This window comes from Heloderma suspectum, chromosome 2 (genome assembly GCF_057233095.1).
Source record: "Heloderma suspectum isolate Gila_16-S chromosome 2, 16-S_ref, whole genome shotgun sequence".
NCBI classification, from domain to species: Eukaryota; Metazoa; Chordata; class Lepidosauria; order Squamata; family Helodermatidae; genus Heloderma; species Heloderma suspectum.
Window position 1 is genome coordinate 266,398,433 of NC_139459.1, and position 144,179 is coordinate 266,542,611.

A 144,179-nucleotide genomic window follows, 5' to 3' on the forward strand; every position below is an offset into this window, starting at 1 on the left:
CTTCTCCTCTGCCACAGTGCTTCCAGAAAGTCAAGGGATGTCTACAATTGCAACATCGTTCAGTGACATTTCATTTTGGTTGTCCCTTGTTGTACCAGTACCATGGCCCACTTCATACATTATTCTGGCCAGGCAGGGAGCTTTGTGTGAAGTAGTACCCATGTTTTTGCACTGATTTTAAACCACACCAGCCAACATCTCTGAAAGAGAAAGGTGCTTTGCCAAGACAACTGGGCAGAATGGGATCCACTCAGCTTCCATTCTCAGTACAGCCAAACTACTCCAGTAATAAATGTAGTAAGTAAGCCTGACTTGATGCACTTTTGGGACGCAGTGTATTTCTACCTTTGGGATTGTGGGATCACTGCTTACCAAATCTGCACTTCTGCACCTGAATATACACTATCTCAGGAGATGGGGCATGTTTTGAGATGGAATTGTGAAGAAGCTGGAGTTGTGCAAGGTTATCAACAGCTTCCTCCATCTCCTCCAAAAAAGGAAATGAGTTGAAGAAATTAGCAAGGTGAAGTGGTGCAGGAAAGTATTTGCTCAAAATTAGCTTACAAATCAAAAGTTATTTTAGAAAAGGGAAAGGAAAAGAGGACACTTATTGGAAAAAAGGACTTCATGTAACACTACTGCAGATTAACAGCTGGATGATGTATTATTTTTTGTATAAAACTTCAGGAAGAAAAACAAAGCAGGAATAATCAAAGATTTTTAAAAATGAGATAAGGTGCAGACAGCACCAGCTCGTTGAACAGTAACAAATCATTTTTAAAAAATGTTGGCATAGTTATATTGTCTGTAAATATTTTCCCAGCTTTTACCAAATGTCATGGAGTACATTTGCCACCTACAGGAAGCCAGTGTCAAAAGTCTCCATTGAGCAACCTTGCTCTCTGAATGGAAATTCAACAGCCACCATGTCTTATTTAGGATCACCAGCTCTCTGGGACAGTCCTAGAAGTCAGGTGTCCCTTTAACATTCCCTGGAAACCACATCAGGGCAAAGAAAATATTTCCTCTGCTGTAGATGTACATGGTTTAAGTACCCAGAATGATTTAACTCATTTTGAGAGATCACATGGTTAAGAATAGGTATAAGGAATGGTGCTGCTTATTTTAGCTGAGTTTGCATTTTGGATTGGTGCAAAACCTGCAGCAATGGCAAGAAGTAATGAAAATAATCATCTGTAAAAAATGTGATCTGAGAAAGTATTCCCCTTTTGCAGAGACATTATAGTAGTATTTTACAAATCAAAGGAAACCAGCTTGATTCTCCAGTCCCTCCTTATTTCTTTACCAATTTAATAATCACTTTAGGGTTCACTGGCTTCTAAACTTCATACTGTTGTTAAATGGCCTGCTTATTTCAGGGAGCTGGTGATGCAGGGGGGGGGGGCTTTAAATGCCAGAACTGGCCAACTTCCATAAAACGCTTAATTGCACTTCTATCTGTGCAGAACCTGTGGACCCTTGGAAGACTGGACAAGGCTGCTCATTTATTACAAATAAAGTCCACTGTGCTCTGGAATACACAGCAACAACAAATATAAAACTCTGCACTACTCTACTTCCCTCACTTAATAAAAACAACACAAACAGAAAAGGAAAGACAAAGACTAAAAACTGTATACACATACATCTCATAAGCATTTCAAAACATAACACAGTAATGTGACAATATTCCTCTTGTATACTCTGGCTACATAGCAGTAGTGGCTGGCTGGAGAAAGGTGCATATATCTGAGCTGATACCATTGCTACAGCAGTAGATTAAAATGTTATAGAAAAGAAAAACAATACCCCAGAGATTAGGCTAAACTTGCCAAAAAATAAAACTGGATTTGAGACATTCCAAAGTTTAGCATGTTTCAGTCATGATGTAAGGATTTGATTTCGACTCACCTCTAGCCAAGATTTTAAATAATGTAAAATAAAACCAAGCAAGCCAAAATGACAGTGATGTAAATACAAATAAGAAGGAATGGTCGCCCTTGGGTGAAAAATCATTGGCCAAATTATGGCCACAGAAGGGGTCTTTGGGCAACCATCTCCTCCTCTCCCCGACTCTAGTCTTGCCAGTATCAGGGTCTAACCTGCACAGTTCAGGTTTCTTCCATTAGTATGGAAATTTTATCCACTAGAACCCCTAGGACCTGGTGTCATCTGGCAACTGGGGCTAGGGATGTAAGGATTTTGTTAAATCTGTTCCGTGGACTATCTGGCGTCTTTTGTTCCATCATCTGCTCATTGATGGAATTGGATTTATTTTAAGGGATGTGCTAGAATTTTGTTCCTGTTTGCAAATGAGCACTTGTGCAAGGGCACACTTGCACAAATCCCCCCCCCCGACTTGGAAAAGCAGCCTGACTTGGAAAAAGCCATTCTGCTGTGGAATCTGCAGGTCGGGTTATAGAAATCCACAGTCATTTGAATCCGGTGTGGATTTCTCCAACATCCCTAGCTGGGAGTCTACATGTCAGAATTAATGGCAGCATAGCATTTGAAAAGCCGCAGTGCTCAAGCATTTTGGGGACAGTGACTGGAATGTCCAGTGACTGTTGCATTTCCTGTCTGCTTTCTTAGTCACAAATGTGCCAGCATTTGAGTTTTGACTGAGGAGGAGTTTGGAGAAGCAGCTGGAAAAGGACCCTCTATGGAAAATGTTAACTTCTATCCTTGGACAACTTCAAATATTTGGGACCATGATCCACTAGCCGTGGGAACAGCTACTAGCGCAGCCTGGGAGGGTGGTGTGTGTGTGTGTGTACTTTGGCGGAGTCACCTCGCTGCACCACTGACCCTAGCTGGAGTCAGTTTCTCTTGCAGCACTGCCGAGCCTTAGCTGCACCACCTCACTCAGATGTGAAACTGAAAAATTATTCAGCTCAGTGGAGCAGAAGGCAAATCAGGTTGTTCATTCTTGCCAAGGAAGCTCAAGTGCAGTGGAGCATATCTGCCTAGTTACAGATATAGCATATATATATATATATATATATATATATATATATATATATGCGCGCTGTGTTATATTTCAGGTTGCACCAAAATTCCATCACAGAATGTAGGAAGACAATTAATACCAGGTCAGCTTTATACCAAATCCATCTAGCCCAGTCCTGATTGCTATGACTGGTAGCAGCTTTTCAGGATTTCAGCAGAGACCTTATCCAGGACCTCAACTGATGCCAGCGATTGAATCTGTGACCTTCTGTATGCTAACCCACTGCTTTACCATGGAGTCACGAGTCTCTGACCATGAGACAGTATTAAGCCCATCAGGATAAAATGTTCTAATCAGCCTGGGATAAATGTGCAATAGGAGTTCAGATTAACTAGAGAAACTCTCCAGGTGGAAAGGTAGCAGGCTAAAAACATATTACCATAATATGGGCAATGTTTAGGGATATAGGAACATGGTGTAGTTAGTTACTATGATGCAAGGCGCTCAAAAAGCATGGTGCAGTGGTCTTACCCCCTTGCCCAAGAGATCTTATGATATTGCTGCCTGAAAGCTGAAGGACTGTAGGTAATTTCTATAGGCAACACAGCCAGTTAGGTGAGTGACTAGCTAGGAAAACAATTGCTATTCACAGTGTAACTTCAAAGGCTGATTGCAAAGGAGGTGTCTTACAGACTGGAAATCAACCCTGCACTGGCCATGATTTATAGGAGATCCTTTCTGACTACTGTAATACTGTTCCTTTTAAGCGGCATGTTCTTTTGAAAACATTCCCAGTCTCTATTGCTATTCTTAATCAAAATGTATAAAGAAATATTGGCAATGGCTCAAAAAAAGAGCAAATGCAATGCTGGGAGTAGGGTGGTGGTGGTGGTAGGTGCAGATGCCTAATAGAAAAGGGGGTGGACAGTAAATGGATTGAAAAACACACTGGTGTGGAGGAGAACAATTTTCATCAGGACTGCGTGGGAGATGGGGAAGAATTATCTTCCTCCTCATGTTCCCATTCCCGATTTCCCCACCCATGTAACAATTCCTTTTTTAAAACAACAACACAGGTACATGAAATGTAGTGGCACATTTCACATAGCGTTAGAGCCTCAGGCAGGCGTTTGCCTGCAATGTGAAAGGGCTAATCTGGGGAGGGGAAAGAGGCCCAACACGCAAGCCCCACCCCTAATGTGCTTGCCCCAGACACATGTGCCAATGGAATGTCCTGCTGTTGCCACAGCAGAGTTGTTAGCTGTCAGCCTCCGTTTGCGCTGTATGCCCTTGCGCAATAAAGATGCCCCATTAGGTCTAGCTTAGACAAGTGCAGATGCTTGATATCTCTGAGTACCTTTAATCCGTGGTGCCTGTAATATTGTAGCATCATTCTTGTGGTGCTGGCCCTATAGCAAAAGCACTGGAGAACCCAGGAAAAGAAGAGCAGAATCAAACTCAAATGCCAGGACTTGCTCTTCCGTTGGTCATCATCATAATACTGCTCTGAATGGAGAATCCATTCATCTGAATGGAGAATCCATCATCATAATACTGCTCTGAATGGAGAATGGAGAATCCATTCAGTGTTTCAAAACTGGCTGAAATTGTGGGCAGATCACTTCTCTATGGCTCATTAGTCAGCTTTTACAAAATGCCCAGGGTCCATCTGACCACCCATCCATCCCTCATCCACACTTTCAGGACAGGTTTTAAAAGGTGTGATTTGATAATGAACAGCTATTGATCTCAAAAATAAACTTGCAAAAATACAAAGTGAAACAGGTGAAGGTACTCCCCAAGGGAAGCCCTGGAGAGTTTGTCTTTTGCTTGATACAATGCAGGCAAGTTTTACTGTGGGGAGAAGAGGCTACTTTTACCCATACATTTCTCCCTGTCCTGCAATAAGGTGGTGCAGCTGGTAAACGAAGGGTGAGATTCCACACACAGCCTCATGATATTCTAGGTTAGCAGAGGGGAACATGAACGGAGAAGGAAGACTGCATTAGGTGATGGGATGAAAGTAGCCCCAGTTAAGAAGTGTGGGGAGCCACATAAACAACCATGTGACTCGGACTTCAACGGAGTTGGTTTTGTCTGCAATCTTACTGGTGGGTATAGATGTACTCTTGGCCGTAGAAAAGTCTCTTCCATGTTACAATTCCTAGGTTCTGCTTTGAGCTGAAGAGGAAGGAAGGGCAAGCTGCAATGGCACTGTAGGGCTGAAGGAGAGGGATGTACTAGTTTTCATTGGAATAGCCCAGCACTGCCACACGTGCCCGCAGGTCCCCCCTCCACACACACACGCACACACACACAGCTCTAGGACCCCTGGCAGTCTGTCTTTAGTTCTGGTGCTCCTTGTTCTTCCTGCTGAGAGGCTAGTGGACCGTCACAGGATATGGTAGATGAAGTGTTTGCTTCATTCAGTGTAGAACTAACAGATAGAAAGGGAAAGAGAAAGAGAGTTAAGTTTCAGCTCTTAGCAGGAGTCAATTCATGAGAGACATAGCTGACTGCCACGCGCAATGAGAAGAGCCGCCATTTTGATCTCTGAAACAAGTTCTGCTTAAAAAGCCTGCCATAACTTCCTGAGAAGCTCGAGAAAGTCACATCCCTGTCTCCACAGTGAAGTAAATGTATATAAAACACTAGCTGACGTCTTTGAAGAGCTATTTCATGAATATATTCCTGAGGTAAAAAAAGAGGAGGTTCCCAAAGCTGTGGCCATTCCTCGTCAGATTCACTTTAGTTCCCTGTCATATTGCATATTCACTGGACTTTTCTGCTCTTCATCATTTCACATGCCTATGGGGTATGCAAAGTATGTTTTCAGATATCACAAAGATTGGCATTTGGGACTGAATAATGTCATAGTGGGAGAAAGAATGAAGGAGATGCCAACCTTGCCCGACTGCTGGAGGCCTCCTGAAGGTTGTCATTGATGCCTTCTGGTTTAGGGTCAGGCAAAGGAATGATATAATCATTGTCCAGTCCAGTCTGCTCCACAGCTGTATAGAGGACAGAGCTCGAACTGGCACTATCATCAGCAGTGGACCTGGAGTTGTAGAGCCCTGCATTCCTGGGCCTTGTGCGGACAACAGCAGGGTGATCGCTTTTCAAGAATTCCTCATTGACCTGTTGATACTTCTGCTCTCATATAAGGCAAATAGAACAGAGAGGGATTGTGAGTGCATCAAGGCTAAATGTAACATTCCTGCACATGGCATGAGCCCTCTCAGTCTTACACAGGGACAAGATCTTGGTAGTTTAGTAAATATTATGATACTGAATTGTTATTGGTTCTGTTGATCTTGAATGGTGTTATAACCTTTAATAGATTAAAGTTGCAATCCTAAATAGAACTAAGGTCTACTGAAAATCAATGGGACGTATTTCCAAGGAGATATATACAACTGGGGTTTAAGAAGTAACATTACTTCTTATTATAACTACTATTATAACTTATAACTACTTATTATAACTACTATTATTAGTTCATTGAATAATAAAAACAACAACATATAACAACCAAATGCAGGCTATAAAGCTGTAATCCTATATCCATTTCCATAGATATAAGCATAATTGAAATCAATGGGACTTACTTCTGAGTAGGGATGTATAGGATTCACTGTCAGTTTTAAAACACAACCTAGCATGCAGAATGTAAAGATAGACAGACTGTTTTCAAGTGTTTTCACCTGTTTTAGGATGTAAGCCAATGTAAGCCATTTTTTTTGACATGCAGCTACAGTTTGTTACCATTGGTGTTACCAGCTTCAGATCAAACGTGAATGAAAAGAGAAAAGGTTCTTTGTATGTAGTGTGCCTCTCAAAATTTGAGGGACTTTTTGAGGAAAAACAGTTAAATTTAGATGTTTGTCTAATAAAGCAAGATTTAAACTGGGGCTACAATGCCGTTCTTAGTTCCAGTCTGATTCATTCAGTTGGTAGCCATTGCTTCCATCTCAACGTTTTCCCTTTCCTTCTTAATTTTTATCATATTATTTGATGATCATGAGCAGACTGACTGGCTATTTGAGGTCCCAACACAACTTAATAGTCTCTGTGTATTTGTATAGGGCTAGTTTGTAAATTCCAAGTTTTATCTTTAAAAGCAATTTTGTTTCTTTATGTTAGAAATTTTAATGCTGCCCTTCAGCCATAAAAATGAAAAGAAAGAATCACAATAAAAACCACAGCAGCAGCTAAAATTAATTTTGTTAAAATTCAAAGCCTAGAAGAATAAACATCTTCACCTGGGGACCAAAAGACGACAATGTGGGAGCCCAGTAAGTGTCCCTGGACATGGGATTTTAATAAGCAGAGTGCCACCACTAAGAAGATCCTATGACCAATTCCCACCTGCCTTCAGATTGCTCCAGAGATGACTTCAATGCACAGGGAGGCTTATATGGGAACAGGGAAGGCATTTACTTCACAGATTTGCAGAGAGGCATTACACTTTTAATACTGTTCCTAGTGTCTAGCATGGCCATTGGTCAGGGATGATGGGAATTGAAGTCCAAAACATCAAGCTGGGGAAGGCTGGTCTAACAATTTGTACTTGCTGGTTTAATCTAACAAAGCAGGAAAATAAGACCCCATTTACAGGTTATAATTATGGCATGATTTTTGCCAAGGAGATAAACTGCTTGGGTGTTGAACCCCGATATTAGCTGCTTGTGTAAAGTGGCAAAGGTTTATGGAAAAATTTGAAGGGATTCTAACAGCATGCCTTTGGTGTAGTGCTAAGCACCTCACAGCTGCACCTTCTTGAAAGCATAAGTCAATGAAGAAAGCTTGATCTAGGTCTGGAATTGCATACCAGGACAGTGATGGATGGTCCCGCTTTCCCTAAGTAATGACCCAATATCCCATGAATCTGGAGGTAATCAAACTCTCAGACCTATGTCCCTCCCATCTGTTGCACACACCCACAGTTATTAATGAGGGGAGGCTGGTGTCTCCAATTTCAGTGGAGCACAGATATTCCATTCTGGGTTTTACTCAAAATCAGCCAGAAGTCTAAAGGAGCTCTCCAAGGTGCTAGACCCATTTTGGGGATAGGGGTCCAGCACCATTAGACTTCTGGCTGGTTGCAACTAAAACCCAGAATGGAATCTCCGTTCCACCAAAACTGGGGCCATCAGCCTCCCCTGTTGTTAACTCTACTTGGTTTTGGAAGAGGGACATTCTCCTGTACCAGCCTCCCTCAGCCTGGTGCCCTCCAGATATGTTGGACTTCCACTTCCATCATTCCCAGCAAGCATGGCCAATCCAACACACCTGGAAAGCTCCAGGTTGGGTAAGGCTTCTCCTTTCTCCTCTCAGGCTGCCCAGCAATGTCTTACCTTCTTATAGCTGTCTTCTAGCAGATTCCCCATGAGTACCACCAACTGAGAGAAAGAAGGTCGGATCTCAAATTTCTCCTCCCAGCATTTTTGCATGATTTCATAGCTGGAAAGACATGAAAGGGGAAAAGGCTGGGTTGGGAAATGCTGCACTGGGAGAAAGGATCGCCCTTTCCAGTGTGAGAAAGTCAGACATAATCTGTTAATACTCACATATCACTGGACGCATGGGTAGGCTTGGACATCCGATAGCCATGTTTAATGGCATTGTAGAATTGCTCGTTCATAGGCAGTTCAGGATATGGAGTCCCACCTAGGAATAAAAAAAAAGGAGATCAAGCAAAAAGGGTAGTGGGGAAACTTCCTTGTACTTCATGTGAATGCCACCACGGCCACCCATTTTCTGTTCCAATCTCTTTCTCATTTCCAGTATAGCAGTGGCAATGGTAAATGGCTATTGTTGGCGGCCCCTCCCAGTCTGAGAAACAGAAGACTCAGAACTGAGTCTGAAAATACTGCGATGAAAATACTTACATTGGGGAAGAAACGAAAGGGGAATTTTTCTTCATCTAGATTATTCATGTCGACTGTTTTCTTTTTTTTCTTTATGTAGATTATTAACAGGGAGAGAGGCTTTCTTCATGCAGATTATGGAGTGCCACACACATTGCTTTCATTTGTACATAGGACATCTGAAAAGTAGGATCTATTCAAAGAAGGCTGGATGATGTTGACCCATGCTACTTACCGAGGGTGAATATTTCCCAGAGAAGGATCCCAAAGGACCACACATCACTCAAGGTAGTGTAGAGGTTGTTGAAGATGCTCTCAGGTGCCATCCATTTCAAAGGCAAGAAGGTCTGTGAGGAAAAGACACAGTAGCAGCATTTTTCAGGTGATCTGCCATGAATTGTCATCTCTTTGGCAACAACGAACTTCTTCCCTGTGACTTATGGAATCTAGTTTGTAGCATGGGAAGAGGTGCCAGGAATCCTAATCAGGGAGGCAATTTCCATCTATGAACATAAATTGTAACTTGTTCAACATGAAAGCAAAATGTAATTCAGTCAACATTGAAGTGAGCTGAAACTTCCCCAGGACCTTCCTGGTCCTGTCGTCATTCCCACCAGCCTAGGTCATCTAATATAGGGAATAGAAGTTACTAAATTCTGACCTGGAAGAGGGCCCTTTATCAAACTTAAATAAGAAGGTAGTTCTGTTTCCTAGGGGTGGGAAGCTTTTTTTTTTCTGTTGAGGGCTGCATTCCCTCGGGGGTAATCTGTCGAGGGCTGATTTCCCTCAGGGATAATCTGTTGGGGGCTGCATCCTGGTGGTATGCGGGGCTGAAGCCAGTGGTGGGCGGGAGCAGAGCCCAAAATGGACAGGACACCCCCTGTTTTCTCTCCCTCCTTCTTCCTCCTTGCCCAGTGGGCTGCCAAGGAAGGAACAGATGACTCTTGCCAGAGGTCTGGACTATCACTTTTAGAAGACTTTGAAATTAGGCCAAGAGCTGTATGAAATTAGGCTGAAGGCCACAGGCTGCCAACCTCTGACCTACCCCATAGATTTGGGATTTAAGGCTTTGCTTGAATGTTATTAAATGAGCAGCCCTCTCCTGCCAGGGGTGTGTTACCAAATGTCCTCATTCACATGTCTACGCAAACTTGCATGTCTACACGTGTACCCAACAATCCCGGAAACATAGGGATCTTTTGCAGAAGCGCCTTACATGGTGTGTTGGCAAAACAGGGAAGCTAGCTCCAGAAGCTGACAGCTGAAGCACAGAAGCTTTACTTTACCATGAATGTTTACAGAAAGAAAATGCTTGATTAGTACACGAACCCCCTACCGTTGGACCAGGCCAGCAGACTATTCCTAATAACAGCGACAGAGCGAGAAGAGACTGAGGCAGGGAGAGACGGTTCGCCAAATAAGGAGTAGGGAGGGCGCTGGGGAAATGGCGAGGCAGGGCATGGAGGGCTCTGTGCAGCAGCGGGACTTTGAGTATTAGTGACAAAGTGTGGGCCATGTGAGGGGCAGGATGAATAGATTTAGAGGGATTTCAGGAAGAAGGGGAGAAAAAAAAGTCTCAGCGGGTATCTTTACCGTGTTTCAGGGGAGCAAAAAGGACTGTACTGGTTGGTCACAATCACTTGGAAACCCCCCATGGGCTGCGCTGTGGGCCCTACCCCAGGGGTACAGCTAGGTAATTTTAGACTCTGGATTGATCTTAACCCCCCCATTTAAACAGCCATGTGTATTACTTCACAGAATCATAGAGTTAAGCCATTGAGTACAACCCCCTGCTCATTGCAGGAATCCAGTTTAAAGCATCCCTGACACACAAGTAACATTTCTCATCTCCCCTCCCAGCCACCATTCCACACTTTACAATTGCTTTTACATTCCTGATATGTAGGAACAACAATGAATCTGTTTGCCATCCCTGATTTAAAAGATAAATACTCCAGGTACGTGCAGTTTTACATTTTTAAACGCACTAAAATCCTAGCACTGTCAGGACTATAGGCATAAAATGGAGTTTGCTTCTGCTGCCCTCGTTACCTGCCGCTCTCTCCGTGGCCATTTGAGGGTCTTCTGGGCTGTGGAACCCTGACTTTGGCCCTCAGGTCCAGCCCCAGCTGCACCAGTGCCTCCCTACAACGTTGCACCGCTCCTTGGCCCACCCTCTGACAGCCACACGCTGAGCATGGATGTCTGACCAAGGGAAGGTTGCACACAAGGACCTCTATGCATGTAGGCTTCCCTGCCAGCTCCCCACACAGAGGTCTGCGTGTGTAGGATTCCCCTGCTCAGACGTCCATGCTCAATGTTTGGACATTGGGAGGTGGGGCCAGACTGAGGCCCATGCAATGTCAGGGGTGGGGCCAGCAACATCCCATCACTGCCCCTTCCATGCATGGAACCCTCATTGTGTGCATAGTACATGAAAGGGGTTCGTAAGATTCTAATAATCCAAGCGCACTATTTAGAAACACTTCCTTAGTCTGTACTGGAATGAATAAGACAGACACGGTATCTGATAGAAAAGACCAAGTCTGATGAGCATCGGAGCCCTGAAAAGAGGCTATCCTCTCTTGCTATCCTCATTTCCTGTGTTTGTCTCCCCAGGCCCCAGCTCACACTTATGTGTGGCACATGAAACCAGCGTGGTTCTGGTTTTCTCTCTAGCAGTTTGTGTGCTGCTTCCCTACCGCCATCCCTCTGCACCCTTTGCGTAACCAGCCTCAAAAAATAATTGCCAGGAAGGGTTGCGAAGGGCCAGAGGGTTTCATTTCCCATTTATCAGGGTGAGTGACTGGTAAGGGAGATTCAGAGACGTGGGTTCTATTCCCAGCCCTGCACAATGACTCACCTTGGCTAGAAAGCCTCAGCTTGTGCATATGCACCATTGGTTCAAGAGAGAATAATCAACCTGGGGCTTTAGCGGTAGAGCAGGGGTCCCCACCCTTTTGGGGCTGGTGGGCACGTTGGGCAATCTGAGGGAGTGTCATGGGTCCTCTTACAAAGTGGTTGCCATGGTGGCACTTGCCCATTCATGAAATGGTTGCCACGGTGAGCATGACTGGTCACAAAACACTCATATAGTACAGAGCGCTTTGAGTCTCACGTATAAGGGAATTTTGTATTTGTGCAAGATATCATCTGAAGAGATGATATAAATTCTCAAAGGCTGGAATATCAAAGAGGGGAAAACACAGTTGCCTACCTGTAACTGTTTCAGTGGGCATTCTGTGGAACCCCACATAAAGGAATGTGCCCATGTAGATACAGTCAGGATGTTCTAGAAAGTTCTGGACAATTAGGAGCACTCTTCCACTGCCCCGTCCACAGTACAATAGCATTCCGTACCTGGGCTGAGAAGGCAGAAACCAGCACCTTCTTGCTCCATTCCATCCATTAACTGTCACAGAGAGCATGGCCTAAGGACATCCTCTGTAAAGTCAGCTAATGACTCTTGCACAGTCACCTACTGTGGGGATAGAGGGCGGGCTGTATACAGAATACCCAAAGAACAACAGTACTGGTAAGCAAGTCTGCTTTCTTCTTCTTTGTAGGTTCTGTACAGTCCTGCTTATCAGACAATAGAGGATTCACTGGCGAGGAAGTGTGAGTAGGAGATGATCAGGTGAAGGAACATTGGGAACAGCTCAGCCACACTTCACGTCTCCCAGTGCTTGCAGGTCTAATGCGTCATGCTTAATGATGGCTGAAGGATGACTGTGTTGCTGTTTTGCAGAAACATCTTTAGTGTAAACTGTAGGTACAGCCATAGACCTGATGTAGCATGGAGTCAGCAGACCAGGGCACTACTTATTCTGGGGGTTATATTTTTATTTATTTTAATTTTATTTAAAAATCACTTTTATATGACATACACACACACATGCACATAATGGGACCTGCAGAGTTATTTAGTCCTTCTAAATAATAACAAGAGGATGTGTGTCTATCACCACCATAGCACCAAGACCATGAAACCTAGACACCCGAAACTTGGCATGTATACCAAGGGAACCAAGGGGCATGCACCTTGGGATTATTTGGTTGTTAAAACACATAAGATGCAATCCTATGCTAAAGTGTGTTAGGTGCAATCGATAGGATTGTTCCCTCAATGATCAGAAGCCCCCGAACTCGGAGACTTCTGATCATCCAGTGCAGGGCAGGAGGAGCGGCAGAGGCAACTGTCTCCTCCCCATCCTACTGCCTTGCATATTTCACCAGATGGGAAGAAGACCAGAGTGTGAGAAACAAAGCTTGGTGAGACCAGCATGGGCCTATTAGGATGCAAAGAGTCCTGCTGTCTAGTATATTTCAGATGACTCATGGAATTAGAACGAACAGAGGAAATGCATAAGCTATTGTGAAGGCGTCTGCTATTGACCTCAGGTCACTGAGGGCTCTGATGCAGGTATAAATGTAGCAAAACCAATGCGGGCCCTATGCTGTGAGAGAGATCAGGGACCCTGAACTAACAGACTTCTACAGTGGGCATCCTAGCTAAGAGTAGATGCACAGAGATTGGAACGGCATGCCAGCCACTGCAGAGCTGAGCCTCTAAAGGGCAGAGTCGGAGAAGGAAGGTGGAGGCCAGAGCAGTTTTGATTAGGGAGAGGTGAGCGAGTGACATTCAAGATTGCCAGGATTCTCCGAGCATCATCTTGTTGCTCGGCTTGTGCCTGGTCCCCATTTGTGCTTGCAATCACTGTTCGCTCTGTGCAAATGGGAAATGCACACAGAGCAGCAACTGAATGGGAGATTTGTGTAAATCTCCCCAAATTTGTGAAATCTCCATGAAAGCAGGGCTGATTCAGTCTACTGAGGAAACCTGTGCAAATTAGGAAATTTGCACAAATTGAACTGGGAATCGGGAACATGATGGAGGTGAACACGTGTTTGATGATTTGTGAATATTTTCAGCTGACATGCCGGCACCCGAGGCTTCAAATGGGCCGTGCTTACATGTTTTGCAAGCAAAAATTCTCGTACATCTCTAGTTTCAACTGTCAGGGTAAAGGAACTGAGGAATCCTTAACTGGAGAGGATGCATCCACAGCCTTGCATTTAGAACTAGGAAGAGGATTCTGGTGCACAGATTCAACGGATGGAAAGCGAGGATGCTGAGTTGGCCAGTCACCTCCTTCATGCACCTCTCATCATCCCAGTTGGGAGGCACTCAGCCAGACAGGGAACAAAAATGCAGGAATGAAGGAGCTCCTGCAACTGCCTGGCTGAGTGCATGGCTTCCCTTCCCAATTGGAATCCCCTTGTTATCTCTGAACTGTAGAGAGGCAGTGTGGTGTAGTGGGTGGAGTATTAGACTGGGACTCAGGAGATCTGGGCTCTAGTCCCTACTCAGGCCATGAAGCTCCCTGGGTGACCTTGGGCCAGTCACTGACTCTCAGCCTAACCTACCTCACAGCGTTGTTGTTGTGAGGATAAAATGGAGAGGAGGACCATGTAAACCACCTTGGGTTCCTTGCAAAAAGAAAAATGTTGGTTATGTAAATGTAATAATAAGTAACAATAACCAGAGATAACAAGGGGATTGCTCCTCATGCCGTTCGTCTTCCCATTTGGGACCTAGCTTCCAAATTCCAGGTATAAAGCTTTAAGCATTTCTCACTCTGTCTCTCTTCCTGTGTAGGCAAAGATATACAAAGAGGCCTGGGAACCTTGCTACTCACATTGCCTTTGGAGATGTAATTTGAATCCCGCATGATGTCTCTAGCTAGGCCAAAGTCACAGATCTTCACCAGCTTCCCTTCACAGATCAGTACATTTCTTGCAGCCAGGTCTCGGTGAACGCACTGTGGGACAGGAAAAAAACATGCCGTGTATAACAATGTAACATGCCATTGTGCATTTGCGTCAGCGTTTCCCCCTCAAAGTCTGACTGTATTCTACAGCATGCTTCTTCAGAGCAAAGCCTCAAAAGAAGTCTGTGTGAAGCTGTAATTGAGTGCGCAGAGGCTTTGTTCAGACCATGGCTTTACAGAGACTTGGAGGCGCTACTGCAGAATTGCTATTGCCTGTATTCACACATTCATTTTTTTCTCTCCTGTCATGCTGTAGCCTTCACTTTTGCAGAGTGTTGTAATGCTTCAGGCTATACCCTACAAAAGCTGAAACAAGACCCTAGATGTGCAATCAGCAACGGCTGCAGGAGACATGCATACGTTTTACTTTTAAAATGACTACCACAGTGATCTATTGCTCAAAGCAGGTTTGGTTTAGAGCTGGTTTAAAATTGCGTGAAAAATGTGCATATCCACACCCACAAATATGAAGTCCTTTTCAAAGAGGGACGAAAAGTGGAGGGCCATCATTCAAGAACTTTTTGTAACATGCCCTTTATTAAAAGCAAAGGTAGGCAATGTTTTTGGGCCTGTGGGCATATCTGGCTATTTGCAAAACTGTTGTGGGCACCAACACAAAATGACTGCCATAGGAGGCGTAACTAGTCACAAAGAACAAATAACCTGCCTGAACAACTGCATACAAGACAGTGGTGGGGTCTGAGCCACAACATACAAAACAATTCCTCTGAACCCACAGTTTTCAGTCCCTTTTCCTTTCCCCCCTTCTTTTTCTTGGCTGGATGTGCTGCAGAGGAAAGCACTGGCCTACAGCCACCTGCTGTCTTCATTTCAGAATGTCACTGAGCCCCATGCTTAGAGATGTTCCCAGCTGCCAGTAAGAACATGGTTAATTAAAAAAAGTGGGAGGGTCAGACACCTTGGTGAGGGCCAAGAAAGGTGTCTGGGGACACATTGGCAGCTGCGGGTATGACATTACCTACCCCTGGACTAGACCATGCTTGAGATCTAGGCTAGACAATTTTCACCACTCCTTTGCCTTGCTTGGTACACGGGGCAAGCAGTTGCAATTAGGAATCAGGGAACAGGAAAACAGGGGAAATGAGCTCCCTCACATGTCATGCCATGGAAACATGTTATGGCCAAGGTTCCAAAGAAATGAGCAGCGTACACAGCCTGGGAATCTAACATTATGGAATTATCTCCATGTTATCTCGAGCCTCTGTGCTTTTTGGAGCTTCTGAGTTCACTGCTGGACAGAACTTTTCTTGAGGGATCACACCTTTCTTGCACAGAATCCTCTGGCCATTTCACTTGTTCTCTTCTTTTATGTATGTCCACTTCCTAATAAGAGACATTCAGCCTTAAGCTAGAACTTCTTTCCAACAATATGTTTATTCTGCAGTGCTTATAACCACCTGCGGTGTCTGTATTGGACACATAGTCAGAACAACTGTACCTTGTGGAAGGCATCCTGGAAAACAACCACAGGCCTCCCATGTGGTAACTCCTAGTGGTGACTTTGTCTGCTCAAATGTTTACCGCTTTTACCATGTTTCCTTTCCCCACAGTTATTAGCATCTGTGAAAGGATGTCTCAACAATGATCAAGAATGACACGGCATCACTGCAATACCACTGGGGGATTTACTGCGCCCAAAGTTGGCCCTGTGACATGGCAATTGGATTAGTTTGTGGCGACAAATACTGTTTTGCAACTCTGCTGCAAAACTAACTTACCTTGTCTAATAGGCAGCCCAGTACCATGTGCTCAGCCTGTGTATAGTTCATGACTGTGCAGCACAAGCACATAAATTCAGATTGGGTATGAAATTAATAACCATGAAAACTTCCGCTTTCCTTCTTTTCATTTTTTAAAGGTATGTTTCTAGCCATCTAAGTTTCACAGAACATCTTCAAAGTGTATGGAAACTGCAGAAGCCGGTAAGTAACCAGGGTAGTATTTGCTGTGGTCAGGAGGTGGGATTGCTGTGGTTGCATCCGTGTTTTGCCTCCCCCCATGATGACTGGAGCCAAAATAAGCTGTGCAATATATGTGTACATTTGTTAATTTGCAAAATGCACACCAGTCACAAAATCAAGGTTTTCTTGGCCCAGAATGTGGGTGACCTTGATTCAGAAGTTTTAGTTTTTTTAATCACATAGCCTTAGCTGTCTCTGCTAAGCCTTCTCCAAACTGCCTTCTCCAAACTGATATCCGCTAGCTGTGTTGGAATACAACTGCAGCATGCTCTAGCCACTATGGCTGGCTGGGGCATGCTGGGAGTTGTAGTCCAAGAAGGCTGGAGGGCACCAGCTTGGAGACAGGTGCTATAACAGAACTGGGAAGGCACTCCATCAGCCTGGAGGAATGCTGCTTTCAGGAATAGTTCCGCCAGCAGCATTTTTTATGGCATCTCAACGTCAGCCTGTGATTAAGATTAAGGGAAGATCTGTGGAAGTTGGTGGCTCCAATTTCCGTGGGGCTGTGCATCAATCCATTCTGGGTTCCAGTCAGAACCAGACAAACTCTAAAGGAGCTATCCAAAATGCTGAACCTAGCTTGGGGATAGGGTTGAGCACCTTGGATAGCTCCTTTAGAGTTCTGGCTGCTTCGGACTAAAACCCAGAATGGATTCACAGCCCCACTGAAATTGGAGCCATGGGCCTCCACTGGGAAATATTATCCAGTTTTCCAATGTTATCTATGTAATGATCTGCGATGTCTTCAATGAGGGACTGAAAACCGCAGCATTAAAATCTTGAAGAGATAACTTATTATAATGCAACAATATATCGTCTTCTTGCTTCACAGAATGCTTTGGTCTACACACTGGGATGACTAGGTAAATAGTGCCTGTTCTGAGGAAGAAAGAAGCACTAATGTCTAAAGAGCAATATACCAGTGTCGAATAACACATGAATCAAAGGTCCTGTCTACACTTGTAAGAAAAACTACTGAATCACCCTTGTCTTCCTCCACCTCCTTCAGTGTCTTAATTTTTCCGCAAGCAAGCACAAAACAAACAACACCTTCTCCTTTGAAGCCAGTCATCCCTAGATATAATTACATAATTCTGAATACACAAATATATTTACATTTTTGGAAGCTAGGAACTCCATTCCATTGGCCACTTGGAAACTAATTCCAACAAGATCTGCGTAGCTGAGGAGAGGAGACTCATTTATCAGTGTCACCTTTTCAGAAGCTGAGAACATAGAGCAGACACACACACACACACACAATATTTATTATTTGGTTTCCAAATCATAGAGTTGGAAAGACCTCAGAGATTATCTAGTCCCACCCCCTCCCTGCTCAATGCAGGGTCTGCACTGCAGGGTGCAGCTGGAGCATCCCTGACAAATGGCCATCCCGCTTAAAGATACGTTACAGATTGTGAAGGTTTCAGGCCTACAAAGGCAAAGTGAAAGAAGGTCAGGCTTAGAGGCCTGGGGTTCTTTATTGGGAGGGGGTATCCCTGAGAGGGGTAGTTTTATTTCCTCGGTTAAGTTTCATTTTCATTTCCCCAGTTAAGTTTCATTTCTTCAGGTTTGAGGCAGTGCTTTTGGTTTGGCGGAAGGAGGGTATAAAAAGAGAGTGAGAGAGCCAGCAAGAGCAGAGTCAGGGAGACTAGAGCCTGAAGAAGGAGCAGGAAGAAGCAGCCTGAAGAAGTCTAAGTATAGCTAGGGTAAAGGAACTTGCTTTTTGCAATGTTTATTTTCTCTTAAGGCCTTTTATATCACTCAGCTCTATTGTGTAAATACCTTTAGTTGTGATTTGCTTGCTTTAATTTACCAGTAAACTGTTGTGTTTAAACCCAGTGTTTGAAGTGCTAATCACCCCGGGTCTATAGCCTAAATCCCACGTTATTGGAAAGAAGGAAGGTGGGATTCTTAAGGAGGCAAAATATCCTTAAAGAGTTGCTCAGGGGATCCAGGTCATAAGGGAAATCCTGACACACAGATACAACATTCATCTAACTCCACACACTATAAAGGTCTTGCCATGCTAGAATGTAAGGCAAAGAGATCTCAGGAGGAAAGACTTAGAGGTTTGCTTCACCTGACAATGGTAGATCCTTTAAATCAGGGGTGCACAATCCATGCCTCCCTCCCCACCACTGCCACCACCAGTTTCACTGCCCCACTGCTGCCACCGCCACCAGTTTAACAGCACTGCCACCGCCAATTTCTCCCCTGTCCTGCCACCCCTGCCATGTCTGATTTCTCTGTGCTGCTGACTTCTCCCTGGTCCTGCCACCCTGCCACTGACAAGTTGGCCCCTTCCCACTGCAGCTCACCCCCGTCCTCCACTGCTGATCACCACCACCTCCTCCAATGATGCAGAGTTTCAATGCTGCCTGCTTCTAGGAAAGCTCTAGGAGCCGGTCTCTATGGAAGGGCTCTATGACTCCTGTCATCTGAATCTGCTGCTGCTCTTGAGTCTGACAGGAGAGTGACCGGAGTACACTTTTCAAAAGTAAGGGGTAAAGGAAAGCATTCACTTACTTCGGAGGGGATGGTGGAGGGGGAGCAATGTAAATCAGAAAGCAATTGAAAATATTAAATTGGAATAAATACATTAAATTAAAAAATGGGGAGGGGCAAAGTGTAGGTGGAACAAATCTTTGAGGGAAAGTAAAATAACGGAATATAAATAGCTAAAAGGAAAATAATAGCTCCGGACACACACCCCTTTTGGCACATGGATTGTGTTAGGTCACTCAAAACCCAGTGTAGCCCCAACCTGGAAAAGGTTTTGCACCCCTGCATGAAATAATGACAAAAACAAAATCTTCACTTCTCCACATTGGCTGGTGAGGCAATAGAACCCTTACAAATTGATATAGGACACTCATGCATACTGCATTCCTGTGAGCTCCCTTACCAGGTAAGGCTTACCTGATGGTGAATAGCTGTCCAGCTCATAGGGAGTACCATAGTTGGAGGAATCAATGTCCACATACTTGATTTCACCCTTCATGTCTGACATGGGCACATAATCCAACGACTCATCCTTACTCATGTCCATGTAGCCCCCATCACTTTCCACAGATAAAGAAGTATGGCTGCAAAGAGGGAGGTTTATTCAGATGACCTGTTTGCCGCATTAGGACTGGTCTACGCCAAAGAAGAGAAGCTTCAGATAAAAAGCAGGAAGCACAGAGCAATTGTGCTCCCTCTCTCCCTGCTTGGTTACAATGTCCTAAGCTGCTCAAAGTGCAGCACAAATGAATCTTTTGACAGAAGAGAATTTCCTATCTAGGGCCAAGTAGCCATATACAAGAGCCTGCTTAAACTTGGGTTAGGTGTGTTGATCCCAGCATATGAGATAATGGGTACTACATATAGAACATTGGATATTACACACATATACATGGCCGGTGTTCAAAATGCAAAATTCAGCATCAAAATGCCTGAATATCAGAAGCACATCAAACAAATGCCTCATTTATATTAGACATCTTGCACATTTTCAGTAATTTATGCAGTGGCATATGCATACATGGGATGGAATGATGTTCAACAGAACATCAGCCTGTTCTGGATGGAGTTGCACCCCCTTTGAAGGAGCAGGTTCGTAGCTTGGGGGTTCTCTTACAACCATCTCTGTCACTTGAGGCTCAGGTGGCCTCAGTGGCACGGAGTGCCTTCTATCAGCTTCGGCTGGCGGCCCAGCTACTCTCCCATCTTGACAGGGATAACCTGGCTTCAGTAGTATATGCTCTGGTAATCTCCAAGTTAGATTACTGCAATGCACTTTACACAGGGCTGCCCTTGAAAACTGTTCAGAAACTGCAGCTTGTGCAAAATGTGGCAGCCAGATTAATAACTGGGACCAGGAGGTCTGAGCATATAAGACCATGTAGTGAGTAGATTAGTGAGCAAAAAAAGTGGACTTCACAGAGTTTCTGTATGCTAGTGGTAGACCTGTGTAATTTGGCTTAACTAGCAGCTTCATGGTTAAGTAAGCAGGCCTTTTACACCAGCCCTTAATTCGTTCCAAGCACGTACTGCTCCATTTGTCAGCAATTGTACATTGCTAAGCTTTGGCCAATTACCTCATAAAGTGAAAAAGATAAGAGCGTGCTACTGTGATTCTCACAGAAGAGCGGGGAGGCTCCCCACTCCCAGGAGCTGGAATATCGAGGCCCTAGTCTCAAAGAAGGGGTGATTAATATCCCAGCCTCAATGCTTTGAGCACCTTTGGGGGGAGAAGCCCCCCTTCTCCTGAACGTGTGCCTGTTAGCTCCTAATAGGGGAGAGAGGCGTTGCCTATCAGCTCATGAGCTGGAGGTGGGCATATAGCAGAAAAGCTTATAAGATCCAGTCCGCAGGCTTTGCACTTTGGTCTTGCTCCAAGGGGCAATACATGCACAGGCCAGCTTGGAGAAACTTGTGGCCCTAGGAATGGCTTTTCTTGGGGGCCCAGGCAGACACTTCAGCTGTGACAGCTTCATTGGCTGATGAGAGGTGTGAGCTTTCTTTGCATATATATTCTGCATCTATTTCCTATCAATAAACTATCATACCTTTACACATGTGTCTTTGTTTCATCTTGGTAATCTAAAAGAATGTACTTTAAGTGGGGCCTGACAGAATCAGAAAACCAGATCAATTTCTAGCCTGCTTGCATTGGCTGCCTGTATGTTTCCAAACCCAATTCAACGTGCTGGTTTTAACCTATAAAGCCTTATACGGCTCAGGACTGCGATACCTGATGAAACACCTCTCTCGCACTGAATGTACCCGGACACTATAATCGACGTCTGAGGCCTTCCTCCAAGTGCCACCAAGGGAGGCTTATATAAGGCTGCCCTCTACTCCCAGGCAGTTAATGGTATATGATGGGGCATATTTGTCTGCTGTTTTGAACAGATCTATTATGAAAAAATTGTTTACTGCATTGTTTTTTAGCTGTTTTAAGTTTTCTGCATTAAATTTTTTTAGTCTGTTTTTATCATAATGTCGCATTTTGTATTTTTTATGAATTGTTGTAAACTGCCCTGAGAGCTTCAGCTATGGGGTGGTATAGACATGAAATAAATCTATGTATATAAAAGGAAGTGTTTGTTTGTATGTCCTCAATGGACTCGAAAACCATACATCCGATTGTTATGAAACTCTAAGGTTTTGTTCTACCTACATCTGTGATGGTTTTAGGCATAGTGAAAAGAATTTCATCTGCCAGCAGATACTCAACCTACAGATTTGCAAGGACAAAACCACAGATACAGCAGGGGCGGAGGAAAGGAGCACATTGGCCAGGTAACAGAAGAAGAATATTTGCAGTTAATGTGGCGGGAAGGGGAGAGAAGGAAGAGCGGAGAAGAAGGGAGTCATGGCTGACAGAGAGGGACGCTCAAGACAGTCTTCAGAAGATGACGAAGAAAACACATTAATTATAATTACTTGGAGGGACCAATTCCTATGGCTGCTAGTCAGCGGCTAGGATATGTGGTTTTCTGGGAACCAACGTTCACTCCCTTCCACGTTGCCTCACAGGCAGCATGGAACGGGCCCCTGCTCTGTGCTTGGAAGAGGAGTGCAGAGTGGCCAAAATAAGGCGTTCCAGGGCAGGGAAGGCAGAAATGCCAGTATGACGCATCCTATGTGTTGTCCGGCAGCCTCCTTCCCTGCTCCACCTTCCTGCAGCTAGACAGCCAAAATCTGCTGTCTAGCCACAAATGCAGGGCAGGAGAAGCGCAGAGGGAACGATCCCCTCCCTGCTTCTCCTGCCCTGCATTGGATAGGCGGTTGCCTCTGAGTTCGGAGGTGGCCACCTATCCCCATAGGATTGCGCCCGAAAAGTATCTGTGAGGTTGAAGTCTGCAGTACCATATTCACTCACTACATGGCAGACGTTCTTAACCAGGATATAGTTTTGCAGTTCATACAGTTTGGAGCCAGGAGGAAGTAGTTTGAGGGAAGGACTTATATAGCTGCCCCCTCTCCTTTTCTGCTAGGCACCCCCCCCCCCCGCAGGAGAATGAAATGGACAGACCCTCCCTCAAAGGGCTATGGGGGTCACCATGGCAGGGGCTCTGCCTAGGGGCCAGGGCAGGCATAATGTGTCCAACTCTGGCAGCTGCGTAAGTTTGCTTGAAGGCTTCGTTACATCAAAGTAAGGCCGTGCGAAGCCGGGCCGATGTGCTAGTAATAAATCATCATCATCATCTGTAGATGCTTAAACATGAACATTTGGCTGTGAATTGTCAAACCTCTATAACAAGATGGGCTTCTCCTTTACAAGGTTAGACGTACACCACCACAACGCTTTGAAACACAGAAATGAGTGACTGCGCAACAGGGGTGCTGTTTTATCTCTGAAGAGCATGCAAATGATTTTAGTCCACAAGGAACTTCTCCCAAGCAGTGGGGCAGATGGAGAAGTGGCAATACTCCACTTTACTCCATCACGCAGTCGAGATGGAGTAAAGTAAACAGGTCAGAATGGGAATATGTATCTGAAAGGAAATCAATACAACCTGCCCACAAACATATCATTGCTAGTGCAGTTATTTTCGGATGATGATATGATATTATTCTCAGATACCTATCTTAATGGTAATTATTCTTTGCAACATTTATTCCCAGAAAAAATCTAATCTTTCAGACTGATTTTTATCATTTGTAGATTTGATAACATATTAATGGTCTCCTCAGGAGCAGAAAAATATGCAGGTAAGAGAATTTATATACCTGAGGCTCACATGTTAAAATGGAGGGTTGCATATTCAGATTCAAAACGTAATGAAGTATATTAGTAAAATTCTCTAATCAGGACATACTTTTAATTGTAGATACGATGTTAAATTGGTCCATCCAATCCAACTATTAAGAGAGCAAGAGCAAGCAAGAGAGTATATATAACACACACATATCTCTGTATGTATGTGTGTACACACACACAGCTAGAGTCATTTGGATTTGCTCCTCCCTTCATTTGGAGCAGTTGGCACAACATGGGATGTTGACTGGAATGGGCATGCGCAAGAACGCAAAAAAAGGTGCCCAGTGGATGCAGTATTGCTTAACCCTGAGAATCCATTTGGAATTAGGAAAGTTTTTTTTTTATGTGCAAGTTACCAAGCCATGTTTTTTTAATTGTTTGTTTTGGGGGTTTTTGCCTTTCCCCACAATGTGTGGCTTGACTTACTTCCTTCACCATCTGGATGGTTTTGCTGAAGTATTCCTTGCATTGCCAGATACATTATGAATTGGATCAACAGTTTGCTTTTATTTTGGATATGATTCAGTTCATGATAATCATAATGTAGCTGATTAATTAGTAAGAGGATTCAATCATATGTAGAATGAATGCCTATGTGGATTTGTTATGTGTAAATGAGTTCCAGATGCCTCTCACCTTGGGGTGATTACAACTATCACCCATAATAGAAGAAACTCTTCTTTGACTAAAACAAACAAGTCAGACAAAGTTGTACTGAATCTAGATAATGGCCTGGTTCACACAATCAAGGTTAGGGAAATAAACCATGCATGTTGGGGGTGGGGGGGATTAACAAAACTGCCTTTGGCAGCAAGGCTTCCTGTATCATGTATAACTGGCCGGAGTACCTTTTTGCCATGTTTAACAAGCCACCCCCAAATCCTACAACAGTCCATAGGTTCTGGGTGGCTTGTTAGCCACAGCAACAAGCCACCCTGGTTGGGTTTGCACGACATTATAACATGTGCTGCCAAGGATAATTATGCTAATTCCACCGGCATGCTACTGGCATAAGCAGGGTAGTTAACAAGCCACTTCCTAACCACCCTGTGATCGTGCGAACCAGGTCACTGACTCCCTTGATACTGACAGCAACAAAGTCAGCCTTAGATATGCAGAACTAAAAATTACATCAGCACACAAACACAGGGAAAAGCCAGTTCTGGGCTGAATTTGCCATAATTTAATCTTGTCTACATAGAGGAGGTAATCCCTAAGTTTCTGTTTCGGTTTACCAGGAAGGCCATGACCCTGACAGAATAATAGCAGCATGCACTGAAGCAAGAGCAGTGTTACTTCACAGGCACCTCTGCACCCGGTCCTCACTGGGGGCATTCCCGTACACCTCAGCTTCCTGCTTGGCTTTCTCGCTGCAGTACTGCAGGAAGGTGTGTTTGTTCCTGTGTAGGTAGTCCACCAAGTCGCCATACCGACAGTATTCCGTTATGATGTAGATAGGGCCTGTAGAGAAGAAGATAATCAGCGGGGTCTGAAAGTAGGTTTCTGTGCCTAGGGTTCAAACATAGGCCTCAACTATGAGTTACCCGGTTTCGCTGAAATGGCTTCGCTGATAAGCCATTTCAGAGTGCAAGGGTGGGGGTCACCTGACTGAGTGCTCCTCCAAACAACAGCAACAAGAAGAATCCTTGTGTCTTGAAAACCAGCATGTCAGGAAGAAGCTAGGCTAGGACCTCCCAGACATGCTAGTCTTCTGTGTATTGGGAACTTTTTGTCTGGGGGAGCATTTTTCAATTATGTGAACCATAAGGGGACAGGGATATGGGTGAAGGGAACAGAAAGACACCGGTACCTCCTTTGGTGCAGGCTCCAAGCAAGTTGACAATGTTCAGATGAGGCCCCAGGTGACTCATGATCTTCAGTTCTGACATCAGTGCCTGCTTCTCACTGCTTCGGGCAGTAGCTGTAAGGTGGATGCATCAAATGATTAAATACAGAACAAGAACTTTTTAAAAATACCAGATGAAAGGAGCAGCCTGGACGCTTCCATGGCTTTCAGAAAAATGTGAACCTCAGAAAGACCCAAAGAGACGATCAGTGGGAGACCAGTGGAAAGAAACACAGAGTGCTGATGCAGACATGGATAAATCCACTCTGGATTCTTGAAGGATGATTCAGATGTCACTTAGCTCACCTGGCCAATTCCCCACCCCCACCCCCGGCCGTGTTTGGTAGTGTTTATAATGTGTTTACCACATAGGCCAGGTATAAAACATGAGTGATTCTACAGCACATTGGATTTGGGAGGTGACAAAAGGTTACTGTGGCTGACCTTGAATTTTTCTTTTCTGAAAATATTTTGCTTAGCATGCGATCAAGGCCAATAATCACTAAACAGACAAGCAGAATAATGGTGAATGGTGAAAACATATTGTAAAACAAAGAAACAAAATAAATTAGAAAGGCAGGTGGTGTGGGAAGAGAGGGTAACATGTTGATGTACATGCACAGTGAGGGCAAGAGAAGATTCCAGACTCACACTTGAGCATTTTCACAGCAACCCTCATGGTGGACTGTGAGTGGCTCAGGCTGTGGGCTATTGCTTCTACCACACGCCCAAAGGCTCCAGAGCCCAGCGTGCGCCCTGTAGTGGAGAGATGCATATATATTCCTCATCAAGAGTAACTTAAGAAATAACCATCAACTTTAGAACTTGCCGGCTATTAAAAACCATGGGAGGAGCCCACATTACAGCTGTGTGGAAAATCTTTAACTCCTGACTTGAAAATTTGGACATGAGTTATTCCACTGGGGAAATAAAGCTGGGAGATATAATGTCTGGGAAAGACATTATATGTCTTGCCCAGATGAGGCTTTTGTCACACAATCGCCCTGCCTCATGCATGGAATTTTAGGGATAGTGCTGGTTCAGATGGTGTCATCTGGAACTTGCAACCCTTCCATGTTTCCCCACTGCTTCTTTCTCCTTACCACAGAAAATGCATTACGGAGGGAAAGATGGAATAGCTGCACAACGCCTTTTGAGTGACAGCACTGAGAGCCCTCTGTCTGGAAACACCCATGGTTTCTGCGTGACAGTGATAAGCCTACTGTGCCCGTAATGCAATTCTTCCAAATAACATTGCACATATATTCTAGATGGGACCACTAGGTGGGGCGCTAATCACAAATTCCATAACAGTTCATTTCATTCATCATCTTAGCTATTCATGGATGGTGTGCTTCCTAACATTGCTTCAGCCTTAATTGTCAGGTCCATGAAAATTTATTTATAGATATTTATAGCCAACCTTACCTATCGGTTTGTGGTGAACTGTGGTATTTAGACATGCTGCTAAATTGGGGGCCAGGGGTGAGGTCCCAATATATGGTCTCTTTCCCCTAGCTTTTATCTACGGCTTCGGCTATTGGGCAGCATAGAGATGTAATAAATAAATAAATAAATACAGCATCATGTGTCAGTGATAAAAGATATCAAGTATCTTGATTCCCAAGCCATAGATGCCTCTAATCACTCCTTTGCCAGTTTAATACTGTTTATGAAGGGTTGGAGGGAGGACGATTCAGGTGGGAGGAGAATAATCTCTGTTGCATTACCTCCTTGTTTATAATTTATTTATTTATTTGTGAAATTTATATTCCAGCTTTCCCCTACAAATAGTGCTCAAGGCAGCTAACAACAAAACACATGATAAAATGCAAAGTTATAATTAAAACATAAATGCAAAGCAATGAAAAACACACCAATAAAAAGACCACCAGCTAAAACCTACTTCTGCAAAGAAGTCAGCTTAAAGCCAAAACCCTGTCTGAGATGGAGGCAGGCTGCCCTCCCTTGGCTTCCCTCACCAATGGTGAGTTTATGGGGGGGGGGGGTTACACCTGCTTTGGTGTTCTCATTACCTACCTCTGATGTTGTCCCGCAAGCAATGTTTTATACTATCACCATGACTAGTTCTGCCATGGCAGTCCTTTGCTGTTTATGTACGCATTTTAGTATACATGCATTTTTTGATTGGAAAACTGCATTGGAAAATTTGGAGCAGTGCAGAAACCAAAACATAATTGCATTTTGGTTCACATATTAGTTTGGAAGTACACATTTTGGTTAGTTGGTATTAAAATACAAGCCAAACCAATATATCTCCCAGCCCTACGGGAGAGGCATGAAGAAGATGGCTACGCTAGGGAGTGTAGTAATATTTACCCCCCCCCCCGTAGGACTGCACTGGAAGAAGCAATAGCAGCTACAAGCAAGACATGTGGCCATCCAATAGAAGAAGAGGTACTGGAATGGACCTGCCCTTCACATGCTTAGCGGCACCAGCCGTTTATGCACTAAACCCAGTGGAGGCTGGTGGCTCCAATGTCAGTGGGGTGGTGAATTCGCTCCGGGTTTCAGTCAGACCTAGTCAGAACTCTAAAGGAGTTCTCCAAAGCACCTTGGAGAACTCCTTTAGAGTTCTGACTGGTTGTGAGTGAAACCCGGAGCGGAATCACCACCCCACTGACATTGCAGCCACCAGCCTCCACTGACTAAACCTCTCCCTTGGCCTGTTCCTCTCCTCACCCAGCACAAGCTTGTCCCTTGGAACTTCCCAGCTGGAGTCATAAGGAAGCTGCATGGGGTCCACATAGATATATTCATGTCCATCAGAGCTGACCGACTCAATCACCTTCCAGCGGATTTCATAGCGAGGCTTCTGGACAGAGGGAAAGGAAGATGTTAGGAAATCACTGTGTTATGTCAGGTGCAGCATAGCTGTAAGAGGGGACAGGTCCAAGAGGCCTAGCAAGAAGGTCCCCAGATGGTTTGCAGGAGGCATCTCAGATCCACACACATTCTCTGACTCCATAGAACAAAGCCTCTCTGTTAGGGATGCTGCCTCCTCAACTGAAGACAGTGGCATTACAATATCCACACTTGCCAATGCACAATTATGCACACTTAAGTGGCCAGACTGCTAACAGGAACCAGAAGGTTCGAACATATAAGACCGACTCTGGCCCGCTTGCACTGGTTGCCTATATGCTTCCGAGCTCAATTCAAGGTGCTGGTTTTAACCTATAAAGCCCTACATGGCTTGGGACCGCAATACCTGACAGCACACCTCTCCTGAAACGAACCTACCTGTACACTATGTTCAGCATCTAAGGCCCTCCTCCAAGTGAAGCTTGTGTAATGGCCCCAGGCCTGTAACCAAGTCAGCTGTAGTTTTAGAGGGGCCGAGAGATCCATAATGCTTGGCTTAGGTTCATTATAAGTGCAATTTCCTTGCTAGTGGGCCTCTGAGCATGTGAGATGAGTCAAAGGTCGATAGCGCGGCCTCAGCACATTCCATGCTAATGAAGGCTAGTATCTTATCAGGGCCTAGGATGTGTCTGAGAATTGAGGCTATGTTTATGCCGAGTTACACGTGGCTGTGCTGGGAGGGTTCGGATTGTTTTCCTTCTGAACAAGCATGGTTAGCCTATGCTGGGAAAGTTGCAGATGAATACCCTAATTAATGCTAGTTAATTAGTGTTCTAAATCTGCAACTTTCCCAGCATAGACTAACAGTGGTTGTTCAGAGGGAAACAGCTTGGAAGGCAACAACGAGGGAGAGGTCCTTCTCAGTGGTTGCCCCTCATCTGTGGAACAAGTTCCCTGATGAGGTCCACCTGGTACCAACATTATTATCTTTTAGGCACCAGGTTAAGACCTCTTTTCCCAAGCATTTGGCAGCACATGATGAGTTTTAATTGGTCCTGGATGTGTCTTTAGTTATGACTGATAGTTCAATGTTGTTTTTAGTTGTATGTTGTTTGTGTATATTGCCTGTGTACTTTTATGCGCTTTTTTGTAAATGGCTTTTAAACTTTTTACATTGTATTTAATGTTTTAACTTCTGTAAACCGCCTAGAGAGCTTTGGCTATGGGGTGGCATAGAAATGCAATAAATAATAATAATAATAATAAGAAGAAGAAGAAGAAGAAGAAGTGAGTATAACTGTTCTAAATTGTGGCCCATGGCTTATCTCCCCCACCCCCCATGGCATGCAGTAGCGATTTCAAAGCAGCTATACTTCCTTTGCTAACTTTCATGGTATCAAAATAGAAGTATTTTGTCAAAATTTTCAAAATGTTCACTTTCCTCTAAAATCTTCCCCCCACATACACACATTTTCTTTAAAAAAAAAAAAAACCCTGACAAATCACAATGGGGAACAATGGCTTTAGAATTTGGGAAATATGCTGCATGTATCTGACTGCTCTGGTAAGAATCTCCCACAGTCCTGGGATCTTTTCTGCATTGGTAGATTTTCTGTGAATCATTTCTGGTTTGTATTCTGGGTTTATTCTACATGACTATGTCCAGCAGCTGACATCCTAAAGTCTATAGTAGCTGAACATCAGCCTACCAGCTATTATCCCCGAAACCCCATGGTCTCCGGCCTAACGTCCCATAGTTGAAGACTTAAGGCTTCATAGTTGCTCAGCCAAGCAACTGCCAAAGTCATTCAGTTTAGACTGGTTTAAGATTAAGGATCATAGATCGCTACCTGCCTCTTCACAGATCTTTCACTGAGAAAGGAGGCAAGTGGACTCTTACCTTTCGCCACAACACAAAGAGGATCACCAGGAAAAGACACATGAGCACCAGCAAGGCCAAGATAATTGAGACGATGATCACTTTAAAGGGCAAATCTGAAACAGTATATGCAGAATCATTAGACTTCCATGTTAGTGGAATCATACCAGGGATTCTCAAACATATTTTAATTTAGTTTTTAAAGCCATTTTTCAGCCAGAAGGGCTCCCAAAGAGGCTTACAATATAATGATGTTGAGGAGGAGGATGATGATAATAGAACAAAAATTTATAGAACAAAATCTACAAACACTAGCAGTGGTTCATCGCATTTCAAAACAGAAACAGCAAGCAAGTGGGCTCTGTCAGAAGGCCTTGTCCAGCACCTCTTACATACTCCTTCTTAAAGGGGGTGGAGCCTTGGCGGGATAGTCTAACCAAGCCTTCTCCAAGCTGGCACCCTCCAGATGTTTGGGACTACAACTTCTTTCATCCCCAACCACCAGCCATGCTTACTGGGGCTGATGGGAATTGTAGTCCAAAACATCTGGAGGGTGCCAAGTTGGGGAAGGTTAGTCTAGCTCAGGAGGGATAAAAGGCCTCCGTTGAGCTCCAGACCTTGTCAGAGCATGTTGTCTGCTTGGAGCTATCTGAAGTCCTGCAAACTCCAGTATGATGCCATCTGCCTGACTAAACCAGCTTCAGATATCTGGCACATACCATGGATCCCTGGTCATAGTCACAGCAGGACACCATTTCAGATATATGGAAATGCATGGAAATTGGGCAGCGGGGATGCCTGACCTCCACACATTCATAGAAAGATCGGAAAACCACCCTGAGTGGCATTTTTTGGTAGAAAGGCAGAGAGTACAAATAAAATAAAATACCCCACCGCCCCCGCCACCATTGCACAATTGTACATACTTAGGCCTTGCCCAAGTCTGTAGTCCGCCCCTCCTGCTTTTTCTTTCATCCTGTTTTCTTTCCTCCACATGTGTCCAAAAGGGGCTTGTGGCTAAACTAAATCCTCTTAGGGCCAATCCACATAAGCTTGAAAGTAAGCGGAAATGTCGGTTCAGCATACACAGGCTGAGATCAATTCACCACCATATGTCGAAATCCCAATATCTCAATGTAGGCTAAAAACTCTGCTACTTTTGCCCAGCTTCTGCAGCCATATGGCGGCACAGCACAGAACATTAAAACATGGGAGACTAGGCTGTGTTGTGAAGCAAGCCCATGACTGCTTCGCCAAGGACCCAAACCCATTACCATCTATCTCTCAATTCGCATCTCAGGCCTCCTTTGGGGCCATGGAAAGTAGCTCCTGTACTATATGCTCATGTGGTCACACAACAAAGAAGGGAAACAATAGCTTTAAAGAGCCGGAGAGAATAACAGGAAAGGAATCAGCAACATAATACAGCCCTGCAGTTTGTTGCTGATTAATTTCCTGCCCTCTCTGGTTTGGGAAGGACTGCACCTCAGTGGTAGAGCACATCCTTGCATGCAAACGGACCCAGGTTCAATCTCTAGCATCTCCAAGCAGGGCTGGGAAAGACCTTGGTCTGAAAGCCTGGAACAACATTTCCAGTATGAGTGGGACTGAGCAATATGGATTAATAGCCTGATTTGGTAAAGGGCAAGCGTAACATATGCTTGTTATATTAATGTACATGTTTGCATGGTTAAATGTAACCCAAGTAAGATAGGTTTAATAGAGTGTTAGGGAGTGAAAGGTGGGAGGGGCGTGTGTGCGTGTGTGTGTGTGTGTGTGAGGATTTTGAGGTTATTATTGGAGGCACAGTTGTGGCTCCAATAGATAAGGCCATCAGTCAAAAAAGGGTTCTGCGATGTTAAGTGAAAATCAGGGGGGTTGAAAGGGTTTCACCAATCTTCCTGAAAATCACACGTGCCAGACGGAAATGTCTGTTTTACATAACATGAAAATTTCGGGAAGATTGGCTAAAGATTGAGGGAGAAAGGGCAGTTAACAGAAAAAAATAAAAAATACTCGGTCACACAGTGCTGGCACTGAAAACATATGTTGGCAACTGTTTGTGCCTATCATTTGCCAAAGAACTGGAGGCTATATATGAAAACCATATATGTTTTCCTATTCCCTTTCTATTGCAGTTGGTGGAATGGAATTTGTTTTTTTTTAAGTACAATTTACTTATTTTTTAAAATAATTTTTATTGGTATAATGAAACCCTGTGAGATTTCATTACGTGGCACTTGGAATGTGGCGGGGGACGGGGGGAATAACTGCCATGTAGAGAAAAAGCAGAAGCAGCTGAGTTTCTGGGTCCTCTGTGTGTGTGTACACAGAAAAGCAATCTCCTCAGTGTGACCAGACCCCAGTGCTTCTGTTTACTGGTCTGCACTCCCAGCTGTTCCCCTTCTTCCTCTGCTCTGTCCTTTCCCCTTAATCATTTGTGTTACTAAGGTCCCTTTTTGGATTCAAGTGCTGGGAACAGAGAGCTTAGAAGGAAACTATGATATGGAATGGGAGTGAAACTTTGCTTCATAAGCAGGCCTGTCTCTCCTTGAGGGCAGAACGTTTTGCTGTCTGGAGTCTGAGAAGCAGGTAGTCATGCTGACAAAGCTGTACTCAAGCCATGGAACGATGGCGCAGTATGAAAAAAGGTTACACTTGTTACTCCTTGCAGCTAACAGCTCCACGAGCCCAGAGTGTTCTCATGTACCCTGATAAGGCCTAGAGTAACATCAGCTGCCTAAAACAATGAGAAACTGTCCCTGCAGGCTTCTGCCCCCACCCCCTCATGTCATTCAGAACCAAATTTTCCAGTTATCAAGTACAGAAAAGAGCCAGTCAAATGGCAGAAAATTGAGGGCTGTCAGAAAGCAACAGGGCCCTGTGAAAAAGATAAGAAGCACTTTTGTTCCAACCTGGCTTACTTGATTTTTACCTTTTGCTTAACTCTGAAATGTATTAGGAGATTTTGATTTGTTTTGATAGCTTTATTGGTTCTTGCCTTCCTTTGGGGAGAAGAAGAGTCCTCTTTTCTCTTTTTGAACATGTTTTCTCTTGGCTTTGAGGCTATTCTGGGCTATCTTTCCCCAAGCCAGTTTCTCTGAGCCAGGCACCTGGCACCTGAGCAGCTCGGTGTAGTTTTTGCCTGCTATTTCATACTGATCATCACCATGTTTCAACACTCACTGATGAAACATGGCCTTCACAAGACTTTTCAATTTGAAATATTGTCTTCATTCTCTACCTGGATTAATTTTCCCTACCTGGACTTTGCTGTGTTCTACACTATGGATTCCAGGAAAGTTCTCGTTCAACCTTCCTCTGGGTCCACGAAAGTCTGGTCTTCAGCTCTCTTGGGATAGGCAGCTTAATTCCCCCCCCCCTTCCTCTAAAAGTTTGGACCATATTGCCATATAACTGAAAGCTTCAAACACTGCATTTAACTACTTAGGATTGGTGGAAGTTTTAAGTACAGCCAAGTGCAATTGAAACTGCTGCTGGGCTTACTTGGGCCTACTAACAGTGCTTTGGGCCTGATAACATTGGGCCAACTGGGCCTACCAACTTTTTTTTTTCCATAGGCCTTAGCAAGAGTTAAACTGTAATGTATTTTGCATAGTGTACACGTGTATTTTCTTTGTAATCACTGCATGTTTCACATTTTACTTCTGTATATGACGTTCTTCTGCATTCAATTTTCTTTATAAAAGATATCTTAAGACTTCTCATGTGGCATGATTTCATTTGTTCAACAACTTAAAAGAGTATTCACTGTTTTCCTGCTTAAGTTTTAAAATATATTTTCACACATATTTAACTTTTAGATAGCTTTTTAGATAGCAGGGATCTGTATTGGGACCAATGCTTTTCAACTTCTTTATAAAGACAGTGTGGTGTAGTGGTTAGAGTGTTGGACTGGAACCTGGGAAATCTGGGTTCTAGTCCCCACTTGGCCATGAAGCTCACTGGGTGGCTTTGGGCCACTCACTGACTCTGAGCCTAACGTACCTCACACGGTTGTGGTGAGGATGAAATGGAGGCAGAGGAGGCCCATGCAAGCTGCCTTGGGTTACTTGCAAGAGGAAAAAGGGCAGGATATAAATGTAATAATAACAAATGTAGTAATAGTTGTAATGAAGTAATAGTAATAATAATGAATGATCTGGAGCTAGGACTATGCAGCAAGATGGCCAAGTTTGCTGACTAAGCCAAATTATTTAGGGTAGTTAAAACAAAGAGGGATTGTGAAGAGCACCAGAAGGGTCACTCCATAGTGAAGAAATGGACATCAAAATGGCAAATGCTGTTCTATGTAAGCAAGTGTAACGTGATCCACATTGGGGTGGAGGGTGGGGGATCCCAATTTCACTTGTATGCTCGTGACTGACTAAGGCAGAGATCTTGGGCTTATGGCTGACAGTTTGATGACAATGTCAACCCAGTGTGCAGCTGCTATGAAAAAAGGCACATTTCACGTATGCCAATGCATAATTAGGAAAGGAATCGACTTGGCTGAGGGGATGGGAAAATGCTGCAAGGCACTGATGTTTCAACACACTCTTAAAGTGTGTTTACCCCTCGCCCCCGACCCATGACTTTCTGGTTCAAGTCAGGCAAATACTGTATAAGGACAGTAATTTCACATCTTCTCAGGGCAATTTTTGTGGACTCAAACAAAAAGAAAAGTGCAAACTTCCCAATTACACAGGATTCTTTGTACAACAGAATCCGAAGTATGTCGTATCATGCACTCAGAAATTTTCATTGTTTTTTTTTTAATCACAGAAGCTTCCACACTGCCAGTCACTTTTTCAAAACCACTTTTGAGTGAGAGATACAGATTGAAATAGTACGCAAGCCTATTTATTTATTGCATTTTATTCTGCCTTGTAGCTCAAAAGTCTCCCAAGGTGACTTACAAAGATAGGAAATAAGACAGCCCCCGTCCACAGGCTTACATTCTAAAAGACATAATACAAAAGGAAAGGGGATTGGGAGGTAGGAGGAAACACAGAGCCAAGATGGAGAAGCCATGTGGCATTGCAGTTTCTCAATACACATTGCATGGTGCATACAAGAACACAATGCAAAAGGAGGATCATCAGATCAGACATGCTATAAAGGCTTTGGACAAGTCAAGTTTACAACCCCACAAAACACGTGCACGTTGAACTCAAATAAACAGTAAGTGAAGACAATTCCTGCCTGCCGGCTTACAATCTAAAAAGACATGATACACAAGGAAAAAAGAATAGGGAGGGATAAGGGGAAAAAATAAGATGTAATCCTAGGCAGAAATAAGTTCTACAACTCCCAGCATTCCCCAGCCAGCCTTTCAGTAGGAAATTCAGGGATGTACGAAAGTCACTTACCTGTTCGCGGATTATGTTGATGGGGGGGGGGGGGGCATTCCGTCCCTCTCCCCGGAATCCTCTAGGGCTGGCTGTGCTCCGCGGCAGCTCCGCGGAGCAGCCGGCCAGGCCAGGCCAGAGCCGTCCACAGCCGGATTTCTGGCTGCGGAGGGCTCTGGGTAAAACAAAAAACAAACCCCCCCACGTACGCAAATGGCAGCGGCTACGGCCACCGCCATTTGCGTTCCTTATTTTTGCCCTCTTAATCTATGTAAATATTTACGTAGACTATGACGGCGAAAATCAAGGGGAACGCAAATAGCGTAGCGGGCGCTATTTGTGTCCCTTTTTGATTCCCCGTTTTAGCCTACGTAAATATTTACGTAGGCTAAAACGGGGAATCAAAAAGGGACGCAAATAGCGCCCGCTACGCTATTTGCGTTCCCCTTGATTTTCGCCGTCATAGTCTACGTAAATATTTACGTAGATTAAGAGGGCAAAAATAAGGAACACAAATGGCGGCGGCCGTAGCCGCCGCCATTTGCGTACGCAGTTGTTGTTTTTTAACCCACCCAGTCATGATAGGCTACGTAAAGATTTACGTAGCCTATCACGTCATTGTTTTTTTAAAAACCTAGTCATGATAGGCTACATAAATCTTTACGTAGCCTATCACGTCTTTCTTTTTCTTTCTTTTTCTTTTTCTTTTACAAGAATGGAAATGGCGGCGGCGGCAGCCTGTCGGAAGACCGGCCGCCGCAGCCGCCGCAGCTGCCGCAGCTGCCGCCAGAGCCACTGCCGCCCAGAAGATCCACCCCAGGAGAGTCTCGTCCTGGGGGGGATCCGTGGGGGGGGCGGCAGGCCGTTCCGCCACGGAGTTCCAGAGATCCATGGCAGAATTCTCTGACATCCCTAGGAATGGTGCTGCTTCTCACTCTCATCTCCTTTGCACAGCCTGCTGGAATGGAATTTTTAGGCACCTTTAAGGGTAGAACTTATAAGGGTAGAACTTACAGGATAAAAAAAATAAAAATGTATACGAATGGACAATTTTTTAAAAATAAACATTTTATTTTTGAAATAGAATATCTTTTTCTACAAGAAAATGGTGCTGATTCTGAAGTAAATGTATTCAGCATCAGGACAGCAGAAGCAAACTCCATTTTATTTCTGCAGTCATAGTTGTGATATAATTTAAGTGAGTTTGAAGTGTAAAACTACACATGCTCAGAATACTATTATTTTTTAATCACGGTTGGCAAACAATTTTACACCATGGATTGGTGAGGCAGGGGTGTGAACGTGTTCCTGTGTTCCAAAGGCTGCTTTTCTGTGTGATTCTGAGAATATCACGTGCTATTTTAATTATGATAATTATCTGTGATGTTATGGTTTGGGGTGTTTTTGTGTATGTGTGAAGTGGGGTGGGGTTGCAAAAGATTCCTGCTGGCTTCCAAGGGATATAATCATCATTATCATCATTACATACAAAGGGATGCCTATACTTTCTCCTGAGCAGTCCAGTCCTTAGTTCTTACAAGTTTACTGGTCTGCACTCCCATTGCTTACAACGTACCCTCCATGCGCCCACACTTTTCCTGGGTCTTTCAGTCCCAAATCCAGATTGGGAGGATGGAGTGCCTGGGACCAGCAAAGATGCTCCACATTGTCCTGGTCCTATATTGCCTTATGAACCATCTGAGCCTTACTGTATTGCTAGAGGAATCCTAATGTGAGGTGACTCACACCTTTATTCTGTGAGTCAACCCATGTCTTTACTAACTGGCAGGTTTTTTGATGATTGAATATGAAGAGTGAACTGACAGTTAGGAGTCAGACAAGGTCTTAGGGACTGAAGAAGTTCCATGTAGTGAGTGGGATTTGGGGGATAAGATTTAGAAGGGGTAGAGTAGGTAAGTTAGGACCAAGTATAGATTTTGATTAATAAGTGTGTGTGTGTGCGTGCGTGCGTGCGTGTGATTGATATATATATATATATATATATATATATATATATATTTGTGTTTAATAAATTGTATTTGTTTGTTTTTAATACAAAATCCCACATGTTGGTTTATCTTATTGTGCTACCATTAGAAAACCTATTTCCTTGTTACTTCTCCTGTATTGGGTAGAGGAACCAATTAGGCATATGGGGTGTCTCTTTAACCCAGAGAGTAAATGGGGCTGAAGCTTGGTGTGTCAGTGAGGACAACTGACCAAAGTGAAGGCAGGTGTCCTGAAGGATTTTTCCGTTTCAACAGGTGGAAGCTGAAGGAGGTATAACCCGGGGCAGGAACATCACAGCAACTTCCTATGTTTTTATGAATAATCAGTGGAAAGGAGAAACATTTTTAAAGATCAACTTCTCTGGTCCCCCTTGCTTTTCCCAAACCTTTTATAGTTTGGGGCACACAGAGGGTATCTTCAGTGAAAAGGAATGAAAATGACAAGCTTTGTAGCAGGCTTGGGATCTGATGCAGATTATGGGTTGTTTGCGACGTACTGGACTTGTAGAAGTCAAGCTGTGCATTTCTTACATAAATATTACTCTGTTCAGTTTTCTCTTTCAGTTTAATGTCATCTGATTTTGGAACTCTACTTTTGTGTTTGCTATGATGATGCCTCTAACCACTATGGGACTTCTGATCCTGATATGTGGGTTTCTGGGGACTGACCTTCCCCCTCCCATGCTGCCTCGCAGGCAGCTCGGAATGGCCCCGCGCTCTGTACTCAGAAGAGGAGTGCGGAGTGGCGAAAATGGGGCATTCCAGGGGACGTTCCGGGGTTGAGAAGGCAGAAATGCTGGTACGACACATCCTATGTGTCGTCTGGCAGCCTCCTCCCCCGCTCCACCTTCCCACGGCTAGAGAGCCGAAATCGGCTGTCTAGCCACAATTGCAGGGATAAACAATCTCCTCCATGCTTCTCCTGCCCTGCATTGAATAGGTGGTTGTCTCCCAGTTCAGAGGCAGCCGCCTGTCCCCATAGCATTGCGCCGTTAGTGTATTTACAGTTGCAGATGAGGCACAGCGGGCAGATTGTAGACATGGTAGGGACAGCAGAGAATTCCGCCACGGATCTCGGGGAGGCCGAATGCCAGTGCGTTCGGCCCCCCGAAATCTGTGGTGGAACGGCCTGCCACCCCCCCACCCCCCCGCAGATCCCCCCGGGACGAGACTTACCCGGGGCGGATCTTCCGGGCGGCGGCAGCTCTGGCTGCTGGTCTTCCGACTGGCCGCCGCCATTTGCAGGTTTTTTTGTTGTTTTTTCACACCGATGTAATAGGCTATGTAAGTTTTTACGTAGCCTAAAATGACTGGGTACAAAAAAAAAATGGTGTACGCAAATGGCGGCGGCTACGGCCACCGCCATTTGCGTTCCTTATTTTGGGCCATCTTAGTCTATGTAAATAATTATGTAGACTAAGATGGCGAAAATAAGGGCAACGCAAATAGCGTCCACTACGCTATTTGCGTTCCCCTTATTTTCGCTGTCTTAGTCTATGTAAATATTTACGTAGATTAAGATGTTAAAAATAAGGAACGCAAATGGCGGCGGCCATAGCCGCCGCCATTTGCGTATGCCTTTTTTTTCCCCCCAGAGCCCTCCGCGGCTGGAAATCCGGCTGCGGACAGCTCTGGCCTGGCTGGGCCTGGCCGGCTGCTCTGCGGAGCTGCCGTGGAGCACAGCCGGCCAAGGAGGATTCTGGGGGGGGGAGGAACGGAGCGCCTCCCCCCTGTCCAGGATTCTGGGGGGAGGGACGGAGCACCTCCCCCCCCACCACCATCAGCATAATCCGCAAACAGGAAAGTGATTTTCGTACATCCCTAAGACATGGCACCATTTCTACAATGCTGGTGTGAAAAGAAACACGACATGCACATGCACACAAATATTATGCAAGACATGCACTGTGGGACTCACTGTGAGGGACTAGGGTGATGCTCAGAGAATCTGCGCCCAAGAGATTTTGAGTGGCACAGCTTAGGAAGACCGGCTCATTTACTCTGTGGAGGTGGAGCTGGCTTGTCACAATGTAAATCTTCAGGTCTTCTCGATATGTGGCGTTGGTTTGCAGACTCATCTCTTCAGAGGTATTCCCCAGGAGCCTGGTGGCATCCTTATTACACCTGTTTTGGGACCAATGGAAGACAGCCCTGTTTAAGCAGCATCTGCAGATGTTTGAGTCATTTGTGCTCCATCTGTACTGTCTGCAGCCCAACCCTATGCCTGATTACTCAGAAATGAGTCCCACTTAATTCAATAAGGCTTACTTGCAAATTATTGTGTATAGGACTGCATGCTTAGGCTCTAATCTTATCCTACTGTTAGGCCCAATGATGCAACCCAGGGGATGGCCTGAAAGCATGTGAGGCAGCAACCTTGCTGAAGCTACGCAGGTCTGGATCTGGTCCATGCTTGGATGGGAGACCACCTGGGAAGCCCATGTGTGCCACTTGATATTCTGTAATGGAAGGCAGACAGGCAGGATATAGCTGCTGAAATGAAAATAAACCCTGGAGGCCTAAACCCTGAATTCAGATTCAAAATATATTTGGAGTGAACTGGTCATGTGTGAGATGATGGTGCTGCATGCCACTGAATATGCTCCCAAAGTGGTGGGTGAGTAAGTGAAAAATTCTTCGAAGCAAATGGCAACTTTGGGGAGGGAGGGAATCTTCAGGACTGTGGAGCACGCACCATGATTGATCAGCTCCCTCCCCCCACCGCGGCTGCTATTTAAAAAGAAACACAGATATAAAGGGTGTAGAAGCCCCCTCTCAAACTGAGGACCCAATGAAATGTGACTGTCCATTTAAAAAAACCTGGAAAACTGCACGAAGATAGTGGAATGGCCTGCTGGTGCTGGCACCCTGGACAGCAGTACTCCTCTTCGGAAGTGAGAACATTTTGCTGCAGATCCCACTTGTCATGTGATCATTGCAAACCTCTCATGAGTACCACGGTGATTTGAATCCACCCTCTGTGTAATACAGTTTAGTGAGATTTACACGCAGAGAATCCCATGCCAATTTCTTGAAGTCCACCCTTTGTTACTCAGAGCTCCAAGCACAAAGGTGCCGAATATGCCCTGCGAAAATGATCTCCTTACCATTTGGCATCATTACAGGTATACCAGGTAACCTCTGGCTGGGGCATTCCTTCGGTGGTGCACGTCACTGTTTGCTCCCCACTGCTGGCATTGCTGTTTTCTCTCAGATCAGTCACTTTAGCTCGGACTGGTTATATTGGAAGAAAGAACACAACACGTGACTGGTTAAAGAAAGACAGGAAGAAGGTGGCGGGAATAAACCGTTTTCACAATGGGGGGAAGCAGGCAGTGGGGTCCCTGAAGGGTTTATATTACAAATGGTGCCATTTAACTTATTCATGTAAAATGAAACAGAAACACAGTAGTCTAATTTAAAGATGTATTTATTTGTACATGGTTTTAGGGGTACAGGCAGGAGTTTTGTCTGTTTTCTGGTGTAGTGATGGTTTTACTGCATTTCTATTGTCTATATGTAATTTTAGAGTTATTATTTCAACAGTGTTCATGTATTGTATTGTTTTTATATGGGTTGTTAGCCACCTTGGGTTCCTTGCAAGGAAGGGTGGGATATAAATAAATAAATTTAAGACCCCCTTTTTGATGGTTAAGTGTATAAAATGTCCCATTTGCAGATTTTGTTAATAGTCAGGGTGCCTTGGGCTACCTGTGCATTAATTTCAGGGCTCAAGCTCACTGAGAAGTACCCTAGCGATTCTGATACTTGAGTGAGCCAGTCGATCAGTTACAGAGCAAACCCAAGCTCTATGGGCTGCAAATATTGGTGAAGCACCATCATACTGCCGCCGTGATCCTGTGTACTGCTAGCAGTACAGTCTACGGCACAATGTTAATCACTTTAAACAACAGAAAGCATGTGATGGGTACAGCATGGCAACAGAAATGAGCGCTTCCACAGCATTCATGGCAACACTGCAGACACCCATGAGTCAGGGCATGCTGTACCAATGGCACCTCACACCGTAGCCATGTATCAAGGAACCAATTCATGCTTGGCAATGGCAGAATGCTTCTATGAGGTCTCCCCACAACACTGCACATACAGGACACAAAAATGGTGGACAGAAAGATGCCACAGCATCTTGATCAGTGTGAACCACTGTGGTACAATCAGCATGAGTCCACCAACAGACATACTCCAGGGGTCTTGCAAATGGTGCTTTGAATCCCTTATCTCCCCACCTTACGAATCAAAAAGGTGATCTCTCTTTCTCCCCCCACCCGCCTTCTCTCTCTCTCTCTCTCTCTCTCTCTCTCTCTCACACACACACACACACACACACACACACAGCCCAACTGCATGATTTATCAAGAATAACTAGGGAGAGGCTGGACAAAATGAAGAGGCTGAGCTCTGGAAGGTAGTGGTGAATGCTTCCATTAAGAGCTCTATGCTGAAGGTGAGTAAAAAGGGGCCGGGGGGGGGGGTCATCACCACACAGAAACAGTTGTAAAACAAGCAATGCTTTTATTGGACAGCATCAGCGGTAGAGTAAGTTCTTAAAGCAAGATGGGTGAATAGGGTTTCCCAAATCTTCTTGCTCCAGCACAGCTCCCTGCACCTTTGAAAGCTGCATGACAGATAGCAGAGCACCAGGGGCAGCTTTTGCCACTACTGCATATCCCATGCCAAAGTTTGCGCAACTAGAAGAGCAGTGCGAGAACAAATGCTGACAACCCCACACAGGAAGAAGTGAATTCACAGTGGTCGTTGTCACTGGTCTTGTTGCAGGCCTTGACTGTGGTCCGCATTGGGCTGGTAACGGTCCTAGCGGCGACATCTTTTGGAGGGCTGCCTGGAAAGGAGACAGGCACAGGGGTGGGTGATGGTCAACACCTGTATTGTGACGAATAGTCCTGGGCCCGTAAGATGGCAGTGAGTGAGGGAAGGATGGAGAATGCTTCCACTCAGGGGTTCTTCCAGTTCCTGTGCCTCAGGCCTTCTATTACACCTCCCCGGCACCTTCAGCTGAAGATTCTCTTGGTAGTGATAGATACATGCAGTTGGGGACACAGTACTCATCTACCCCATGTAGGGAATTGCAACAGAACGCTGACTGCAGTTATTGTTTGTTCTTCTCCATGTGTCTGTCAAGAACCTGATTGTATATAGAAAGAAAAGCGGTGGGGGTTGTGAGTAGCAGTGGGTGAAGTGGAATGCTTGGTTTTCCCCAACAGAGATGGCTGTGCTTTCTACCGCCTTCACCAGCATGTGGTGGCGGTCCATGCCAACAGCCCCCCACTCTTTCTCCCAATTCATACATGTGCGGCGTCCCCTACGTGGAACAGATTTCTACGACCTGCTGAGGAAGGGTTGTTTAGCCACTACGCAGTTTCCCATATTGTGAGGTGGAGAGGGGATGTGGGAGAGATTTGCAAAATGCATACGTTGAGGCATGGACTTGCTTACCTGTGTGATGGTGTATTTTGTCCTTGCACCCCCTGTTCCAGGAGTGAAGAGTTTCTTGTTGGGTGTTTGTCTCTGGAGTCCTGAGGTGAAGTACCTGTAAAGGTTTCGGCTCTCTGTTGAGTCCAATTGGAGTGACTTACACCACGTCTTTTGTCACCATAACATGGGAACGCAGGATCAGACCTGATTCCTGATCCTCTCTCCTGCCATCCATTTTTGCCCCTGCACCAGTTTCAGGATTCTACCAGTATAACACCACTCTGTCATTATAACCAGAGTGATGCTATGCTGGAATAGATTCTTGATGTCAGCATTTCTTCAGGGGCTGCTAGTGCAAGAAGACAATGGGCTTTTGTACATGAGGCTTTTATTGTGCGCTCATCATTCCTCACTCACAGTCATTTATGGTGCTTTAGATGATGTCATGACCTTGCACTTTCACTTCTGTTTTTGAAGAGCTCTTTTGCAGGGTTTTTTTGGAGGGAGGAAATCCAGGTGTGTTTTTTTCATTCCGGAAAAAAGCACAAGCCCCTACTACTGCAATGGCATTATTCCACAATACCACAGCGCTGCCTAGAGGTTATGTACTGGAAAGTATGGAAAGGCAGGAAAGGAAAACCTCTTTGAGTAGAGATCCAATCTCAATTCTGTGTCAAAACCAGAAGTAGATACAGCAGGTTAACAGCCTTGCCTAGAAAAGCTCTTTGTTTCCTATAAACCCCTCCCTACAAGGTGGTGTAAGCCAGGGATTGGACTGAGTTGATAGTCAGTGAGACCAAATATATTTACATAATGGTGTGTACACAGAATATTGTGCACTGATTTCCCCATCTCAAAAGAATATCGGAGAACTGATGGGATATTGATTAAGATGGTGTGTGTGTTAGTCAACATTAATTTAACAGATGTTAGGAAGAAACAAGACAACTGAAAGGAAAAATGATAGTTTTAAATATTATGATCAGTATGGAGAGAATGAGCAGACAACATGCTCTCTCTCTTGCTGTAAGGACACTCGAACTTGGGGTATCTCAGATAACAATCACTGTCTATATCAGGACAAACAAGAGGAAGTACTTGTTCATGTAATGCACAATTAATTTATGTAATTAACATAAGATATGTGACAGTTACAAGCTTACATGGCTTTTTAAAGGGATTATATACAAATTAATGGGGGATACCTCTATTAATAGCTGTTAGCTATGATGGCTACAAAAGGAACTTCCATCTTCAAGAGATGCATATCTTGGATTGTCAAACGTTTGGGGAAACAAGGAGATGGCTATTCCTCCCTTGCTCAGTTTGTGAGCTTCCCAGACATCTGTCTGACCAGGCCATTCTTTGAGACAGAGTGATGGACTCATTGGACCTTTGGTTTGATCTAGCAAAGCAATTCTTATGGTCTTCCCAAGGAGACACACACACACACACGAAATTGACACAGGCCATAGGTAAAAGACTCACCTGTGTAAAAGTTCCAAGATGCACACCCTTTCATGTTTAAATGCATTTGCCACGTGGACTGGCCCTTTCATGTGCAACACTAGTGCCATGCCTATCTGGACTGCCAGTCATAGACATGCTAGAACTCCATACGAATGGGCATGTGATAAATGCATTAAAACATGACTGAGCATGGATGTAATGTCCACATGGTCAGGCATCTAACCACGGTCTACATTAAGGGTAAATACAACATTGATCAGGATCTTCTGGAAGATTCTGGGTGATTTGCACTAGATCAGCAAGGGTTTCTAACTCCCAATTGTTTAATAATAGCAACAAAATGACTTTTTCCACCCAAATTAGGCAGCTGAAATAAAGAGAGTTTGGCGTAACCAGGGGTGCACTTGTGTGAAAAGACTGCATGCTCAGTTCTGAAACTAAAAATAACTTTCTAGGCTCAGAAGGTGCTCAAGAGTCATCTGATCTTCACCTGGTTGGTGGATCTTCGAGTTCTAGTAACATACCCAGTAGATTTGATGCCTGAAGTCTGCCCACCTCTGATCTGCATAGCATCTGTTTTGGCTCATTTGTTCAGTGGTAGAGAAGTGAAAGTGTAGGGGCAATCCCCTTCGTAGTGGGGGACACTTGTGCCCTGCTAGGGATGTATGAGGAATGTGTTTCAGTTTGTTTTTGATCAAGGTTTACTTAGTTTGCACCTTCTGGACCAAACACAGACTCACATGCTATCTGTGGTCAAAGTCTGTAGATTTCCGAGCATGCAACGTGATTCATGGACCCCCCAAAATGTGTTAGACAACATGTATACGTTTTAAAAACGCACTTGAAAAAATCCATACTTTTGAAAAATGCACCACAAATACACTTGAATCAATGGGAAAAGAATGTGTACTTTCAACGATGTGCACAATTGAAGTGTACATTTGGAAAAATGCACATGAAAACACGCACAAATATTTCATGTGAAAAGAAAAAAATCAAAGCTCACAATCTGATACAGACTCAAGTTGGAACAAGCTCTGAGATGGAATCTGGAAAACTTTGGTGAGCTGATTCACATCTCTCTATACCCTGCCCTGGATTTTTGAGGTGCCATTGTCTACAAATGGTATGGGCCCAATCTAAATGCAGATAGATTTAGTGCAAGATAAATTTTGCAGAGAGAAATGCTCACCATTAATCTGTAAGTAAAATGAGAGCTCCTTTGAGTCATCTTCATGGGATGCTCGGACAGTATATAAACCTCCCTCGCTCTGTTTCACCCTTACGAGGGTTAAAGTCGTTTGATACCTGGAGGAAAGAGCACCTTAGAGAAATTAAGATGCTGGAAAAGAAGATCAGCTCAGGCAGAAGGAGCACAAAACTTGTCGCATTCAAAGGGAAAATGTTTATACCCACAGAGAGAAATATATTTCCTTCAATCAAACGATTCCCAGCTCAGTTCTGATATCAAGAGTCAAGAACAGAGGAAGTGGCTTGAGCAATGCACAGAGAGCAATTAATGCAGAAGAGGTGGAGAGGGTGTCATACCTCTCTCCAGTGGGCTTCTTTTAACGTTTAAAGACTGGGCCACATTTTCTGGGAATGAGGCAAACATATGAAAAGAAACATGTGCCCATCTCCGTCATGTTTACCTTAGAGCCCATTCATTCTTGTATTTCTTCCCACACCTGGAGAAACTTTGATCTTGACTTTGATCGAGAAATTGGCATGGGAGAAAGAGTTAAACTCTCTTAACTTTGTGCAACTTCCCCAATCAAATTAGCAGCCCCACCCATGGTTGCATTTGGTATAATAATAATCAGTAAAAATCTCAAAGAGCTTTTCTACACGAAACATTTATTGTGCACTCATCATTCCCTACTCACAGTGGTTTACAGGTTCTTTAGACAACATTGTGACCATCCAGTTTCACTTCTGTTTTTAAACAGCACTTTTGGTGAGTTATTTTAGAGCAGGGAAAATGTGGTATTATTTGTGAAAGCAAAAGAAAATGCTTTTTCTACTTGTGTAATTGTGCTAATTTGTAGTGCTCAGATCTCAATTCTGCGATGAAACCAGAAGTAGATACAGCAGATTAACAGCCTCGTCTAGAAAAGCTCAGAGTGTACCATGTAGTTTGGTTTAATTCAGCCCAGAATGTATGCTGAGACTATGAAGCAGTTTGTTCTGAAGCCAGATATGGGGCTCTCTGGTGATAATTTCTCTAATATCCAGTAGGCTAAGGTTGCTTTTCCTTTCCACTGGGGATGGAGGCAGAGAAATGCAAAATAAAACCTTTGCATGAAATATGTAAATTAAAAATGATAACTTGCTTAATCCTGAGAGAGATGGAAAAGAAAAATGCTGGGGTGGTGGAAAACATTTATTTTATTTTATATGCTGGCTGTACTTTTAAACAGGCTTTAGCTTGGCTGATTTCAGACCATTTACCTGGTTTCTGAAGAATTTTTGTTGCTGATGGCAAATTCACTGTTGCTCTCTGAAGTCAGGGGCTGGCCATCCTGAAGCCAGATGATGGCTGGGCTTGGATAGGCCTCAATCTGCACATGGAAGATGTGGCTTTTGTGAAGTTCAGCAAACACGGTGTCATTGAAAGCAGTGTGGAAGGTCACAAAGCCATGCTCTGGGTAAGAAAAAGTGGAAATAAAAGTCACAGGGAGGCGGAGCAACCCTCCTTGGATTTGCCATCCATCTTTGTGGAGTGTGGGGTGGTGGTGGCGGCAAAGGAAAGCTTGACTTTTATGGATGCTGACAGGGAGAAGTGGCTGAAAGAACAGGAATACAGCTAGGATCCTGTTCCGATCTTAGCCCTTGTAAGCAGGGCTGGCGTCAAAGGTAGGTAGCGTAGCCAGGTAGGCATTGCCCAAAAAGAGAGCATGCAGCACTAAAAAAGAGTCCAGTTTGCATGTAATTTGTATATGCTAATTTATATGTAAATTTGGAAATTACTAAAATTTAAATTTCACAGCAGACCAACCAATTAGTTTCTCAACCCAATCAACCCCCCCATTCTTAAATTAATTTGAATCCCACCCAGATCACCCAAATCAGTATCTTAGGGTGCAATCCTATGTATGTTTAGGCAGAATAAAAGTCCTACAATTCTCAGCATGCCTCAGCCAGCATCCCTGGCTGGAGGGATGCTAGGAATTGTAGGACTTTTTTCCTGTCTAAACAAGCATAGGATTGCATCCTTATTCAATTAATCATCCCCCAGATGATCCAGATCCTGCTCCAAAATTTTCCTTCAATAAATTAACCCCATACACTTCAATCATTCACCTCATTATCCCCTCCTAAAATCAAATTCCAGTCATGATAAATAGGGTCTGCATTGCAATTCCCTTCTAGTGGCCTGACTGGGATTCGTACTATGAGACGAGGGCATAAAGTGGGTGGGTGGCCAATCTATCCATCCCCGTCTGTCTGTCTGTCTGTCTGTCTCTTTTTAATGTAAATAATTATGGCAGCTAAAGTCAAGGCATTACAGCAGCTGAGGTGAGCTGCCTGTTGCACAGTGCAAATGGAAACTTCAAAGGCCTCCGGGGAGGGAGGGAAAGGAAATGACGTGCTTTGCATTTCCTTTAGGGGGCAATTGTATGGAGAAAGAAATGGCTGCTTCTATAGTATGCCCACAGGGGCCGCCATCTTTTTTTCTGTACAATCATCACCCTGTAAAGGAAATGCAAATGATGCCATTTCCCTTCCTTCCCTACACAGAGGCATTTAAAGTTGCACTGTGCAGCTCTGCTGCAGCACCGTGCCTTTGGCTGCTAATTACGTTTTTAAAAAAGCGAGCAGCCGGTGTCCTTTTTGTCCAGTACTGGGAATTTTGAATGCGGACTTTTCCAGGCAGCCCTTAAAATACTGAGAGAAAAGTGGACATCTGCCCAGTGGTCACCCTAACTGGGTAGGCATAGTTGGGCACATGCTGGAGGCCCACCCCCTGACAAAAGCGCCTCCTCTTCACTCTTGCAACCTGCTTGTTCACCTGCTTCTTGCTCTGGCGGTGGTGAGAAGGAGCAGCAGCAGATGCCACGGCCTACTTGCTCATTGTCTGTCTGCCTGTCAAGCAAGCAAGTGGTAGCAATATTAAGAAAGAGGATGGGGAACAACAGCAGCCGGTGACAATGGCGGTGAGAAGGGAGGGTCCCTGAGGCTGTCTTGCTCAAGGGCCCCCGGAGACCTGGAGCCGGCACTGCTCCATTAGCCCTTTTAACATATAACTGTTTTCTTTAAGGAAAGAACCTCAAACTGAACATGACGATCCCAACTGAGGAGGGCTGTGATCTGGATTTTGTAGTTCAAGATATCACCTTTGCTCCTAAATCCTAACAAAGGTCCTTCGGTAATGGTTTTGAGACACTTGGGTGATCGTCCAGTAAAATAAGCAATGCTCAAAAATGGGGGCAGGTCAGTAACCATCTAGGTAAATTAAAACAAAAACGAAACAATTAATGAGAAGCACAGAACAGAAACTGATATGGGTAAATTCATAGAAAAGCTGTTCAAGGGGAATTAACCACTAATTTCCCAGCCTGGATCAATAGGAAGTGAGCAATAAAATGGGCTGAACCTGCAAGCAATAAACTTTCATTTGAAGTTGCTGCCTGGGACCTTTGCTAAATAGAACTTACTTGTAAGTCAGTGTTGAAGAAGGATCTTGGACACTGGGAACAGCTTTGCCAGTTAATATAGTACTATATTAAATACTACATGGAACCCACGTTTTAATTCAGCTTTTAGCTAACTGCAGAAAAGCAATTAACTGATTGCAGAAAAGCAATCAGCTGCACCAAAAGACTCTGGCGTGGAAACACCCTAGTTGTCTTCAGTTCCCAGAAGAGTAGGAAGCCATGGTTACCCTTTGCTGTTTCAGGAAGCCCTAGAGTTTGAACATGTCAGGTTGATGACAAACAAAAGCTTTTGGCAAACGTACCAATCACTCTGATGGAGATGTTTTGCCTTTCTTTTTGCCCGTGATAGGTGTCAGTGGCCTCACAGATGTACAGCCCTGCATCCTCCAGGTCTGCATTGTGGATGGTTAGGATGGAACTAGTATAGTGGCCAACACCTGGTGCAATAAACGTCAGTGGTTGTACCTTTTTGCCCACCTGCAAAGGACCGTAAAGAGTAAGCACTTAGCAGTAAAGGTGTTCTTCCAGTGTGTGAAGGGTTTGTCCAATCCAAGTAATAGGAACGTGGCCTATCATCTAACACATGAGCACATCTTATGATAAAAAGTCCTCAAGAGAAGGCACACCCAAATGGGGCCAAAATAAGGTGATTGGGTATGCTTTTCCATCATTCTGCTCCAGCAGCAGAGTGCCTTCTCTCTCTTGCATGTCTCTTGTTCTTTCTCTTGTTGCATGTCTCTCTTGCATGTCTCTTGTATCAGATATTATCAGAATATCTGATAGCAATGGAAACAGAAATCTGCTAATTTGCATGATGAAGTGTACAGTGCTCTCCGAACCCAGTAAGCATAATTAAAACTTCCATTCTGCATTTCCAGACATGGAAGTGAGTTGCAGGAGGACACCTGTGATGACAATCAGAAACTAGAAACCATATCTCAGGCTCAATCCAGGATCTGCCTTTGGCGAAGGAAAAGGTTCCTCTGCCAATTTTTGGACATCTCCCTGCCTCCGCCCACATCTCACCCCTTCAGCAGGGTTTGCTGACTCTCTGTGAAACATTCTCAGGGGGCTGGAGGGGCTGTCAGAGGAAGGAGCGGGCAGGGAGGTCCACTTCCATTAGCCCAGTTGCTCACACTTAAATCTGGACCATTTTCAGCTAAAGGGAAGGTAACACCCCATTCTGGATGGGCATTTGGGGTCAGAGGCTGAGCAAGCACTTAATTCAATCGTATTTCCATCTAGGCATGGTGTGGGTGCCCTATTCCATCTGGGAATCCGGCGGAACCCCTCCTGCCTGCACCCCCAAGCCTCGCTTGCCGAAACTCTGCCCCCACTTGCCCACTGCCTGCATTCAGTGACCGGCCCACACTCACCCCAGCGTCCTTGTCAAGCTCTGCAGTTGCCACTTTTTGAAAAATGGCGATCGCAAAGATGCGCATATTTGCGAATGCACAAAATGCGCATTTTGTGAGAATACACATTTTCACACATGTGCAAAAAGCACATTCACAAAATGTGCATTTCTTTGCATTTGAAAATATGCACATTTTTGCAATCGCCATTGCATTTTTCAAAAAATGGTGACTGCGGAGTTCCATGAGGCCGCCAAGGTGAGTGTGGGCCACTCACCAAAAGTAGGAGGGGCTTGAGCACGTTCTGGGGACTGGTGAGCAGGGGTAAGGGCTGGGCGGGTGCCCGGAGAATTCAGGCGAGGGTGGGTTCATACATCCCTATTTCCATCCCACACTATCGCAGGTGCTCACGGGTTATTTTATTTATTTAAAATATTCATATGTCACCCTATAACCATGTTCCCAGGACAGCTTAACAGCACAAACCTATGCATGTCTATTCATCGAACTCACTGGGACAAACTTCCAGGAAAATCTATAGGATCGCAGCCTAAAGAGGCATACAACATACCAGTAAAGTTAACAGTGTAAGAACCATAGCCCAGATAAAATGAAGTTAAGGCAGGAACAGATTAAAATGCCTGGGAAAACATATTGGCATAAATTATGCAACCTCTTTATTAGTTATTCATTGGTGTGTTTCTGTCTTCTTATAATAATGGTGCTGGTGTAGATCCGTGTGCCTTAGGGATTTCTGGATGGAATCCTGCCTCCCTAAAGATGCTGGTGATGGGCCCTCTCCTTTATAAGAACATGTAAACAATCTTTTAGGATGATGCTAATAGTCTCCATAATCCAACATCTGGTCTTTGAATAGCCAATTCTGCATGCTTTAAAGCATGAGCGGGCAACTTGCAGCCCCCCAGATGTTTTGGCCTACAACTCCCATTTTGGCTACGCTAGCTAGGGCTGGTGGGAATTGTAGGACAACACATCTGGAGGGTTACAAATTGTCCACCCTTGCTTTAAGAGAAGACTGTGGGCCACGCTGGAGAACATGCCATGTTGGCTCTTCACTCGCTAACCCACGTTACTCCCAACAGACGATCAGGCACACGGCGGCTTGGCATGGCTTCTTTCCTCCTCAGTCCTCCAGCCTGCTCTTTGCATTTATCTCAGTGTCTACTGTGTGGCAACCCACCTTGTATCCTCATCCCTACAGCGGGAAACTTTTTTGTCGCTCTTGCCAGGTGTCTCTGTAGCCACTTGGGACAAGCCATGTTGCCAGGTTCACATGTCTCAACAAGCCACCCTGAGAACAAGCTACCCTCAACAACCCTACTACAAGCCATAGGTTCTCAGGGTGGCTTGTCTATGGTGAACAAACCATAATGAATCATCTGTGCTGGGTTCGCACATCATGGTAAGCCACGCTGACACTGACAAGGCTCACAACCCACTGTGGCTTATCGTGTCGTGCAATCCCAGTCTAGAAGGGCTAAACTAGATGTGACATTAAACGTGTGTATGTACAACTTTAGTTAAAGCCATCTGTATGTCCTAGTCCAGAGATTTATGCTTCTCAAAATAAACATCCCTAATTTGGGGGGGCTCTCCACATCATGCAGAACTGACAGTTTCACCAGTGGTGCTCCTGCTCATGTTCAAAGGAGCAAGGACAGGTCTTGGATCACCTCGGCCAGTAAGATGCTTTAAACTTCCCAAGCAACAGATCACAAGGAAGTAATCTCTCTCTCTCTCTCTCTTTCTCTCTCCCTCCAAGAAAGATAAAGCATTTGTACACTGGAACCTTAGCAAAGTCAGTAGAAATCATGGGAATGTGCAGGGGCAAATCTGATGCGTCACTAACTGAATAAGCGCAATTAACTCACGTGTTTTTTGTGACGTAAATAGCAGCCACGGGGAAACCCGAGTAGCCTCCGAACAAGAAGAGGGAGGAGGAGTTCAGCTCTTGGTCTCCCTTCCGCAGTTCTGACAAAATTCATCCATCAGAAGCTGCTATCTGCCTTTCACAGAAGCTCCCATAGCCAGCAGGGGAGGCTCCTCCCCGCTGCATCCCACCCCATGCTTCTGGGGCGCTCGGGCATTCCAGTGGCTGGGGCTTGCAGAACAAAAACCGTGCATGTTAATGGCATTCCTGTGATTACTGATGCCTCTAGTTTGACCCACAGCTATTCGTTCACTGATTGCTAGAGGGTGTGTCCACACTTGGCTTTTGTGGCCCCGTTGTTGCACTGCAGTAGTTGCCCCTCTGCTTTAATGGCTGTCCAAACGTCCATAGAGAAGAGCCTCACCCTTTATCCACCACGCTTGCTATGTCCAGATGAGGGGAACCCCCTGCCCCTACAAACCAAGGCCCTCCCTCCAAACATGCACACACACACACACACACACACACACACACACTTACCTTCTGGCCAGGATAAGTCCAGGCATAACTGATCAACTCAATGCCTCTCACTGCACACGTCACAGTTATATTTTCGCCTCGTTTCACAACAGTTTGCACCGCACTGATAGAAATGTTGATGTGGGAGGTGGGAGAGGAAGAAACTATAGAGGGGAAAATGTCAAGTTAATATGGAAGGAAGCCAAGCCACAACAACTTACAGGAAGGCCAGTTCATTAGGGATGAATAAACCTAGGAACTTTGATTTATCTGGGTTTCTCATTCTCCCCATCTTAAGTTTGAATCATCCAGAAGAAGTTCACATGAAAATTCATATGCATTTTTGTATACATTTCTCCTAAAACATGAATGTTTGTATGCAACTTTGATTAATATACACAGTTTTTGCAAGCAATTTTCCTAATGTGAATGTATTTTAAAGCTGTTTTCACTAATATACACATTTTTGTGTAACTTTCCCCTAAGATACACATTTTGTGTGTGATTTTGACTGGAGAACTCTGTTCCAAAATTCAGAGAAGTGTGAAGTCTGAAGGATAACTGAGGTTCAGTTCATGCATTCATTTGAAAGTGCGAAAATAAATTAAATTAAAATGTGAACAGAACAACTTTGTCCCCCATCCTTAGAGTTCATATGAATGAAAATGTGTCCAAGCTGTGCACCAAGTTCATTACACAGTACAGCTGGTTTTACAGCAAGGAGGCTGTTGTCCAATAGTCTCATTGCAGAGCCACTTAATCATTAACCTATGATGAGATAAGTATTCCCCCCACAACCCCTCTCAATTTATTTATATTTACTAGGCATTTTATAATTAATTTCTCCAGGCCTCACACAGATTGATTTAAAATGTGACAATACAATAAAAAATCAACAATAAGTTGAATAAAATCCAGCATAAAATCCAAATATTTACATCCAGCATAATCCAATACAGTACGAACTGCAGGAACAAAAAACAACCAGTTAATAGAGAAGCTAAAACAGCTAGTCAATACAGGAGCTAAAACCAACATTAATGCCACAGAGATTAAAATAACAAGGTCTTAAAAGGCCTGGGAGAACAAAAGGTCTTAGACTGGCACAGAATGACAACAATGTAGGTGCCAGGTGAGCTTCCCGATGGAGCTGGGGGACTACCACCAAAAAGGCCTTCTCTGTCATGGCCACCCTTCCTCTACTACCTGTTCTCCTCCCAGTTCTTCAATGAGTGGGGCTGACACCTGAAAATAGAGCCAGGCTGTTGCTTTACTGTGCAGAAAGACTGTAGCTTTTCATATTGAAGACAGATCCCTTTGCCCGTACTAGTAGAGGCAAATATTGAGAAAAGGCTCACCTTGGATGCTGTAGACATAGTATGGTACAGAGTCAAACTCCTGTTCATCTAGTGTTGCCCTGCAGATGTAGGCCATGTCATCAAAGTATCCCTTAAAGCCTAGTTGTGGGTAATAAGTGCCCAGGACTGGGTCATTAACCCTCTTTTCATAAAGAGTCACTGTAGTGTTGGGGTTTGTCACACGGCATGGGATAATGTTCTCACCATAGCCCGTGCTGAAAATAAATGTGTCCTCTTGAATGTTTGGTAGGAATGGCAGCGAGGGGTCTGTAGAAATAGGAGGGTGGAGAGAAATCAATTAGTTATGCAATAACAAGGATAATATCCAGTAGCAAAGAATACAAATATCCATTTCTGACACAGGATAGCTATGAAGCTAATCTCAAACTATCTGAGATTAGTTCACTCTAACAGCCTCCTAGCTGTAAGATGGGAGATCAACATGAGCAAATGTGACAAGATACAGTTAAGTATGTAATTGCAGCATATGGTTTAGTGGTTTAACTGGAATACACCAGTAATATTTTCTCTGTGGTTTGGGCAAGGCAGTATTTTCTCCCTAGTTTGGACTGCAGTTATCACAATATAACATACGTTAAATTGTCTGTTTCTTTAAGATGGGGCATCTCCAGAGATGGAGAGGTTTAGTGCTAAATGGGTGTGGTTAAGACAGCTTTCCCCAAACTTTTCCCCAGATGTTTTGGACAACTTCCATCAGGCCCCAGCTAGCATGGGTGATGGACAACAGTGTTGGGAGTTAAAGTCCGAAACATCTGGAGGGAACCAGGCTGGGGGAGACTGGGTTAAGAGAGGAGGGATGGGACTAGAAGAAGTATACGACCTGCAAGAGTTTGTGTTGTTTTGTTTTACTTACTGTCCATCACAAACATGGACAAAGTCTGCCACATTCACACTTGCAAACAGGCCCCAGCCTATCTTTAGAAAGAGTGAGGCAGCCGCCTCAGGTGGCAGATGCTAAGGAGTGCAGAGCAGCAGCAAGGTGTTTGAAGACGGAGGACAAACGTATGTGTGCTACCCAACCAGCCCTGCACCCTCTAACCTAGCTTGCTGCCTTCAGGCGCAATGGAGGATGGTGTCCTGTCACCAGTGTTGCAAGTAAGACTTGATTGCCAGGCCAGTTGGTTTATGTATGTGGAATAGGGGAGGGGGTCTTTTTCTTCACCATAGGCAGCAAAAAGCCTTGGGCCATCCCTGCTCCCAAACCATGGGTCACTTTCTCAGCTTCCTAATTTCCATATCATCCTTCAAGGCAAGGGTGGGGAATCTTCTTCCTGTCACCTCAGTGGAAACTTGCTGGGGTCTGGATTCCAGCAGTGGGCATGGCCAGAGCTAAAAGGGTGTGGGGCCAGAGCCAAAACTGGGTGGAGTTAGCAATGTGACTCATACTTTGTTCAGTATGCTATGAATAAAAATACATTTGCATCCAGGCATTCTCCCTCCCCAACTTGTACAAGGTTCCACCCATCAGGTGGGATTGTTTAGCTTGGGAAAAAAGGAGGGAAGGGGAGACATGACAGAGGTGTACAAAATTATGCATGGTGTGGAGAATGTGGATAGAGAGACATTTTTCTCCCTCTCTCAAAATACTAGAACCCGGGGTCATCCCATGAATCTGATTGGTGGGAGATTCAGGACAGTTAAAAGGAAGGACTTCTTCACACAGCGCATAGTTTAGCTAAGGAATTCACTACCACAGGAAGTAGTGATAGCAACCAGTTTGGTTGCTTTAAAAGGGGGTTCGAGAAATTCCTGGAGGAGAAGGCTATCAATGGCTACTTGTCTTGACGGCTATGTGCTACGTCCAGTATCAGAGGCAGTGAGCCTATGTACACCAGTTGCTGGGGAACACGGGTGGGAGGGTGCTGTTGTGCTCATGCTCTGCTTGTGGGTTTCAGGTCGACAGCTGGTTGGCCACTGTGCTGGACTAGATGAACTCTTGGTCTGATCCAGCATGGCTCTTCTTATGTTCTGATGTAGATGGGGGACAGTATCAATAATGTGGAGCAGGCCTGGTGAGGGGCATTGCCTCTGGATTGAGAGGCCTGGATGTCCACGCTTGGTCCATGAATCAGAGGTTCCCCACCCCTGTTCTAAAGATCCAAATCTTCCAGAAACCCATACATACACAGAAGCACAGGCAGATGCTTAAAAGAATAAAAGCAATGCAATTACACCAGTACCTGGTACAAAAATGTAGATGGCTTTTTCTTCTGGGGATTGATCAGAGGCACAGGAATACTCGCCCGTGTTGGAGCCAGTAACATTCCTGAGCGTGAAGGTGTTAACAAAAGTGCCACCCCTTTTCTCCAGCGTGCTGTTTAAAGTGGTTTTGGTGTCCTTTCTCCAGAAAACCTTATTCTGCCCTGAGCAGGTCAGGGAAAAATCACTGTAGAGATGGAGGATAACTTCATGGTCTTTGGGAGAGATCTCCAGGGAGCTGCTTTCTGGAAATCCTTGAAGAAATTATTAGGAAAAGCAAATCATAAGAGAGACCTCACAGTTTAGTGGTAGATTATGAACACCAGGAGTGTACAACTTGCAGTGGCCCTTCCGATATTTTGGCCTACAACTCCCATCTACCCTAGCTATCATAACCGATGGTGAAGGTTCATGGGAGTTATAGGCCAAAACTTCTGGAGGGCCACAAGACGCAGTCCACTGGCTCAGAGGAACCAGCATCAGAAATGAAAGTAACATGTTAATTAATTAATTAATTAGTATCCCACCTTCCCAACCAAAAAATGTCTCTCAAGGCAGCTTACAATAGTAAGGCAAATTTTTTTTAAAAGCTTAATTAAAACCATCATGAAAAGAAATACATTAAAACCACAATGAAAAAGTATACAATGTTTATATCTAATATTAACTACTGAACTGCCTTAAAAGTGAAATAATAATCCTTTGGACAGAAGTGTTCCTAAGACTGGTCGATCATAGATGTTTCATGAAAAATGCGTTCATAGGCATATATGGAATGATTGGAAATGTCTCCACCTAGTGTTTGTCTCTCAAGAGGAAGAACCTGGAGTTGGACTTCAGCACTGTATCCTTATTTTCCTTCTACATAAGGACAGAACTAGACATTACTTAAGGAAACAAGGGGTTCAATATTTGCTCAGTTACAATTGCATGATGACAACAGCTAATTCAGACATTATGCATGGGACAACTGGAAAGCCCCAACAAAATAGGGGTACTTTCCATATTCTGGCTTTGTAATATGAGGTTGGGGGGGGGGGAGCTTGCTACCAACAAATGTATTTCTATTTCACAGGAATAAGCCTGACCGCCCCCCCCCCCCCCCCCGGCTGTTTTGAATCGTACATTTTAAAGATCTAAGAAGTGTCTGCTATGGCACAGGTCTCTATAATATGGTTTGTGTTGGAGAGATCTAATCAGGATGAGGATGTGAAAGAAAAATCACAACAAAACTAAAAATAAGATTGCCAGGAAATCTTTGGGAAATGATAGGGTGGACAATGTCTTCCTGAATTGCTTCCTATGAGCCCATCATAGCTTCCTAACTGTTGTACAGACCTCCCAATGTTACTTGAGAAGCAGGGGCAGGCATGTAGGAAGGATGTGATATAGTCTGTCTTATCTAGTGCAATACTGTCTAATATACACGTATATTGGGTGTACACCCTATTGAGCTTTGTTGTTGTTGTTCAGTTGCTAAGTCGTCTCCAACTCTTCGTGACCCCATGGACCATAGCACGCCAGGCCTTCCTGTCCTCCACTCTCTCCAGAGTGTGCTCAAGTTCATATTCATTGCATCAGTGATGATATCTAGCCATCTCATCCTCTGCCGTCCCCTTCTCTTTTTGCCTTCAATCCTTCCCAGCATCAGGGTCTTTTCCAGGGAGTTTTCTCTTCGCATTAGGTGGCCAAAATATTTGAGCTTCAGTATCAGTGTCTGTCCTTCCAATGAGCACTCAGGGTTGATTTCCTTTAGGATTGACTTATTTGACCTCCTTGCAGTCCAGGGGACTCCTAAGAGTCTTCTCCAGCACCACAGTTCGAACGCATCAATTCTTCGGCGCTCAGCCTTCCTCATAGTCCAGCTCTCACAGCCATATGTTACTACTGTGAAACCACAGCTTTGATTATACGAACCTTTGTCGGCAAGGTGATGTCTCTGCTTCTTACTATGCTGTCTAGCTTTGCCATAGCTTTCCTCCCAAGGAGCAAGCGTCTTTTAATTTCATGGCTACAGTCACCGTCTGCGGTGATCTTGGAGCCCAAGAAAATAAAATCTGTCACTTCTTCCATTTCTTCCCCTTCTATATGCCAGGAAGTGATGGGGCCAGATGCCATGATCTTCGTTTTTTTAATGTTGAGTTTCAAACCAGCTTTTGCACCCTCCTCTTTCACCCTCAACAAGAGGCTCTTTAGATCCTCTTCGCTTTCCGGCATTAGGGTGGTATCGTCTGTGTATCTGAGGTTGCTGATAATTCTCCCGGCAATCTTAATTCCGACCTGTGATTCATCCAACCTGGCATTTCTCATGATGTACTCTGCATATAAGTTAAATAAGCAGGGCAACAATATGCAGCCTTGTCGTACTCTTTTCCCAATTTTGAACCAATCGGTTGTTCCATGTCTGGTTCTTACTGTTGCTTCTTGACCCTCGTACAAGATTCTCAGGAGACAGGTAAGGTGGTCTGGTACTCCCATCTCTTTCAGAATTTGCCACAGTTTGTTGTGATCCACACAATCAAAGGCTTTAGCGTAGTCAATGAAGCAGAAATAGACGTTTTTCTGGAATTCTCTTGCTTTCTCCATGATCCAGCGAATGTTGGCGATTTGATCTCTAGTTCCTCTGCCTCTTTGGAACCCAGTTTGTACTTCTGGTAGTTCTTGGTTCACATACTGCTGAAGCCTAGCTTGTAGGATTTTGAGCATCACCTTGCTGGCATGTGAAATGAGCGCAATTGTGCGGTAGTTTGAACACTCTTTGGCATTGCCCTTCTTTGGCATTGGAATGTAAACTGACCTTTTCCAGTCTTGCGGCCACTGTTGAGTGTTCCAAATTTGTTGGCATATTGAGTCCAGCACTTGAACAGCATCATCTTTTAGGATTTTAAATAGCTCAGCTGGAATACTGTCATCTCCGCTAGCTTTGTTGTTAGTAATTCTTCCTAAGACTCACTTGACTTCACTCTCTAGGATGTCCGGCTCAAGTTCAGTGACCGCACTATCATGGCTATCAGGGACATTCAGATCTTTCCTGTATAGTTCTTCTGTGTATTCTTGCCACCTCTTCTTAATCTCATCTGCTTCTCTTAGGTCCCTGCCTTCTCTGTCCTTTATCATGCCCGTCTTTGCACGAAACATTCCCTTGATATCTCCGATTTTCTTGAAAAGGTCTCTAGTCTTTCCCATTCTATTTTTTTCCTCAATTTCTTTGCATTGTTCATTTAAGAAGGCCTTCTTGTCTCTCCTTGCTATTCTCTGGAACTCTGCATTCAGTTGGATATATCTTCCCCTTTCTCCCTTGCTTTTCGCTTCCCTTCTTTCCTCAGCTACTTGTAAAGCCTCATCAGACAGCCACTTTGCTTTCTTGCATTCCTTTTTCTTTGGGATGGATTTCGTTGCTGCCTCCTGAACAATGTTACGGACCTCCGTCCATAGTTCCTCAGGCACTCTGTCTATCAGGTCTAATCCCTTAAATCTATTAATCACCTCCACTGTATATTCATAAGGGATATGATTTAGGTCATACCTAAATGGTTTAGTGGTTTTCCCTACGTTCTTCAATTTAAGCCGAAATTTTGCAACAAGAAGCTCACGATCTGAGCCACAGTCAGCTCCAGGTCTTGTTTTTACTGACTGTATAGAGCTTCTCCATCTTTGGCTGCAAAGGACATAATCAATCTGATTTCAATATTGACCATCTGGTGATGTCCATGTGTAGAGTTGCCTCTTGTGCTGTTGGAAAAGAGTGTTTGCTATGATCAGAGTGTTCTCCTGGCAAAACTCTATTAGCCTTTGTCCTGCTTCATTTTGTACACCAAGGCCATGCTTGCCTGTTATCCCGGTGATTTCTTGACTTCCTACTTTAGTATTCCAATCCCCTATGATGAAAAGGACATCTTTTTTTTGGTGTTAGTTCTAGAAGGTGTTGTAGGTCTTCATAGAACTGAACAACCTCAGCTTCTTCGGCCTCAGTGGTTGGGGCATAGACTTGAATTACTGTGATGTTGAATGGTTTGCCTTGGATTCGTACTGAGTTCATTCTATCGTTTTTGAGATTGTACCCCAGTACCGCTTTTCCCACCCTTTTGTTGACTATGAGTGCTACTCCATTTCTTCTAACGGATTCTTGCCCACAGTAGTAGATACGATGGTCACCTGAATTAAATTCACCCATGCTTGTCCATTTTAGTTCGCTGATTCCCAGGATGTCGATGTTCAATCCTGCCATTTCATGTTTGACCACCTCCAGCTTACCTTGATTCATTGACCTTACATTCCATGTTCCTAAACAATATTGTTCTTTACAGCATCAGATTTTCTTTTCCACCACCAGGTACATCCACAGCTGAGTGTCCTTTAGGCTTTGGCCCAGTCACTTCACTCTTTCTGGCACAACTTGGAAATACCCTCTGCTCTTCCCCAGTAGTATATTGGACACCTTCCGACCTGAGGGGCTCATCTTCCGGCATCATATATTTTAGCCTTGTGATACGTTCCATGGGGTTTTCTTGGCAGGAGTACTGGAGTGGGTTGCCATTTCCTTCTCCAGTGGACCACATTTTGTCAGAACTCTCCACCATGACCTGTCTGTCTTGAGTGGCCCTGCACGGCAAAGCTTATGGCTTCACTGAGTTACGCAAGCCCCTTTGCCACAACAAGGCAGTGATCCATGAAGGGGCTATTGAGCTTACTCCTAGGTAAGCGGGTATAGGATTGCAAAAGTAACAATCCTTCTCATGATATAATTCAGCTCCTGCAAGTAGCACGTTGGTCACAGAAGCAGAAAGTGACACTGTTTTCAGCCATAAGCCATTTCTCATTGCATAGCACGACAGAAGGAAAGCAAAATACTTCAGTTTAGAAATCTGTACTGTAGCCTACCTTTAGAAAGATGGAAAGATTCCTGCAGATATTATCAACAAGCTATCTGTCCACAAAGAATGTCCAATCCCAGGATTTCAAACGTATTAATCTGAGCTTCCATAACTTGAATTACTTGTTTGTTTGTTAGTTTGTTTGCTTAAAAGGCATTTAGATCTCACCGTTCCACTAAACTGGTCAAGATTGCCTACAAATGTTTAAAAAAATGCGTTGGATCTAATGTGTCCCCCCTTGCCCCCCTCCAACAGAAGGGCTCCTTCCGTTGGTGGAGGAAACCAGGATCCCTCTGCTGGAGGAAGGAGGCGGAGTGGCCATGTCCACTGATTCCTCTTTCCTCTGGAAGCCCCCAGCACTACTTCACACATTGTTCTGGTGGGCCCCCCGATCCTCCAGAGCAGATTTTCAGGGGCATAAGGGACTGCAGTGGGGAGGGCAAAATTCCCTCCCTCCCCCACTTCCATCTGCCGGATCTTCTCATTCATGAACTTCGGCTCTGCACAACTCTGGATTCAACCCAATAAAATAATTACAAAAACAGTAATATCACAAAATAACAATGGATAGCATGCATTTGTATAGCACCCTCAAATATATAAGCCTTAAAACCATCGGATTTGTGTGTTTTTGGTTTTGCTTTCAGTTTTAAAAAAACAACAAACACCCTGATTTGCTTTTAAAATATATTGCCCCCACATCTAAATGGACTTTGGGGTTGTTTACAAAATATTCCTCACAAATACAGAAACAGAAACTCACTATGTTTGGGACATTTATAAAATAACAGGAACAAACGGTGTAATTATTGCAGTAATAAAAACAGGATGTTGAGAGTTAGCAATGGAGGCTTTGAAGCAGTGAGGTTTAGGAGTGGACACCTAGGCAGGGGCCCTGGCATTCCTCTTGGCCTTAAAGAAACAGAAGTTGTTCATGCTGATTCACTAGATGCCAAGGCTCTGCATCTTTACTTTGTAAGTCCCCTGCCTGAAGGCTGTCAGACAGACAGCTTCTCCAGCTGCCAGAAATCTTCTGTTTGTGCAGCAAAACACTACAGCAGACCTATACAACTTGCATGCCACCAAGATGAACGCAGACCGCCCAACAGCAATGTTTTGCGGCCTGCCAGGTGCTTGAACCCTCCCTCCCTGTTATTTTTGGAGGCAGGTGACTGGAAGGCAGGTAATAGCTAAAAGCAATTCAAGACAGGCTCCCCCCCACCCCATGCATGGTGTACACCAGAGTTGCCAGCTGACACCCCTCCCCCCATTGGCACGGCTTGCTCTTGTACCCTTTCCTGGGAGCATGATGGGCACAAAATAGCGTGTGTAGTTTTTCACAGAGTGAACATGTGCTAATGTTTGCACATCAAATTTCCTAATTTGTGCAACTTTACTGCATAAACTAAAGCAGGGCTGATTCAGTCTAGAGGGAAATTTCCATAAATTAGGAGACTTGCACAACATTGAACTGGGAAAGTTGCTCAGAAAAATGTGAGCACATCTGGCAATTTGTGAACATTTGGGGCAGACATGTGCTCATTGTCGCTATCACATTTGGGGCTTTGAACATAGCATGCTTGCATGTTTTATGAGCAAAAATGAAATTCTCCTACATGCCTAGTACAAATCTCTAGCAGCAACCCCTCTTTGAAATTGGCTTCTGCTTTCTGAAAACTCACACAACCTTGGCATTTGGACTGGAGCCAGAGAAGTGCAAAGTCACTTCAGCTCATGCATCAAGCTGTTCAGTTTCCCTCGTCTGGTGGCAGCCTTCACAGCCCCCTCAAAGTCTCCCTAAATTTTAGTGCCTAATGGTTGAGGGCCCTCGGAAGCAACATCCCATGTCACCACTTGGGATGCTGCTCCAGAGAACCCCCAACTTTTAGTAACTTAAACTGAACAAAACCAGCCTGTCCTATACACACGCACAAGCACTTTGCACACAGATGGGATGCTCTGTATTCAAGCCTCTGTCTCCAACCCAAATTCACTCCCTGGTGGCTGCTATACATGGATGGTGGCCTGCATTTTTCTTACTATGTCACAAGTTGTCCAGGCCTGCCCTACACAGATAGGAAAATGGACATGTTGCGGCCTAGAAACCTCCTCCTCCTCCTTCTTCTTCTTCTTTAAATGTTGTTTGGGTGGGTTACAAATGCCATTCTTTTAAATATAAAGGTTATCAGTGCTTCTGTATCTGTACAATAACTCTGCGTGAATCAAATACTTTAAAAGTGCAATCCTGTACATGTTTAGATAGACAACAGTCCTACAGTTCCCAGCATGCCCAAGCCAGCATAGCTGGTGGAGAGATGCTGGGAGTTGTAGGACATTTTTTTCTGTCTAAATGTCGATAGGATTGTGCCCTAACTGAATTAAACTCATTTAAATATTTCAAATGAATTAAATATTTTAATTCTGTATTTTGATTATTTCTTCTTTCTTTTTGTTGTTGACCGCTTGGGAATCTTATTAGATGTAGGATGGCATATAAGTCCTGTAAATAAATAAGTAATGTATGTTGGCTATGGGAGACAATTGTTTTCAACATGATAGTATATCTGTGCCTCCATGTCTCTTCATCCACCCTGTGCACTGTAAGAATTCCATGAGCAGGTCCCACAGAAATGCTTATGCACCCTGTGTTAGGTCCAGATATTGGCTTACCTGTGAGAAAGAGGAGGAAGGAGATGAGCATCTTCAGAGACAGATGTAGCATCATGGGAGTCTGTTTTATAGCAAGCAGTGCCCTGTTAAAAAGCAAACTATGATGAATAGAAATCTGGAGGAAACCCAAGTTCCTTGCAGGGCGAGTGGAATACACATGCGAGCAGTAAATATTCCATAAACCACCTCCTTCTTTTAGATCTCGTTACTGCCAGCCCTTTCCTCAGCCCCAGACAGGCACCACCAGTATAAGTGGATAGAGGAAACGGGCAAAGGAAATTCAAGGGCCTTGGCCTCCAGAAACTCTCTTGCTGTCTCTGGTTGACAGCAGTTTGATTATGAACACGGAAGCAGGCCCTATCCACAAGGCAAGCCCACACAGTGCAAATCCTTGGGCTGGGTGCACATTGGCTCGGTGCTGATGAATAGCCTGTCTCTGCTATCCGCCCCACACTATGGATTGGACTTGTACTGCCTGTATGTTCACGGGAATAAACCACAGGATTCAAGCAGCAGGCTGAAGTGATCATGGATGATTGCTCAACTTCAGTTTTGGGGCAGTGTTGGCAATGGATCCTCACCACAACATTCCAGCTTAACGAGATAAGAAGTATATTGTGACCACCCATCGCACTTCCTGTGTCATCTAAGGGTCAGCTGACTGTACCAGCTGGATATAGTGGGTGCGTGGGGTGCGTATGTTTGAAACCACTGCATCTGTTTTGCTTTTTTGGTATGTAGCGATCCATCTGCTGAGCTCCAACACATTTCCTGTACATGTGAGGATCACTCCTCCTCCTCCTTAGCGTGTATGTAGCATTCTAATTGTTGCAAAGTAAAAAAAACTTAACAAATTATAGCTCTGCAGGGTAAGTTCACAGGGATACTCCTGCAGAGTGAGGACACAGGAGCCAGGATGTAGCGAGTGGCAACCTCGATGTACCTTGGAACATTTACATACGTGGCAATGACATCAATATAGTTGTGTGAATCAGCCCTAACGCTCACCATTCCTTGGAAGTTATAAACACATGAGCAAAATAACACTGGCATTTGTTTGGCTATTGGTTTTGCCTTCTGTTGTCTGGATAGGGCGTGTGACTGGTTCCAGAAGACGCCCCCCACCCCCCGCCTGAGCACACAACAGACAGGGCTGTGGCATTTGCTCTAACTCATGATCCCATTCCCAAGGTTCATCTTCAGGGGTTCTGTAACAGAACCTTATCCATTACCTAGAAGCTCAGATCTTTCCATGTGTTGTCCAACAGATGGGCAATATTTTCCTGTTCAGCTATTACACAGACCGCTATGTAAGTAATCAATCATCCTTGCTTTTAATACATTCCAATGGCCATTTGGGAATTTAGTATAGTATTATGGCTGTTCAGAAGGAATAAATAAATTCCACGGCCTTTTGAATGGGCCCAATAGCTGTTACCCCTGCGACTGTGTTCTAAGAGCCAGGAGATCTCCCAGGAGCACCCATTGTCACCACAACACTGTGAGGGGAGCAGAACAAGCAACACATATCATCGCTTGATACTATCACTCCTGGGCTTCCAGATCTATCACTGTAAGGGCAACAGGATCTGCTTTTCACTTTGCTTTTATTGGCGTGAACTGCTTTGAGATCCATTATGGCTGAAAAGTGGTGTGAAAATGTTGCAGAATAATAACGCATAATAAAAATAATACTTGGATCAAGTTACACTGACTATACAGAGAAAGTAATTTCTGAGTATGCATGCATAGAATCAGGCTGGAAGGCTATCTGCAGATAAATATTTCCATCCAGCAAGGAGAACCTCTTTTCCCTTAGCACTAGTCCTCATCTTACATTGGTAGCTTGAGAACTGTACAAATATAATTAGGATAGGGGGTTTCTCTGCATGGAGAAATGCCAACTAATTCAATTTTCCCCATCACAGATGCTCCCTTTATTTCCATTGAATCCAAGGGGGAAGGGCGAGAGATATGAAATTCATCAGACAATGTTATAAAACTACCATTGCTCAAGTAAATTTCATTCCTACTGGAAACTGCATTTTTAAGGGCTATATGTGAATGTTACATATCCATCCTTTCACATACTGAACTCAATTAATTAGAATTATTAGAATTTTAAAAACAGATTCCCAAGAGCTTCAGCATGGAGATGGGAAGTGAGAGTATGTTACTGATAATGGGTTCTACTCAATAGGCAACCATGATGGTCATATCAAATTTTACATACGTCTCTTGCAGCAGTGCTGGTCATGTTTCTGAGGACTTGTGTCACATTGTACATTGAAGCACTGTGAAAGCCTTGAAAAATTGGAGAGACTGTGGACTGTGGTGGGACATATGGACCAGTGATCAAGTGAGACACACAAAAGTGACAGTGTATACTGTGGACAGCTCTAGAAAGCAGTCTCCAAATCTATGAAAATCTATGGCATGCACACAGACTAATACCTGTTGATAGTACTGCAACAACATTAATTGAACTGCAACAATTGTGAACAAATCAGATATTCTCGAAAGGAAAGAATGCAGAGAGGTTCCATCACAGACACACCCCCTTTTGAATTGCACTCCAGCATCTGATAGCCAGCATGAGCATATATAATTGTCATCAATGATGCAATGTAAGTTTAATGCAGATTATTGCTTTTTAGCAGATCCACCCAGTCTCTCTCATCCAGGAGTTTCTGTATTATAACAAGAAGTTCCAAAGAATCTCCTCAAATATAGAAACCCCTCTTCATTTTTTTCCCCCTAGCAATCTTTGAAAAATACTAATTTGTCTGGTAAAATACCAGACATTGTCCAAGCTGCTAATTCCCTTTCTTAATCTTCCTCTACCCTCTTGCCTATCCCTTTCAAACTCTATACCTCCCTCCCTGTAAAACAAATTTGTGTTTATTAGTTAGTACACCAGATTAGAACATTCCAAAGTGTGTTACCAGCAAAATAATTTGTTTAGTCTGGCCCACTAAAATAGCCAATTTTCCTCTTCCTCCTCCTCTCGGGCTGGGGCCAAACATTTGGAAAAGCAAAACAAAAGAGCCAAAGGACACTACAGAAGGAGTGGGGAAAGCTGCCCTGCTGTACAAGAGTAGAGAAGACATCAGATTCCTGGGAAAAGAAAACAGCTTTGGGGGAAAGTTGACTTGTTCTTGTTGCAATTGTCCATCTGGAGGGAGTGTGGTTTTGCAAAGACACAGTCGTATTTTTTTTTCCCCTTAGGGCCAAACTACACATGGCAGCAGCAGGGAACTACCCCAAACATAAAACAGGTGGCATGGATCTGATTTTGACAGCAAAAGGGGTGCACCGGTGAAAGGGTAGAGCATGATCTGTTGCTTACCCATGACCTACCTCCCCACAGCTTCTCACCCTGAGAATTTCTCTCCTCAGCCAGGCCCCGATACTGGAATGTGCTCATTTGGGGGAGGATTTGGAACCCTTCACCAGCACACTCTTCTTGCTGATAACTGGATACCTTGCTTCTCCATTATGCAATTGGCATAAGCCACATAAAGAATACTGCAGCACCAGTGATTTAATGCCCATACTAAAGGCTTCTCCACATCAGGGTTTTTATCCCACAACTTTACCAGGGCTGAATAGGCTGAATAGGACATAGCAGTTATATTGTTATCGTACCGTTATCATAACTATTGGTACACATGACACCAATGGAAACCAATAGTTATGATAACGGTATAACTGCTATGTGTAGATTCAGCCCAGGGCTTCTGCTTCTGGATTCTTTGCAGGATTAAGATAGGCTTCTTCACACACACTTCCTGTTTTTTTCCCCCCCTGGAGGACTGGCTTTATCTGCAAGCTCTATATGTTTCATTATACAGCCACTAGATGGAGCTGCTGTTATAGCGCCACTTCCTCTTTACACAGACAAATTCAAAGCGATTCAAGTTGCTTCTTTTTATTAGCTCATTATTTCTGTTTCAAATTAAGCCAGGGAAATGGTTGGAGACCACTGGAGAGGTGTTGGAGGTTGGCAACGTCGTGTAAAGGACCCACAAACTTCCATGAGTAACCAATCTCAATCACAGGATAAAAGCCTCATGTGGAGAAGCCCTAAATCCCTGCTGTTTCCTATTTTTAGCCTATAAAGCAGTCTTCCCCAGCCCAATGCCCTCCTGATGTTGTGGACTTCAACTCCCATCAGCACCGGCCAGCATGACCAATGGTCAGGGATCCTGGGGAATTGTAGTCCAAAACATCTGGAGGGCACAGTTTGGGAAAGGTTGCTAAAAAGCTGTAAATGGCTTAGGCCACAGGTAGGCAGAAAGTAGTGTGCCATTTTTGGTAGAAAGGCAGGGCACAAGTCAAATAAATAAATAAATAAATAAATAACAGATCTCCCGATGTTTTGGACTTCAGCTCCCAGCATTCCTGACCATTGGCTATGCTGGCAGGGACATCTGGGAGTTGAAGTCTAAAGCATCTGGAGACCTACCTTCTGCCCACCCTGGCTTAGGCTCAATATACCTTCAAGACAAGAACACTTGAACAAGAACAATATACCTTTAGCCAAGAACACCTTCTTTACGATCCCATCTGTTAGCACCCAACAACAAGGGTGCAAAGAGAGGCATCTTCAGTGGCTGCTCACTGGATATGGAACTCTCTCACCCTGCAGACCTACAGCAAGTCCAAGCTGGGTACCTTTTGAAAGCACTGTGTAAGAAGACTGATCTGTTTGGGTTGGCTTTTAGCACTCAGGGTAAAGTGGCTAAGGAGGACAGGTTTTAATAATGGAATTTTATGCTGTTTTGCTGGTTGCTCCTTAGGCTTTTCTTATCCACTCAAGCCTATGGACTGAGGGAGAGTAGGAAAAAAGAGAAACAAATCAATATTCTCTTCCCACTAACACTCCCGCCCCCAGCCTGCCCCTTCCCACAATCAAGATGAGAGATCTTTCTGGACAACTGTATCAAGGGAGTCGTCACCCAGCTGCACAGGAAATCCCAGTGTTTCCCTTCCAGATAATGCTTCAGTTGTGGGGAAATTTCATTTTACCAGCATTCAGCCCACAAGCCGATATTGCTGGGAAATGCAACCTCCCCCAGCACCCACTTGTACTTCCATTGCTGTTTTGTGTGCCTTATGGAAGGACCTTGCATGAGTGTCACGGGTGCCTACTGGTGAGAACATTTTAAATACATATTTGTCCATTTTTAATTCTTTTTTCTGGAAGCTGAGCATTCCCTGCTTTATCACCCTAGCAGGCTCATGCAGCCATTACAATTTGAAAACAATCCTGGCGAATACCAGCGAGAGCACCCTTTCCTCACAGTACGCTTATCTTTTCCCTTAGTTTTCGGCACTGCGTTTCCCCTTTTCAGTAATTGCCAATGGAGCATGGTTTCATTTTTTGTTTTTAAACAAACAAAACATTAAAATGGCAAACAGGCACAGCACACTTATTCTCTTTGCAGCAAGACTACAGTGGGGCTACATCAGTGGGGCCAAGTCAGAATACTTTATCAGTCGCCTAGATTAACCATTTTAATAGCATTCACATTTATGGTAACAACAGCAACAAATAAACATTTTTATGCCCTAGGTCGCAGGACATGGCCTCCAAGCAGATTTGAACATCCCTTTTTAGACATTAAACCCTGATACTTGCCCTGATAGAGCTTGATGGCTCAATCAGTAATCTTTATCCTCACAACGCCTAGGGGGAGCTGCCCCACTGTGCAGATAAAAGGCCGACGACGAGTGACAAACAGGAAATACCAAGAACAACAGAGAGCCCTGTGACACCTTAAAAGCATTTATTGTGACACAGGCTAGAGCCCAGTTAACCAGATGCAGACTCAGAAAAGCTTATGCCACAATAAATATGTTAGGGCACCATCCTATACCGAGGATTCCCAGGGCTATAGCATGTGGAAGAAGCCCTTCTACAACAGCAGAATACAAATCATATGTGAATTTGTAGTTCAGTAGTGATGGATACAGAATTTGTTCAGGATAATGGGCAGTGTCTAGCAGGGTGCAACCGCTAATGTAAATTACCTTGCACTAGCGTAAACTACTCCAGCGCAGTGCCAATAGCATTAGCTGGACTGCCAATTTCCCTGGGAAATTGGTGCAACAGCTAATCCTACTGGTGTTGTGCCAGAACAGTTTACATGAGCGCAACGTAATATATGTTAGCAGTTTTGCCGCATTGGGTACTGTCCAGTGTCCACCCTTACACTGGAAACCCAATTGTGCTCATATTGCACTGTGGCTATGCATGTGATAGATGAACTCCAAAATCCCTGGTTCAAATTGTGCCTCACCAATGAACTGGTAGCCTTGGACAAGCCACTACTCACTCATCATCAGTCCTCTATTGATAATATGTGGATAGTAATACTGGCTTAATTTAGGGACGAGCTACATGTTACATTAAGTGCATCATGTGACAATAAGTGTGCTTGCTTTTAAAACTTTAAATAACAGCCACCAGATGAGGGGGGGATCAGGACCAGGACTATGGCACATGTGGAGGATGGATTATCCCTTTCTCCCCATGCCACACTCAGTGGAAATTCCACCCACTGAAGCTACTAGTTACCACAGGAGGAAAGCTGCATTTGCAGCTGCTTTGGGAAGCTGAATAAATACAAAATATTACGATATCCAAACAGGAAATGCACTTCCCTTGTCTTGGCTCTAATCTGGAGTGAATGATCAGAAGAATGCAAATAGGAAAGAAAAACAAGAACTAAACCAGAAATCTATCGCCATGCCGAAGACTTACATTGCATCAGCACCACACCCGAAGGCTGTGCCAGCAGTCTTGACTACAGGAGGAACCGTGTGCTATTGAACTGGTGCAGTATGTCTTGGCTTGGTAGTTGCCTGCTCAAAGTTAAGGGAGAAATGAATTTTTAAGTGCTGTGTGGTCATCAGATATTTTGCTTATTCTGTCACTTTAGCTTGACTTAATTGATTCACCAGTAAATCCCAATGTGTTCCTGATTTATTGAGCAACTTCCCCCAAAGCCTTGGGATTCTTTTTCTGCTTTCCCAGAAAATTATTACATGAAGAATGTACTTCCTGTTTGCTTAGCTTGTGGAACATTCATATGCCATAAGTGCTCTAGCTGTATCTACATCTATCTCCAATGGAAAATAATACTTGAGCAGTTCAAGTTCATTTCAATTGCAATCCGGAGTTTTTAACAAATTCCATATCAGCCTTCCCCTGCTTGGTGCCATCCAGATGTGTTGGACTGCAACTCCCATCATTCTCAGCCAACATGGCCATTGATGGGAGTTGTAGTTCAACACATCCGGTGGGCACCAGGTTGGGGAAGACTGTTCTCTATCAGAGATGGGGAACCTCTTTTGCGTGAGGGCCAACTTCCACTTCAGAGAAACTTTGGGCTCCTTCACACTGAGCTTTTATCCTGCGATTGAGATTGCTCCTTCACGGAAGTTTGTGGGCTCTTCACATGACTCCGTGATCATTCAAGGTGTCTCCTGCACTTTGTTCCGTTTTTAAATAGTTTGCAGATAATGAGCTATCAAATTACCCCATTGTGTTCCGCTTCAGTTCCTTCCTTCAAAAGAGTTAAAGCGACAAGAAGAGAAGCAAGATCCATGAACGATCATGGAAGACTCAGATATGGGGACAAGGAGGGGGGAAGGGGAGCGGGTGAAAAAGAGAGCCATTGTGATCCTGCATTTAAACTGGAAGCAGAAAGCCCCATTTTAAATGCAGGATTTTAGGCTGGTGTAAAGATGCCCTTTGTGGAGCTGCATTTCAGTAATGGGGAGGGCAGAAGGCAAAGGGTATGTGTCCCAAAATACCAAAGATACCAGCATATTGTGGCTTAAAGCCCTTACTGCCAGTAACTAACCCTTAGGAGAGGCATTTCAAACTACGTAAAAGCTGGGAGACTACCAAACCATTAGTGGCTGAGGGAAAGGGGTGGGGCTATCTAGGGATCCCAGCCATGAGGTCCCCACTCCTGTTCTATACGTTGTTGTTCCAATGTTAAATCTGATGAAAAATGCAAATCCTGAAGCCATTCATATTTAGACAGGAGCTAGTATGCCTGGAGAACTGATATTATCCCATATTACCAAAAAACTAGGTTTAAATACTATTGTTGATGTTTTTGTGCTCTATGAATGTATGAACAAAGACTCTTAAGAGAGTAAAAAGACATGGGATACAACAGTGTCAGCCTCAACATTCAAAACAATAAATCAGACCTATTTATTTAGATAATTTCTAGGCCATCCTTCACTATAAAACTCCCAGGGCAGCATACAATTGATAATAAATTTTCAATAAAACAGCATAAAAACAAATCCAAAAATAAATGTACAGAAACAGCAGCCATAAAACCATTACCACCCAGTAGAATTATACTGGATTGTACTGGCATTCCTGGGCAAATACAAAAGTCTTCTCTTTGGCACAAAAGTATGGCCAAATTGGTGCCGGGTGGTTATTGAACCTGAGAGGAGGCGACCCTGGATTTAATCCTAAGCAGTGCTCCCCAGGACCCTAGTGTGATATGTGAGTGTTGATGAACCAATTGAAAGCAGTGCTCTAATTTAATATATATTTAAATTGAAAATTGCCAGGGGAGTCCAACATAGTCACATTTGACCTTAAAAGAAGAAACTTCTCCAAAATGAGGGGACTGGTAAAAATGATGTTGAAAGGGGGCATCAAGAGGGTTAAATCTCTCCAAAATGCTTGGAGGTTACTCAAAACCACAATAATAGAATTTCAGCGAGAATGTATACCATGGGTCAGAAAAGGTAATACCAAGTCCAAAAAGTCACCAGCATGGCTGAGCAGTCAAGGAAGCTATTAGAGAAAAGAAAGCTTCCTTCAGAAAATGGAAATTTTGCCCAAATGAGGAGAATAAAAAGGAATACAAACTTCATTTCACTTTCATTTCATTTATTATATTACTATACCACCCCCTGGCTGAAGCTCTCTGGGCGGTTCACAAAAATTAAAAACCATTAAAATACATTATATAAAATATAAAAAACCATTCACATAATGACATAAAACAAATAACACAAAACAACAACATATATCTAAGACAATGCAAAACCATCAGCCAGAGACAAGCAGAGACTCATTATATGCTGCCAAATGCCTGAGAGAAGAGGGCAGTTTTAACCTGGCGCCGAAAAGATGACAATGTTGGCGCCGTGCGGGCCTTGTCAGGGAGATTATTCCATAAATGGGGAGCCACCACTTGCACGAAAGAAATGCAAAAAGACAATAAGAGCCACAAAAAACATTTTGAGGAGCATATTGCTAATAACATGTTCTAAGCCGTTTCCACAACAACGGAAGGAGAAGGGAGGAGTGGCTCACCCGCATTTTTGTAGGAGCTGCTGTTGGTCCGGGCAGGACTCCACAAGGGTGTACACTGCACCATTCTAAGTGGCTTTCAGTTTGTCAATGAGGTCTAGAACTTCATCTCTTATCACAACTGTTTGACTCGGTTCTTCAGACTCCATTCCTGAAAATATCAATTCAGGCATAGGTATCTGTCCTACATCTTCTGCAGTTGAAGACATATGAAAAAGAATTCATTCAGCTTCTCTGAAATCTCTTTATCTTCCTTTAGTACTCCTTTAATTCTGTTGTCATCCAATGGCCCAATGGCCTCTGTAGCTGGTTTGCTGCTTCTGATATATTCAAAGAATTATTGATGGCCTTAATGTTGACCCAGCGTAGAGCTGCTGCTCACAATACTAGAACCCAAGGTCATTCCATAAAGCTGAATGGTGGGAGACAGGTAAAAGGAAATAGTACTTCACACCATGTGTAGTGAAACGATGGAATTTGCTACCACAAGATGTAGTGATGGCCACGGCCACCAACTTGAACAGCTTTAAAAGAGGATTAGACAAGTTCATGGATAATGCTATCAACGGCTACTAGTCATGATGAGTACATATGTTCCTTCCAATATTGGAGGTAGTATGCCTCTGTATACCAGTAGCTGGGGAACATGACTAGGATGGTGCTATTGCACTCATGTCCTACTTGTGGGCTTCCCACAGGCAGCCATTTGGCCACTGTGTGAACAGAATGGTGGACTAGATAAGTATTTAGTCTGATCCAGCAGGGCTCCCCTTATGTTCTTAAGTAGTCCCAACAAGAGGAGATGAGTCCATAGATAACTGCAGCCAGGCTATCTCTGTCCAGGAGGCACTGCAGTTAATGCACCAGGTGGTGGTGGTGGAAGGCACCATGTGCTGGACAGTTTGATGTGACTTACAGCAGAGTTGTTTTATACAGAGAAAGCATGGCAACACAGCATTTAGTATTAGAGGCAATAAATGCAGGCTAGAGCCAGTTTAGAAGATGTTCAAATACTTGATCAATGCTTTTATACACATCATTAGAGAAGGCTATCTAACACAGTATAACTAGAAGAACACCCTAAAGTTGGGTGTGTGAGTGTAAGTAAGCGAGGGCATGACATATGGTTATTTATTTATTTCTATACTGCCTAGGGATGGCGGAGAATTCTGCCACAGATTTCAGTGAGGCCGAATGCACTGGGATTCGGCCCCCCGAAACCCGTGGCAGAACGGCCTCCCACCCCCTGCCCCCCCCGCGGAATCCCCTCTGGACAAAACTTACCTGGGGCAGATGTTCCGGCGGCGGCGGCTCTGGCGGTGGCTCCAGCGGCGGCAGCTGGTCTCTCGGCCGGCTGCTGCAGACACAAATGGCGGCCACTGTTGCGGGCGCCATTTGCATCCTGCCAGGCTGCCTTGATAGGCTACGTAAGTATTTACGTAGTCTATCACAGCAAAGAGCAGGGGCACAAACGGCGGCCGCTACGTCGTTTGTGCTGCTGCTCTTTCCATGATAGGCTACGTAAGTATTTACGTAGCCTATCACGGCAAAGGCAGCCACGCAAATGGCAGCCACGTCATTTGTGTCCGCAGCAGCTGGCCGTGGCCAGAACTCCGGCTGCGGATGGCCCTGGCTGGAAGCTCTGTGGAGCTGCTGCGGAGCAGAGCCGGCCCAGGGAGGATCCTGGGGGGAGGGACGGAGCGCCTCCCCCCCACCGTGAATCCAAGCTGCGAAAAGGTAAGTGACTTTCGTACATCCCTAATACTGCCCAACAGCCAAAGCTCTCCAGGCGGTTAACAAAAATTAATTGTTACTTGTTTCCTTTCCAGAAAGAGCACATGGTGCTTGTTGTAGAGGCAAGAAGAAGGAGGAGGAAGGGGAGGGGGCAAGAAATAGTATCTGACCAAGTTATAGGACATTCCCTATCATCCCCTAGTGTCTGGAAGCACGCAGAGTTGTTCCTATTATCCAACATTTCCCTTCTCAATTCTGCACGCTCCAGTGTGGAACCTGTTTCCATTGGTTTAGGCATTGTATTAGCATCTTTTAGTCCTAGGCTCTCTATCAACTAGGATTTTTTGCTTTTGACTAAGAAGATAATTGCCATCTTCATCTCTATCAGTTTGTATGCCTAAATAGTAACTGGCATCTCCTAAATATTTTATTTTCTCCTCGTTGTTTAGATGGAGTACAATTTCTGCACTGTCCTTTTGATTATCATGGCATATAATCACATCATCGATGTAAGTCAGTATAAATGTCTATCTGCCTTCTCTATAATGGTTGTAGAGGCAAGGGATGAGCCTTGGCTGGTCAAGATCTTGTCCAGTGTTTTTGTCCCATGCTCTGCTTGTTTTAAGCCACAGATCCTCTTCTGCAGCTTGCACATGAGATACTGTTTTTGTCAGTTGTAAAGCTTCGGGGTTGTTCTTTGTACAACTCTTCTTCTATTTTTCCATGCAAAAATGCAGTCTTTATGTCAAGGTGCTCTACATGCATGTTTCTTGAAGCTGCTAGAGCACTCAAGAACGCTCTTACTGTAGCATGTTTCACAACTGGTGTAAAAGTCTCATCATAGTCTTCACCATATTTTTGGGAGTAGCCTTTGGCAACAAGCCTGGCCTTGTATCACTCTATTTCCCCTTCTGTACCCTGCTTCGCTTAAAAACCCACTTGTAGCCTATGCCCTTTTTGCTGATTGGCAGTTTTGTAAGAGTGCACATTTTGTTTTTGAGTCGTGCCTCTAACTCTTCTTGTGCTGCTCTTTTCTATTTGCTTGCTTCTGCAACAGACATCTCCTCTACTTCTTTCCATGATGCATCCATGATGTAGGTTCTTGTGGTAACAATGATCTTGTGAGGTAGGTGAGTCATTTGACTGGAACTCCTCTGTTGGACTGTGATGAGTGCCTGGAATTTGGTTCAGGAGTATCGTTTGCTTCTACAGAAACTTCTGGCTCCTCTCATCTGCTGGCTCTCTGGGAACTTCTGTCTGTACTTCTTTGTCTGGTTGTATTTGGGTGATGGCTGCATCTCTGGGTGTCAGGCAATACTCTTCCAACTGTGAGCTGTTGCCATCACCGTTGTTCTTTTTGCAGTTGTCACTAGCATGGCTCTGGTCACTTCTCTTCATCAAAGTACACCACTCTGCATACAATTATCTTATCTGTTTCTGGGTTTAGGATTCTGTATTATCCAGCTCTGAAGTCCAGTATGTTTGACAACATACTCTTTCAACATATGTGCAGGTTGGGACTTCTCTGTTAGCAGGTAGGTCACACAGAACTTGGAAAAATCATTTATAAAAGAGGGTAAGTATTTGTGGACCACACAGATCAGTTTGAATCAGCTCAAGAGGCTTACTTGAGTGTCTCTGATATTGCTTGGGGACTAGTGGCCTGGTTGCCTTCCCTTTTAGGCATGTCACAGATTTGTGATCACAATTAATGCACTCTTTTGTATCAGTGCCTCTTACCAAGTCATTCCTCTTCACCTCCAGAATGGCACTCACATCTAGGGATGGTGGAGAATTTCTCCACGAATCTTCGGGGGGCCGAGCGCCAACGCATTCGGCCCCCCGAAATCGGTGGTGAAATTCTCCGCCCCCCGCCCCCCCCCGGGATGGGACTTACCTTTGGCGAATGTCCCTCCCGGCGGCGGGTCCCGGCGGTGGTTCATCGGCCTTTCGTCGGGTGCGGGGGCGGCAGCCGGTCTTCTGACCAGCTGCCGCCGCCGCCATTACAAAGTGTAAAAAAAAACCCAACCCCGTGATAGGCTACGTAACGATTAACGTAGCCTATCACGGCTAGATTTCCAAAGTCAGCCATGATAGGCTACGTAAATCGTTACGTAGCCTATCACGGGTGACTTTGAAAAAAAAAAAGCACGTACGCAAATGGCGGAGCTCTATGGGCGCCGCCATTTGCGTTCCTTATTTGGTCCCGGTAGTCTACGTAAAGATTTACGTAGACTACATCTTTACGTAGACTACCGGGACCAAATAAGGAACGCAAATGGCGGCGCCCATAGAGCAAATGGCGGCGCCAATAGAGCGCCGCCATTTGCGTACGCGCTTTTTTTTTTTTCCAAAGTCACCTGTGATAGGCTACGTAACGATTTACATAGCTTATCACGGCTGACTTTGGAAATCTAGCCGTGATAGGCTACGTTAATCGTTATGTAGCCTATCACGGGGTGTTTTTTTTTTACACTTTGTTTCACAGTCGGGGAGACGGGGCGCTTCTCCCCAGCCTGAATTTCGGCCAGGCGAGGCGGGAAGCGTCCCCCCCCCGGCCTGAATTTCAGCCGGGCGAGGCGGGACGGCTCCCCCCCCTCGCCTGAACTTCAGGGGGAGAACCTAAGCACCTCCCCCCCACCGCGAAGCACCCCTGTGAAAAGGTAAGTGACTTTCGTACATCCCTACTCTCGTCGTGATGTGCAAACCACCTGTGCCACAATGTAGAGCAATCCTTGGGTATACCTTGCTTGGCAGCATTAGCCTTTTCTTCTTGGCAGTCTAGTTCAAAGACTCCATCCTGCTTAAAGCCTCTGGTATATAGCTGACCTTCTAAAGAAACTGTGCAGCCTTTCTTATTAAAGTATACAGCAAACCCTTTTCTTGTCAGTGTGGATACACTCAGTAGATTTGTCTTCAGTTCAGGAATGAACTGTACTTCTGCTGTGATACCACTGCACACATTCTTGGTCTTGCATCTTAGGGCTATTTTCCCTTTATTCTTTATGGCACAGGTTTCCATCAACTAAATATACGCTCCCATTTCCCTCTGGGTTTAGTTCATGGAATAAATTAGCATCACAGGACATGTACGAAGATGCCCCACTTCCAATCAGCCATGTAACTTTGGTATTTCTTCTTTCAGTTACATAAAAAGTATTGTAATTTTTATTGTTATGCTCATTATCATCTTTTTGGCCATGTTGTGTCCCCTTGGAGGAGTTAAAAATTGCCTGGCACTCTCTCTGGAGATGACCCTTTTTATTGCACTTCAAGTATGCGGGTGGCTCCTTTCTTTGTGTCTGCTTGTTTTGCTTTGATTGGCTTTCAAAATGCCCGCCTTTCAGCCTGTTTTTGGTGATCACGTAATTTGAGCCACTATGTGTTTCAGCCTCCTCATGAGCCTTCTGTCTTGGTGCTTCTCCTCTTATGGAGCTTAGTAAATCACTTAATGTTCTTTCTTTTGCATTAAACATTGAAATGAATGTAGAGTAGCTTCATGGAAGGGAGCTTAGAAATACCCCCATTTTTAGCTGATCATTTAATATTTTCTCCAATGTAGCCAGTTTATCTAGTATATTTGGTAGACTTGCAATATGCTTATCAACATCCCCTCCTTCCTTTAAGCTTGTAGAGAATAGTTCTCTAAACAATAAAAGTTGTTTCTGGATCTCATCTTCCCCATATAATTTCTGCAGCACTTTAAGCATATCTGCAGCCATTCTTTCTCCCTTTATATGCACAATCTGATTGTCTGGTAAACATTGTATTAATATATTTCTTGCTTTATGTCTTTGGAGTCCCTTCTCACAGTGGCTTCTTCTCCTGTGCTGGGTCGCTCTTTATCCAGTGCTTCAAGTGTCCCATCCACCTCAAGTTGGTTTCTCAGTCTGAAGCACCATACATGATAGTTCTCTGCATTTAGTTTGGGAATTGCTGTTTGTCTGTTCTCAGCCATGGTTCCAACTCAAAAAGAAAAAATCTCAAGCCTCGTTTTGCTGTGTGTGTGGCTTCAGCCATTAAACTGACCACACGTGCAATCTCTAGTTATTTAAAGAAAGAACTACTGTTTCCTGGGCCTATAACCCATGCTGGAAAGTCTAGCGTGACTTACAGCAGAGTTGCTTTATACAGAAACAGCATGGCAACACAGCATTTAGTATTAGAGGCAATAAATGCAGGCTAGAGCCAGTTTAGAAGAAGTTCAAATCAACTTACTTTATTAGTGTTTTTATACACATCATCAGAGAAGGATCTCTAACACTGTATAACTATAAGAACCCTCATATGTTGGGTTTGTGGGTGTAAGTAAGCAAAGGCATGAGGTTACTTGCTTCCTTTCCAGAAAGAGCACATGGTGCTTGTTGCAGAGGCAAGAAGAAAAAGAAAGCGGAAAGAGGAAGGGGAGGGAATAGGAACGGATCAAGCTACAAGATATTCTCTATCACCCCCTAGTGTCTGGAAGCATGCGGAGTTGTTCCTATTATCCAGCACTGTGTACCATGGATGCCACTGGGGACAGGATATCCCCAGACAGTGAATCTTATCTTTAAGGAGACTGCAATCCTTTACTGAACAGGCTGAGCACCACCTCTCTAAAAATATGCCTCCTGTTAAAAAAAACTCATGCAATCTTGGAAGAAGGGGAGTCTGTTGTGAGAGTAAAAAACTATTTCAGGATAAAGTGAGGCATGCCATGTCAAAGAAAATTACATTAAATCAGAAAAGTGACTGTTGAGTAGACTGCTGTTGTGAATACACCCTTAGAGAATATCAGGAAATGTTGATTTATAAGAATCAGCACTAATCCTGGTTTAGAGAGATCCTTGCACATAAGAGAGATCATTGTTTCTCTACTGCATTCTCTCCCGTGTTAACAAAATTCACATGTTGCACAAATAATATGCTTAATATATTATTTAAGCAAATAATATGCTTAAAAGGCATATTAAAGTCAACAGCAGTGAAAAGGGGCAGTCGATACAACGTTATTTCAGACTGTCTTCTCATATCCCCAGCTGTTTGTGCTCCTGGCTTGTTTTAATAAAACTGCTATTTATAAGAAAGTAGTGTTCATAATGCCAGAGGATGTAGATATCTGATTGGGTCTCTTTAGCCTCTCCCTTTTTTATCTGCCTTGGTGGAGTGAGTTAAAGATACAGACCTTGAGAAAATGTTGGGGTTTTCCAATCTCTGTGAAAGTGGTCCCTATTTCCAGCTCCTTTTTACAGTTTTGTCTTTGTGACCAAGAGAGGCAAAAGGAAAATAAGAGTGGGGCCCACTCCTTTTAAGAGCATTGCTCCTTTCTTTTATGTGGCTCTTTCCCAGAAGAGTTAAGTGTACCACATTATCCACAGACAACAAATCTTCCTGTCGCTCGCGAAGGTGGCTTGTTCTGCCCCACTTACTCATAGACAGGGCTTTAATGCCAACTCAAAGAATTCATGTTTCATTCAAAAGCCATGTGGTTTCCATCAAATGCTGCTTGTTTGACCTCACCAGACGGAGTACAAATAATTAACGTCACACTTTAGTATTTGGAGATAGGGAGGCATATCTGGAAGTGGCGGGGTGTGTCTGTGGATGTGTAAGAGATGATAAAAAGTGTACTTGCATTCGGCTGGATGTGGGGGAGTGAGAAGGGACTACTGTGAAAAAGATGGTGGTGTTTGCCAGCAATGCCAAACCCAGTAGAAACTGTTCAGCAGGTCAGTAAAGTGTGTCTTTAAGTACCCAATGCAACACACTAATATACATATATATATGTAGTGCTGCACCTTGGTGAAACAGAACTTCAAAACTGTATATCATTTGATCTCTTTGGGTATCTTTCCATGTTACCTTCCTCTACTCACATCAAGAGTTTAGTAGGGCAAAGTAGGGCAAATAATGCTCACCTTTTTGTAATGACCAAATGGTCAACTGTAAATCTTTCACATAGATCTTGTGGATTTCTCGAGTCTTGGCCTTCAAGATCTGTGCATATCAGACTCATATTTGATACTTTGGGCATCAGCAAGATGGGTGTGTTGGGGGCTTGTACTTTCTCCCTTCCTATTTTATTGTCCTTTAAAGTATGACTATGATTAGAGAAAATCAGTTCTGAAGCTACCCTTATTACAGGAGCAGGAATTTTACATTTAGAAAATATGCAATAGGCTAAGGACAAGGCTCTTGTACTATTGCTCTGGAGAAGCAATCTGCATCTGTAGATTTGGGAATTTGGGCAGCTGTAATTTTTCTCCACAATCTGCATCTGCCATGATCTCTCTTTTCTGTGTGGAAAAAGATACAGCAGCCCTGTCATCTTCCGATGTTTCTGGTGATTGTCGTCAGGCAGCTTTCCATCCAGCAACCCCTCTTTTAAAGTACCCTCCCCTGTAGTCCGGCTGGCTTGGATCTATGTGCAAATAGTATCTGCCTGAGCTCATCACCGGGTTGCAATCATAGCTGCCACCAAAGGTCCTGATGCAGGGGCAGAATGACTGTAGCTGTGCCATGTGGACTGCATCCACCCCTCCTTCTTTGCTTGTCACTTCAGGAAAGCAGATGGAGGTTCAAGGCCCTTTTCACATGCAGCTCAAACAGCCTGATAGTACAGCACACATAGGATAATACGCTGCAGCTGCCACCCAAAGTCAAAGTAGCTAAAGGATGAAAACCAGAAAAGCCTCAATCCAGAGCGGGAGGAGAGGAGTTCAAGTAAGCACCTTCAGGGTTTTCAGTCATTTCTGTGTGCCAAACAGTTCCATCTTCTGTCAAGCTAATTGCAAGCAGCACCTTGAGCCTCCTGCTTACACCATCTTTTCAGATTCTTGGGAATGTACAATTCTCACAAACAGATTCTAGTCCTTTCTTCATAACTCATCCAAGCACCAGCTATGATGAGATCCACATAAACCAGAAAGAAATGATATTCTTCCTCCCTCCCTCCCTGCTAACACCATTCCTAAAGGATTTATACTGTAGCAACAGAAACTTTTCTGGTAAAGACAGTCTCCCCTTTTTTGCCCCTACCACAGGACTGCACAACGGGAAATAGTTAGCAGCAGCCTGTCATGGGAATGTCCTTTTTTCTTCTTTCTTTTTACAGGCTTGTTTATTATTGTGAAAAAGGAATGTGGCTAGAAGAGGAGATGAGAGGTCACTTCACTCTGGGGTGCAGCCTGATCCGAATGGCAAACTGGCCATTCACTCCTTGCACGCTACACTGGTATATGGAGCTGCTGCAAACAGCTCGGATCAGTTTTGCACCGTCTTAACCATGGCAGCATGCATAATTCCTCACATTGCAGCTATGCACAGGTCCAGCTCCTGCTAACTTATACTGACAGTCAACAGGCCTGGTTACACATAACAGGGTGAATAATCAGTCTGCACAATCTGTATTGTGCCTGGCTTGCACCCTGGATTAGATAACCAACCTAGCCACTGAATATAGACACATCTTTACTCTGGGATCCCCACGAATTGGCAACTTGTTCAACACTGAGAATAATACTTGAAATACATCATACTGGCTAGCCACTGCAAAATTACATATTTTAAGGAACATATATTATTGCAGGAGCAAGACAGATGGCCAAACAATAGTAGCTCAATGTGTTATTGTATACACACACACACACACCTCTGAAATGCAGGGCTGGCTCTACCATTAGGCAGAGTGAGGCGGCTGCCTCAGGAAGCAGATTTGAAAGGCAACAAATTGTAAGCAATTCAGTTTTCTATTACTGTATTTTTACTGTCAAAGATTAGGAGAGGTGTTTGTAGGATTTTCTGCCTGATGTGCTCAAATAACCTGCCTGGCTTTGGGTCCTATGCACCTTGACTTGAGTGGGTGAAGGGTGTAATTTACTGCACTTCATCAAGCAGCAAAATGTCTTGGGTCAGCCCTGCTGAAATATGATAAAGTGGAGTTAATCTTAAGTTTAGAAGTCATGATATTTTAAAACTGCTTCTTTTTACTCCAGTTTCTTTAAATCTGTTTTCAAATGTCATGTTTTGAAACATATCCATGGAACAATGAGGAATAGAAACATATATCTGCTCTTTTAATTAAAGGGAATTCTAGAACTCACTCATGGGTTCCAGGAACTTCATTGGGAGAGTCGAGGAGGGCGTCCATGTAACCCATTCCCACCCTAGGGCTACACTGAATTATTATCAGTACCAGGACAAACTACACTTCTTCACATGACTTTACAATGCCCAAACTGAAACGTCTTCTCTTTTTCCTAATCTCGTTATCAGTCTGCCTTGCATAATTTACAAATACTTGCATCTCAACAGATAAACCACTCAGGAACATTGTTCTCTTTGATCAATAATGTCAGTTTGCAATCAGTGGCTTGGTATCAAGAGAGATAGGGACGTGAGAGAGGGGGATGCAACGTAACTAGTTTAGCTTGCAAAAAAGCCTTTTTTCAACACCAGTATAAACAAAGGGCAGTTTATTCTGGCTTGAGGTAGGCGAAGTGTGGGCAGATGCTGAGCATATGCAGCTCATTTTTTACATTTTATTATGTGTTTTATGTGGCACACTACATTTGGCCACTCACATCACAGTTGTACAGCAAAATAGTACGTACTGCAATAATTTCTGAAGAATCCACTTGATATTAAGATTCCAAATGAAATGTCAGTCAGGTCATCTCTGTAAGCAGTATAGTTAGCTGCATATGTTCCCACTCAAGCATCGTTTCCCATCAGAGAGCTCTCTGATTCCACACTTGAGCCATAAAACATGACAGCCACTACCTGAAGGACCCGCTCCTCCTCCTGTACCACCATCTTTGATCTTGATTAAGTGCAGAGGTCCTTCTAGATGTTCTACCTATGACAGAGGTGCAGCTGGTTAGGTCAAGAAATAAGGTTTTCTTGGTGGCTGGACTAATTCTTTATTTTGGAATACTTTCGATTGTGGGGCATTGATCACAGCAACGACAACAAAAATAAAGACGTTCAAACATGTATTTACCCATGGTCTGAGCATTTGTTGAACCCCTGAAAAGTCTGGGGTGCATATGGTATCTGCTATATCATATAGCAGAAAAAGCTTCCTTGCACCAAGAGGGAAAATGTGAATCCACTTGAAGGACATTTCCAGCCAGAGGTTTTTCCACATATCAGGTATGCTGATTCAGCACTTCTAACACCTCTAAGCCATATGGAAACTGTGTGCCAGGCAGCCCCTATGTTTATCCTTTACTAGCCAAACCCTGTACTCAGCCCTGCTAGCCAAATGGCAGACTGGGGATTAGTAGGATCAACATGAATGACACAATCCCCAACTGGAAGCATTTCTCTCTCACACACACACACACACACACACACACACGAACCTAGATGATTAACTCTTCTCTGTGGTATCCTTTCTCCCACTTCTGGTTCAGCATCACAACATAAAACAAGCAATGGGGAGGAAGCCATTATTTGCCCAACGCTACAGAGCTTTTGGCTTCAAAGAGCCCCATGGCACCTTAAATGTACTGTGTGTCATGAACTTTCATATGCCTACTTCATCTGGTGTGTGTGGCAGTAACCTTCTCTGCAATATCGTCTGTAATCATCTGTCTGACACTTGCAATGCACACAGTGATTTACAATCCTTATTTCATTCATCCTCATAACTGCAAGTGAGCAGGGTTATTATTCTGAGTCTTTTGAAGATGGGAATTATGACTGAGAAATAATTATTTGTCTAATGAATTTATGGCCAAGGAGGAGTCTTACCCGAAGAACTCAACTCAGTCCAACATCCTAGCCTACTAGAACACAGAAAGAGGCCTTTTACAGACCCTTGGTTAATCTAGTCCAGTACTGTCAACATGACTGGCAGCACCTCTCCAGGGATTCAGGCAGGATTCTTTCCTAGCCCTGCCTGGAGAAGCCAGAGATCTAACCTGGAACCTTCTGCATGCAAAGAAGGTGCTCTACCACTGAGCCACAGCTGCTGTCCTTAACACAAATAAACATCTTCAGCCCCATATTTCTTTACAAATTGCAATGGAGCAAACAAGATTGCCTCTTTTCTTACAGTCTCTTTCATTCTGAAGGATCACTTGCTCCTAAATCAGCTTGCTCAACCATTAAGATCCTCTTAAGAAGCCCTGCTCAGAGTGCACCCACCCGCTGAGATGCAACTGGTGGCAATATGACACAGGGCCTTTTCAGCTGTGGTGCCTTTGGAACTTCCTGGCAATTTGTCAGGCACCCACCTTCACTGCATTTAGGTGAGAGGTGAAGATATTTTACAGTCTCTAACTTTTAATAGCATTTGATGTTATTCTATTTTATTGCTCAGTCACTGACTAAGGCTTCAATCCAGAGCAGGTTTGGGGGTGCATGTGGGGGGCTGTAGGCAGGAGGTGAAGTCCCTTCTGCCAGCAGTTTCCATTCTGCTGGCAGAAGGACACTGTTGGATCGAAGCCTGAGCCTGTTTTTGGATTTTACTGTTGAATTGTAGGATGTCCTCTTTTACAGAGGACAGTGCTCTATTTCAAGGGCTGCCAGGGGACTGTCCTCTGTTTTGAAGGCATCATCTGTTTGAAGGGCTGCCAAGTCCAAGTCCAGTTTAAAGATAAAGAACCATAAGAAGGGAGAGCGGCAGGGGCCTTGAAGGTGCCCATCCACAGAACCTGGAGAGCAGGCTGAGCAAGGCGCAGCCTTCTTCACTGTGGTGAGATGTACTGTGTTTCTGTTTAATTATAGTCAATATTTCTAAATTTACATCTGTACTTATAAATTAGCATATGCAAATTTCTGCCCTTTTTTGTCCTCTCTTTCTGCAAATCCTAATTGTCTTTAATGTTTGGCCAACCTAATTGTCTTTAATGTTTTGGTGATTGTCTATTGTTTTAAAATGTTGTTAACTAGTGTGAAAGACTGAGAGATAGGATAAAAATATATAAAGAAATAAGATTAGTACTTATTTTACATGTATTTTAAACTTTAGCAGAAATTATAATAAAAACATAGGGCCGATCTACATTGTGCCCACCATCGCAATGAATTCGGTGTCCCGTCGGGTTAAACGCTCTCGCATTAAAACGTTATTATTCACACTCACCTATTTTCCCCACTGCAGTGCTTCATCGAATGAGCGAGCTCGGTTCACACTCGAGTGCTGTGCTGTTTTCCTGCGCACGATTGTCTGATCTCGGATGCCAAGCGGGGTCGGCCCTGGTCAGTAGTTGGATGGGTGACCGCCTGGGAATCAGGCTTCCTGCACTGAGCAGGGGGTTGTGTCCCTTCAAATGAGACTAAGTTTTACCCCCTCCTATCCCCCGCTCCGTATGTGTTTTTTAAAATTAAGGCGCTTTCCTCGCAGAATCGGGGCTTCTCCGCGATGTTTTTTTTTATAATTCAGGCATGATCTTCGAAGATTCGAAGTTGCAAAAATTATATATTCCTTCTTATAGAAGGAGGTAGGATTATATATTCTCTGACTGAGATTGAGACAAATGCAATAGATTTTAGCAGCCCTGTAGCCAAAGTGGGGCAAATGAGTGCACCATCCCATCTAGAGCTGTGCTCCCCCCCTCCGCCACAAGATTTTTCGGGAAAATTATCCTTTTAATTTGTGACATGACAGACAATGACAGCCTCCATTTAAAGAATGACAGCTTGTTGTAAGAACAGGAGCAATTTAAGAGTAGGGCCCAGAACACAGGGACAGACTGCAGGTTAAAGAGGAGTGTAAAGTCAAGCTTTTGAGTCTAGTATTCCTGGGGATCTCTCAAAAATGGGTGAGATAACCTGAAGAACACTCTCCACTAGTGAATGAGGGAGGGATTGGCTGGCACTATGCGCCTAACCCCGTGCCCGCCCCAGAAAATGCCCCATCTAGAAATGTGGCTGCCCCACCTAATAAGGAAGGCTGGCTGCAGGGCTTGATCTTAGGTGTGCATTTTCAACAGATACAAAGCAAGACTGGAACAACTGTAAGAAGAGATGATGACAGGATAATCTTGAGGGAATCCTAGAATGTCAGATCTTTCACACTGAAGATAAAGCATTTTTCTCTTCTTTTCTATGTCCTTTCTCCTCTTTTATAAGGACTCAGCCTGCCTGCACTTTCAGGATCTCCCACAATGCTTTGCTACACTGAGACTTTGCCAAGCAAGCAAAACACAGCTGTTGCAAATTAGGAGCAAATAAAATACATTTTATTTCTTCTTTTAAAAAAATGGATCTGAGTCATTAAGTGAGATCATAGATGCCCACGTGTAATAAGGAAGCACCGTAGGAGACCTAGTATTATTCTGGCACATACCAAAGGGGACTCAAGCCAGGTTCTGGTTTGATTATAAAGTTCTAAGCATTTCACACTTTTTGGAGACAAATGGCTCTTCCTGGAACAAGCCAAGGTAAACTGTAAAAAACCCTCATCTAACGTAAGGATCTGCCTTTGTAATAAGCACAAACTATCCCTCTTCCTGTCAACCTGGCCTCTGTGAGTCCATTTCTTTCCCACTCTATAATCTAAATAAATCAAAGCATCTTTCCCCCCCTTTCAGCTGGAAACATCCGTTATTGCAACATCTGTCCTCTGGGGTCCTCAGAGTCCCATGACACCATGTTTACTCATAGCCCAGATTGTCATCAGAAAACCATTTTCCCATCCCCTAGCTGAAGTCGAGAAGAGCATGCACATATGGGGCAGCTTTGAAAGTGCATAAACAATTGATGATAAAACACAGAAGTTTGCAATCTGAAACCAAGCTGGGACTGGCGATCTCAGGAAATTGATGGTCTCGGTGCCTGCAAACAGTGAACCACAAAGTCTCATTGAACTTTTTTTCTAGACAGCTTCAGTTTAGAGTGATAACATATTTTACCTTGCTTATCTTGGATCCTGTGCAACCAAAAAGAAGAAAACACAGCCATTTGGGTCTAGCAGAGGCTTTGCGCACAGTGTACCATCATGGCTGGCACTCCTGTTGCGTGGCTGCAGGTGGAAGAGGGATCCAGGTCAAGATGTTATCTGCTATGCTCGCAAGGTTGGTGTTTTGGAATCAGAGGTAAGATCCCGGGCAAGCCTGCAGGTTCAAATGCACACCCGATCTTCACAATTCTGCACTGTCTCACACCCAGGTCCCTGTCTTGCCCCTGCTGAATATAGAGAAGTAAGCTACACTGCAAATAGGTTGGGCTATAGTGTCAGAAAGACAATGCACCATGTCTAAATGGCTGAACAAATAGTGCTGCTAGACCAGCATTATGAACCTGTCAAAGCGACCCAATTAGTCATACATTGTGAAAACAGTGTTTGGCCACGGTGACACATGTCTTAGTGACAGCCAGGCTGGATCATTGCAATGTGTTCCACACGAGGCTACTTTTGAAGGGTCTTCAGAAGTTTCCTTTGGTCCAGAATGCAGCTGCAAGGATGTTGGTAACATGCTACACCAATCCTGCACCAGCAGCACTGGTTACTGATCTGCTTCTGGGCACAATTCAAAGTGCTGGTGGTTACCTTTAAAGCCCTAAATGGCTTAGGCCCAGGATACTTTAGGGACTGCCTCCTTCCATATCATTTTGCCCACTCCCTAGGAACAGAAGGAGTGTCCTTCTCTGTGGGTCATCTAGGGGGAGGCATGTTTGAGTGGAATAAGAGATAAGGGCCTCCTGAGTGGCTGCACCCAGATCGTGAAACACCTTGCCCCATGAAGAGCAGTCGTCCCCCCCCCCCTGGGTTGTAGACTGTTTTATCCTGGCAGGCTTTTGTTGGATGTGGCAGATAATACTGCTGACCCTGCCTCCTTGGTTGATTGTTTTATGTTGTGGTTTTTATGAAATTGTAATTTTTAAATGTTGTAAGCTGCCCTGAGTGATAGTTTTGCACCAGAAAGGCAGAATATAAATGTTCAAATACATAGGTTGCTGCTGCTAAAAGCCTGTGAGTTGCTGATCAATACAGACTGCCTCAAATGGGAAGATCTGCCTTCAATGGGAAGATCTGTGGTGCAGAAAGCAGACTCTGTTGCTGTCCAGCACCAGGTGGAATCTGGTTCTAGTCTGTGTGTGATACACACACACACACACACACACCTATTTCATTTGGGTATTGAATAATGCAGAATATATATATGTGTGTGTGTGGCAAATATAGTGATGCCTAGAATATAAAATAGCAGCGCTACAGACAAAGGCTAGCAGTGGAGACAAAGAAAAGAAACAGCTTTGTTCCTTGAACTAAATGTGGTAATGAATCATGAGGGCTGAGAGGCTTTCATACTGCACTGGAATGTGCTTGCTGATAGATAATCTCTGGTAGTGTGCCCGTAGCAGGCTTGCTGTTGGCACTGCAACAAGGAATAGTGGATCAGGCCCACAATGTATCTGCTGATGTTCTTTATTGCCATCTGCTCTTTGATTTTTCAGAAGCAATACAATAATCCGGATTGACACCAGTGGCTCTTTTCTTCATAGAGCAGCCTCCATTCCCTTTACTGGCACAGGGATTCATGGCTGATTTCACAACAGCCTGGATCAGCCTCTATTCTTTATTCTGGGAAAAGCACTGCACCCTCTCCATGCCTCAAGACTCAGCTAGGTTAGCCATGTGTCCTGTTTTACAGAGGACAGTCCTGTATTTGAAGGGCTGCCAGAGGACCGTCGTCTATTCGAAGGAGTCCTCTGTTTGAAGGGCTGTCCAGTCCAATTCTAGTTTTAAGATAAAGAACCATTGGAACTGTTGTCCATCACAAGTTAGCACCTGAGCGGCAGACTTAACAGACAAGCACACAGGTCACCCAGTCAGTCTTCCACACTATGGCGAGATGTATTGTATTCCTATTTAAATTACAGTCACTCTTTCTAAATTTGCATCTATGCATATAAATTAGCATATGCAAATATTATGCAAATCACAACCCTCTTTTGTCCTCTTTTTTTGGCTATGCATTTCCTCTTTTTTGACGATTCATAAACGGCCACCCTCCAGTTTGACAAATAGTTCAGTCTGAGGTCTAGCAGTTCTGACTTGACAGCCATGTGGCCCATTGAACTGTGAAGGGTGACTGCTCACATTGAGCTTGGCCTGCTCCTGGATGGTGCAGATTTAATCCTGACAGCAAGCAATGAGCTGAAGATGGGGAACACATCCACATCTGCATGCTGCGAAGTGAGCTCTAGGTGGATGTGTGCATTGGTCTTTAATATGCAGTGATATCCACGTGAAGCAGCCCCAACTTCCCAGATGTTCATTGCTCAGTGCAGGGTGTCTGACCTTCCAAAATGCTTGGCAAGTGTTAGTAATGAGCAACACAGCTACAATGGAGGAAATGACTATTGGAAACAATTACGGGTGCTTTTCTGTGTCAAGCACTGGCCCAGTTGTGTGACTCAGCATTCTGATCTTAATTATTTTCTCATAACAAAAACAGACTGCCTCTGAGGTTCACAACGGTTCAGTGTGAGTTTGTGTGTACAGGATTACCTTCTTTTAAAAAACACTCTGGATTTGTACATACATGTGTGGATCAACCTTACAGGTCTGGTTTGTGCATAGCAGAGGGAGAGCGTCTGAGTGCACAGCTGGGCATGTGAATGGACAGCCACATGTGATCCCATGCTAACGCAGTTATGAGTCTATATTCACCACATTTCTTAGGGGAGCACAAAGCATCCCTAGTCTAAGCTTTTGGGGGATATGAGATTAAGTCATAGCATGCTCCTTTCCCATCCTATTCAGGGTCTACAGAAGAAGCAGAAATTGCCTGTGTTGTTTAGGTTTAAAAATAAAATGAAACATCTGTTTGGCAAAGTGCCAGTGTTATAAATAAGTCTCAGAGCATTGATATTCACCCCACTCACTGCACAAGCTTCCTCTGCCCCCAGGACCATATTAAGGAACAGCCCCATAGTGCATTAGGTTGCTTCTGAATAGCAAGAAATCTTGGAACTGTTCATGGGAAAACAGCCTTATTTATCTGGAAAGGACAGGCACAGAGGATGTGGACTGACTTACCTGAAGATGGACCAAGGAGCAGAAAAGAAGAAAAAGGGCTGGATTTGCATCCTCACAGCATAGAAGCTTCTGCTATTACAGTCTATATGTTGCTATTCTACATCTGTAACTGTGTCTATGTATGCAACCTCTTGTCTTCATTCAGTTCCAAGGATGCTTGCAGCTAGCGACGGCAAAGAATTCCGCCACGGACTCCACTGAAGCCGGATTCTTTTGCATCCAGCCTCCGGAGTCTGTGGCGGAATGGGTCCACCTACCTCCGCCTCCTGCCAGACCCACGTGGAGCCGGATCCTCCTTGCCAGCCAGCTCCGTACAGCAAGCAATACGGCTGCCATTGCCGTGCCGTATCACTGAGCACTCACTGCAAGAAGGGATCCGGATGCAAATGGTGTCTGCTACGCCATTTGCATCCGTTTTTTCATGCTGTAGGCTATGCATTTGTATTTACGTAGATATCTGCATAGCCTATCGCACGAAAAAACAGGGACGCAAATGGCATAGCAGATGCCATTTGCATCCGGATCCCTTCCTGCAGTGAGTGCTAGGCGATACGGCACAGCAATGGCGGCCGTATCGCTTGCTGTATGGAGCCGGCCAGTGAGGATTCTGGCAATGGATTGCCTCCCCCCCCCCCGCGGACCCCCCGCCCCCGGACTGGCAGGTATGGGATTCGTACATCCCTACTTGCAGCTTTTCTATAGCTCACCATGTCTAACACAATGATTGGGTTTGCACAACATGCTAACCCACACTCAGTGGCTGAGTGTGAGCTGTTGTTGAACTGTAGGTTAGCATGTTGTCTGAACCCAGGACATTTTCCACAGGGTGGCTTGTTACCCATGCAGTGTGGCTTATTTTTCTTGAGCAAGCCACCTTGAGAACACATGGTTTGTTGTTGGGTTGTTCACGGTGGTTAACAAGTCACAGTGCATGGTTAACTAGCCACCCTGCAGAAAATGTCCTGGCTTCAGACAACATGCTAGCCCACAGTTCAACAAACAATCCACAGTTCAATAACAACCCACACTCAACCACTGAGCATGGGTTAGTGTGTTGTGTGAACAGCCCCTAAGTGTCTTCTGTCCCATAATTTCAGATTTGCTGCAGATGTAATTGCTAAAACTGTGTTTCCTAAGCTTCTACCCAATGTTCCATATAGATCAGTGCTGGTCAGGGGCTCTATTTCTGCTAGTTTGCATCTCTGCTCCATCCAGGGCTGGCCCTACCATTAAGCAGAGTGAGGTGACTGCCTGAGGCAACTGATTTTGGGTGACATGACAGGGCAGCGTGTTTTTAGTTATTTAATTTACTATTATTGTATTTTTACTAGTGCTGTGTCAAAAATTTCTCCTACATTTTTTTCCCACCATTCTCATTCAATTTGACAGAAGAGAAATTGCTTAAAAAAAAAAAATTCAATGGTGAAGAAATTTCAGAGAAATTCTCATGGGTTGGGTTTGGTTTCCTGGGCTTACCTTACTAAGGAGTGAGCACAAGTGTCCTGTTTTTCACTGTACAATCATCTCTCTGGCAGCCTGTTGCCTCCTCAGCTTCCCACACTTCAATTAAAGTCCAGTTTAAGGCAGCATGAGATAATTTCTCCCATAGGGCTTTTTTCAGATCAGGACATGCTGGCAGCCTGGGAGGCTAGCTGTGATTAGGTAAGCTCAAAAACAGCACAAAAACAAGTTATAAAACATCCTGAATGAGGATGAACAATGGAAGCCTCTTTCATGGGGGGAAGAAAACTTTGAAGGAAGGAAATTGGAGGACAGATATTAGCAGAGCACTAGCAGAGCAGAGCACCTCATCCCTGAAGCTGGACACAACAGTGCCCCCACCTGCACTGCAGTGGATGCAAACTGGAGGCCAGCCTGCCAAGACAGTTGATGCTGTTGCAGCATGAAAACCCGCAAACCCCTTAGGAAAAAAGAAAGAAGCTATGCTACAAGCCCCGACAATGAGGAGCCCTACCTGGGAGAAACTGGAGAATTTCTCCTTCCCCTGGAGAAATTCAGTGAAATTGTCTCGCAAATTTCTCTGTCTCCAAGTAAGGTGGAGAATTTCAAGAGGCCATTTTTACTGCTTGGGATGGGCAGAGGCACTTGAAGGATTTTTTGCCTCTGGTGTCAAAATAACTTGACCAGCCCTGGTTCCTATGCCCCTTGACTTGGAAAGGGGGCAATTTGCTGCCCTCAGGGAGCAAAATGCCTTGGGCCAGCTCTGAATGGCAATGGAACATTCTCTTGGCACCATTTGCAGAGTGTGCACTCCAGACTCCAACTGTCTTTCCCCACCCCGAACGGAAGAGCTGGCAGCAGGAAGCAGGACAATAGGTCTAGTCCAGTTCACATAGTTACTTTTCTGTCTACATGTAAGCGGTCTAGAACCATCCTGAGCCATGAGACACCGCTGATGGCTTGGGATAAAGTTAGCATGAACTGGGCTGTACACCAATACAGCCAGCAACAATTTCCATGGTTGCAGAAACTCTTTTTCCAGCCACCATAATCACGGATATCACTGCTAGCTGCATTTGTATATGAAGCCTAGCTCAATCTTTTCTCCACATGAGAGCTACGCACAGCCCTGGGTCTTTTCACATGTATGGAAAGAAACTGTGTAAACCAGCCCTTTGGAAATGAAAAGAGAAAGCCCAAAAAGAAAAAGCACCTACCAGCTGACCATACTGACTTAGGGCTACTCTACATGGGGCTTTCATCCTGTGATTCAGATTAATTATTCAAGGAAGTTTGAAGGTCCTTTACAAGCCGTTGTCAACCTCAAGTGCCTCTCCCATCGTTTCCAACCATTTCCACAGCTTAATTTGAAATGGAAATAATGAGCTAATAAAAAGTACTGGTTTGAATTTGTCCACGTAAAGAGGAAGTAGCACTATAACAGCAGCGCCATTTAGTGGCTGTATAATGAAACATGTAGAACTCGCATATAAAAAGGAAAAAGGGGGGGAGTGCATGTAAAGAGCCGATCTTAATCCCGCAAAGAATCCAGAAGCAGAAGCCACAGTAAAATCACGGGATAAAAAGCTTCTATGTGGAGAAGCCCTTAGGCTGCAAAGCATTCAAATCCCTGCATTCTAATCCCTACATTCTAATCCCAGACTACCAGTGCATCCTTTCTGCTCCCCCTCTCACAGAACCACTTTTGAGGTGGAAGGCTAGTGACCAGGTGACTTTTCATCTTCATTACTGGCTAAGTAAAATCCCACCCAGCATTCTGGAATATACCAGTCGCACAAGGTTGAACGTGGCTGAGCATTTACATATACAAACTCACCAAACAGACCAGGGGTTCACAAGCTATAGCCTGTGGGCCACATGTGACCCGCAAGGCCTGAACTGCACACAGATGCCCCAGCAACACCACAGCCCTCTGAGTTCCCTCCAGCAATTCTGATACCCGTCGCTTTTCCCTCACTGGTAGCAGTAATGCAGAAAGAGCACTCCGTATCAGGACTGCTGGGGGATTGCCCAAGGGCCATGTTTCAGGTTTTGGGGGCCACACATGTGTGTATAGACACAAACACACACACATGCATGTCCCAGCAATCCCTACAGAGAGATTCCACATTGCTGCTACCAGCAAGAAAAGAGTGATGTGTATCAGAATCACTGCGACATGAGCGCATGTGCGTGTGTGCATGTGTATATACAAGTGTGTGGCCCCCCAGACCCCAAAGTAGGCCCTCAGGGCCAAAAAGGTTGTGTACCCCACAAATAAATCAATTGATGTGGTTGGCTTTCACAACAAAGAGGGGAGGGGACTGAGAGGAGAGGGAGAACCTGGATTATTTCCCCAATAGGTGATCAACACTTTCAAATATGTCTGTGCTGACAGCCTCTTAGAGATACACATGGGGGAACGCAATACAGCAAGAATATCAGAATAAAGACATGTGGTGGATCAGAGCACTTGCTTAGCATGTTTAGCATGAAGGAACAGAAACCTAAAGACTTCTTCACATAGAACTTTTATCCTGCTATTGAGATTGCTCACTCACGGAGGTTTATGGGTCCTTTAGATGATGTCGTGAACCTCCAGGGTGTCTCCTGCAGTAAATGACCTTTATTCCATTTTTAAATAGATTGGAGATAATAAGGTATCAAATTATCCTGCTTGTATTCCACTTAATCATTGAATCATAGAATAGTAGGGTTGGAAGGGGCCTACAAGGCCATTGTGAAACGTTCCCTGTGAAACATTCCCAAGTTTCACAGAGGGAACTTGAGTTCCCTCTGTGAAAAGAGGAAAAGCCACAAGAAGAGGAGCGAGATCAGTGAAACAGATGGAAAACTCAGATAATGGGGAGAAGGAGGGGGGAAATGGAGGGGTAAAAGGAAGCGCGTGTAAAGCGAGTCAGTTGTGATCCTGCATTTAAAATGCAAGCAGAAAGCCCCGTTTTAAACATGGGATTTTAGGCTGGTGTAGAGATGCTCCAAGCCTATCCTATTGGAAAGTGGGTGAAAAAAAGTAAAAATCAGATAATTGGTAAAATTCAGTAGATAAATGGATTCATCTGGTTGTCAGAAAGAGGCTATCATTAAACTTTAAAGACACCTCCTTCGCACAACTAGAGTTTAAAGGAACAAACAGAGAAGGTTTTTGTGCTGTCATATAAATCTGTTACTGCTAGGAGGCTGTGATTCATCATCTTTTATTAATTAAAGGAAAATATTTTCCTAAGGAATACATGAGGAAAGAAAAAGAGAGAGAGAGATACTATTGGTGTGTAGGAGTGATGCTTCCTTTGTGTGCTTGGTTACAATCACTTCAGCTTTGCCACTGTGGTGAAGACTAGACCAAGAGCAGCTGCATTTGTTCCCTAATGATAAATCAGATGAAGGAGAAGAAAGGGAGGGAACTGGTTTAAAAGTCAGGAAAAAAAGAGACAGTTTGAGTGGGTGGGGCTGGAGCACTTGCTTAGTATGTTTAGCATGAAGGAACGGGAGGCCTAAGATGATCTAAGCCACCCTCTCTGAATTTCTCTCAGTAATAACTAAGGATAACAGAACAATGTCTACACAGTAAAAGGGATCTTGAAGATCCAGGTAATTCAATAAGGAACCTGAGATGAATGTATAATATTCCCACTATGCATTGTACTCAGCTAATCTGAGTACTATTGGGAAAGTTCGGTGTAAATGTTTGACAAAACTCTTTGTGGATACTTTTGATTGTGTGAAGCTATGCATATGGCCCAGTGCAGACATAATACTAGTTCTTTTCAAAATGTGGTTTGCAAAGCAAGCATCAGCCTCAGAAACATACACTTCCTATTCTACTCCCCAATATGAATCCCCACCAGTGCCCCAAATGCTTCCCTTGTGGAACTTATCCATAGTTTAACATTGCATCTGTGCAGATACTGACCATGATTAACAAGCACTAACCAGGATTCCTATCATATCCAGAATAAGAAGTGGGTTTTAATTGGTTAAAAGGGAACCAGATTAGCATTCATCACAAGGACTGCACGGACTTTAAAACCAACTGAACAGGCATAATGGGGGAGGAGGATTATATCTGCTGGCCCCACAATTTCTGCTATATATATTCAGCATAACTTCTAAACAGAATCTGTAAGTACAAACAGCACGTGTGTAGGTTCTGTTCCATGTAACCGGGAACCCTAGAAAAGCAGAGTCCCTGACGGCATGGGCCCCCCCTTAATGAATTGTATTGCAGAATAGTGCTTGCCTTTCTTGTGAATGTTGATCAGGGATGAAAAAAGTCCACGTAACAATAATATGGCTAATATAATAGCTGAAGTTAGTGCAGCTAAGAAGAGATTCTAAATTGTTCAACTTATTTCTCAGAAACCTTGTTCACCAGACATGCTTATGGATGTGAAAACACAAACTGGGGGAAGCAGCGTTTCACCCACTGGCCCTGCCCTGACCTCTGTGAGTTCAGCTGAAGGTCTGAACAGAGCCTACAACTGCACAACTGAACAGGGACTCTGCCTTTTTCAGGGTTCTTGATCATGCGGAGTCAGCCTACATGCAAACAACTTGTGAACACGAAGGTTCTGTTCAAGTATTCAGCTGAATGTGCATATGTCAAGGGCACAGCCACCAGGCACAATCCCACTTGCCCATGTCAGCACCATATTTGTGTAAACACGGGCTGGAATTATGTTGTGCTTCTGTAACTAGAATGATGGATCAAGTGTCAGGTGACTTGTCCTCTATTTCCAGTTCTGCTTCTGTCCTACTGGGTGAGTTATTCATTTTGCCATTCCATATTAAATCTTGTCTGCTTTGTATATTTACAATGTAAAATATTGATCACTACGTTATATGCAAAGGATATGCACCTTTCTCTTACATAAGAGTTTTAAGTCCAACTAGCATATAGAATCATAGAATAGCAGGGTTGGAAGGGGCTTACAAGGCCATCGAGTCCAACTCCCTGCTCAATGCAGGAATTAATGTTGAATTTAATTAGAACAAGATTACAACTCTTCCTTCTTCTATAAGAAGAGGGAGGATCTCACACTCAGACAGATAAACATTTTCAAAGCAATCTGGATGGTTTGGTAAAAGTATTTCTGTCTGCAATAGAAAGCTACATATTTCCTGCCTCACTGTGCTCCCTGGACAAGCTGTTTTTTTGGTTTGGGCATGCTTGTAGCACAACCAAGGAAAACTAAATTCCTCCTTGCAGAGCGAAATAAAGGCTGATTCAGTAAGACTGCTCAAGCATCGATTGGGTAGTGCTATGACATCACTGAGGCCAAGTAATACCTCTGCACCATTCCCAGAGCAGTTTTGCAACTGTATTAAAAGGTTTTTGAAATATCAGTAAGCTGAAGGCGCATGCACATGAGAGCCTATATGATTACATTTTTAAAATAGTACAAGATTACGTGCTCTTCTCTGCTCCAGCAATGCCTTTATATTTAAACAATATTCCCCCTCTCCAACACCAAAACAAATATATCCTAGGGAAGGAGTTCCACAGAGTGGGAGCCACCACAGAAAAGGCCTTCTCCCTCGTCCCCACCAGTCTAGCTGTCCTGGCTGATGGGACAAAGAGAAGGCCATCCGAGGCTGATCTTGTTAAGCAGCCTGTCTGGTGTTGCTGGAGGCGCTCCTTAAGAGAGGCTGGGCCAGAACCATAAAGGGTTTTAAAGGTCAAAAGTAACACCTTGAATTTGGCCCGGAAAACAACTGGTAACCAGTGTAACTCCTTCAGCACTGGAGTGATGTGATCTCGCTGGCAGCTGCCTTTAATCAGGCAAGCCGCCGCGTTCTGTACCAGCTGCAGCTTCCGAACTGTCTTCAAGGGTAACCCCACGTACAGTGCATTACAGTAGTCTAAACAAGAGGAGACCAGGGCATGTGCTACCGATGGGAGCAGATGGTCGGGAAGGAAGGGGCGCAGCCGCCATATCAGATGGAGTTGATACAGCGCTGTCCAGCTCACAGCTGACACCTGAGCCTCCATGGACAGCTGGGAGTCCAAAATGACCCCCAGGCTGTGGACCTGGTCTTTCAATAGCCGTATCCCATTCAACACCAGGTCAACATCCAGCCTCCTCTTGTCTCCCACCAAAAGTTCCTTGGTCTTGTCAGGGTTCAGCTTCAGCTTATTCCTCCCCATCCAGCCACTCACCGTCTCCAGACATTTGGACAGGGATTCTATGGCCAACCTTGGTGAAGATTTGAACGAGAGGTAGAGCTGCGTGTCATCCGCATATTGAAAAGCAAGTTTATTCATTTATGTGTTTGTTCCCATAGCTTATATCCTGGTTTTCTTCACTAAGTGAACTCAGAGTGGCTCATAATAAAAAATAATACATTACATAAATCAAACAATATTAATTCAAATCAATATAAAATTACAACAATTCAAATGTCCTACAAAACAATAACAAATCTTTCCCCATTTCTTCATTATATTTCTCTAGTTATCTAAATTAGATAAGTGTTAATCTCCAGCTCCACTGTAATAAATAAATAGGGAAATCAGTCTGAAAATGTTATATCCGTACACATTTCCAGTTCTTACTAATGTACTGGGACATTTAATAGTTAAATTAACTATTAAAATATGTACTGATGATGTACTGGAAAATGCAGTGCAGTACCTGATCATACAATCATTTTTTATTTGCTACAATCTAGTCATAGTGAGAATGCATTCCAAGAACCCTCCCATAAGTTCCATAGTATATCGATGGTGCTCATAGATGTACTTCTGTATTGGCAGCTATTGTCCAAATGAGATTTGGACCGGAAAGGATGAAGTTGTTTATGCAGTTATTTTTGGAATTGATTGGAAGACCCAGATCTTGATCGATTTTTCTATTATCTTGGTCCTTCCTTATTTCCTTCTTCCATCCCACTTCCTTGATATTTATCTCTTAGAACAGGGCAACATAGTCACCATGCAACTCACGGGTCACATCTGGCCTGCTTACTAAAATAAACAACTTTCCCTTTTCTTATGTGTCACAGAAAATGCAAATAATGCCAAAATGACTGGCTTTTGAGCAGCCTCATCCTCATCAAAGCTCAGTTCTCTATAGCAGCAGCAGGCACTGCACAGAGAACATTCTGTTAGTTCCATAAGCTCTGCCATCTCTTGGGGATATGAAAGCCACAAGAAGGAAAGGGGGGAAACTAGCCAAGACATACTCGTTCCAAGCATGGCATACCATCAGTCACAACCACACACAGAAATTCCAGGTTTCTTAGAAAAAATATCAACTGCTAGGTTCTGCAGGAAGCTGCAATCAAATTACTATGATACAGTTACTAAACAGTACCTCTATTTTTCCCCCAACAAGTACAAAAGCTGCTCTGGGGGTGATTTTGAATTGGAAAATTTGTCACTGGGAAAAGGATGCTGCTGTTCTGCCACTTAAACTCTCAGCCTCCAAAGGTTGTTTCCTTTTCTTTTAAAGACAAGGAAAAGACGCACGTGACTTAATGTCACATCTAGTTTTGGCCTGAGCCATTATTGGGGTGGGGGGAGAGGAGTGTTTCACACAATTTCACAGCTACTCTCTATCTAATAATAAAGATGCCATTGTGAAGGCAGCTTGGGATTTACCGAAGTGCACACAAAATGTGCTAACATGCACACATTAACAAATAGAGGAGATCACTCAAACTGATATAGAAAGGAAACCCCAGGTGTGACTGCTTGGGTGTTAATTCAAACAGAACTGCCACTCTTTCATGGGGTGCCCTTAATATGATGTGAATACTGATTCTTCCAGGGAGAAAATGTACTGAGGGTGTCATGGGAAAATCCACAAAGAAACAGCACATCATAACATGACCTTAACTCTTGCTGGATTCTAGCCAGAAAGGAACTCAACCAGGCAGGCAGTGCGACAGTCACAACAGAACACCAGAAATAGAAAATGGTATGAAACATTTCCCAGTAGGTTTATACTACGTACTACATAGTATACTACGTTTCCCAGTAGCAACGTATGGCTGTGAGAGCTGGACGATAAGCAAGGCTGAGCGCCCAAGAATTGATGCCTTCGAACTGTGGTGCTGGAGAAGACTCTTACGAGTCCCCTGGACTGCAAGGAGGTCAAATCAGTCAATCCTAAAGGAAATCAACCCTGACTGCTCATTGGAAGGACAGATACTGAAGATGAAGCTCAAATATTTTGGCCACCTAATGCGAAAAGTCATTGGAAAAGACCCTGATGCTGGGAAAGATTGAAGGCAAAAGGAGAAGGGGATGGCAGAGGATGAGATGGCTAGATAGCATCACCGATGCAATGAATATGAACCTGAGCACACTCCGGGAGACAGCGGAGGACAGGAAGGCCTGGCATGCTATGGTCCATAGGGTCACGATGAGTCGGACACGACTTAACGACTGAACAACAACAACATGAAACATTAGAAAGTAGCAACAACAACAAAACCCCCACAACATCAGCCCCAAAACATGAGAGAATGGCCCATCAGAAAGTACATCATTTCAATCTGGAAAATATTATTTCATCCTTAATAGTGGATATAGTTACACAGGTCACTGTCATTCTGTCATCCAGCATAGGACTAGAAGCTTATATTTCATCCTTCAATCTCTTACATTGTTTCTGTTAAGTGCCTCAGTACAGAAATGAGAAAAAGTATCTTGTTTTTAACCTGTTGCATGGCTTCCCTAGAGTAGAAAAACTTGACTTGTATCTCAGTGCTTACCTGGAATATAATCTGACTACAGCCAATCAGGTTTCAAGTTTTCCCTTCTTGTTCAGCTCTCAAAATGTACTTGTGCCAACTATGTATATTAGATTTGGAGAGTTTGAATCAAGATCTGAGATTTAGATCTCTGGAGACTGAACAGTTAATGCCCTGGTTTCCCCAGCTTGAAAGAATTCTTCTCCTAGCTGCAACTATGTCTTGGAAAGTTCCCAAGGTTGGAAGAGAAAAATCTGCAGTTCTTTAAGAAAGGGGGACAACACATATACACACAAAAATGAACTCCCAACTATCCCACAAGCAGATCGTCTATTTAACAGCCTGCCCAAGGCAAAAGAAAAAAGAGGAAAAAAGGATCAATACCCTGAAACTGAGGTGACATCCACTTTAGGGAGAATATTGCCTTTAGAGAAAGAGGCTCAAGATGGTTTAGTTTCTGCTGGCCCTGATTCAGAGCAAACCACAAGCAAACATACTTTCAGTATAAATAAGACAGTGAGTCTCGCCAGATAAAGCAATTCAAACATGAATGTAGCAATTTAATTGGTGCCAATTACTGTGTCTTGGTAGCATTAAGAATTCAGTCACAGTTCCATAAAATCCTGCATGCACTGAGAAATGAAGGTAGAGCTCAGAAAAGTGGCTCTGTGCAAATCATTAGCTGAGCTAGGTTGGCAGTCTATCTTCTGGCGATGGTTTCCCACTGAACAAGCAGATACAAGAAAGGCTTATCCAAGCATGGAATCCAGGACATTATAAAGTGTTATAAGAAACAGCAGTTCACTAGCACCCATTCCATGCCATTGAAAACTCCTGTAGTCCAGGATCACCTCCTCTTAGGAACAGAAACTAGGTCATTAGCTCTTCAGTCCCTATAAATCAGAATCTCAGATCTTGATTCAAACTCTCTTAATGTAACATATTATCATATTAGGATCTCAGGTTTTAGTCTGTGCCCTGTTCTCTTGTGTCTATGCAATTATTGCCCCATGACTTTGTTCTCCAAACATATTGCTCAAGAATAAAAAAATGTTCATATGTGGAAAAAATAGCACAAGAGAGGTTCAAAAATATATTTATGCCTCACAGATTAAAATTACTTAATTCTTTGTTCCTTTGCCTGTACCATTTCCCAGTCCAACACTGCTCCCCCTTTTTTTGCCATTTACCATCTGGGGTGCAGCGATAGTTGCAGTGTGAGGACAATGTTTCTTTTCCTAACTAATCTGCTTTCGTACTGAAAAAAGAACAATTTGTATTGTTTGAAAATTTACTTCTTGCATATGTAATAAAGGTATTGCTTCCCTTGTTCTGTGATTTGTTTAATACTGACTATGGGACCAACATGGCTACTAAAGATGGTAGCCTACCTGTATAGCTAGCTTGGCTGCTTACTTATTTCAAACATTTCTATGCTGTCTTTTCAAGGTAGCTTCCCAAAAATGTTAAAAGAGATAAAAACACAAGATAAAAAACACAGAATAGTGATCAAGGAAGAAAAATAACAGGCTGGTCAACAAGAATAAAGGCTAGCAAAAAGATGTACCCTGAAACATCCCCAAAGCCAGCAAGGAGAGGCGAAATGGTCATGTGTCCTATTTTACAGAGGCTGACTGGAGGGCCGTCAGAGGACTGTCCTCTGTTTGAAGGTGTCCTCTGTCTAAACAGCTGTGTAGTCCAAGTCCGATCCAAAGATAAAGAACCATAAGGAGGAAGAGCAGGGCCCTTGAAGTTGTCTATCCACAGTTAGTACCTGGACAGCAGCAGTCTGAGCAGGCAGGCATACAGATCACCTGGTCACAGTCCTTCCCAGTATGGTGTGATGTATTGTACTTCGTCTTAAATTAATGATTTCGAAATATACATCAATACACAAAAACTAGCATATGCAAATTTTAAGCAAATCAATGTTCGCTTTTGTCCTCTTTTTTGGTGGTGTATTTCCTTCTTTTGTTTTGGTGATGCATAAGTGGTCACCCTGGGAGGGAGCTAGGCAGAGATTATTCCACAGCCTTGGAGAAACTGATGTAAAGGCCCTGCTTCTAGCTGTGACAGTTCACACCTCACATGGAGTAGGAACATAAAGCAAGACTGATGATGATCAAACTTGCAATGGAGGCAATATACAACCCTTAAGCATTCTGATGACTACCAGCTACCACTGGAACATTTCAGCAGCATTGCACCTTGAACTGAAATATGTAAACAATACCTAGGATCCAAACCTCTATGCACACCTGCAAACATTTCAATTTGTGCACTAAAATGACTGCAATTTCCTCTAACTACAGCTGCTTGTACGAGACCAAACACCACTCTTGCAGAGGGAGGCTGTTTTTGGAAATGGCTCTTTGAGTTGCATATAACAAGGTTAGGAATATTGCTGTGCATGTAGGAAGCATGGAGAACAGACCTACACTTTCTGAGACCTATTCAAATAATATGAAAGCATAAATTTAAATATGCCCTGTCTGCTCATCAGTTCAGAACAGGTTTTCTAGAGCTGTTTCAGGATCCAATCTGAGGAAACAATGCACAGTTCATGCATTCCCTTCAAAAGTTTCTATTTGGAATTTCCCTCACTACCACTCCTTTTAAAAATAAATAAATAAATAAATAAAATGAATTCCCAGCAGCATTTGGCTCCAAGTTTTGCCTCATTGGGACAAGCTAGCCCAAAACAATTTCAAAGTTAAAACAAAGCCTGCATCCATTAAAATCAAGAGAACATTTTCAGAAAGTATAACAGGGATAAAGGGCACAAACCACAATTCCCAGGTCATAGAGTTACAGCTTGGCCTGGTTGTTTTGTGAACCTGAGGGAAAAAAGTATCAACCACACACTGTTGGCACACTGGAGTTGGACGGGATGGAGGAACTCAGTAGAACTATTAGTATACAGTCTACTCATCTGGAAACAGCTTTATGAAACAAATAGTTTTCTTCTATTTGTGAAGAAAACACATAGCATGGAAAAAAGTAATGTGTAAGTGAGCAAATCACTCAACAGCCTGTGGCAATTCCTGCTATCATGGTGGCAAAGAACAGTGCTGCTACAGGAAGTCTTTATGACCGTAGACATGATTACTCGAGTTTATATATTATCCTTCTCCATGAGAGCTTTGGCACTTGGATGAAGTGAGCTCACCTGTAGAATTAAAGTATTGTGTGAACCATCTCTTTACCTGGAATGCTAACAAAAGCCCTAAAACATGCACAAGTTCACATTTTGTATTTGCTCAGTGTTAATTAATCTGGAATAACTACCACCTTGGGCTCTGTATATACACTAATGTAAATTAATTTCTATTTATTTATTGGATTTTTATGCTGCCCAACTGGCAAATGTCCTCAGGGCAATTCGCAATAATAAAATCAAACAACAAAATAACAACAACAACAACAACAACAAAACAAGAATAATAAATAAAACAGCAAGAAAAGTATCAGGATGATACAATGTTAAGCGCTGAAGACATTTAAAATATTGAGTGGCCAGCAGTAAAATTAATACAGCAACAGATTAAAGATTAAATGCCTGCTTAAAGAGGAAGATCTTAACCTGGTGTCTCAATAGATACAATGAAGTCACCAGGTGGATCTGCCTGGGAAGGGCATTCCACTGATGGGGCCACTACAGAGAAGGCACTTCTCTACAGAAGGGCATTCCACAGAAGGGGCCACTACAGAGAAGGCTGCCACCCATTGCACCATTTTGGGCAGCAGGACCCAGAGAAGAGCCTCTGAAGATGACCTTAGCAATTGGGTAGGAACATACTGGACTTCATCTACAAGCATGTATTGAAAGTATAGAGAAAAATATACTTCTTTTTTTAACAGCTGTTTGAATGTGAATATTTCTGAGTTTCAATTTTCATTGTGAATTTAAGAACATAAGAAGAGCCCTGCTGGATCAGACCAAGGGTCCATCTAGTCCAGCATTCTGTTCACACAGTGGCCAACCAGCTGTAGACTGGGAACCTACAAGCAGGACATGAGTGCAACTGCACCCTCCTGCCCCTGTTCCCCAGCAACTGGTGTGCATAGGCATTCTGCCTCCGATACAGATTTGAGAGATTTGATTTTTTAAGACAAATCATTCAAAATTGAGTGAAATATGAAGAATCTCAATTGTATACTCTTTTACCCTGTGTCACCAGCTACAAATTCTTCTTATACTCTGTATAAGTTAAATGTTTACCTGACTTCACATTTTCTCACAATATTTTTTCTGCATTTCATCTCACTGTGCTAACTGCATTGTGACACCACAGCTGGCACTACTGTTTCTTCTGCTGACTCAGTTTCATCTCTTTCACAACATCTTTTCCAATGACATATTCTTAAATTGCTAGTGGTTTATATAATAATGTTTCAGGATGTATAAGCTGCCTTGATTATTTTGTCAGAAAGGTGGGATAGTTTTAGAAGTGAATGAATGGATAATGATGCTAGCACATGCTGGCATTGAATGTGCTGATGTTATCATACAAAAGTGGATAGCGCAACGCAACATGTCATTTAAAATGTGACAAGCAGTTTTGGAGATTTTCCAAAAGGCTTTGAAAGAAAACCAATGCTGCTACTGAAAAAAGCGAAACAAAAAAAAAATTAATGCTAGAGGTTGTTTCACTAGGGTTGTTTGACCACCCTAGTCATCATCTAGAGATCTGCATGCAAGGATTGCATGTATGCTGAAGATTCATGAAGATTTTTCCTCTGAACAGATGTGACACTGTCTGCAATGATAATCTTTTAGTGGGAAACAGGAAGTGATGCTAGAATCAGTTAGAGCTTTTCTACACAAGGCTTGTTCTTCCCTACTCATGGTTGTTTACGGGTTTTTAGATGACATCATGAACCTCCAGTTTCGCTTCTGTATCTAAAGAGCACTTTTGGTGACTTTTTTTTAGAGCAGGGAAAATGTGGAATTATTTCTGAAAGTGAAAGAAAACACTTTTCCACTTGTGTATTTGCACTATTCCACTATACTACAGTGCCACCTAGAGGTTATGTAGCAGAAAGGCAGGAAAGGAAACACTTTTCATGTAATTCTTGGATCTCAGTTCTGCAATGAAACTGAAAGTAGATCCAGCTCATTAACAGTCTCATGTAGAAAAGCCCTTACTCTCTCCATCCTCAGAACTGATGGCAATCACTGTCAGAGTTGACAGAACTGATCATCGGTACATAGGATGCTTGCAGGTTCTGATACAACAAGGGGTGTTGTGTATGCAACTGTGTGTTAGATGTGAATTTATCTCCCATGCTACATGCTTTCTCACACATGGAGCCCAATACAGAAAGGCCTTGGCTGAGTCCTGACATGGACTGTTCATGTGTAAACAGATGAAGCTCAGAATGGACAGGGATGTGGTCAAGGCTAGGCTGGATGAACTTAGGCCAGGGGCAAAGAGCAAGAGGCTAGTGTGGAGTCAGAGCCAGGCAGAACATTCAGTTCCAAATTAGCAATAGACAGCTGGAGGAGCCAAAGAAAGAGTCAAAGTCAAAGGCAGGCAGGGATCACAAACCAGGGCAGCAGTCAGGAAAAGAGACCAGGCAGAGTCCTCACACTCAAGACAAGTTGTATTTATTTATTTATGAAATCATTTATGTACTGCCCTCCAGTTCCTATAAGGGCCCTGAAAGTTGCGCTCATACTGAAAAGATGGCTTGGCTGCAAGGGCTCTATAGGGCCTAGTGTATTCCAACTGGCTTATATAGTCAGCTGACCTTCAGGCTGAAAATGCAGTGTAGAGAATAACCTTTCCGCTAAGACCTACTCTGCTTGGACTCCTGAGGACCCAGAGTGCTGGTGGATCAAGTAGGTTGGCCAGGCTTTTCAAACTTGGACTCAGGGCATGTGTCCTGGAGTTATCTCTGTTGGAGGGGGAAAGGTGAGGTGCAGAACAATTGAAACCTTAAATCACTGTTCTCTCCAGTGCTTTTGGATTGGAAGGCTGTCTGCTTTTTATTGTATGGACTGTGGATCAGGATATTCTCATCCAACAGTTTTGGATCCTTAGCATTTTGAGTAGCTTTACTGAAGTTATTCTGAATTTTGTCTTGTTCTTGCTCACCCACCCACCCCAACTAGTGGTTTATTCATCACTGCACTTCGCACAATAGTACAACTTTAGCACTTTGGTCACCACTTTCATAACGACCAATTGCTCAAAAGAAGACTTAGTAACAGGAGAATAAAAGGTAGATGACATTACATATAGGTAGTATTACAGCACAAACTTTTCTGTATGCTGCACTACTATAAAGACTTTCACCTATCTGCCTTTTCTTTATTACTAATTTTAAAGCAGAGAATCTCACAATATTACTGAAATGTTCAGACCTTATAATAATAGCACACACAAAACAGACACTCAAGCAAGTGGTACTGGCAACTAATTCTAGTATGGATCACAAGAATTTCCATCTCAAACAACGCCAAACATCAGTTGAAATCAAAGATGTAAACCATCAGTCAGCTTTCTGATGCTCAATAAAAATCTGGCTTTTGAACTGCTGACTGTGAAGACTGTAAACATTATCATACCCACACTACAAAAGGAAGCTGTCTACAACAGTCCGGAAGTGGAGAGGATGGGCTGCTAAGGTGTGAGAATATACAGACATACATGATCAGAAATAATCAGAAGCCTAATTCAAATCTTCTTAGTTACAATAATATTTAACAAGTACATGACATTTTTTCCACTTGCAGCACCAGAAAAAATATGGAGGGGGGCACAGAAGGGGCAAAGTGCATTTCGGGGGGTGGGGAGACCATGTGATTGTGAGAAGTGCCTTTTCTTCAAATAAATAACTATGGGGACCCAGCACCGTGGGTGTGGAAGGACAAGTTCCTTGTCTGGGGAGTGCTTGCCCCCTCTTCACTCCTGCTGGTGCTGCCTCTACATTTTTTCCCTAAGTGCTCAAAGTACATCTCATGCATTATCTCTGTCATCATCACACAGCAACCTTGAAAACCAGGCCAGTATTGCTGTTGTCAACCATATTACAGATTGGGGTTGAGGTGCAGTGGCTTGCCTAAGACCACCCAGAGTTCATAGGTGGATGGAGAACGGAACTGAGAAATTTTGGCACAGGGCTCATGTGCTTAACCTTTGTGCTACACCAGCACTCTCTTGGGTACTTTGCTTGCAGATAGACACACAAGCAATAGGTGATGTCTCTTATTATATAATGTATCCATTTTACACCATGAGAAACACTGGGATGAATTCATTTAGTCCTATATAAGAACTGGAGATGCCTGGAAAGGGAGATAGGTTGGTGGCAGAGAGCATGTTTTGCATGCATAAAATGCCAGGTTCAGTCCCTAGCATCTCCTGTAAAGAGAGAGAAAGAAAGAAAGAAAGAAAGAAAGAAAGAAAGAAAAGATCAGGTAGCAGCAGGTGATGTGAAAACCCTCTTTCTGAGATAACGGGGAACTGCTGCCACTCAGAGTAGACAGTACTGGGTTAGATGGACAAATAGTCTGATTGGTATAAGGCAGCTTCCTCTGTTCCTTGTGGATATTAGAGTGGTAGCTCTGGGAAATGGTGAGCCTTCTCACTCTGTCCAATTGTCAGCACCTGTATCAAAGTGATATGCACTGTCAGACCAATCTCTTCTGGTGATTCCAAGGTTTTGAGCTTCAGAACGATATTTTCACATATCAGGTTTATGGGCGTTGTCTATGGCTGAAGTGACACAGAGCAGTTGTACCACTGTCATATCGTTATCATAACTATTGGTGCCCACTGGTGTCATGTGCACCAACAGTTATGATAACGGTATGATAACAGTATAACTGCTATGTGTAGATTCAGCTTACCTTTTACTCACAAAAGCAGACTCAATAAGAGCACTTTGTATCTCACAGCCTAGAACTTCTTGCCTGTTACACACAGCACAGAGATCTGTAAAACCCGCTGTGAACCAAAGAGCACTGTGCAGTCTTGTTACCAACCTTTGTAAGAAGCAACAGACTCCCTCTACACACACACACACACACACACACACGTCGCTGCTTTTTTCTTTTCTGGAGCTGCAGGATACAGCGAACAATTCATTCGTTTAAACGCTATTCATCGCTTCTTGGAGGGGCATTTTAGAATGGGGAGGGGGGCGGGAGGTACGAAGGAGATGAAGATCCCATGAACTGTCTTCATTGTGTCTATTGGGCTGAAGGTTCAGTTCTTAATTTATTTCCATTTCCCTTTGCAAGTCCCTGTGAAGACAGTCCCTGGAAGCTACTCTGCACGGCGATGCCCTTTGGAAAGCTGCAAAAGAAAGAAAGGAAGGGGAGGCAGAAAACGGAGGATGTAGAAGTTTGCAAAGGAAAACTGGCTGGCTTCGGCCTTTTGGAAGCTCGCTCGAAAAAAGGGAACAGCCACTGCGGGCTCTCCACATCTGGATCTGTTAAACAGTTTCCATTTGCAGCTCGCTTTCAGGCTGGAAAAGCAAAGAGGAGGTTAACTGATGAGAGCAAAGGAGACCGCTTGGGGCTTACCTTACTCCGCAGAGGGGCAAAACTGCTCTCGCCCAAGAGTATCCAGAACGTGCCACGCCTTTTCGCCCACCCCTTCTCTTTCTCTTTCTCCTGAAGTTTCCCCGGTTGCCTTGAGTACACGACCGACGCTTTCTTCAGCTGAGCTCGGCAGCCCTTTGCAAAACGTGTCGGGGAGGGAGCCCTGAGCCTAGAGAGGCGGGGCTGGGGGGGCGGCGATCCCGACTCCCCGCTGTCCGGCGCTCCCGCCGCCTTGTTGGTGCCTCTAGTAGTGCATTTTACTGCCCGCCCCCCCGGCCTCCCCGAGCATCCCAGGCTGTGCTGCTTCCTCGTAGCCCTGGTGCCTTTCTGTTACAGCAGCAAGAAGAAGCCTTAGCCAGGCAATCGTGGTTTTGTGGTGGGGCTTTTTTGTTTCGTTTTAAATCCTACTTGGCTCAGAGTTTTTGGTCCGCTCTGGAAAAGAACAAACAGAAGGGGAGAAGGAGAAGAAAGCTGGATCCTTTGCTTTTTATTTTTCCTTTTTGGAAGACACGCACACGGAGATCTGAGGAACAGCTTCAGTTGGAAGACACAACACACACGGCGCAGGCCAAGGCGAGAGTGACAAGCACACTCCACTTTGTGAATTTGGGCAGGAGAGGGTGAGAGGAGCCTCTGTAACAGCTCCCACCTCCCTCCTCCAAGCAAAACAAAAACAACCGGAGCCAAAAGCGTGGGGGTTTCCACGTTTCCATTCAAGACAGGACTCTTATTAGGAACTGCTCTGTCTCCCCATCCTCTCTCTGGGACTGCGTGTGTGAACGCGCCTGCTTTTCGAGGTCTGCCTCCCCTCCCCGCCCGCTCCCGCCTCCTCCCCGCCGCAGCCTCAAGCCTCCATCCTCTCCTGCCCCCTCTCTTCTCCCCTTTCTCAGGATATGAGGGGACGTTTAGAAAATCCACTGCCCGCGCCAGCCGCTGACTCATGTTTTTATTAAAGAAGGGAGGCCTGTGCCTTCAACTGCCGCCACATACCAAAATCACTGCGCCCGCCCGCCCGCCAGCCCCCATCCCAATCCCTGGCACCTTCCCCGCACCGGGCTGGGGTCGGGGGCGGGCGCTGGAGTTGGTTCCTGACAGAAGGCGGACGCGGCGGGACTCGCGCAGCTCCTTATCGCAAAAGATAACCGTTTTTGCTACAGGGCTGTTTTGTTTGCTGCTGGGCGGAGTCGCTGTTGTCCAGATCCTTTTGAAGAAAAAAAAGGGGGAAAAGGAGTTTCTCGAACAATAGGGGCCTGTAGAATCGTTCACAGGCCCGAGTGGGACGTGTGTGTGCGTGTCTCAGCATTGTTTGGTTCCCATCGATAGAAAAGCTGTTTGTCTATCCAGCTGCAAAAATCAGCATATAGAGTGACTGCGTGTTCTGGAGGAGGCCTGAAAGAGAAACGATGCAGGTGTTTTGTCGGCTTTCCATGAGGACGTGCAAGCTCCCAAGGTCCATTGGCTTGGTTACTGCTGATTTCATTTCATTTATTATATTCCTATACCACCCCGTAGCCGAGCCTCTCTGGGCAGTTCACACAAATTAGAAACCATTAAAATACATTATATAAAGTATAAAACCCTTCGTGTAAGGACATAAAACAGCACACACAACAACAACATATATCCAAAACAATTTGAAACAATCAGAGACCCTCCAGGCCCTGATCAAAAGACTCACTATATGCTGCCAAACGCCTGAGAAAAGGGGGGAGTTTTAACCTGGTGCCGAAAAGATGACAATGTTTGTTTGTTTGTTTATTGCATTTATATCCCGCCTTTTTTCCTCTTGCAAGGAACCCAAGGCAGCTTACATTATCCTCCTCCTCTCCGTTTTATCCTCACAACAACCCTGTGAGGTAGGTTGGGCTGAGAGTCTATGACTGGCCTACGTCATCCAGTGAGCTTTCATGGCCAAGTGGGGACTAGAACCCGGATCTCCCGGCTCCCAGTCCCTCATCAGGAAGATTATTTCACAAATGGGGAGCCCTCTCCCTTGTTGCCGCCCGCTCAGCCTCCCTCAGAGGAGGCTTTGGCAGGAGGGCCTTGGATGCAGAGTGTAGTGTCCTGGTTGGTTCATGCCAGGAGTGGCGTTCTATCAGGTACTGTGGTCCCAAGCCATATAAGGCTTTATAGGTCAGAACCAGCACCTTGAATTGGGCTCGGAAATGTACACAGAGCCAGTGCAAGCAGGCCAGAATTGGGGTTCTATGGTTGGACTGTCTTGACCTTGTTATCGGTCTGGCCGCTGCATTTTGCACAATCTGCAGCTTCTGAACCGTCTTCAAAGGCAGCTCCCATAGAGTGCAGTATAAGGCTGCTTCTTGTGTCCTTCCACTATCAGAGGCAGTATGCCTCTGTATACCAATTGCTGTGGGAGCATGAACAGGAAGATGCTGCTGCACTCCCTGTGGGTGCTGCTTGGGTTTCCGACAGGCAGCTGGTTGGCCAGCGTGTGAACAGAATGCTGGACGAGATGGACCCGTGGTCTGATCCAGCAGGAGAGCCTGGTACTGAATCAGACCATTGGTCCATCTAGTCCAGTATTGTGGGCCCTGACTAGCAGCTTTTGGGGGCTGCATTCCATAGGTGGGTGGGGACCAAAGGCAAAAGGGGCAGGGCCAAAACATAAAAAATACCAGCACATTTTATGTCACCCTCCTGTGTTTACCCACCACATCTTCCATCTCTTTTTCTGACCATGGAAAATCCATTAAGGGAAAAAAAAGATGGAATAGCTGTAGAATGCCTTTTGATTGGTAGTGCTAGGAACCCTCTGGCTGGAAGTTCAAATTAAGCCCTCGCTGTGTCTGTTTTAAATAAATATTCATCTAGACAGTAAATATTCATCTAGGCAGTAAGTGAAAAAGCCTGGAATTTTTGGCTACACCCATATCAAGTATGTGTAGCAGGCCCATGGAAAGATCCATCATTCTGTAGTGTCATCCCAAGCTTGCCTTGCGATTTTAAAAATTATTATCTTTTTTTCCCCATTGGCTTCAAAGATCATTCAACAGTCATCTCTCCCCTTAGCCCTTTGACACTTGAGTTCACGTAGAACTTTGCCAAAGATAGACTATCCCTTGCAATGAGTGCCTCTTATAAGACACGATTGGTCCTTTCATCTAAGAGTAAATGCAATGAACTTGTCACAGGATTTGAATTAGTTTCCGAAGTGGCTACACTTGAGTCTTTTTATGGTATAAATAAACAATATTACAGATTTACTCATTTTGAAAACTGGTTTTAATCCCCTGAGAGCTCTTTGGGGAACAATCTGCTTTCAGCAGCAAGAACAAGATGAGAAAAAACAAATTACCTCAGGGACAGGACGTCTGAGGAAAGGAAGCAAAAATCAGTAAGAAAGCCCCAGGGAGGTCTATGAAGAACCTTCGTTGTCTAGCTTGTTATACTTTTAATTCTGAGAAGGTACTAAAGAGAACAGCATCTTGAAATAACTTCTACTGAGAACAGGGGTGTGTGTGTGTGTGTGTGTGTGTGTAATATATACACTCAGTCTCACACAAATTGTTACTTGTAGTAACAGACATACTAATAATAGATATTGGGCCACACATAGAAGCACTGCCAAATTCCCTACACACAAATGTCCTCAACTCGCTCCTGCCCACAATAGTATGTGGAAAGAAACACACAGCATACACACAAATATGGTTGCATCTGACTGATCCAGTCCCCACAATCACGGCAGCTCTTTAAAAAGGGCTAGTTTGCTCATGTGGTGATACTGATAGTGCTGCTGAATTTTGCAGACATTCTTGTCCTCAGGCTTGTCTTTGCCTACTTTCTCATTGAAAAGCTAGTGTACAATGCAGAGTTGTGTGCGCGTCCAGTTACATGTGACGACTGCGATTCCCACTCCACAGAAGCTCGAAAAGGGCTGTGGCACTGTCCACAGTGGCACTGCTAGGTTTGGGAGGGCGGCTGGGCAATGAACCCTCTAGTCCCCCCCCCAATGCATACACACATGGAAGGGGCCCTCTTGGAGCCCCCAGTGCTGCCCCGGCTCCTCTGCAGCTCCTGCCCCACTTTGCCAGCCTTCCTGCTGTTGCCCAGCTTTCTCCTGCTGTCCTGTTGCTCTGGTCATTTTTATCCAGGAGCACATGGCTGGTGCTGAGCAGCATGCCTGCCACTGCAGAACTGGAATTTTTTTTAAGAAAGGAAGAAGAAAAAGGATCCCCTTCCCAACGTGGCCTGGCAAGCTACAGGGGGATCATGGCAGGGCTGCCCTGGTCATGCTCTGCGCCTCTCCCCACAATGCCTCCTCTTCTAAGGGGTGTTGGGAAGGGACGTGGTTCCTTTTTCTACTTTTTAAAAAACAGCCATGCGGTGCTAGATATGCTGCCTAGCCAAACAATGGAGCCACCATGGCACCTGGCTAAACAGCATCTCTACCATCGCGTGCTGCTTCTTCTTTTTTTAAAAGAAGGCCCCCCAAAACCCACTGTGGCAGCATGTGTGCTGCTCAGCAAAACACCTGTGAGCTGGCTCCAGCCATGTGAACCTGCCTCCATCTGTCTTTCAAAGAAAGGGTGCCTCTGAGCCCCACATGCTGACAGGCGTTGGGGGGGGCAGTCTGTGGGGTCCTGGATTTCTACCCTGAGATCTGGGGTTAAGAGTACCACTGATCATCCATAATATATGTCGGGGGTAAGCAAGGCGATGCCCATGGGCACCAATATACCCTGGACATTTTTCTTGGTGTCCGCCAAAGTGCTCTACCCCTCCCACTTTTTTTTTTTTTTAAATGCATTTTCCTACCAGCAGCTGTGATGGCTGTGAAATAGGTTTCTGTTGGTGTTGAAAACTTTGAGTTCAAAGGTGTTTGGTGTGGTGGAGGTCAGATCCCACCTCTGCCTTGTACTCAGTTTGTTAGGCAGGTGACTTGTTCTTTGCCATGCCTCCCATGGCAGCCATTTTGTGGTAATGTCCAGGGCAGGTTCGCAAATTGCCAAATGTGCCCACGGCCCAAGAAAGGTTGCCTATCTCTGATTTATGGGAATGTATGCATGGCAGGGAGGATTATGGAATATTGGTTAAATGAGGGGAAGAATGACAATGGGGCAAGAAGTGAAAAAGGCCTTTAAAATTGTGACATACTTTGTAGTCCCTGTGGCCATCATACAATTGTGTGTAACTGTGTGCATGTGTATTCCCAGTTTGCCACTTGCTACATCCTTCATGTGACTGCAGAGGGCAAGCATGAACCCAAGGACATTCATGTATAGGAAATCCAGTGGCATCATACATTTTAAAATAGATCCATGGCCAGTTTTATAGGGATGGTCAGCTTTTATCCCTCTGTGCTCCAGGCTAGAAAAGGTCAGCTTTATGCTAAAGTTGGCCACCAAATAGCAATAAAGACTTCACAGTTACATGTCAGGTGTGCTCAAGCACAGAATTACACAGAAAGATGAATATTTATATGTTATATAAAAGTACAAAATTATGTTGCGTTAAAGGGTGGATATCTATTTTTTGTAACTTGAGGACCTTTTTGGTGGGGCCAGATAAACTTGCTTCAAAGCCATGTCTAATCACAACTGCCAATTGTCTATCTTTGCTGGAAAAAAAGCTCCCCCAACCAGTATATTTTCTATTTCCTTTCATAACTCTTTAATATATCTCTAGCATGCCATAAAAGTGGTGATATTGCTTAAAATGTTACAGGCACAATCCTATGCATGTTTACACAGAAAGAAGTCCTGCCATGCTGGGAGTCGTAGGACAATTTCTCTGTCTAAACATGCATAGGATTGCACGTTAAGTGAAAGAAGAACTTGTGAGATTACAATGAGAGATTCCCAAATAGGGTGCAACACTGGTTCAGTGTATTAACGCCTGTGACTGTACTTAGATGGCATCTCAAACAGCAACAACAGGAGAACAACAATAGCCCTGCAGGTGGGTTAGGACACACAGGTTTTTCATAGGCTTCAAAGGGAGGGTTTCAGCTGCTGCAGAATGGTGCCTTTAGGACTGCTGAGACTAGGGCATCTTGAACCATTTTAAGCAGGCTGGAAATTGGTGCAATATGGTCCCCAGATGAAAGAGCAAATGGTTTATTTTATCTGCAACGATAGCAGCAAATTGTGAAATGGAGCCCAGAGAGAGGCAGGAAGTTCTGGAGTGATGTCAGGAGATATCACGTATCCAGGCACTGTATAACTGTTCTGTAGAGCTCTCGCCTGATGCTCATAGTTTCCCTTCTGGACCTTTCCCCTTTTAGAAGAGAGCAGCTGAAAATTGCAGACTCTTCATCAAGAAGAGTGAATGGCGCAAGGCTTAATATGAAAGCCTTCTTACGCTATTTATTTCTTATATATTTCTTACGTTTTGTATGTGGTGCTGACAGTGGTGTCTTTTTGTTTTTTAGGTAGGGCACTCCTATATTTTTATGTTCTTTTGGGACCAGAGCAGGATAGCTAAAGACAAATCACTGAGCTATTGGATACTGTCCATATGGTCCATGGGGTCACAAAGAGTTGGACACGACTGAACCACTGAACCACTGAACAACAAAAGAATCTCTGGGGTTTAAGGCTACCTTTAAGTCATGCCTTTTAACCCAGGAACTCCTTCCTTCTAATCTCTGGGCTGGGCTGGGCTGGGCTGGGCAGGGCTGGGGGGCGGCGGGAAGCTATTTGATGCAGTGGAGACTGGTGGCTAATGTCAGTGAGGCAACGAATCCACTCTGGGTTTCAGTCAGAACTCTAAAGCAGCTATCCAAGGTGCGAAGCACTTCTGACTGAAACCCATAGTGGATTCGTTGCCCCACTGACATCAGCAACCAGCCTCCACTGGTCTGATGATAAGGCAAAGACTTTTTGCATGCCCAGAAGTACCCTGTTCTTATTTCATGCCTTCTCAGACTCATCCCTGTTACTTGAAAACATTGAAAAATTGTCCTGTTAGTAAGTGCTGCTGACTCATGTTGAGCCCTGCTAGCAGGAAGAGCATAGCCTTTGGTTACCAGTGTTCTTTGAGAAACCCTTGGGCAAAGCAACTTCATTGGGCCCCTTGAACATGGGAAGGATGCTAAAGAATTCCTTCATGCTGCCTTTGGTGCTGTGTACAATGCAGGCATGGCAGCATGGTTGGGGTGGTGCCATAGACTCTTTGCTGGTCTTGGAGCCTCACTAAATGTCTACTCTCTGGACCTGATCCTGGTGTTGACTTCAAAGATTAACTGGAATGTGGGCCTGGATGACCAGGCTTCTTTTTCTTCTTTGTCTTGTTTGAGCCCAGGTGGCACTGTACTTGTGAAGAACTGGGCATCTACACCATTGATCATGAACACAATTTGCTAGGGATGCATATCAGATTCGGTTGAACCCTGAAACCCAAGCCAAACCTGGTCCCTTCAGACCATTTCTGGTGCTTTCCAGGGTAAAGCAGGCTTCCCTTTGAAGTGTCCAGAATGGAAGCGGGATACTGCATGAAGCTTCATGCTCAATTCAGGCTTTGTGTCTTCAAAAATAGTGTCTAGCTTTCCTTTCTCTAAATGCTGATGTGGGGAGCGGGGGGCAGGTTGAGTAACAGTTCACCTTTTATTCACAGGGCATATTTTACCAAGGGCTCTCCAACCATTGTGCTTTGGGGGAGGGCAAATGTGGAACTGTGAGATGGACATACTTCTACCAGCCCCAGCATGCAGGGCCAATGGGCCCATGGTGATGGCAATTGTAGTCCAAACTACAGTGTGGTGTAGTGGTGAGAGTGTTGGGAGCTGGGAGAGAGCCAGTGTTCTAGTCCCCACTTGGCCATGGAAGCTCACTGGGTGACTTTGGGCCCATCACAGACTCTTAGCCCAACCTACCTCACAGGGTTATTGTTGTGAGGATAAAATGGAGAGGAGGAGGAGGAGGATAATGTAAGCCACCTTGGGTTCCTTGCAGGAGGAAATATGGCAGGATATAAATGCAATAAATAAACAAACAAACTGTCTAGAGGGCACCAGGTTGGAGAAGGCAGCCGTATGCCATTCTTTCTTTTCCTCTTGGGACTGTTTATTAAGAATGTAGGCCCGTGAGCAGGGTCATACTGTTATATTACATTCTATAAAGCAGGGGTAGGCAACTTCAGGGGGTCTGGAGGTCACTTTCCACCCCCCCCCCCCCGGGCTCACTCACCCTTCTGGATCACGCTTCAGCCGCTGCCACGTTACTGAATTCAGCAACATGTTGGCAGCTGCAAAAAAATGGCGGTTTGCTGAAATTCAGCAGCAAACTATTACAGAACCTCAGAAAGGCCAAATTTAGCTTGAAAACAAATGTATCTTGATTTTATTTTGCTGCCAAATTCAGTGACGTGGCGGGGGGTACACAAGAGAGCAGGGGTCCGCAAGTTTCCCACCCCTGTATAGCATATGGTGGTGGTGGTATCAGCTAGAATGAACTCTCAGCTATTTAGTCATGCAGACAATTCTCATTCAAATGCAAATATTTTAAGAGAAACTTGGTAGACAGGAGGGAAATTTTTAACAGGCTTTTGACATAGATTTGAATAGATTACACTGATTAACCAGAAGGTAATTACAACAGGTAATTATCTAAGAAACCAAGGTCTCAGTTAAACCCATTGTTCTTTGTGTTTTACAAGTTGATAAAGCACATCTTTAAAAGGATTGCACACATTTATTTTTACAAGGATGGAGGTTAGTGTGGAGTAGCTGTTCTATTTAACTCTCATTCATCAGGATCTGTTTGGTTTTATCCATGTAATTCATGACAGGACATTGTTTCAAGTTCACCACATGCTGAAATTTACAGTGTACAAGGTCTCCTGTGTTTTGTTTAGCGCTGTGCCAAATTCAATGTTCAGTGTGAAAGCTGATGTTTGGGTAGGCGGGGCGGGGGGCATAAATACCCCCTAACTTCTACTCCTCCACAATTTCTTTCTTATCCATTTGCAACTTTTTTTAAAAAACCTGATGTTGCTCCATCACCCTTTATTAACTTTACCACACACTACCACACACTTGTGATAAAGTGTGATGGGCTATGTGATCGCAGTCAATCAGGGATCAGATAGTGAACATAATGACTTCGCCACGGCTTGTAGCCAATCAGATCTGACTACAAAATGCAGTCACTGAATGTGTCTGAATGATCAGCAGGGGAAACAATACAGCATCAGTTGTTTCCCCCACCCCCATGTGTGCCAGTCACACAACCAGAATTACCCTAATTACCTGCGCCGCCTTGCAGGATGCCATGTCATTTGAACCTGGCATGCGGAGCTGGCATAGTAACTTTTCACCCATGGGTTGTAGGGTGGGTGAAAAATCACTACGACTGCACTGTGTGCCAGGTTCGGATGACATGGCAACTTATGATGTGGTGCAGGTAATCCCAGTCATGCGACCAGTACATGCGGGGTGGGGAAAACAACTGATGTTGTGTCCAAACCTGGCCACTGGGAGCAAACAGAACTCACCCATTGCCTTCACCCTGAATGGCAGGGAAGACAAAATGCATTCCTATTGCCTAGGCCATCCAGCTGATACTCCCTGTTTTGCAGCATTTCACTGGTGGTTTCATTTCCCCAAAGCATTGAAAAGCATGTCCAGCTGTAGTCACACAACTACAGGCAGAATGGGATGAGCATTTGAATGCATATCTAAATGCACATCCCTTTGCAAGTAATGGAGCATGCATGGATGGATGATGTTCAGATACGCATGCAGATGTTGTCCACTTTTAATGGCAGGCATGTGCATTGAGGTACACATCTGAATGCATAAACATCTCCTCACTCTGCCCCAACTGGTAAAATATGCATGGCTGGACTGGGCTGTGACAGCATTGGTGCAGTTGTCTTCACAATGCCCCCATTGCAAAAGGTCACCCAAAGAGGGTACATTTTGCAGAGGCAAAAATGTTTGTGAAACATTCCCTTGTTTCAGCTCAGCACTGATTTTGTTACCAGCTGTGAAAGAAAGCAATAAACCTGACTAACAAGATATATCACTTGTTTACACGATCAAGGGATCAGAGGGTGTTACTTCTGAATTGGAACTCCACATTGACTGAGTAGATTGTAGGGATCCCATTCTTTCAGAATGAGGCTTTCGCATTGAGGGTTCAAAAGAGACAGATCCCAGCACAGCAGGTGATCCGAATACTCTGCTCCTTCTCTGGTAAAATCTGTTTCCTTACTCACATTAGGACAATGACAATAATACACTGCTGCAGAATACCGTCTGGAACTGGCCTTCCCTCTGTGGACTTCCCTGCTCCCTGAACTCTTCTTCACTTAAGTGCCTTCCATAACAAACTTGGTGGGAGAATCCACGTTCTCAGAGCAGCAGCTTGACTCCAGTGTGAATAATAATCGCAGCACCTTCCGGTCACCAGTCATTTCAGCACATCTGGAGCCACTTATATTCTGGAAAGATTAACCATTTACTAACTAAGCTATTGATGATTCAGACAAGCCAAGGTGAGGGAGAAGCAATTTGAGGCAGGCACCAAGAACTCTGCCCCAGTCTTTCTTGCTCCACTTTTTTCATCTTGGATATTCTCCAGTTACATACAAAGCAGGTTTTCAGAGAAGCCTGGCTGCTGCTTCTTTTTAAGTGACCCACTCCATGCCCACAGAAAGGAGAGAAATAAAAATGGAGACTAAGCCTAGTAATGACCTGTGGTGTTATGCAAATCTAGCAGTAGACTGCAAAGACCGAGCGTGCCTGGCTGGGCCCACCTTCATTGATTAGCTTGGGCTCAATTCAGTTATTTTCCATGGGCTTGCATGACCCTTCCTCCCATCTCTCTTCCCCCTGACACATGGCATCCCCTAGCCTTTCCATGGTTTGCAGTAAGCATAGTTTTGGCTTGGCATCTGAACTGAGCAAACTGTTTAATGCTAACCAGAATTGCCTTCAAACCATGGTTGCAAATCAGCTTTAAACTATGGGTTCAAACCATAATTGGAGGCACTTCCTAGTTGGTGCTAGCTATGTTTATTGAATTTGGACATTATGGCAAAATATGGTTATTCCATGGAAGAGTGTGGAAATCAGCACATGAAACGGAAGTTGGGAGCATGAGAGTTCACATGTTCCCAATCTCCAAGCACTGAGTTAGTTCGCATTTTGTGACTTTGGAGTTGAGTCTCTTAGGGTGCAATCCTATGCATGTTTAGACAGCAAAAAGTCCTACAACTCCAAGCATTCCCCAGCCAGTTGGCTGGGGAATGCTTGGAGCTGTAGGACTTCTTGCTGTCTAAACTTGCACAGGATTGAGCCCTTAGTGAGTCAGTCCTGTTAGGCATTCATTTGTAGAGTCACTCTCTTTTCAGGATGGAGATCTCTCTGTCTGTCTGTCTGTCTGTCTGTCTGTCTGTCTGTCTGTCCCACCTTTCCACCAAATGGTGCTTGAAGCAGCTAACGGCAATAATAAAAATACAATAAAATATAATGGGTGGTATCCAACTAATGGCATCCTTCAGTGGAATGACTTCTGTCTCCTCCTGCAGCTCCCCTATGCCCCACCAGAATCTTCTTCAGACAGTTGGGGGATCCTCTGGAGCAGATTTTGGGGGCGGGGATGCTTGGGGACCCCTTCATGGATCACTGCCTTGTTGTGGCGAAGGGGCTTGCGTAACTCAGTGAAGCCATAAGCTTTGCCGTGCAGGGCCACCCAAGATGGACAGGTCATGGCAGAGAGTTCTGACAAAATGTGGTCCACTGGAGAAGGAAATGGCAACCCACTCCAGTATTCTTGCCAAGAAAACCCCATGGAATGTATCACAAGGCTAAAAGAGATGACGCCGGAAGATGAGCCCCTCAGGTCGGAAGGTGTCCAATATACTACTGGGGAAGAGCAGAGGGAATTTCCAAGTAGCGCCAGAAAGAGTGAAGCGGCTGGGCCAAAGCCGAAAGGACACTCAGCTGTGGATGTGTCTGGTGGTGAAAAGAAAATCCGATGCTGTAAAGAACAATATTGTTTAGGAACCTGGAATGTCAGATCAATGAATCAAGGTAAGCTGGAGGTGGTCAAACATGAGATGGCAAGATTGAACATCGACATCTTGGGAATCAGCGAACTGAAATGGACAGGCATGGGCGAATTTAATTCAGGTGACCATCATATCTACTACTGTGGGCAAGAATCCGTTAGAAGAAATGGAGTAGCACTCATAGCCAACAAAAGGGTGGAAAAAGCAGTACTGGGGTACAATCTCAAAAACGATAGAATGATCTCAGTACGAATCCAAGGCAAACCACTCAGCATCACAGTAATTCAAGTCTATGCCCCAACCACTGAGGCCGAAGAAGCTGAGGTTGATCGGTTCTATGAAGACCTACAACACCTTCTAGAACTAACACCAAAGAAAGATGTCCTCTTCATCATAGGGGATTGGAATGCTAAAGTAGGAAGTCAAGAAATCACCGGCATAATAGGCAGGCATGGCCTTGGTGTACAAAATGAAGCAGGACAAAAGCTAATAGAGTTTTGCCAAGAGAACACACTGATCATAGCAAACACTCTTTTCCAACAGCACAAGAGACGACTCTACACATGGACATCACCAGATGGTCAATATTGAAATCAGATTGATTATGTCCTTTGCAGCCAAAGATGGAGAAGCTCTATACAGTCAGTAAAAACAAGACCTGGAGCTGGCTGAGGCTCAGATCATGAGCTGCTTCTTGCAAAATTTCAGCTTAAATTGAAGAACATAGGGAAAACCACTAAACCATTCAGGTATGACCTCAATCATATCCCTTATGAATATACAGTGGAGGTAAGGAATAGATTTAAGGGATTAGACCTGATAGACAAGAGTGCCTGAGGAACTATGGACGGAGGTCCGTAACATTGTTCAGGAGGCAGCAACGGAATCCATCCCAAAGAAAAAGAATTGCAAGAAAGCCAAGTGGCTATCTGATGAAGCTTTACAAGTAGCTGAGGAAAAAAAGGAAGCAAAAAGCAAGGGAGAAAGGGGAAGATATATCCAACTGAATGCAGAGTTCCAGAGAATTGCAAGGAAAGACAAGAAGGCCTTCTTAAATGAACAATGCAAAGAAATAGAGGAAAACAACAGAATGGGAAAGACTAGAAATCTCTTCAAGAAAATCGGAGATCTCAAGGGAACATTTTGTGCAAAGACGGGCATGATAAAGGACAAAGAAGGCAGGGACCTAAGAGAAGCAGATGAGATTAAGAAGAGGTGGAAAGAATACACAGAAGAACTATACAGGAAAGATCTGAATGTCCCTGATAGCCAGGAGAGTGCGGTCACTGAACTTGAGCTGGACATCCTCGAGAGTGAAGTCAAGTGGGCCTTAGGAAGCATTAGTAACAACAAAGCTAGCGGAGATGACAGTATTCCAGCTGAGCTATTTAAAATCCTAAAAGATGATGCTGTTAAGGTGCTGCATTCAATATGCCAACAAATTTGGAACACTCAACAATGGCTGCAAGACTGGAAAAGGTCAGTTTACATTCCAATTCCAAAGAAGGGCAACGCCAAAGAGTGTTGAAACTACTGCACAATTGTGCTCATTTCACATGCCAGCAAGGTGATGCTCAAAATCCTACAAGCTAGGCTTCAGCAGTATGCGAACCGAGAACTACCGGAAGTACAAGCGGGGTTTCGAAGAGGCAGAGGAACTAGAGATCAAATCGCCAACATTCGCTGGATCATGGAGAAAGCAAGAGAATTCCAGAAAAACGTCTATTTCTGCTTCATTGACTACGCTAAAGCCTTTGATTGTGTGGATCACAACAAACTGTGGCAAATTCTGAAAGTGATGGGAATACCAGACCACCTTACCTGTCTCCTGAGAAACCTGTACGAGGGTCAAGAAGCAACAGGAAGAACCAGACATGGAACAACCGATGGGTTCAAAATTGGGAAAGGAGTACGACAAGGCTGCATATTGTTACCCTGCTTATTTAACTTATATGCAGAGTACATCATGAGAAACGCCGGGTTGGATGAATCACAGGTCGGAATTAGGATTGCTGGGAGAATTATCAACAACCTCCGATATGCAGACGATACCACCCTAATAGCAGAAAGCGAAGAGGATCTAAAGAGCCTCTTGTTGAGGGTGAAAGAGGAGAGTGCAAAAGCTGGTTTGAAAATCAACATTAAAAAAACTAAGATCATGGCATCTGGCCCCATCACTTCCTGGCATATAGAAGGGGAAGAAATGGAAGCAGTGACAGATTTTACTTTCCTGGGCTCCAAGATCACCACAGATGGTGACTGTAGCCATGAAATTAAAAGACGCTTGCTCCTTGGGAGGAAAGCTATGGCAAACCTAGACAGCATAGTAAGAAGCAGAGACATCACCTTGCCAACAAAGGTCCGTCTAATCAAAGCTATGGTTTTTCCCAGTAGTAATGTATGGCTGTGAGAGCTGGACTATAAGGAAGGCTGAGCGCCGAAGAATTGATGCTTTCAAACTGTGGTGCTGGAGAAGACTCTTACAAGTCCCCTGGACTGCAAGGAGGTCAAATCAGTCCATCCTAAAGGAAATCAACCCTGACTGCTCATTGGACGGACAGATACTGAAGCTGAAGCTCCAATATTTTGGCCACCTAATGCGAAGAGAAAACTCCCTGGAAAAGACCCTGATGCTGGGAAAGACTGAAGGCAAAAGGAGAAGGGGACGGCAGAGGATGAGATGGCTAGATAGTATCACCAATGCAATGAATATGAACTTGAGCACACTCTGGGAGAGAGTGGAGGACAGGAAGGCCTGGCGTGCTATGGTCCATGGGGTCACGAAGAGTCGGACACGACTGAACGACTGAACAACATGCTTGGGGAAGAGAGGAAAAGCAAATTCTGTTACGTGAGCGGAACTCTTCTTGTGCAACATTGAATATCATCCAATAAAACAGCAATAAACTATCTTGTTAAAAACACACCCACACACACACACACACTTTCAAACAAGGCTGGTAAAACATGAATAAAATAAATAAAAACCAGCAGTTCAAACCAACTGCAACACATTTCCAAGTCAGCATATGGACCAATGGCCCATAAATAAAACATCTCAATAAAAATGCCTTTGCCTGCTGGTGGAAGGTAATCAGAGACAGGACTACACACACACACACAGACACACACACAGACACACACGCATTTGATTATGTTGGTTCATCTTATCTATGATGGCTCATGAACAATACATTTTCTAGTCTTAAGGTGTGCCACAGAACTCTTTGCTTTTATCCCTCCTTCATGAGCTCCAGTGAGGACTGATAGCTTCCTTTCATTGGCTTCTTTAATCATATCCTTCAGGGTCAATTTCACTTGTCAACTCTAACCATTTCATTTCTATTTCACCCAATAGCCAAAGCTCTCTGGGCAGTTTGCAAAGATTAAAACCCTAAAAATACAATATAAATTCAGGGCCAGGGCCAGATTCCACTGGGCCTTTGGCATAGTGCTGCCTAAGGCCCCTGCCACCCCCTGCCACCGAAGACCCCCTGCCCACTGCTGCCCCCACTTGCTCACCACAGCCAAAGCCCACCCCCCCACCTGCCACTGCTGCCACCCCTGAACACTTGCTTGGTGCAACCCCTCATCCACCCACCCACCAACTGCTGGTGAAGCCCTGCCCACTAGCCACCACAGTCAGCCTGCAGCCCCCTCATCTGCAACCACCTCCACCCTTTGCCCACCCACCCCCACCACTGACAAAGCCCGCTGCCCAACCACCCAGGTTTGGATTGTTGTTGTTTTTACTAGGGGGAGGGGGTGGCATCTCCTGCTGTTGCTCTGGCCCACCCTGCTGGCAAACCTCATGACACCCGGTCCTGCACATGTTTTTAAAAGGTTGTTGTTCATTTTAAGTTTTGAGAAGCAGCTATCTGAACCAATCAGATGCTGTCTTTGGGGGGGCTCAGTCAAGGGTGGCACAGGAGCAATGTAAAGGCCACCCTGCCCATGTTATGTCCCTCCTCCAAAGGCAGTGTTTGATTGGTTCAGATTGCTGATACTCAAAATGCAATTTTTAAAAAAAAAACTATTTTCAGACTAGTGTAAAGCCCATATCACCATATCCGCTAGTAGTCCTGCTCCTTTCCTGCTGTTTTGCTCCTCAGTCCCCTCACCACAAAGGGGCTGATAAATAATGCAAATGTGGCTCATGCATTGTGAATCACCCTCCGGAATGTGCATGCAACACAGCCCCGTCCTCTCTCTCGTGCACCCTGATTGCCCACCTCCACCCCTTCCCCTCCCTACTGCCAGCATTATCCTAACTGCATGGCTTTACCAGGGGCCCACCTTCATGCCACACTGATTGGCTGAGCAGAGCTATTCTGTCAGTCCGCTGGTGGAGGGGCTGCCCTGCTTGTTTGGTGTGGAGGAAACTAATTGCTATTAAAACTCAAGCTTTGAACTTGTTCAAACTTTCCAAATTGTCTGCACATCTACACTGGTCACGCTTCAGTTTAAAAAAAAATGAGCAAAATCGGTCTCATAGATCATGAGTAATTACCCTTACACTACTGTATTCTTATATAAGGAGGGTACCATGGGAACACCATGGGGGCAAGGAGGAGGGTGAGAGCAGGGGCAGAGGGCCTCCCAAGCCTCTGGTCCTTCAGCAGCTACCCGCCCATGCCAACTCCTGAAGCCAGGTGTGTATAAACCATTAGCATTCAAAAATATAAAAATAATTTTTAAGCAGTCAACAATAAAAATACCAGAACCTATTAAAAGCCCTTTCATATGCTGTCAAATAACCATTGTGCATTGGGTATTTAGTATTCTGCTGTAGAACATAGCATGTTGTTGTGTCTGACTACACATATAAATGCGTGTAACAAAAACTCAGCAACCTTTATTTTAAAGGGGAAAAATAATTTTAGGAGCAGGATATTTGGAGTGGACAAGCTGTGGGGCAGGGCATTATTTAAGATTTCCCCAGCCTCATTATTTTTTGCCCTGCCCCAGAGACCCTCCCCCTGTGAGGCTTCAAATGGTTGCAGGGAGATGTAGAGCAGATAAGTGGCAGGTAGAGAACTTAAGCATCTTCTCTTTCTGCCATTTCACTCCTAGAACCTGTCCTTTCCTGAAGCTGCTTTGTTGTTGTTGTTGTTGTTGTTGTTGTTGTTGTTGTTGTTGAAAAGCCATCCAAGTTTCTTATATATAAGTGCATGGGCTCCATACTGGTTGTGAATTATGGGTGTTGTAATCCAACACATCTGGAGGGCACCAGGTTGGGGAAGGCTGATCTACACATTTGCAAAGAGTGTGTGTAAGGCCTTTGGAATAGGCATTAAACATTCCCTCTGCTTTTTGTTTGTTTACTTAGTTTTTGGTTTGTTCGTTTTGGTCCCCTTATGCAGAAGGACAGAAGGAATTCATCTGACTGACTTGATTGCAGGAATGAAAACAATGCATTCCAAATACTTGGCATTGTTTGGACTTGGATGGAAATGGGGGCTGCCTCCATGGCTGTCAGCACATCAGGGAGAAGCTGTTCATCAGTACGTCTTGGAATGTGCTGACATAAGGCAGGGGCTCTCACCAATTACAAATTGAGGAGATGAGACCAAAATTAGGGAAACTAGTAGTGATGGGCGAACTTAGCCTGAGTTCGTTATTTACTTGGAAAATAATGAACTCACCCATGTAGGCCCAGATGAGAGTTCTCCCTCAAAGCGAATTCTTGTTCTGTGTAAATGAGCTTTTGCACACGCACCATATCAAAGTGCATCTTGGGAGCTGTAGTTTGGAATTGCGGAGTGTCTCCTCAGAGCCAGAGCTGCGGTGGTGGCAGTGACAAGGGAAGCGCTAGGGAGACTGTAGGATGGCTAAAAATGGGGAGGGGTACTGCCAAGTCCTTCTCCTTTTCATGGAGCCAGACTGGCAGCGGCAAGGAGGGAAGTACCACTGTTTTACGCAAAGAAATTATTAATCCAACCAACACAGCACACACATAGAAATGCTGGCATGTGGTCAGAAGCTCATTATCAATTTCAAACTTAAGAGTGAATTTGTAAACCACTGGTCCACACTCATTTAAAAGGTGAGCATTATGAACAGGCGCGAGGTCAACCAGCAAATGGACTAATTACAAAATTCTGTGGCATCACTAATTGAAACTTGATTAGCAGATTACCTTTTCTCTTTCTGTCTCTCTCCCACCCTTCATCTCTTGTAGAATTCATCTCTTGCCTGTATCTCTTCATCTATCTCTGCATTTTAAGAAAATGCTTGGAATGTACATATGAACACTCTCTGTGTCCTTCAGCCTAATTCTAATCTTCATAACCATATCAACAACAACAACAACAACAATAATAATAATAATAGGAAGAATCTGCAGGAAAGAGTTGGAAGAGCTGCTGCTGTGCTATATAACTTTATGGACTGGACATGCAAGGCATAAATTGTGAGGATAACAACAATTATTTTCTCGGTAGCCATAAGGAAATCTGCTACTTCACCAATAGCTTTGTTGCTCAGAAACGGCTCATCCTGCCTTTACATTTTCAGGGTAGATGCCTGGACACAAGTTACAGATGGCAATAAAGGTTTTAAAACTTCAGATCAAAGTATTCTGCCATCCACTGATGGCCTTAAGTCATTTTTGCACCTCAAGAGGAAAGGGAAAGATTCCTCCGTCAGGTGTGGTGGCATTTATGAAGGGCAGGGGGCAGCCGCTGCCATCCTCCCTGGTGTTTCTGATCACATGTGATTATTCCTCAGAAGCACCCCTATCACTGGTTACCATTATATTTATTTAAAATGCAACCATAACAAATGCTCTTAAAATACCCTGAGTTTTTTCCTGATGTAAATATGAACAGGACTTTGAGCCTTGCTTCCTCCTCCTTCTAAAATCTCTCTGCCCCAGATGCCTCCTGAAACTTGATCTGGTGCCCCTGATCATGTGCCCTACTTCAGACTAGATTTTTATTTTTATTTACAGAAATGGAGATGGTGTGGTGGTGGCTAGGAAATGGTGCCCCTCTAGAATCTGCTGCCTAAAGATTGCATAATGTGCATCACGGTTCACATTAAAGCCAGTCCTGTTATCATCTCTCTTATCCTCAAACAGGGCTGTGCCCAAAGGGCCTTTCAAGTTTCAACACAACATTTTCTCCTTTCCTTTAGAAGCCAGTACAGATTTGAGTTTGATGTGTAGCCACCCACCATCTACCTCAGCCTTCCATGGTGGCCCCTAGCTGTTTCTGATTACAACTCCCAACAGCCCCAGCCAGCCTGGCCAATGGTCAAGCATGATGGGGTTTGCATCCAATACTTTTGAAGGACACCAGGTTGGGGAAGGCTGGTCTACCTGCATCTTGCCCAGGCAAAAACAGCGATACCATTTTGTGCCTAGCAGTCAAGGAACTCTGATTTGTAATGTGGGAAAATGCAGGATTTTAACCTGATAGTGCACTGCCTTGGTGATGGCGGTGTGGTATGCAAGTATCACTGGTCCGTTGTCAACATAATTTATGATGGGCAGCAACACTTCTCCTCCCATCTACCCACCCCTTGCTCAGCTGTATTCTGTGACATGTTCAAATATTCTGAGCACTCCCAAACGTTCTCTTATCCAGTCTTACTGTTTTATGCAAGGTCATGTGCTTGGTGTTTGAGCCTCAGAGCACACCACCATGGAGGGCATTTCTTGGACGTGCTTCTGTGGTTTCATTGCCTAAAATCTTTGTGTGCATTTTCAAGTCCAAGTCCAACTGCTCTGAAATCCTTAATGCGATTGTGATACATTATATCAGTTTGGGTGTTCCTTGCCTCAGCATCACTTGCCCATGTTCTGTAGTCTCATCATTCTGGACAATGTGCATTTATGCCTGCCTCTTCTCCCCCACCCTCAGTTCAGTTCTTTCTTTATGGGGGGGGGGGATTGTTGCGTATATATATTCGGTCACACAGCCGCCCCACTCTCCAGACAACATTTGGATGTGTGTCAGGGTCATGGGATTCTAAAGATGCTGGTGGGGGTAGTCAAGAAATCCAGGCTCTTTGGCTCAGTTCCCTATAGGAAAAAAGTAGGTGTCAGTGCCCTACTCCTTGCACCACCTGCTGGTCACAAGACACAACCACAAGTACTTGAGGCCAGGCAGAAGCTGCCGCTGGAGGTATGATAGATTGCGTATGGGTGTGTGTGGAGAGGTAGAGTGCCAGGTAGTCAATCAATCACCAACATTAGGACTTTCCTGTTTATATAAACCTTCTGGATCTCCTCAGCTCTCCACTCTGATTAACAAGAAACTTGATACTGCTGCTTACCAGAGCCTTTTCCGGAAGCTGTACCTTGCGTGGCATCACAATGGGCTTCTTCAGTCTGATCATCTATCTTTTATAGGATTTTGGGAATGGAAGGGCAGGGGAGTGACAAAACAATAATTCTGTCATCGTTCCCCCCCCCCTGAAAGAATGACCCAGTTAGGCCGCAATCCTATGCATGTTTAGACAGAAAAAAGTACTACAGCTCCCAGCATTCCCCAGCCAGCAATGTTGGCTGGGAAATGTTGGGAGTTGTAGGATTTTTTTCTGTCTAAACATGCATAGGATTGTGGCCTTAGTGTATTATATTACAGTTGTGAGAACAGGATAATGCACTATTGTAGTAGAAATTTTACTTTCTTCTGGGCTGGGTAGCATAGGAATATATGGGGTGAGTGTAAGACAGCTGGGCCCCCTTCTTTGGAAGACTGTGTAGTGAGCTGTGTAGTGAGCTCTAAGACTCACTTCACACATTACAGGAACAAGGATTTCTATTTTTTTCTAACACAAAGGACACATGAAGGCAATTATTCTCTAAGCATTCTGTACTGGATTTTTAAAATGACATACATTGCTTTTGCCCTTTTTAGGAAAGGTGATGTAAATGTGTTTTAATTGATATTAACTACTTTGGCAATTTATTTAAATTGAAAAAAGCAGGGTACAATTCTTTTTAACAAACAAACAAATAGTATCATGTGAAATAAACCTCAGACCCTTTCTTGTACAGCTGATTTGCAAACAAATGTAACACCCTGTAGCGAGGCAAACTAATTCCATGACAGCTGTCACGTTCCTGCTCTAGTGACTTCCGTACTATTTTCATTGCCTTCATTCCATGCATCCTAGCCATCCAGCATGGACGTGAAACATTTTGTTCTCAGTTCCCACACGGTGGCAGTGTTATATCAGAGATAACAAAAGGTGCGCCTTGGCTAGTTGTAGAGAAAGACACAAAGTAGACAATGTGATCTCTTTTATTGGCCTAAAGCAGCCTTCCCCAACCTGGTACCCTCTAGATATTTTGGACTACAACTCCCAGCATTCTTCACCATTGGCCATGCTGGTTGGGTCTGATGGGAGTTGAAGTCCAAAAGATCTGCAGGACACCAGGTTGGGGAACACTGGACTAAACATTTAGCATCTCAAGAGTTCCTAATTTTATTCCTCCCAGAGATTTATGTGCAGTTCAAAAACTTGGACTCTCTTTTACCAGTTCACTTTTGGAATTCCCGCTCTCTCACTTTTATGAATCCAACAAAAGAGGTTTCTGGGGATAACACACATCAAACAAAACCAAATCCACCCCACAATAAAACTTAAAGACGCATAGGACTGGATCCCCCAGCCCTAAGACCCAAGTAAGTTATCTTAGAGTAACTTATCTGAGAGCAGAAGCAAACATGGGAGCAGAAGCAAACATGGGATAGGAAGCATGTAACCACAGTGGTAAATGATAGCTTTTGTCCAAAACTTGTGAGTGTGTGGGTGTGTGTGGGGGGGTGCCTTTTCTCCTAGGATGTCAAAATGGCTAAGGCCTGCCTTGGAACTATGATTATGGAAGACAAACAGACATTTGGGGGATCTTCTTTCTACTCTTCTCAATCACTCATATAGGAACCAGTTGCTGGGGAGCATGGGTGGGAAGGTGCTGTTGCACTCATGTCCTGCTTGTGGGTTTCCTGTGGGCAGCTGGTTGGCCAGTGTTTGAACAGACTGCTGGTGCTGGATGACTAGATGGACCCTTGGTCTGATCCAGCAGGGCTCTTCTTCTGTTCTTAATCACCCAGTGGAAACTGTAACGACCTTATTCTCCTAGCCAGTGACCAGAATTGGAAGATGCAAATGTCAGGGGTCGGGGGGACGAACGAATTCTAGCTTAGCATGCTGTGTTAATGCACGTGCATTCTCAGGCATAGCGTGAGGGTAGTGGGTGCATTTGTGCCGCAGCACATGCATGTGTGCTGTGAATGCAAATACATGCGCCCTGTGTCACCACATGGGGCTTGGCTTCTTAATAAGAGGTTCCTTAAGATGGCTGGTGCCGTTTTTCAGAGGCTCTGCAAATGGCGCCATCCGTACATGTGCTGGTCCCTCACCTACTGTGCAGGTCAGCCAGCCAGCCAGCCAAAGTAGAACCCAAGCCTCTCTTGCTTCTGGGGGTTCTGCTTTTACTGGTCTGGGTGGAAGTGTGCGGTCTGTCCTATATGGGATTGAACTCCCCATGAAAGAAGCAGCATACTTGGGGGATGCAGCCCTACCTGGGAATGTAGATCTGGCTGCAGTTACCCATGCTCTAGTTATCTCCAGGGTGGACTACTTCAATGTTCTCTACAAGGCCTGCCCTTAAAGATCTTAAGGAAACAGCAATGGGTACAAAATACAGCCATCAAAATGCTGGTGGGAGCAAGATGGTCAGAGTATATTACGCCAAGCCTCCATCAATTATATTGGTTACCAATTTGTTTCTTGGCTCAATTTAAAGTTCTGGCAGTAACCTTTAAAGTCCTAGAACCAGGTTATCCAAAGGACTGCCTTTATGCATATGAACATGCCCATGTCTTGGGATCAGCACTCGAGGCCAGACACACTAGTTTGTCTTTAGCAGATATCCAATTGGTGGGTACCAGGGACAGGGCCTTCTTAGTGATGGCACCACAGCTCTGGAATTCTCTCCCTGCCGAGATCCAGAAATCCATGTGTGCTGAAAACAAGTTTTATCCCATAAGGCATTGATTGAATTATTGCTCTTTTAACTAGATAATCTGATTTCTGCAGGTTTTCATGTATTGTTATTTTAGTATGTTTGATTGTTAGCATACTTTAATCTCTTTCTGTGTGGACCACTTTGATAACTGTTTTTCAAAGTGTGAAATAAAAGCCAATAAATAAAGAAATAAATGTCGGTGCCTTTCCTTTTATTCTATGCTTGCTTTGATCTCTGCTTCCACTGATCTGTGTTCTTGCATCAGGGTTGCATGGGATTATAGAGCCAAGGGGCTCAAGTCTCTTCTTTAATCTGCCCTTGACTGGTTGTAAAAGATTAAAGAAAGGACTGCTACATCTGACTCTAGGACGACAATAAGGTTGCTTAGTTTGCTGCTGCCTCTTGATTCAGTTTGTTGCAATCAGCTGAGGGGGTTGGGGTGTTGCTCAAGGACTTTTAGAGGGTATTCCAATGGCAGACATTGTTTGCAGAAGGGTTTACCCTGAGAAGTTTGTAGAAAAGCTGGGAGGCCTTGTAGTAAAGCTTCCCTGAGCAAAACCAGTGGAAAAATACTAGAAAAATTGGATTTCCAATTTGGTGGGCAAAGAACTGTTGTTCTCCTCAGTGTAAATATACAAATGGATTAGCACTGACTCAGTCACAAGCAAGTATGGGAGGAGAAGGGAGAAGAAGGGCTGAGGCCAGTCTCCCTTGGGCTTCCCCTGAGTTCCAGCCCTTTGTTTTTGTGCGCATGGGTGTGCGTTACCACATTTTTCAATGGCAGGAGTGCTTTATGGCAGAATGCTTCATGCCCACAGTACTGAATTCAAGCAGCTTTGCAGCAGTTTTACCACACTGTGATTCAATATACCATGCATAGCTGTTTTGAGGCAGTGACTCATTCAGGAGAAGCTCAGTCCACAGATAAATTGGGATAAGTGTTTGTTGTTTTGTATTGCCCCAGTCTGAGAGTTTTTCCTGGATTTCCTAGACAGAATGCAATAATAAATACTCCCTGGTTAAGCACTCATGCGTCACAGGCTATTCTGTGTCCCACAATACTATATGCTCCTGCTGCATTGGGAAAGCCCAGCAGCCCATCTGACCTAACATTCCATCTGGTTCACCGTCCGTCTCTGCCAGTGATCAAGTAGATAGTCCCCTAGGGAGGTTCACCAAAAATGCTGGCTGTCGATGTCCATTCCCTCTTCTGAGGGCACCTCCATATGGCCTCTTTCAGGACTTGAGAGTGCTTTATTTATTTATTTGATTTATACCCCAGCTTTCCACACACACACACACACACACACACACACAAAATGTCGCTCAAGGTAGCTAACCATAATAAAACCAAGATTAAAACGAAAACTAAGTTAGAACAATCATAAAACAAATAGATTAAAAACACAATTAAAAATACAACAATAAAAGAAATAAAAACAGCACCCAAGTTAGCAGAACCCAGTTCAGGAACAGACCAGTTTAAATGCCAAAGGTCTGCTCATATAAAAACATCTTTGCCTGCCAGTGGAAGGACAGCAAGAGGGAGGCCACCTAGCCTCTCTCAGCAGGGAGTTCCACAGTTTAGGAGCAGTCAGCAAGAAGGCCCTCTCTTGCGGCCCCATCAAACATGCCTCTGATAGTGGCAGGACCACGGGAAGGGCCTTCTGGAAGATCTTAAAACCCAGGCAGGCTAATATGGGAGAATGTGGATTTCAGGTAGCATATGATCCTGCTAATCCACACAACACTTCGTGAAAGAAGGAGAAATGCCAGAACATAGGACCATGCATCACATGGTATTTCTTCTTCTTCTTCTTCTTCTTCTTCCAGCCACTATATCCCACATTTCTGATTTTGTGCTTGGATGTTGAACCAAGAACATCCAAAACGCCTGTCCCTGATCCCCAGTGCCTAAGGCTGCCTTCCCCAACCAGACGCTCTCTAGATGTGTTGGACTACAACTCCCATCATCCCAGCCATCATGGCCATCATGGCCATCATTGGCACAACCAGGCTGAGGAAGGTATACTTCTTAAATGTTAGCAGACACTGATAGATTGTCTCTATAAAACTACCTAACCCTTAAAAATGTTTATGCTAATAGCCATTCAAACACCTTGTAGCAATGAATTGCGTGTCTATTGCTTCCTCTGCATTGTTCTAAATGTCTTCCCTGCTTACGTTAACCCTCTTGATCAGGGGTAGGCAACCTTTTGGGGCCTGTGTGGGCACATTTGGCAATTTGAGAAACCGTCATGGACACCACCACAAAATGGCTGTCATGGCAGGCGAGGCTAATCACAAAGAACAAATAACCTGCCCAAATTATGGTATACAAGGCAGAGGTGGGGTCTGAGTCACAACACACTGAACAACTCCAGTTTTCAGCACCATTTTCAAAGGTAATGATAAAAAGCAGGAATATATTCATATTCTTGTCTCTGTTTACTTCTCTTTTTCTTCCTTGTGCTCCTGCATACCAAACCTAGTTGAAAACCCTGCTCTTTTGCGAAGTATGTGTAACTGCATTTGCCCATATTCATCTCTTCCTCTTTTCATTCTGTTGTTTTCTCAATTGGTCTTTTTTTTTCTTTTTTTTTACACTGTAAGCTTCCTTAGGGGCAGAAGCTGACAATTTTTGCGGGCATCACTCTGTAAGGCAGGGGTGGGGAACCTGGGGCTGATTAGAGTTGTAGTTCAACAACATCTGGAGGGCCAGAGGGTCCCTAACTCTGCTGTAAGGGATCATGTACACAGATAGTGCAACAATAATAGTAATAGTGCTTGAATTCTTGGGGTCAGCATCTTTTGTTCTGACCCTTTAGCTACTATTTTTAGAAGGCTATGGGGGTGCTAAAATGTGTGTGTGTTGGGGGGAGAAGTCAAGTCAGGGTTGTCACTTGTAGCTTTCATTAAACTTCCCCAGAATTCACACCCCCTCCCCCAAATTGAAACACTGGTGATACTAACATACCTTATATATATGGTATGTTAGTATCACCATAACCAGACACATGGGCTTATATGTATGCTGTGCATAAAACATCCTCAACAGTAAAGTGCTGAGGGATGGTGGAGAATTCCGCCACGGATCTCGGTGAGATCTCGTTCCCCCGAAACCCATGGCGGAACGAGGCCCCCCGCCACCCCAACCCGCGAAAGGCGCGCCAAACTGAGCACTCACCTGCTGCCGTTCGCGCCGCTCTGTGAATGGCGGCCACATCTGTGGCCACCATTCGCTTCACCATTTTATCCATGATAGGCTATGTAAATACTTGCATAGCCTATCACGGCTAACGCAGGGACGCCATTTGCATCCCTATGGAGGTGGTGATAGGCTATGTAAATATTTACGTAGCCTATCACGGCAAAAAAAAAAAAGGGAACGCAAATGGCGGCAGCTACAGCAGCCATCATTTGCGTTCCCTTTTTTTTTTGCCATGATAGGCTACGTAAATATTTACGTATAGGCTACGTAAATACGTAAATATTTACGTAGCCTATCACGGCAAAAAAAAGGGAACAAAATGGCAGTGGCTACGGCAGCCGCCATTTGCGTCCCTGCACAGCCCAGTAGCGGCTGGATGTTGCTGCCGGCTGCCCCAGCTGGCAGCTCCGCGGAGTCACCGCGGAGCAGAGCTGGCCGTCGAGGATTTTGGGGGGAGGGACAGAGCGCATCCCCTCCCACCGCGGATGTACGAAATGAAACAGGTAAGTCGTTTCGTACATCCCTAAAAGTGCTACATTTTAAGGCATCGGGACTCTGACTGAGAAGGGAATGCTCTCTTTGGAAGGTTCCCGGGAGAGGAGCAGCTCCTGCCCATTCCACTGCACTGCCACAGCACCTCCGATGCAAAGAGCTACATAGCTATACTTGTGTGCTCAACCAAGGTATTTTTAAACTCCAGATTATACTCACTTTGGTCGTGTTGAAACAAGTAATGTATGAGGACTGGAATTTCCTTGTGTCCTATGATTCGGAATAAGAAACTTGTTCCTAAAGTTGTGACAGCCATACTGGATTATCCCTGTGTATTTTATGCTTTTAGTCTAATGTTCCTTCCCATGCACCTGTATCTAATGCATGTTTCGTTTTCTCTGAGTCTGCCTTTGTTGCATTATGTGTTACTCAGAGGTGAGTAACCGGTAGCCCTCAGAGTAATTTCATGAGGCCCTTGGCCTAGTTTCATGCAGATGGGGGGAACCTGGTGGTCGGAGTCTACTACCAGCCACCCAATCAAGGAGAAGACAAGGATGAAACTTTTGAAAAGCAAATAGGCAATGTTTCAAGGAAGCATGATATGGTAGTAATGGGGGACTTCAATTTCCCCAATATTTGTTGGGAGACAAATTCTGCAAAAACGTGGCCCCTCCGGGAAATTCCTGACTTGTGTGGTGGATAACTTCCTCCTATAGAAAGTGGAGGAAGGAACTAGAGGATCGGCTATCCTTGACTTGATCCTAACCAACAGAGATGACTTAGTGGGTAAAGTAGCAGTTATAGGAACTCTGGGGAAAAATGACCACGTTATACTTGAGTTCATGGTTCTAAAGGAAGTAAAAGCCGAGTGTAGCCAAACACGTACCCTGGATTTTAGGAAAGCTGCTTTTAATAAACTCAGAACAATGATCAGTAAGGTCCCATGGCAAGCGACTGTAATGAGAAAAGGAGTCCAAGATCATTGGGAGTTTTTAAAAGAGGAAATTCTCAAGGCACAATTACAAACAATTCCAACAAGAAGAAAAGGTGGAAGACAACAGAAAAAGCCAATGTGGCTTCACAAAAAACTAAGAGATGACCTTAAAACAAAAAAGCACACATATAGGAAGTGGAAATAAGGCCAAGCAACAAAGGAAGAGTACAGGCAGGTAGCACAGAATTGCAGGGATGGCGTCAGGAGGGCTAAAGCTGAGAACGAGCTGAGCTTAGCGAGGGATGCTAAAAGCAACATAAAGGCTTTCTTCAGCTACGTGCATAGTAAAAGACAGAGGAAAGAAATGGTGGGTCAGCTATTAAATAAGGATGGCAAAATGATAACAGATGACAAAGAAAAGGCAAAGGTGCTCAATTCCTACTTTGGCTCAGTCTTCTCTCAGTCTATGACCTCCCTGGCAAAGGTGAAGTACAGGCTGAAGGGGCAGGATTGCAGCTTGAGTTCGATAGGCATATGGTCAAGGAACACCTAATGACTTTGAATGAGTTCAAATCTCCAGCGCCAGATGAACTGCATCCTAGAGTCATAAAGGAACTGGCAGAAGAACTCTCAGAACCACTGTGTATTCTCTTTGAGGAATCATGGAGGACGGGGGAAGTGCCAGATGATTGGAGGAGGGCTAATGTTGTCCGTATCTTCAAAAAGGGTAAAAAGGAGGAGCCTGGGAACTACAGACCAGTCAGTCTGACATCAATCCCTGGGAAAATTCTGGAGCAGATGATAAAGCAATCCATCTGGAAGCACCTTGAAAACAATGCAGTGATTACCCGAAGCCAACATGGATTTGTAAAGAGCAAATCCTGCCAGACTAATCTGATCTCATTTTTTGATCAGGTCACCTCCCTTGTGGACTGTGGGAATGCTGTAGACATAATATACCTTGACTTCAGCAAAGCTTTTGACAAAGTGCCCCATGATCTCCTGATGAGCAAACTAGCTCAAAGTGGGCTAGATGAAACAATGATCAGGTGGATCCACAGGTGGCTATAGAATCAGACTCAAAGAGTGCTTATCCATGGGACCTTCTCAAACTGGGGAGAAGTAACGAGTGGGGTACTGCAGGGCTCAGTCCTGGGCCCAGTGCTCTTCAACATTTTTATTAATGACTTGGAGGAGGAGGTGCAGGGAATGCTGATCAAATTTGCAGATGACACAAAACTGGGCAGGATAGCTAATACTTTGGAAGACAGAAACAAAATTCAAAGTGATCTTGATAGACTGGAGCGCTGGGCAGAAAATAACAGAAAATTTAATAGGGATATATGCCAAGTTCTGCACCTAGGAAAAATAAACCAAATGCACAGTTACAAGATGGGCGATACTTGGCTCAACAACACTACAAGCGAGAAGGATCTTGGAATTGTTGTAGATCACAAGCTGAATATGAGCCAACAATGTGATGTGGCTGCAAAAAAGGCAAATGCTCTTTTGGGCTGCATTAATAGAAGTATAGCTTCCAAATCCCAGGAAGTACTAGTTCCCCTCTACTCAGCACTGGGTAGGCCTCATCTGGAGTACTGTGTCCATTTCTGGGCACCACATTTTAAGAAGGATGCAGACAAACTGGAGAGGGTTCAGAGGAGGGCAACAAAGATGATCAGGGGACTGGAAATAAAGCCCCATGAAGAGAGACTGAAAGAACTGGGCATGTTTAGCCTTGAGAACTGAAGACTGAGGGGAGATATAAGAGTGCTCCTCAAGTACTTGAAAGGTTGTCATAGAGAGGAAGGCCAGGATCTCTTCTCGATCATCTAGAGTGCAGGACACGGGAGAGTGGGCTCAAGTTACAGGAAGCCAGATTCTGGCTGAACATCAGGAAAAAGTTCCTGACTGTTAGAGCAATACGACAATGGAACCAATTACCTAGGGAGGTGGTGGGCTCTCCCACACTGGAGGCATTCAAGATGTAGGGATGTAAGAGAATTCTGCCACGAATTCCAGTGAGGCCAGATTCTTTAGAATCCAGCCCCCTGGAATCCGTGGCGGAATGGCCTCCCACCCCCGCCACCCCGTGGAATCTCCCTGGGACAGAACTTACCTGGGGCGGATACGGCGGCGGCTCCGGCGGTGGCTCTGGCAGCGGCAGCAGCAGCTCCAGCTGGTCTCCCGGCTGGCCACGGCCGGGCTGCTGCGGCCGCCATTTGCAGCCTTGATAGGCTACGTATTTACGTAGCCTATCACGGCAAAGAGGAGGGACAGAAATGGTGGCCGCTACGCCATTTGCGCCCCTGCTCTTTGCCGTGATAGGCTACGTAAATACTTACATAGCCTATCACGGCTGCTTGCAAGGACGCAAATGGCGGCTGCTATGATGGCCGCCATTTGCGGCTGCAGCAGCCCAGCTGCAGCCGGAACTCCGGCTGCAGCTGGCCCTGGCCGGCAGCTCCATGGATCCGCCGCAGAGCAGAGCCAGCCAGGGAGGATTCCAGGGGGAGGGACGGAGCACCTCCCCCCCACCATGGATGCCCCGGCGCAGAGCCAGGTAAGAGATTCGTACATCCCTATCAAGATGAGGCTGGACAGCCCCCTGTCAGGGATGCTTTGACTTGGATTCCTGAATTGAGCAGAGGGTTGGAGTCGATGGTCTTGAAGGCCCCTTCCAACCCTACTATTCTATGGTTCTATGATTCTAACCCAGAGGGGGAGGGGGGAGGAGAAACACAGGAGGAAAAGCTGAAATGGAAAGAGCAATGGAATGAGTGGGGGGAAGGCCTCTGAAAGCTTTGCAAGATCAGGCCCCTGGCAAAAGGGTGGGGTGGGGGATGGGGGAAAGCCAGAATGGATGGAGAAATGGAAAGAGGACAATGCATCTGACATGAGTAATCTATCACTCCCTCTGCAGCCTATTGGGTGGGGAGAGTAAGGAAGAGAGGGAGCCAAAAGAGAGAGAAGGGGTGGCAGAGAGAGAGAGAGAGAGAGAGAAGGCGTGGCAGAGAGGCAGAGATAAGGGGTGGCAGGGAACAAAGAGCTCATTTTAGGCTCTGGCTCTGCCCACCACTGGCATATGGCCCCTGTTAGATTACCCCCAAGGGAACATGGCCCTCTCAACAGAAAAAAAAAAAGAGTTCCCCTCCCCTGGAAGGGTGTTGAGCTTCTTTCATCCCAAGGGCCAAACTCCTTTTTGGAGAAGCTCTTCAGAGGCAAGGGAGAGGCACATTCCAGTGGTGAGGGGTGCCAAAGGCAAAAGAGATAGGGCCAAAGACAGGGTCAAAACGCCAAAAATACTAGGCTATTTTAGTGTAAATCTCATACTAACAATAACAAAGCCTTAGGAGAGGCATTTCAGCCTTTCGGAATGAGGAAAAAACTGCACAAAAGCTGGGAAACAACCAAACGATCAGCGGTGGTGGGGCAGAGGAAGGGGTGGGGCCATCTGGGGAACCACAGAGGATCAGATGGGGATCCCAGCTGAGCCAGATTTGGTCCCCAGGCCTGAGGTTCTGCAGCCTCATGCACATAGACAACATAAGCTGAGCAAAACATAATGAGGTGGCGGGGGGGGGGGAGATCCTTGCCACCTGAACAAGGATCAATTCTCCAACAGCCAGTTGGAGAGATATGATTTTTGTTGTTGTGATGTGCAGCAGTGTAGTGATGAATTTGGGAGTGCAGGTGCTCATCATAGCCGTCACTATAGCTACGCCCCCAAGGAGAGTCCCAAAATGCAGGCAGCAGTGTTGATTTATATCTATGTGTGTGTGAGTGTGTGTTGCTGGGAAAATTAATTTCCGCTCAGATACTGTGAGGATTGCAGCTAACAGGGGCTGTGTTTCCACCAGCGATTTACTCCAAACTGGTCTCTGTGTTTCCATGATGTCGTGGCCATTCAGCACCAGCCCCGCATTTTATTGTGGAAAACCCGCTTCTTCTGAGACTGGTTATAGTCTGACTTTTCCAGATTACTTCAGCTCTGTTACTGACCTGTTTCCACAACTGCACTGGGTTCAGTATCATAGTTCTGCCCATGGAGCATGTAATTTGGCCTTTGTGGGTGTGTTGTTCATGGCTTCAGTGATCCAACCCTTTCCCTCCCTGTTTTCTGAAAGTTTCATCGCCATTTTGGAGCAGGATGATGAGGGACCAACTTTTAAAATATCATTGAAAATAAGCACTGGAACACTAGTGCATATAAGCCTGCTATCGTGGGCAAGCAAGTACTCCCATTACAGCCTGAAAATCAGGTTTTTCTCAGATCGCTTCCCCAGAACTACACATGGGGAGGATCCACGGCTAATATTCTTTTGTGTCGTTTGGACCAGGGAAATGATGCCTCAAGCATCACAGTCTAGTTTTCATATTACACGCTAAGTCACTATCTCATTATCACACTATTTCACAGGTCTTCGATCAATATGCACACCCTCTATGTCAATATCTTCCTATGACTCTATCACTCAATTACGCAATAGCACTAACATGCATCTGCGCTATTGCGCAATAGCGCTATTGCGCAATAGCGCAAATGCATGTTAGTGCTATTTTGCGACTGAGTGATAGAGTCATAGGAAGATACTTACATAGAGAGTGTGCATATTGATCGAAGACCTGTGCAATAGTGTGATAATGAGACAGCGACTTAGCATGTGTCTGCTAATGCGGTAGCCTTAGGGGTGCTAAGACTTAGGAAGTCTACTCAGAAGTAACTTCCGTTGTGGTCAATGAAATTGCCATTAATAGGAGTAGAGCCTGGAGGGGGGAGCCTGATTGGTTCAGCAGCCCCTGCCAGTCTGATGACATTCACTTCCAATCCCCCCCCCCAGAAGTATGTTTCTGTCAGGGGGGAGAGAGGGGGGACTTTAGCAAGAGGGGGGCGGGAACATGGATGAGGTAATCAGATCCAACCCAGCCTCCACCCAGCCTCCACCCAACCATCAAGAAAATAATGCGATTAGAGCTCTGAATTGGTCTAAACCAAATCCTCCATTGTTGCCGTGGATAACAAGCTACCTTGGAACCCTGCAACAGCCCATGGGCTCTGGGTGGCTTGTTAACCACAGCAAAAAGCCACCCATGCTGGGTTTGCATGATACAGTAAGCTGCACTAGCAAGACTAAGTATGCAAATCCCCCCAGCATATAACTGGCACATGTGATGGGGGAAATCGATGGGAATTATTTGGTATTGCTGCCTCCTGTTAAAAAGGAAGTTAAGAGAAAAAAAACAAAAGGCAGAACAGAATGAGTGTTTACCAGTCTCACATGCACACAGGCTAAAAAAAAGAGAGAGAGAGGAGACCATGCCCTTCTTTTGTGACAAAAAGCTAAAATGGTTTACTCACAATTTCTTGCAAAAGAATGCAGGTACACCCTATAGATTCAACAAAAGAGTTTGTTCAGTCCATCTCTTTGTTCTACAACACCAGCAGGAGTGAGAGAGAGAGCTAGGGATGGCGGAGAAATCCGCCACGGACTCCAATGAGGCCGGAAGCTTTGGAATCCAGCCCGCTGGAGTCCATGGCGGAATGGATTACCCCCCCGCCACCCCCCGAAATCCCCCCGGGATGGAACCTACCTGGTAGCTGCTGGTCCGGGTCACTGTCTTCGTTCCGCAGCCATCCACTGCCGGGCTGTGGAACAAAATGGCAACCCTGCTGTTGGCCGTGATTGCCTAGTAAATATTTACATAGCCAATCATGGCCAACGGCAGGGACGCAAATGGCGTCCGCGTCGCCATTTGCGTCCCCGCTCTTTGCCTTGATAGGCTATGTAAATATTTATGTAGCCAATCACAGCCAACGGCAGGGAAGCAAATGGCGTCCCCTAAGCTGGACGCCATTTGCATCTGCAGATAGGGATGTCAGAGAATTCCGCCCCGGATTCCAGTGAGGCTGGATTCATTAGAATACTGAATTAGAATATTAGAATTCATTAGAATCCGGCCCCCCAGAATCCGGGACGGAACGGCCTCCCACCCCGCGAAATCCCCCCATGATGGAACTTACCTGGGGCGGATGCAGAGGCTGCGGTGGTGGTGGCTGGTCTCCCGGCCGGCCACGGCCGGGCTACTGCGGCCACCATTTGCGACTTGCAGCCGTGATTGGCTACGTAAGTATTTACGTAGCCTATCACGGCAAAGAGCAGGGACGCAAATGGCGGCCGCTATGCCATTTGCGCCCCTGCTCTTTGCCATGATAGGCTACGTAAGTATTTATGTAGCCTATCATGGTAAAGGCAGCCACGCAAATGGCGGACACTACGCCATTTGCGTGGTTGCCTTTACAGTGATAGGCTACGTAAATACTTATGTAACCTATCACGGGAAAGAGCAGGGGCGCAAATGGCGTAGCGGCCACCATTTGCGTCCCTGCTCTTTGCTGTGATAGGCTACATAAATACTTACGTAGCCTATCACGGCTGCTTGCAAGGACGCAAATGGCAGCCGCTACGACGGCCGCCATTTGCGGCCACAGGGCCCGGCCATAGCCAGAACTCCGGCTGCGGACGGCCCCGGACGGCAGCTCCGCAAAGCCGCCGCGGAGCACAGCCGGCCAGGGAGGATTCCGGGGGGAGGGACAGAGCGCCTCCCCCTCATCACGGATGTCCCTGCGTGGAGCCAGGTAAGGGATTCGTACATCCCTATCTGTAGACCGGCCACGGCCAGAAGTCTGGCAGCAGCTGGAGCCAGCCGGTGGCTCCGCGAACTCCCTGTGGAGCAGATCCGGCCAGGGAGGATTCTGGGGGGAGGACCGGATCACCTCCCCCTGCCTGTGGACCCCCCCATGGGCCCCAGGTAAGGGGATCCATACATCCCTAGAGAGAGCAAACACAACTGCTCCCAGCAATGGAGGAGGTCAGAGAGAGGCTGGGGGAAGGAAGGGGAGGAGCAGGAAACCACACTGTATGCTATAGAGATCCTAAGGCTAGCTATGCCCAAAATTCCCATGCATTAACTAGCTAACTGCCACACTGCACCCTTCCAGTAACTTGC

At 44.6% G+C, this 144,179-nt stretch overlaps 1 protein-coding gene across 1 annotated transcript; it reads right to left on the minus strand.

Annotated features, from left to right (window-relative positions):
- Window positions 1-4,288: 4,288 nt before the first annotated feature.
- On the minus strand, window positions 4,289-110,003 carry PDGFRB (platelet derived growth factor receptor beta). The gene is made up of 23 exons (XM_084839150.1): window positions 109,554-110,003; window positions 63,768-63,850; window positions 56,205-56,477; window positions 54,004-54,270; window positions 52,667-52,809; window positions 49,183-49,357; window positions 46,674-46,866; window positions 45,415-45,530; window positions 40,406-40,532; window positions 39,217-39,422; window positions 29,960-30,054; window positions 27,937-28,069; window positions 25,885-25,989; window positions 25,198-25,308; window positions 24,695-24,848; window positions 19,556-19,722; window positions 17,750-17,859; window positions 14,520-14,642; window positions 9,056-9,167; window positions 8,521-8,620; window positions 8,308-8,413; window positions 5,856-6,100; window positions 4,289-5,387 (listed from the first exon to the last, which is right to left on the minus strand). The coding sequence occupies exons 2-23, from the start codon at window positions 63,820-63,822 to the stop codon at window positions 5,273-5,275; spliced, it is 3,231 nt and encodes a 1,076-aa protein (XP_084695276.1). The 5' UTR covers window positions 63,823-63,850; window positions 109,554-110,003; the 3' UTR covers window positions 4,289-5,272.
- Window positions 110,004-144,179: the final 34,176 nt, after the last annotated feature.

Excerpts from the sequence above, each read along its gene's own strand:
- PDGFRB (XM_084839150.1), bottom strand. The coding sequence starts at position 63,822 with ATGATGCTACATCTGTCTCTGAAGATGCTCATCTCCTTCCTCCTCTTT. Across the intron at positions 54,271-56,204 it reads CATCTACATTTTTGTACCAG|ACCCCTCGCTGCCATTCCTA; the intron begins GTACTGGTGTAA and ends CTATTTCTACAG. Across the intron at positions 45,531-46,673 it reads AAAAATTCTTCAGAAACCAG|GTATCAAACGACTTTAACCC; the intron begins GTAAATGGTCTG and ends TCTTTCCTCCAG.